Source organism: Podarcis tiliguerta, assembly GCF_965153285.1.
Source record: "Podarcis tiliguerta genome assembly, chromosome: 4".
Taxonomy (NCBI): domain Eukaryota; kingdom Metazoa; phylum Chordata; class Lepidosauria; order Squamata; family Lacertidae; genus Podarcis; species Podarcis tiliguerta.
The window spans coordinates 55,880,761-56,024,145 of NC_139537.1; the positions used below are offsets into that span (position 1 = coordinate 55,880,761).

Genomic DNA, 143,385 nt, shown 5'->3' on the forward strand with positions numbered 1-143,385 from the left:
GACCTAAAGGCTGCATACTACAAAATCAGTTAGTCTAGCTCTAAATCAGATTACAGTACTACAAATATCTTATTTCATACTTTATAGTGATCTTTACTACACACTTTGGGAATTGGTTGGAGGCAGCAACAGGCTCTTAGTGTAACTTCAATTTTTATTAAACCATCCTATCTTCTACTGTTGAAAACCAATTCCAAGTAACAACTTACACTGTTTTTAAAGAGTTTCAGGTTCAGACTTTGCCAAGATTTGCAAAAGAAATTTTCCACTTGTGAGTCAGTATGATTGGAAAAAAACTTTACCTTTATTCTCCAAAAAGAGTGAGTGGTTGGTAGAATGGCAAACACAATTCAACGTAAGAGAGTATAAAGTGATGTCTATGCACAAACTCCACGTAATTTCACATATACTCTCATGGGATCTAAACTGGTGGTGACTGACCAGGAAAAAGACCCTGCGGTCATAGTGAAGATGTTGACCAAGGGTGCAGCAATAGAGAACAAGGCAGATTCTATGCAAGGGTCCATTAAGAAAGGAATTGAAAATACAACAGCCAATATCATAATGCCATTATGCAAATCTATTGTGTGCCTGCACTTGGAGTAATGTGTACGATTCATCTCAAAAATGATATTGTGCAGCTGGGGAGAAAAAAAATCCAAAAATTATAATCAAAATGATTAAAGAAATGAATCAACTCCCCTATGAGGAAAGGTTTTTGAGTAAAGAGGAGAAAGAGTAGGACAGAAGTGTATAAAGTTACCGGTATGTATGATGTGGGAGAAGTGGGTAGAGAAATGTTTTTCTCCCTCATAACACTAGAACTAGAATACCACTTGCTGGGCGTCCAAAGTGGAGAGAGTGCTGTTGAGCTCTGCTCATGTACTTCCCATCTGGTTGGCTACTTTGAGAAGAGATTGTTGGAATTAAATGGCTCACTGGCCTGATCCTGCAGATTCTTTTTAGGTTCTTCATTTAGGGGCCAGCAATGACAGGGCTTAATGGAGTGTGGCACAGCCATTGCCACAACCCGTCTGGTTGTGCCAACATGACAAAGTGAGGGGACAGGAAAACTGCCTCTTTGTTATGCTAGCTCCTAGGCTGCTACACCACAAAGGTCTGGATCAGGCCTGTTGTTGTCACATGATGGGCAGCAGTGCTGGCGCAGCTCCCCACCATGCTCTGTTTGGGGAATTTGGGATGCCACCTAGGCTTCCATCCCTCTTATTATTGGGTAGGTGTCTAGAGGCACTCCTCCTTAGCAGGTCCAGGAGCAACTGTTTGGATTGCTTTATCCAGGCATAGCAGCACAATCCACTGCATGTTTACTCAGAAGTCACCAAGCTCAATGGGATTCACTCTTGTAAGTAGGAGAGACTAGCCTAAACAGTAGTCAAGATAGAATTTGCAATAAAAACAGTACAGCAGGATACAATGTACAGTGGACGCTTGGGGCGTGAAAGTGATCTGTGCGGGAGGCACGTTCGCAACTCACAGCGTTCGAAATCTGCAGTGCTGCATCTGCACATGTGCGGGTTGCGATTCAGTGCTTCTGCACATGTGCAAAGCACAATTTAGCGCTTCTGTGCATGCGTGATCGCCAAAACCCAGAAGTAACCCGTTCTGGTACTTCTGGGTTTCGGTGTGTCTGTAACCTGAAAAAACGCAACCTGAAGCGTCTGTAACCAGAGGTATGACTGTAGATGTAAGTGCAAGTCACCTTCCCATATGCAAAGATAACAAGGGGAGATCTTACCTTGAAGACCAGGCTGCATGTCGGCAAGACATTTCATTTAAGCTCTTTTTCTTACAGCAAAAGTGTCATACACAGAAACAGTTGCACTACATATATAATTGCTGTGTCCATTTGCTTAAAGTTATTAATATGCAACTGCAGTTTGAACATATCCTGGGCAGAAAGGCACATCTGAACCATGTCTTTTGTGTACCCTTTCACTTCACAACAGTTTTATATAAATATCACAATTTCTCATTTTGCTTTCACGCTCTTGGGATATCAGATTCAGGAGTAGCACCCATAAAAGCTGCATTGGTTCATCTAGCCAAGCATTACCCAACAACTCCCACTGGCAGCAGCTTTCACAGGCTCTTAACTGAAGCTGTAGATTCCAGGAACTCCTGCACATAAAACACATACTCTTCCATTAAACTTCAGGCATGCTAAACTTAAGTGGGAGAGTAAAAGGAGAACTTTGTTTTGTGGTCACAGAGAAAGCATTTCACTCAACAGTGGAGTGGCAGAGCCAGGAAGGAATCCACCACTTATTTCACAGCAAGGATGATATCTACTGCAGCATTATTTATCACAGTCTATATACCAAATAAATAGGTGAGCTTTTCTCATAGATAAATTCACCATATAAGATAAAGTAGTGAACAGACTTTTGAGTAAGCAAAAAAAGCTAGTTTGGTATTGAAGCCATAATGTCCACATAAGTAAAAAATACATTTTTGTTCTGTAGTCTTAGAAGGGGTGTGACTACCAGCTCAGAGTTATGAATATTGTCATGAAGCACGCCTGTCTCCTGTTGCAGCCTTACAAGTATGCTTTAAACCCACCTTTTAAAAATAACTACATTCCTACTTAAGTCAAACATCCAACACAAGCATTTGGGGGAGTGGGGGTAAAGAACCCAAACTTGCATTTTAATAAAACAGCATCCAGAAACAAAAACATCCCGCAAGCTCTTCTCCCTCTTGCTTAACAAGGAAAATGCAAACGATTAATTAAATAGCCAACAATGTGCTGCCTTTCAACGGCATCCAAAATCAGCTCCCCAAGGCGGCTTCCTCGCTTTCCTTGTGCGGATCCGAAGAAAACCTGTCCGGCTGCCCCGGTCAGGTACCTTAGCGCCAAAGAGGCACGCCCGGCTACATTACCTGTCCTTCCTCAGCCCCGTCTAACTTCTTGCACAAGCCAAACTGACTTCTTGTTCCCATAAAAACTAGTCATGGAGGACAGAAAACAGCGCTGAGGAGGAACCGCAGCTACTTCTCCGCAAACACTACACGCTGCTGCGCCGCGCCGGGGAGCCGCTCTCCTCCGCGCGAGCTCCTACAAGCCTCACTACGCTCTCCAAGCACAGGCTCCAAAGCTACTACAATGAAAGCCCGCCTGCCCGCCCCCCAGAAGAGCGCTACGGCGCCCCGCCTCATTTTCCCCTTCGCCTTCCCTATGACGTTAACACACCCGCGTCTGCGCAGAGCGCCCCCTTTGCGCCCCCTGGAGGGGGGGTGTTGTGGGCGTGGCTCTGCGCGCGGTTCTGGCAAAGGACTTGTCAAATGGGGGAAGAGGGAGGCAGGGAGGGGGGACGAGAGAACGGCCGGGCGGGGTAGGGAGGAAGGCAAAGAAGAAGAAGAAGACTGCGCGCGCGCACTTCGAAGAAGGGAGCGCGCGCGCTGGCTCTGGGCGGTTGCGTGACTGATTAGAAAGGTGGCGGCGGCGGCGCGCCCGCCCTCCATTAAACAGCTTAGCGCGGCAGTTGCTTGGCGCGTGGTCGGAGCCGCGCCTGCCTCTCCCTCGCTCACTCCCTGTGCGCGCGCGCGCGTTCTCTCTCTCTCTCCCTCTCTCTCTCTCCCCGGCCCCTTCGCGTGTGAGTGTGCACCAGTGGGGGAGGGGAGGCGAATGAGGCGGCTCTGCCTTCCGCCGGTTCATCTCCGTATCCATCCCCTCCGTGGTCCCTGCTCCACCCCGCCCGCCGCCGCCTGCCGGCATTAGACTCCAGGGCCGCAGCGGTGGGGGAGCAAAGGGAAAAGGGTCGCGACGGACGGGGTGGGGAAAGGTGAGGACCTGGCGGCGGCGGCGGCGGCGGCAGCGAGAGAGACGGAGAGAGACACGCGGGGAGGCTGAGGCCCACAGGAGGAAGGAACAAGGAGCGGCGGCTGAAGGGATTCCCGGCGTGGCCGTTGGAGCCTCCGGGGCGGATTTGGATCTGTGCGGCGTGAGGCGGCTGGGATTTAACGCGGTGGTGGCGGCGGCGCGTCGTGCGGGGAGCGCGGAGGGGATCGTGCCCGCGCCCCCTTCCCGCCTCGGCCGCCCGTGTGGCGAATTGCCCCCATCTGGACCATGGCCGACGACGACGTGCTGTTCGAGGATGTGTATGAGCTCTGCGAGGTGATCGGCAAGTAAGTGGCGGCGGGAGAGGCAAATGGCCGGGGGGGGGGGGAATGAGAGGGGGGGCGAGAGAAAGAGACGGAGGCGACCGTGACCGAAGCAGCAAAGCCTCCTCCCCGACGGGAGGTGGTGGTGGGGAGAGAGATGCTCGGCTCCGTTCCCACCTGAGCTGCTGCTGCTGCTGCTGTTGCGGCCGCCGTGTCTGTCTGAGGCAGGCAAGGGGGAGAGAGGGACCGGCTCCATGGCGTTGGGGCTGAGTGACATGACAAGTGAATCCGCCGTGGCGCCCACGCGCTTTCACACGGTGGGGGAAGTGACTTGATAATGGGGGGGCTGTTTCTTCTCCTCCCTCCCCTCCCCCCCCCCTCCTCGCCACCTTCGGGCACTCAGATTAAACCGGCTGTTTGCTCCTGCAGCTAACCTGGTTTTCTGCTTGCCCCGGTGTTGTCAGAGGTCTATGTGACCAGGAAGGTAGGCAAGGAAGGGATGAGGCGGGGGATGTTTTCCCTCCACATCTTTCTGCTCTTGTGTGGTGTGCCTGGTATATTTGCAGGCCAGGTGCCTTCCTGTGCTCTGCTGCATAATAGCCCAGCTCGTTAGCGACGATGTAAGTGACACTCAGGTAATGCTCAGTTTCTCTGTAAATATTTCTCTCCCTCACCCCCACCCACTTGGAATAATAATGATGAAGAGTGCAGAAGGAGATTTTTGCCTTTCTGGGGCTTATGCAACTGCTTTTAAATCGATGTTCAAGAGCTTGCATAAAACTGAAGTTGCAGCAGTTGCTAAACTGCCACTGCCTGTCTGTTTTGGAGTGACCAGTTTGGTAGGTTGTTTGAAAATGGCAGCTCAAGTCTTCTTAGTTTGTAACTTGTGCAATTCTGTGCTAGTGGAAAATAAAATTAATTATGATACTAAAAGGAAACAAAACCACACTTTATTTTTCTTCATAGTTTTAGGTTACTAGTGATAATGTGTTTTTTGTGAGCTTTCTACTTATTTTTATAGTTCTTGGTGATAAAACAAAAGTAGAATAAGATGCACCATTTTGAAAGAACAGGTAACTTTGCATATTGGAGTTAACTGAAGATGCTTTAGCACTTAGGTGGCTTTCCTATTACAGATTTTGAAAGGATAACTACATGGTGAGGAAAACGCCTTTGGAAATGATTTACCTGGGAGTAAGGTATGCTTCTGAGTATAGGATTGCACTGTTTTCTTTCATTCTAATTTTGCTATAATAGTTGTCAGATAGTTGTCTACTGTAAGACAATGCAGAAATAATATTTTTAGCATTTATTTTGTTATGTTTCCCTCAGTTTTCTTTTATGAAGCTAAAATTTGTGTCTGCTTGCTCAAAATATTTGAGGACATTTGGTCCTGTAACACCTTTTGCCAAATACTTTATTGAATTGTGTGTGTCACAAGTGCCTCCCAACTCTTAATTATTAATTTGCCTATGGGAATACCAGTTTTTGAGAGATAATTTGGTTAGAACCCTAAAAGCATCAGTTATAAACTCGTTTGCTCCATAGTTTTCAGATTCATTCATTCATTCATTTATTTTACTTTGCTGCTCCAGTATACCATGTGATAGGGCTTTGTTTTGTTGCTTTTGCAATAAATGTGCTACCACTCATGTATTTCTAAAAGGTTCTCCTCCTTCATTGGGAAGTTGCAGTCAATTAACACTATTTTGTACTTGAGGAAATGCAAAATTCCCTCTAGGTGACACTAAGACTGACCTCTGAGGTCCTGCTCCCTGTCCTGCCACTGATAAATATCAGAAGGTGTTAGTGTTGGGAAAGGGCTTTTTCAGTTGTGGTCTCACACTTTTTGAACTTACTGGTATGATAACTTAATTTGGCCCTCTGTTAGGTTTTAAATATTTCTTAACCCTCTTTTTACTCTACCAAACCTCTTCTTGGTTTTTAATGCTGGTTCTCTTTGTTCTAATTAGGTGTTGTTTTATGGGTTTTTATTTTAATGTCCTCGTTTCTAAACCATTTTCTGAAGGCTTGGCTCAAAAGACAGATTGGGGTGGGTAGGTGTAACTTAATAAATAATGACAAATGGTGTAGCTTTGATCATAAGTGATGAATGAAGAAGTCCTAGATTCAGCCTTAGGTAAAGTTTATTAGGTGTTGTGAGACCATAGGCCTTGGGATTGGATTCACAGGAAGAAGAAATGGGGGGGGGGGCTTGAATTGGGGAAGCCTTAGTTGTAAGAAAGGGACCTCCCCTTTCCACGCTGTCCTTAACCATTATGCAAGAGGAAGCTGGGATGCCGGCTGTCCCCTCTGACCTTACTAAAGAAGGGGGGGGGGTTGATCAGCCAGGAGGGAGGAGGCTGAGATGGCTCAGTTGGTAGAGTATGAGACTCTTAATACAGTGGTACCTCAGGTTAAGAACTTAAGTCATTCTGGAGGTCCATTCTTAACCTGAAACTGTTCTTAACCTGAGGTACCACTTTAGCTAATGGGGTCTCCCACTGCTGCCGCCATGCGATTTCTGTTCTCATCCTGAAGCAAAGTTCTTAACCCGAGGTACTATTTCTGGGTTAGCGGAGTCTGTAACCTGAAGCTTCTGTAACTCGAGGTACCACTGTATCAGGGTTGTGAGTTTGAGCTCCACATTGGGAAAATATTGCTGCACTGGAAGGGGTTGGACTAGATGACCCTTGTGGTTCCTTCCAACTCTGATTCCAGTGTTAGAAACTCAGATATATAAGATAAGCACCAAATGCCTCCTTAAACCAAGGCTACAGTTGCCAAAATGGGATGTCTAGTTGCCATATTGGGGTAAAACTGCTCTAAAGTCTTATTTTTCAAATGATGGACTGACTGTGATTGATTCTCAGTTAAACATCTGGCTAGTTCAGATGACAAACATGAGCTAGATTAAGTACTTTTAGAACTTTCAGAAGAAAAGTCACTCAATCCAGGGGCTCTCTTGGCCTATTCCTACCTCTTTCTGTTAGCAGTGACTGCTCCTGCTCAGGCTGCAAAAAAACCCAACACATTTTGGTTCCAGAAATTCATTCTGATAGTACAGATAAAATATAGCTGATGGAATTCTAAAGGATGGGGTATTGGTGTGTGAAAACAGTCCAGATCCAATGATCCCCAGGCATGCACCTCCAAATGATGGAGGTGCCAGGGGCCATCCTGGTTCCTAAGCATTTTCTCTTGGTTACAAGTGGTTGAAAGCCAGGTGCAAAATGAACCTGGTGCATGGATAATTTCGAACACTGTCTGATTCTATTATTCTAAGGCTGAAAAGGAGGCAGCAGCAACTGAACAGAAGCATAAACATAATGGTGTTGTCTTGTGACCTAGAATCAGGTGCTGCCTTCACTGACAAAAATTGACCCATCTGCCCTGACAGCATGCGTTTGTAATCTCAGCATTCCCACAAGATGAGTGACTCTTGTGACTAAACTCAAGCATACCTTATCTTTAAAAGCTTCAGAGGTGAGGTCAGGGAAACTTGTTGGGATACTTTCTTCTCTACTTTCTATGCTCCTGAACGCCTGAATCATGACTTCTGAGCACTATGTCTGCTGCCAAGCCTGTACAGTTACTTGCCTGAATAAGGATATCTTTCCTACTTACAAGTTGAAGCCTTTGTCTGTGTGTTTTGAGCCGGGACCAGAGATGGATTAGGGGAGCACAAAGACTCAGGGTGCTGCAACTATTATATAGAATGGAAGGCAGGGGTGCTGAATTCTGGAGTGGTACAGGGTGCTGCTGAAATTAGAGACTCCAAGGTCCACTACTACATTACTTGGCTTTAGACAAACCGGTATCAATCAGACACAGCCCCTTTCTGGTTTTTGGATATTCTGGCTTATCTTCCAAGGTATTGCTGTATTCAGTATTATTAAGACTGTGTACATAAAAAGCATTGCATACTTTGGGGGGGGGGGGAGCTGTTGGCACACTATTGCTGTGTGTAGTATGAATATGTGAGTTCCATGAACTGCAAGACAGACTGTAGACAGTCCTGGAAAATTGTCTGACCTGGCAAAATGCAACTTCTTATATTCCCAGCTCCAACAGGAGGGCTGCCTTAATGATTCTTTTAAAGTGGCAAATATCTACAAAGCTAATTCTCAGTAGTAATGCCTAGGCATCTTGTGAGCTTTTAAAGTAATTGCTCTCTTTAGGCTGTGCATTGGAATACACATCTAGCAGGTTTCTTAAGACAGGTATAAGCAATTGTGAAGAGGCTGTGGCACTCTGATTCCTTCTGAGATATTCCTGACCTCTTCCTCTCCTAGCTTTCAGTGGAAGACTGTAGGATAACCCTTTTACTTAAAGCACATCATTCTTCTAATTTGCTCAATCAGACGCAAATCTACTTTGCTACCAATGAATGAGATAGTTGACAAGCACACATTTATATTTGAATTTTCTTATAACTATTTAATCAGTTAATTGTTAATTGGACTTATATTTGAGTCTTCATTGTTTTTTCCTTGGTTTATGATAGCCTTCGCTGTATGATCTTTAGGTTCCGTATTCTCCCAAACATTGACTGTAGGGATGGAAGAACAATGGCACAGCAATTTTCTCTCTCACTGCTCAATTTGTTACATACTGTAGAGCAGGTTTGGTGAACCTGTGGTCCTCAAGATGTTGCTGGATTCATTTTTGTAGGAATATGACGCAAAGGCTAAAATTATTTGAAGGTATACACTGGCTGATTTTGAGGTCTTTACTTTGAAATCAAATCAGTTCTAAGATCATAAATGTGTTTCATGGAAATGAATTTAATGGGCAGCCCAAATCCCTGGTTGGCAGTGGCAGGGCTAAATAGACCAGTGTAGCCACTGCTGCATCCACAATCCCACTACATGCACTAGTCAGGTGGGGGGAAGGGTGGGGAGAGGCAAAAATGTCTACTGAGAGCTGGACCATAAAGAAGGCTGATCGCCGAAAAATTGATGCTTTTGAGTTATGGTGCTGGAGGAGACTCTTGAGAGTCCCATGGACTGCAAGAAGATCAAACGTATCCATTCTTAAGGAAATCAGCCCTGAGTGCTCACTGGAAGGACAGATAATGAAGTTGAGGCTCCAATACTTTGGCCACCTCATGAGAAGAGAAGACTCCCTGGAAAAGACCCTGATGTTGGGAAAGATGGAGGGCACCAGGAGAAGGGGACGACAGAGGATGAGATGGTTGGACAGTGTTCTCGAAGCTACCAGCATGAGTCTGACCAAACTGTGGGAGGCAGTGGAAGACAGGAGTGCCTGACGTGTTCTGGTCCATGGGGTCACGAAGAGTCGGAAACGACTAAACAACAAATTTGCTATGTGAGCTCCCAGGCTAGCAAAACCTGAGAGGTCTCAGCTGGGCTTGATGTCAAATAGTTCTGTCCCAAAGTGTCTCATTTTGAAGGTTACCATTGACTACTGCTGGTAAGGGGTACTGCAGGTGGGAGCTTCTGCCTGCCTTTTGTTTGGGCATTGGGGTGCTCCTTATTAGCAGGGTTGGGCAGAAAGGCACCTCCAGCTCATCCACACACCCCCTCCAGCATGGCAGATCAAAGGTTTGGATTACTTCATCAGGATTGCAACCGTGCATATTTGGACCCTTAGCAAAATTACTTTTAAGTTTTATTAATTCTAGTGGAGTTTATTTTCAGGTGTGCTTAAGGATGTAGCCATTATTGTTTGTATCAAATGATCATATATAGCAGTAATAATAATAGTTGCTGTTGGTGGTTGTGTGAACGTAGAAATATATGCTGTCTGGTGTGTGAAAATACATGTTATTATCTAATGGGGGAAATAAACCAGTGATGAATTCCAGATCTTTACATTCCCAGACATGCTAACTAGACATGATCTTATTCTTAAATTCTTTCAGTAGGGGTCAGAAAGATCATTGTTGTAATTAACTTTCTGCATAACCAGTATCTATTTAGAATCTAGTAGACATACCTTGTGTTTTTCTCTTATTTAAATTTATGATCTGCCAAAATTTATTTTGGATAGCTGTTTCTCTACCCACACAATTCTGCAGGTGTAAAGTTTTGATATACTGATTTAACTTCTAAATAGCTTAGTCTCTAACTTTAAAATATTCATGCAATTTTATGTGTAAATATCTCACAAAGATAAGGATGATCTCCTGATATTTACTGTGGAAGGAACATGAGTTTCAAAGAACCTGTTTTATGAGTGCTTTAACAATGGTGCTTTCATCTAAGTGATAGGCATTTTTTTTATCAGTTCACATCATTCTGAATGGATAGGATTAAACTCTTGCTTCTACTTTAGCATGTCAGCAAAAACTTATTACAATCTGGATTTAGACACGCACTTATAATATGATATGATATGATATAATAATATTCAACTATACTCAGAAACTGAATAAAGACCTGATAAAAGCTCTCAAGTATAATGTTTACACTTTAGGAAGTTTTATTTCACATATTTAGTTAGTTTGATTGAAGGAAAAAGTGAATTTTTCAGGAGACAAACTGGAAAGTGCATGTGACATTTTTGTGTGAACATACCTAATAGTAGTAGTAGTAATAATAATAATAATAATTTATACCCCGTCCATCTGGCTGGGTTTCCCCTAAAAAGGATAAAAGTGTGCAATCTCAGTTAAAGCAATTGTTAATTTCAATAATCATAAATAGTTCTTGCACCCTGTCTGTCTGATTGGATTGTCCCAGCCGCTCTGGAGGACTTCCCACAAAATTTAACAGAGCACAACAAAACAAAACATCAAACATTAAAAGTTTCCTGAAACTAGGCTGCCTTCAGGTGTATATGAAAAGTCACATGATTGTTTATCTCTTTGACATCTGATAGGAGGGCATTCCATGGGTCAGGCGCAACTACCAAGAAGGCCCTCTTCCTGGTTCGCTGTAACTTCACTTCTCACAATGAGGGAACTGCCAGAAGCCCTCGGAGCTGGACCTCAGTGTCCAGGTTGAACAATGGGGTACACCCTTCAGGTATACAGGGCTGAAGCCATTTGGTGCTTTGAAGGGTCAACATTTTACATCCTTATACATCAGAATTAACTGTGTTGTTGGCTAAACAATTGTTTGGTTGTAAAGATCCACAGTGAAACTGGACAGAATCTCAGGCTGGGATCCACTTGTGTTATCCGTGTACTGAAACAGAAAGCTTGTTTGCCTTGCATCATCTCCAGCCTCCTGTTGGTAACAATCTACCTAAGAGGATCACACAGCTGCTGGTTAAGAGAATCTCAAAGAGCTGGACGTTCAGGCTGACACAGAATTACAGTTAGTGGGTTGTGTTTCACATTGACTAACCAAGTAAAGCCTGTAAAGCTTTGGTTAGAGTTGGGATATGTTTAAATTTTAATGTCTCCAAGATAAAGTAATAATTTGTTTTTGATATTGCTCAGGTTGGGATGTTTGCATATATTATAAATGATGTAATAGATGTAATTGGTCACCCCTCTCTAACATAGTGCCAATAGGAATGTCACCAAAACAGGATCATTGAGAAGGAGGGAGGAATTCCAAGGTTTGCAGAAGCATAGGAAAACTTTATCAACCCTTCTAAACAGCAGGGAATCAAACAGCTCACTGAGGGCTGAGCTGTGTGGGTGGGGGAACAGAAAACCCCACAGAGGAAGGACTGGAATGGAGCATCTTGAATTGAGGGTGTGGCTGACTGGCCGGAATATTGAAGATGCACACTCCAGTACTTTGCTACATGTTTCATTCATATTGTCTCCTCCATATGAAGTTTGTCTAGGATGACAGACTATTACAAATGTATAGTTTGAACTAGTGCTTATAATGAATTTGCATAATCATGTGTATGAAGGAATTTTTAGTATACCCAGCTTTGTGGTTTCAAAAGGTCAGGCAATTTTGCACAGTACTTGTGTTCTGTCTGATGATATTTTAAAAAAGCTTGATCAGTATCCCAACTTTGCCTGCATAGACAAGTTAGAGGTGCTGGAGTTTTTGGAAAGCTAGCTGAACCAGCACTTTGAATTGGGGTTGGGAACCAGTGAAAAAACTAACAGTTTTAAAAGTTATGTATTCTTGTCTTGTCAGAGCCGGTTACTATTCTGGCAGTGGCATTTTGAACCACTTAAATTTTTGAGCATGATTTAAAGGGCAGTCTCATGTTGGGTTTGTTACAATAGTCCTACTGGGAAGTTACTAAAGTTTGCAGTATTTTGGCAAGGGCTTTCCTTCTTGGAATAACATAGTTGCATTGTTGTGTCCAGAAAGAGACAGGCAGACTCTAGAGACAGAAGCTGCTGTTAGAACACAGGCAGTGACCATTTCATACAGGGTTCTGTAAAATCCAGGACACTCTAACACTTGTTGAGTCTTTTTTTTTTTTTTAACAAGAAGGATGTCACTTTTGCCTTTGATATCCTAGTACAGTGGTACATCAGGTTACAGACTTAATTCGTTCCAGAGGTCCTTTCTTAACCTGAAACTGTTCTTAACCTGAGACGTGCTTTCACTAATGGGGTCTGCAGCCGCGCCACCAGTGCACGATTTCTGTTCTCATCCTGGGGCAAAGTTTATAACCCAACGTACTACTTCTGGGTTGGCGGAGTTTGTAACCTGAAGTGTTTGTAACCCGAGGTGTTTGTAACCCAAGGTACCACTGTAATGGCTGGGAAAATCAGGACATATGGCAGCCCTGAGCATGTGTAAGTGTGCCCCGCACCATTATGCCCCTTTTCTGCCTCTTCTGGGTCCCAAAGCCATTGCGCATCCATTGGACGTGCCTAAAGTGTCGTTACTTGTACCTATGGAGATTTTACTATAGGGGTTGGGCTTAATTGAAAGTGAGCATAGCTAGCTCCTACAGAAAATATTTGTCACTCTTTAAGTGCTTATACTCGCTAGCCATCATACTTTGCCGTATTCACTACAAGTGTGTTACACATCTACTCTGGTTGTATTTTCAGCTCTTTCGAATGGTCCTCATCTCTGTTCTGCATACTTAAATGTTACACTCCTGTTTTTTACATTGCTCTGCCTTCTGGCCCACTTGGTAATGCACATCTCTGTGTGTAATTTTCCAAGTAAGAATAACATTTCAGGTCCAGCAGTGGAGGAAAGATTTGCCTCTTAGAGGCAGTATGATTTAATGGATAGAGCATTGGACTTGGACTGTGGAGATCCAGTTCTGTTCCCCACTCAGAAATGAAACTCTCTAGAAGACTTTGGCCCAGTCATCACACAGGATACACCACATATGCTCAGAAAATACAACAACCAGCCCCATTGGAGCAGGAGCCAGCACCAGATGTTCTTTCCTGCAAAGCAGCTAAGGACACAAGAAGAACCCTGCTGGATCTGGCCAAAGAGCTATGCAGTCAGATTCTGTTCTCACAACAAAACAGATACCTGTGGGAAGCTTGCAAGCACAAACCAATTACAATAGAATTCTCCCCACTGGTGATTCCTGGCAACTGGTATTTGGAGGCATACTGCCTCTTGACAGTGGAGCTAGAACATAGCTTTCATGGCTAGTAACCACCGCACTTGCTATAAAGTGGATTTTTAGGGGTTGGGGAGCTTGGTAAATTTCTCTCTCTCAATATGCAAATATGTGTGTTCATGCTTTCTTGAAGCTTACAGCTGGCCACTTGAAAATACAGTGCTGCATTAGATAGAGAATTGGTCTTACCTAGCATATTATGTTCTTAGACTCTTTGAAAATGTCTTAGTAAAATTGAGGACCGCCTCAGATTGATTACTGAGGTCACCTGGAGGAGTGCTATTAGTTGTTCTGTTGTGTTTCAGAAGACCGACTGGCTTCAATTAGAAGCCCAGCACTTAGTGTTGATAGTCACACACTCTTCCAACAGAGACTTGGCAGGCATCCTCACTGTTAATTTTCAGATGCCTCTTAGAGGCCTTTTTATGTGACAGGCCTATTCTGTTGTTTAATTTTTTTTCAAGATAGCTAGTTATTTGTATGATTATTATTGTATTTTATGTTTATTGTACTTGCATACTTTGTTGCACACAGCTTTGATATATGAGGGGTGGTCTGTAAATAATTTTATGTATAAATAATCTTATACATTGATCTGGCATTTTAATATGAGGGTGCTCAACTTCTGAAACACTTTGCAATCTCTAGGAATTTGAATGGAATTTCCTGGTTACATAATTTTTAATGCATTTTTTTTTAAGTACCTATGTTGTTCTATAAGAATTGTTCAGGAATTGACAGACTGGCAATAGGTTTATTAGGACAAACCAAAAAGCCACAAAATAGTAAGTTTTTTTAGTTCCCTAGGACTCTTAATCAGGTTGGAACTTGAGTGAAGGGAGGGACAGGAGGGAGAGAGAGGAAGGGAAAGAGCTGGCTTGATTGTGAAGCCACAAAGTCTGTATTTAGTCACAGTCTTAAGATGGAGTGTAGGAGTAGATAACAGACTTAATTGGATTGGGATCAACCATGTGCTATGTAGATTTCAGGGTGCACCTAGGATTGCTGGGGCAAAGAATGTCTAATATCTCATTTTTGGAATTACATGAAACCAAGGTTCCTTAAAACTAAAACAAAGGATACCAGAAATCAAATTATACCAGATTTCTGGTTAGTTGATGGAAATTAGGTGCTCAGAACATTGAACATTTTAAAATCCTTTTATGTCTACATTCAGCATATGTTTGACTTTTCCAATCTTAACTACATAGAGGATGCTGGAGATGAAATTCATTTCTAAAGGACATGATCTGCTAACTTTTTCCACAGAAGCTTGTTTTGAGAACTTGGCTATCCCTGCAGTAAGCAAGGGGCGGCATGGAGAGGACTTATTTTTTGGAGTGAAAAGTGGTAATGGATTGGTTTCAATTGAAAGCAAATTCCTAGACTCAGACCTCATTTATACTATACATTTAAAGCAGCATTATACGGCTTAAAACAGTTGTGGGTTCCTCTCCAAAGAATCCTGGGAACTGTAAAACTGCAATTCCCAGGTTTCATTGGGGGAAACCATGATAGAGTTTTCATCGGTTGGCTTAGAGTGGGCAAGCCAATCCATCCCTCTTACCAGATTTAAAAACAGTTTTGAATGAATTATTGGAATTGTGCTAGCAGTGATTCAACTTCTTGGTAGCATTACCTTGTATCTTGCAGCCAAATCCTGCTGTAATCTCCTTCTCAAGCTGTCCTAGAATACTTTCTTCTACAGAGGTAACCTCTTGATGTTGCCTAAAAACCAAGTCTTCCCTGTGGCTTTAAATTTTGCTCCAACAACAAATATCAGGAAAATATATTGCTGAATCCCAATAATACTTGAAAAATGACTACTGCAATGGTTTTCTATGTGACATAGCCCTAGGTAGCCTAGTAGCCCTAGTAGACATAGCCCTACTTCTGTTCACACACCTAACTTTAACTGATTTGCTCAACCATCTACTGAAGCTCTCTTTGCTGTCTCCCATATTGCTTTGGTGGATAGAGGAAAATCAGTAAAAATCAGGTGCCCCACTTTGCATGAACATAAGTGCTTTTCCATCAGTGATCTGGGTTTTCTGGAAATTTTTGAATTGGAAAATTTTCCTATACAAATTAAGCTAATTCTGATTAAAAAATTGTGGTGTTCTAGAGCAGTCTTTCTTGACCTTCTGTCCCTAGATGTTGTTGGACTACAACTCCTGTTATTCCTAGCCAACATGGCCAATGGTCTGGGATGATAGGAATTGTATTTCAAGAATATCTGGGAACCCAAGGTTGAGAAAGGCTGTTCTAGAGAGTTATCTAATTTGTTATTTTTATAAAGTAAATAAAGCTAAAGCTTTTTATATTGATCAGTTTGCCTGATGTTGTAGTTTTAATTGGCTTCTACTCGTAGTTGCTAATAAACTTACAAAAAATATTTCCATAGAAAAAGAAAGGTTTCATTTGGGTATATTTTCTGCCCATCTCACTTTTTCCCACTAATGCGAAGCAAACTTTGAAAACAATCCAATGTGCTCATTTTAACCTATGGTTAGGCTAGTGGTTCTCAAACGGTGTAGCGCACCACATTGATGTGGCAGGAGATGATGGCAAGTATGGCAGAAAGATTCAAGAACAATCAAAGATGCATTTAACATTTCAGTAGAGTAGAGTAGAGTAGAGTAGAGTAGAGTATTGTGGGGTGGGGTGGGAATATACAACCAAAAACTGCATCCACGCCTCTCTTTGAGAGCATTGGCTATTATTCTACAGTTCTCTGTGACATTTTGTATGAACAGGGATTTTCAACTCTGACAACTATGAAAGATCAGAAAAGAGAAAGGCTTCTTTGTGTTGATGAGGAGATGAGTTAGTTTGTCTCAAATTAGACCGAATATAAATGAGATTACCTGGCATAAGCAAATTCACACCTCTCATTGAGTTTGTATATATACTTAAGGTACATATGTAAGAGGCTTGTTTATAATTACATTTTGGGAATGATTCATATTCTTATGTAGCTAGGAGTTGATCCTTTTTGTTTTCCAATGTATTTCTTGTTAATAAAAAAAATTGGTGGTGCATAAAAAAAAATATTCTGCAAGTGTGACCCACAGAACAAAGTTTGAGAACTTTTTCTTGTATATTCTGTTGCTGCTTAACAGGTTTGCTAAGCCTCAGAAGAAGTTCTGTATCTTTTAAAATAAATGTAATGTATTTTTATTTGGATCTGTTACGAGCTGGAGATTTGTATTTTAAGACCATGTATTAGGCCTAAAAATTAAAAGTGTTTTTTTTTCCAGTTGACTTGTTATCTGGCTTTTAAATAAATTTGCATATTCTGTAACCAAGCATATAAAGTAATGCCCTTTTATTTTACATGACTCTCTTAGATGTGAATCCTATTTTCAGCATTCTACAGTGGCACATTCAGAAACTGACCTTCTAAAACAAGAGTATTGAAGCTCTGTCACCTATTTCTGTTTTGCCCACTGTTGAACTTCGAAGCCAGGACTTGGCTTCTCTTTTCTTTGGCATTCCACACTATCTTTATAGCAAATGTCCTGGCAAAATTCATTTGTCCAGAGCCAGCTAATTAGTGAGATACATTTTCCAGATATATGCAGAATGATGATCAAGTTCATCATTCCTTTTAGATATTCCCCCCACCCAGGCTCTTAGTTGCATTATCCTGAGATGAAATTGAGTAAGCTGCTGAAGATCCTACAACTATGTATAATGTTGTACCCTGGTTATTTAAAAAGGAAAGACTGGGCATAGGAAGGCATTATTGTTTTTAATGTAATGTTATGATTTTTGTGTTTTTATGTTGTAAACTGCCCTGTAATCTTTGGATGAAGAGTTGTATAGACATTTAATTAATATGAATAATAATAATAAATTTATAATGGACTCACTCTCTTAACACTTATGTGATTCTGAGAGCATACACAACAACAGCCACTGAATAGTAGTACTCAATATTGTATTTTAATGTGCAGTATAAGCTACTATAAATATTAATGATGCGTGTGTGGAGTAATTAATAGTGTGATCTGATAGGTGAAGTATTGGCCTCGGACTTAAGAGACCAGGATTCACATCCTTTCAGATATGAAGCTTGCTTCTGCAGATTCTCAATCTGCGGTTTAAGGTGCCTCACAGGATTGTTGTTAGGATAAATTGGATTAACCCCATATGTTCTGCCCTGAGCTCTTTGGGGGAAGGGTGAACTATGAATGTAAAAAATAAATTGCAATCTTTAAATGTCCACACACATTTTAGTTATTTTCTGTTTTATATTTTTTCTGGATAGTTATAAAGATCACAGGTTTTTATTTTGTAATAAAGGCAATCAGTTGATTTTATCACATCAGCAATCCAGAGCTTTTAATCAGGCATTACTCAAACATTAAGAATACATAAGAGCTACAGCCTCAGCCTTGATCCAACTAGCCATACAATGTTATGCAACTTTTCATTTATTTATATCCTTTTTCAGTTCACCTGATGTGCTTTACAACCTAAAATAATGTTTTATAGGCAAAATACAAAAGGAAAAAGGGAAGAGAAGGGGGATGGCAAATACTGATATTGATTGTGAACAATGCTACATAAAGGTCAGAGGTGGAATGGCCCAGTGCAGGAGATGATTTTGGAAGAGGAGCAGCCAAATAGCTGTCAGTCCCAGCCAGGCTAGTAGATGAGGTCTTGTTCTCCCACAGAAATTGCTGGATGAAATGACTGCTGATGGGCAGCCTTTTTAGAATCACCAACTTTATTCAGCAGTCCTCTGCCTAAACTGACTGATTATGATTATATCCCATCTTTTCTAAAAGTCAATATAGTTTTAACGTTATCTGCCCTTTTTTCTAGTAAAAATGTACATTGACTGCTGCTCTTTCAATGCATAGTTTTTACTGTGAAATTGTTAATCTGCTTCCTCTAGGACAGAACTTTCCAAACCCTGTGTCGCAACACATTAGTATGTTGACTTCAGTGTGGGGGTATGTCACGTCATGTTGGACCAACCAGCCGATCTCCAGTCTTTTTACCTGAGGAGAATTACTATTCCCCCTCTGCTGAAGCAGCTGAAGCCTCTCTGGTGCAGAGCGGCACAACCCTTTCCTGCCCAGCCTGCCCATCTCTGCCAGCTGCACCACAGTGCACTCTGCCCTTGCTGCGCCTCCTTCAGCCGTTGCCACCCCTATCAGGGCTCTGTGCATGCCAGGTGGAATCTGGTGTGTGAGAGGGAGGGGAGAGCAGCAAGGGCATACAGGCGACGAAGAGCCCATTTAGCACCAGCCTTGGCCTGCACACCTTTCCATCCGCAGCAAACAGGCAGGTGATCTGTGCTGCCAGCTCCAGAGGGCTTAATTCCTGTAGGTCAGCACTGCCATTTAAAAACAAACATCTACAGGGGCCAATTTAAAGATCTGACAGTTTCGAACCTTCTTAACACTTTCCTCCCTTGAAATCAGCCCTTTTGCAAATGACTTGCTCCCTGGCTGAACTTGATGGTTGCAGAGAAATGAGATTCCATATCTGCATCCTCCATTGAAGTCCAGTCCCCCCCCACACACACTACTCTCTGAAAAGCAGCAACAAATCCTCCCCTTTTTTGGAATTATTTACTCACATTTCCTCCGAATCTACCAACCCCCCTCCCAACAATACTACTCCTAGGAAATCCCAAAGCCATTTTTTTTTATTTCTCCCCAGAATAGCTAGAACAGAATAGGAAGGTGTTAGTATTTAACCCCCCCCCCCAAAAAAAAATACTCTCTGTGAGACCTGGGCCTCTCTAGGCAGTGGGGCAGTTTCTAGGTTTAACCCTTGAAGCACCTCACCTGAGAGAGGAGAGAGACAACTTATTTCCAGGTTTGCAGCAAACAAAGCAAAGCAAAACGCACAACTCTGTGCTTTATTCTTCCAGCACAAAAGCAGGCACCAAGGTTGCAATCCAAGTAGCAAGGCTGCTGGGGCAGCAGCGTGGAGGATATAGCAGCCATTCGATCCCAGGGTAGGATCGAGGGGCGCGTAGTTATGCCTTTCTTGTGCTGCCCTCCCCAGATCCAAAGCTTGCAAGGCAGCTCAGGGAGGATGGTGTGGGGATGCGGCAACCACCCTGAGACCTCTGGGTATAGGACAGTACAGTGGTACCTCGGGTTAAGAACTTAATTCGTTCTGGAGGTCTGTTCTTAACCTGAAACTGTTCTTAACCTGAAGCACCACTTTAGCTAATGGGGCCTCGCGCTGCCGCCACGCCGCCACCGCATGATTTCTGTTCTCATCCTGAAGCAAAGTTCTTAACCCAAGGTATTATTTCTGGGTTAGCAGAGCCTGTAACCTGAAGCGTCTGTAACCCAAGGTACTACTGTATATAAATTCAATAAATAATTATTATTATAAAATTATGTGTTTTTCAGTCAGGGTGCATGGCTGCCATGTTCCCGCACCATACCCCCCCAAGTGGCCTTAGAAGGCCTGGATCCAGGGATGGTGGTGTGAGGATGCTGCAACAACAATGTGGCAGGGGACTGAGTGCACACACCCGCACCCTGGGCAGCTTGCAGACATGCGCTGCCAGTGGAGAGCACCTCTGGTTGCAAAATGATGCATGTCTAAAAAGTGTGTCACCAACATGAAAAGTTTGGAAAGCACTGCTCTAGGAGGTAGCTGTTGGTGCATTAGAACAATGTGGTAGTGGTAAAATTGCTACAGTCATACCTCAAGTTGCGTCCGCTTCAGGTTACATGTTTTTGTGTTGCGTCCCACAGTAACCCGGAATTACCGGAACGGGTTACTTCCGGGTTTCTCCGCTCGCGCATGCACAGAAGCACTAAATTGTCAGTTCATGTTGCAGGCGTGCCTCCGGAACGGATCCCGTCCGTAACACAAGGTTCCACTGTAAATGGTTTAGGTAGTCTGTGATTAGAATCATTATATTGTACATGGTAGTTTCAAAAGCAATAGATATGCTAGCCTATGCAAGAATAGCATGCTTAGTGTTCAAAATATAGTATACCAAGTACTGGGAATATGAGATGCCATTGCAATGGTACCAAAATATTGACAACTTTCATATCCTTGGCTACACCCTTATGATTCCTGACTGCAGAAGACCAAAGAGCCTTTTTATAAGATAACGGAAAGAAATTTTCTTTAGTTGTTTCATGTGTTACTTCCTTAATTCTATGATGGTCTTAACTTTTTAATGTGTAGTGTAAGGCACTCTGTGGGGCTGCCTATCAGGTAAGCATTCCTACATGATATGTGGAAGAAGAAGTTATGTAGCAATGGTATTTTGGGAGGCATCTCAGCATCAAGTGTAATATGTAGTTTCACTCTATGGTTCCCTATGCCCTTTCCCTCTTTATTCTCTTGCTACAGCTTAATGAATTTTACAGTATGAATGGACAGATTCCAGGCTTGTAGAATCACCTCACTGTGGGTGAAGAACTGGTGGCTTTGTTTAGAGCATGTTGTGTTGTCTTCATTTTTTGCTCCCCATCTCTGCAAAGTATTAGGAGGTATAACATTCAAAACTACAATTGTGTTATAGAAAACTACTGCCACTGTTTACTGCTGTATTTAGCCACTGTTTAATGTTGCATTTAGTGCTGAGTGTTTAATATTTACATTATCACTAGAATATGTATTTAAATTGTACTTTGGCCTGATGTTTGACAAATGTATATGCATCCTACCCCCTAATAATAATAATAATAATAATAATGATAATAATAATAATAATATATTACACCACTGGAGGGAGGCAGCAATGTGACATCAGCTCCAGGTTTTGAAGTTGTAAATATTGGCAAACACAATAGCTACATTTAGGAAATGCTGCTTATAGCATATAATGTAGACAGACATCTTTGTCCTGAGTGTCTCCAGTAATAGAGTGGCAAAGCAAGCATAAGAAAAACTGAAATCTAGCCAGTAAATAAGCAATTCAGTATCTGAAATGTTTTGATTTCAGTATTTTGATACAGTAGATCGCTCCATTGTGACTCTGACAATTCTATAAATTGTCCAATTTCCAGTCTGTTGGAATGTCAGGTGAGCCAGAGTTAACTGTTCTTAATCACACACACACACAGCTGCTTTAGAATAGTTTTGAGGTTGTTCTGGGATCTATCTGGATTTTTGCAAAGCTCTCCTGCAAAACTTTGTACAGGAAGCTCAAGGGGTCTTCAACTTTTCTAACACTCAAAATTGAAATCTGTTATTTTTCTACTCTGGGAAGTGATTGCTACAAGCACTTGTTGAATAGTGCCTATGGCATTTCAGATGCAACTTTTTTTCTGCAGTACCCTATGATATTGTGACCTTTATTTGTTAGCTCTTAGAAAAATAGACAAGGTATCATTCTAGCTCATTCCACTAACCTTTACAAGGAAGACAAGGCAAGCCCCTCCTAACACTTCCTGAATTTCTTTTGTTTTCGTTTTGAAATTAATTTATATCTATGCTTCAGACTATAACTCTTTCCTAATTGCTTAGGAAGGACACTCAGCAAATTATTATTCACTTATGAAAGACATAACAATACCAGTGCTTTATACCAACTCCTGTTTTATTTGTTGTGCTTGACCTAATGCTTTAAATAGCTTAGATACCAAGATAGCTATGAAAATGCCTCATTCGGTTTTGTCAATATATTTCAATGGTTTATATCCTGTATTTGAACATAAAGATATCCATGGTAGTCAATACCATAGTCTCTCAAGATTGTCTCACATTTGCCAGCAGCTGCCAAGCAAGTGCCTTAGAAGTGTGGAGGAGCTCTGACTAGCTTACAGCTTATACTGATTTGCCATTTGTGAGCCAGATGTTCTGTGTGAGTGTGGCCTGTCCACAAGTCCATTGATAGTCTTCTGAGGCAGCTGCCAGCAAGTATTAATTAGCCATCAAATTCACTGAGAACTCTTAACACCATTCTGTGAATTGCATTTGGAGCAAGTAAAAGCACACAGGTCTCCTTGGTGGATGTGCCACAATTTATAAAGCAACTTCCTTTGCATATGTTGGTTTGGAGGGCAGGGACACAGTGGTGCTGTTGACTTAAGAATTCCAGTCCTTTTCCAGGTATTTTGTCTACTGGACTATCAGTTTTGAGTATATGTATCTGGTATTGGGATCTTGAAATAGGAGAGGTATTCTGGTGGTGTACAGGTCACCCCGCTACCTAACAGAAGAGGAAGTCTGGGTGTATTGGGTGTTCAGGATGCCCTCCCCAACCAGTGCAGAGTAACTTGAACACTCATACCAAAGCCCGCCTAGCAGTGGGTGCTCTGGCTTTTATCTGGCATGATTAGCTTGGGTGTATTGCTTATATTTATTTATATAAAATGTAGCCCATCTTTCCACCTGCCAAAAGAATTCCAAGGTGACTGACAATAAGACAAAATTTGTACGCCACAAACAAGCATTTTATTTTCTAAGAGAGAGAGGTGACTTCACGGGTGATGATGTAACATGGGTGGAAAGCCTTGTTGGACTCCAGCTCCCATCAGCACAAGCCAGCGGAGCCAATTGTGATACTCTCTCCCACCAGCAGAATCAATCTCCACCCTTCAAGCCTTCAGATCACCTCTCTGAGGGAGGCTGGGATGGTGGTGATAAGGAAAGAGGGCCTTTTCAGTTGTGCTTCCCCATTTGCGGAATGCACTCCACAGCAAGTTCTGCCTTCATCGACATCTTTTTCACTTCTCTTTCCTCCCTGCTTTTGATAGACCAAGATGTTGTTATTTTGTTACTAGTATGCTGCCAAAGCTTCCTGTGGCTGTTAGACGGGTTGGTTTATTTTGTTTTTATGCAATAATGTATTTATATTTATGCTTTAAATTTGTTGCAAGTTGCTTGGAGACATTTGAGTAACAAGAGACTAACAAGTCTTCTTCTTCATCCTCGGACCTCAGCTATCATTGCAGGTGCTCTGGCTATTCAAACTGCTGTTCTTCAAAGGTTTGATATTTTGCACCAGGTAGGATGACAATGATTTATACCAGGGTTCCCCAAATTTGGGTCTCCATCTGTTTTTGGACCACAATTTCCATCATCCACCCATTGGTCCTGCTAGCGAGGGATGATGGGAGTGTTTCCAACAACAGTTTGGAAACCCAGGTTTAGGAAACACTGATCTATTGGTAGGGAACGTTTCCCATACCTATAAGTATGGTTAGACTGGCAAAATGCTGTGGTTCTCCCACTGCTATATGGTTGTGTACTTCTATAGTTGAAAGGCCGTTTTTAATAGAAGTATTCAGAGCTGAGGGACAGTGCAACCAGCAGCTGACATGCAATGTGTATTCAGAGAGCATCTGAGAATCACTGAAGCATCAGAAGTTGGTTGCACAGGTCAGGTTGAATTATTTTAAAGAGGAGTAGCTGTTGTTCATTAAATTTAATAAAAATAATAACTCTGGTTACATCTTCAAGACATACTTACACTTTGAAAAGGGAGAAAAAACATGTATTATTTTTAATGAGATGTTTGATAAAGAAGGACAACAAAAATTCTCAACTCAGAATACTGAACTACTCAGTGGCTACTTGGTTGCAATAACTACAGAGAAAAGGAAATCTATGAGAAGGCGTTTATCATTATTGATTCTGAGATCAAAAGCCCTTCAGTTTGAGAAGACCTAACTACAAATTCACTCATGCAGTGAAAACCATGGAAGCTGAAAGCTAATGCACTTGCCATAAGTTCCTCTCCACAAATGCAATAAACAGATTCAACAGTCTCACATATTGTGTCCATTTACAACTTTTTCCAGTCTTCCACTGGAAAATGGAAGCAGTATTTCTAAAATCTCTTCCTAGTTGCAGATTTGTGCCTCAGTGCTTTTCATGACATTCAGTGTTTTCTTATTTCTTATTATTTATTAATTTTGTATACCACCTTTCATCCGTAGATCTCAGGAGGTTCACAACATAAAAATACAAGAAAAGCACACAAAAGACACAATAAAAACCAGAACAAAAAACCCCACCAACAATAGCACCCTCCCCGCCCCCAGTCTCTCCCACAAACACATTTTAAAGGGTATAGGAATGTTTTCACCTGGCACCTAAAGGTGCATAATGAAGGCACCAGTCACAAGCTCCCAGAGAGAATTCCACAAATGGGGAGCCACTGCAGAAAAGGCCTGCTTGTGTTGCTGCCCTCAAGACCTCTTGTGGAGGAGGCACATGAAGGAGGGTCTCAGATGATGATTGCAGGATTTGGGTAGATTCATATGGAGAGAGGCAGTCCTTGAGGTACTGCGGTCCTGATCCATTTAAGGCTTTATAGGAAAATCAGCACTGTGAATTGGGTCTGGAAATTAATTGGCAGTCAGTGCAGTTGGGCCATGATTGCTGTAATATGCTCAAGCCGCCTTGTTCCAGTGTGCAACCTGACCACTGAATTCTGCACCAGGTAAAGTTTCCAAACCATCTTCAGAGGTAGCAAAGCATCCAGAAGTACCCCCAACCTTTGTATCTGCTCCTTCAGATGGGGCTACACACCCCCATCAAGAGCAAGCAACTTCCCATCCATCCTGTCTAGGGAACCATCCGCTAACAGTGCCTCGGTCTTATCTGAATTGAGCTTCAGTTTCTTGGCTCTCATACAGTACATTACCGAAGCAAGACAATGGTCCACATCCACTGCCACACCTGCAGATATAAAGGAAAAGTAGAGCTGTGTGTCATCAGCATATTGCTGACAACATACTCCAGACTTCTGGATATCAGGACAGTGCCTGTCTGTTTACCTTATGTTTCTCCTTTGGTTGCAGATTACAGTGGTACCTTGGGTTACAGATGCTTCAGGTTACAGACACTTCAGGTTACAGACACTTCAGGTTACAGACTGTTTTAACCCAGAAGTAGTACCTCAGGTTAAGAACTTTGCTTCAGGATGAGAACAGAAACCACGCTGCGGCAGCTGGAGGCCCCATTAGCTAAAGTGGTACCTCAGGTTAAGAACAGTTTCAGGTTAAGAACGGACCTCCAGAACAAATTAAGTTCTTAACCCGAGGTACCACTGTATTATTATTGTATTACCTTTACTATTTTTTGTTAGGAGCTTCCCAGAGTGGCTGGGGCAACTCAGTCAGATGGGCAGCATATAATTATTGTTGTTGTTGTTGTTTAGTCATTTAGTCGTGTCCGACTCTTCATGACCCCATGGACCAGAGCACGCCAGGCACTTCTGTCTTCCACTGTCTCCCGCAGTTTGGTCAAACTCATGCTGGTAGCTTTGAGAACACTATCCAACCATCTCATCCTCTGTCGTCCCCTTCTCCTTGTGCCCTCCATCTTTCCCAACATCAGGGTCTTTTCCAGGGAGTCTTCTCTTCTCATGAGGTGGCCAAAGTATTGGAGCCTCAGCTTCAGGATTTGTCCTTCCAGTGAGCACTCAGGGCTGATTTCCTTAAGAATGGATAGGTTTGATCTTCTTGCAGTCCATGGGAGTCTCAAGAGTCTCCTCCAGCACCATAATTCAAAAGCATCAATTCTTCGGCGATCGGCCTTCTTTATGGTCCAGCTTTCACTTCCATACATCACTACTGAGAAAACCATATTTTTTACTATACGGACCTTTGTTGGCAAGGTGATGTCTCTACTTTATTATTATTATTATTATTATTATTATTATTATTATTTATTAAAGACAAAGCGGTGTAGCCATATTGGTCTGTGGTTTCTCCTATTCTTTTTACAGTTTAGATTGTAATTTCAGTTTAATGTTACTTGAAGTCCGGTACACCACAGTAATAGTACAAAGTATGTGGAGCAGAGTGATGACTCGTATATTGCTGGTGTTGACCTATAAAGCATTACATGGCTCAGGACCTTAAAGATTGCCTCTCTCTGACTTAGACCCTGTGCCTGTCATCTGAGGCCCTTCTCTGTGTCCCCCTTCCCAGAGTGTTTGGAAGGTAGCAACAAGAGAATGTGCCTTTTCTGTGGTGGCTTCCTGATTGGAGCATGCTCTCCCCAGAGAGGTTCACCTGGTGTGTGTTTTGCGAGGAGAGGAGAATTGGGGTTGAGTGAAGTGCAGCAACAAATATTGATGTGCCTAATGCTAATCCCACTCCCAAAAACTTTACAGTCTTAAAGGGACCATTTGCAACTTAAACTAGGAATTGCCGAAGGGTTTTGGGAGTCCTGGGCAGGAGAGTCATTAAAGTTATAAAAGCAAGTCAGGCATAACATTTCACTTAATTTTATACATGAAGCTTTTGTCTTCTGGGTTTCTGGGGGGTTTTCCTGTTGTTATTCTGTCTCTCACAGCTACAATAAGCCTACCATTAAAATTATGGACTGGTCATTTCTTTGTCAGAGGGCAAACGGGCAAATTTAGCAGGGGATCAAATACTCCCCCCCCCCTCACTTTATGTAATGCTCTTACATAAACAAAAATAAGGTGGAAGGGAGGACCTAAAAAGCATATGGCATGATTTTATGGTAAGAGGAACATATGATGAATTGGTGATAGCCTGTTCACTGATAAATAATGGTACAGTGATTAAGTGATTTAAGAGTCAATATTCTGCTACCCTGTTTAATGAAATGAACTTTTTAAAGACTTATTTGAAGCAAAATCCTCAATCAAATCACTGTTATTCAAACCTTTGCTAGTTTTATGTTCAATTGAAATCAGTACAAATCCTGCTGGGTGTTCTTGTGACATAGAAAAGCACATATCATTTATTATTATTTTTTATCAATTTGAACTTTGAAATTATCCATTTGATGGGTAGGTTGACAAAAGTATGGGTTTTCCTACTGATTCTACATAAAAACGTACAAGGTTGGTGAGATAAGGCAAGCTTTCATGTTTCACAACAACCTTCATAAAACAAAAAGTATTCTGAACAAAGAGTCAGTGCTTTGACTTGTAATTGTAAAGATAGTATTCAGAATTCTTTAAAATAGACTATGCTCACTATAAAGCTTTGTCTCATTGTGATGTAAACTATGCAAATTACAGACTGGGGAAAATTTGGAGAAAAAATGTTTGCTTATCAGTTGAAATAGATTTCTGAGAGATAATGCATGAGCTCTTATTAAGACAATGGAATCTTGCAAAGCTGTAAAAAAATCTTTACTGGCATCCTTACTTGTATATGTATGTAGTTTAGGATCTTTTGTAAGGCTTACAATTCCATCTGCTGACTATATCTCTCTGCTGCTTGCTTTGTTCAGTGAACACTGACTTTGGTTGTTAACAGTACTTATCAAGAATAGTTTCTCCTAGTTTTCTTCACTATAATTTCTTAACAGTAGGTTGTCTGACTTTGGATCACATTCTTTGCCAATATACTGCCATATGAATTCTGTCACTATCTTTGAATTCTGCAGGAAAGTCATTTCTGATGACAATTCCTGCTTGGAATGAAAGAAAATTGAGTAGCCCTCATTTGTAGGTTTGCATAAATCTGTAGAAACCATTTTCCAATAATGGCTGTTAACCAACATTCTGCAATACCTATTTCATGAACCATGACCCCTATATCCATAAAATGCATATCAAACTATAAGTATTGGGATATTTCAATAAGAGTAAACATAATAATAGAATCCTAGAACTGTAGAGTTGGAAGGGACCACGAGGATCATCTAGTTTAACCGCCTGCAATGCAGGAATCTTTTGCCCAGTATGGCAATGACTCTGAGATTAATCTTAATCTCATGACTCTAAGAGTCTCATGTTCTACCAAGTGACAATGCTGTTGTATTATAGCTAGAAAAGAATAAGGAGCTGTGAATGTGCACTTCAAAACAAGCTTTGGGCCACCACAAATGATCTCCAGGAGAGTGTCCTCTAGTGTCCTCTATGAGATTACACTGAAACATACCTGGCCCAGTGTTTTGTTTTGGCATAGGGTACTCTAATTCCTTATTCTAATCTACATATTGTAGCTGTCATTAGCATGGAGAAGCCATGCTTGATGGTGTCAGATGCCCAAATGACTTCCCTAGACTGATGCCAACCATGTTATCTACTCATTTTTTTTCCATTCCAGACTATGACTTCTCTGTCATCTAAACAGATATTGCTGTCAGTAATTACTCTCCTGCAGAAGACTGTTAGAAGGACAGGAGTATATAATGCGCCTAGAGTGGTATCACAGTTCACAGTACTCCATTCATACAACAGCTACTTCACTAGCAGGAGTTTCATTCTTAGTGTACCACACTAGCTGAACCTAGTGGTTGGACTTCAGTGGAACAGCTCCCATTCCTGGGCGACCACAGTCCGCCATTGATGAAGACACCATCTGCCAAGTGGAGGCCACCATTTTGGAGGATCACTGCATAACTGTTCGCCAACTAGCTGCAGATGTCAAGATCAGTGTGGGCTCTGTAGAAAAAATCATCCATGACCATTTGCACAAGGGAACGTTGTCCGCGTCATGGGTTCCCTGGCTGTTGATGCCTTTCCAGAAGCAGGAACGAGTCACATGCTCACGGGCTCTTTTGGCCATGTGTCACAAAAACCATGATGACTTCTTCACCAGACCTCAATTAGGACAAAACATGGGTCCATCATTATGAGTCAGACTGAATCCTAGTCCAAACAATGGAAGCACTCTGCCTCACCACCTCAAATGTAGGCACGTGTTCAACCGTCAGTGGGCAAGGTCATGCTCACGGTCTTTTGGGACCAGCGTGGAGTAGTGATAATGGATTCCCTGGCCAAGGGTACCACAATTACCAGGACATACTACACTTCACTGCTGCAGAATTGCGGGAGGGCATAAAAATCGAGAGGCATGGTATGCTGACCAAAGGTGTCTGCCTCCTGCAGGATAACGTCCCAGTTCATAACTCACATGTTGCTCAGACAGAAGCACGGTTCTGTGGCTATGAAATCCTTCCTCACCCCCCTTATCCTCCCAACCTCGCACCATCGGACTTCCACCTCTTTCCAACCATGAAGTTATTTTTGAAGGTCAAGCTTTTTCCAGACGATGAAATGCTGATTTCTGAGGTCAAGTTGTGGCTTCTGTCACAACCTGCCAACCTCTACAGACGAGGTCTTCACAGCTACATAAAGTGATGGGAGAAGTGTTTGGCTCTTGCTGGTAGCAATGTAGAGACTAATAACTGCCCAGTTTCGTTTGTCTCAGTCCACGGGAAGTACGTCAGGGGAAATCTTTAATGAATGCCCCTTGTAGTTACACCTTTATCCTGCTTGTCATTCAGAATTCAAGGTTGTGAACATTGGGTTCCTTATGGTCTCTCATCAAGGCACTGACCAGATTCAGACTTTAGCAAAGTGGTTGCAACACGTGTGATTGGGTCAGTAGTGTATGTGCATGTGTGTATATATAATATGCTTTTCTTTTTGCCTAGTTTGTCCATTGAATCTTGTTTTGTGGGCATGTTTGAGTTTAATTCCTATTACAGCTGCTACGTTATTCAAGCATGGTACTGTATTAGTCTTGAGATATTGTAGGAGAGAAGAGATTTGATTATTATTGCATTAGGAAATTGAGATCATTGATTGTCTTGTTTGCCTTTAGCATGCATATCATAAAGACTGCAACTTCTCTGGAGCTTACTAGTGGGGAAGCAATATGCATAGTTGACTGGATGATTTATTTGATAATTTTGCTGGTTGTGCTGGTAGTCACTTTGGCTTAATAACAAGCACTGAGAGAACTATAGAGGAGTCTTGACTCCTGTTAATTTGTTAAACCTAATATGATTATTCGGGCTGAGAACAGGGAAAAAAACCTTCAGATTTTATTAATAACTTGTTGACTGGGTTTGATTTGTCTGTATCTCTGGCCTCATCACATAAGCCTAGAATCTGCTTTACCTTCATTTTAAAAAACCGCATGAGCACAATCCAACCCATTCCAGCCTGCAGCACCTGCAAGAAGGGGTCCACATAAGATTGAATCAAGCTCTTTTCTCCCTTTGCCCCTTTCTCACCAATTCTCCCATATGTGGATAAACATCTCTCATATCTGGATCCACTCTTCAAGTGAAGCCTTACTTGCGTATATATCCCATAATAGGTGATGGTGACTAGCAGTATTGCTCCATTTGTTTATGCTTGCACACAGCAAGAACTGATGAGAGGGAGGGAAAGATTCTATTGAGGAGCCTTTCCCACAAGTACTGTGGTGAGAACTTTATGCACAGGAGGAATTGTTGTGTTCCATGTCTCTAGACGCTTTATGAAACCTTGTAAAATGTGTGAACAGATGTCAATTCCAGCAGGGCTTTCTGTAGTCTAAATAGGGCATTGCACAGTTCTTCCTACTGTGCCATGTAGAGAAGAGCTGAGTTCCTTGATCCAGCTGGTCATTTGAATCTAGCTTTTTAGTTGTCTTTTTAGTCTACCAAGTTTCCCATTGTGCACTGTTTTCTGCACTTGCTTAGAGGTCAAAAGATGATGTTTTGCTCTATTCTAGCTCTTGCTGCTCTCTGCAGGACAGAGTGGTAACTCCATGGTCCAGTGCCACATCAGGCCCAAGCCCCTAGTTAATCAGTGCCTTCCAAAGGTGGTACTTCTTCATCTTGTGAAAGCTTCCCCTCCTCAATTTGCTTGGCACTGTTGCTAGGTCAGGGGTGCTTAAGAAAGAGCACTCGTTCTTGTTTCCTGCACAGTCAGTAACACCTCCACCCTGGTGCTGCGCAAGAGAAAGAAGGGATGCCTTTAGAATGTATTCTCTGTAGCACTCAACAGGTGTGCATGCTTAGAAGAAACACTGTGCTTACTCTTCCCAGATCATTCTGTGGAGAACCTCTCCCACCACCACCACCACCACAGAGCTCTGATGAGAGTGAGTGGAAACCCTGTCTTTTATTCTTCAGAGGTGGTTCTGTGAAGAGCAAAATACAGCATTTCCCCCGGCTGTGAACAGAGTGTTGTGTGCCTGTGTTCATGCTTCTGCCTGCATATGTGTGTGTACATGTATAAGTCTGAAACGGCCAGATGTGTGGATTTGTGTGTGTGTGTTGAGTGTGCATGTGCACTAGGGCTGGGCAAGATCTGGTTTTCAAGATTGTGATATATCACCAGCTAACAATTGCAGTATAGTGATATATCACAATGTCTGAAATAAGGAGGGGTGGCTAGGCTATGGAGGGAGGGGAGGGAACAGGAGGAGCGACCGGGAGGAAGGAGGCAGCCTGCTTACTCAGTCGCAGGCAGGCAGGCAGGCGACCACCTTCTTAGGCTCTCTCTGCTGAGGCCATCACTCTTATTAAAAGAACCTCACACAGTCCTTCCCAAGGCTTATCTATTCTGTGTGTGATCATCGCCTGACATGGCAGCTGGGCTGGAGGGAAGAAGGAGCAACCAGGAGGAAGGGAGGAAGAAGGAGCCTGTTTGTTCTGGTGAAGGCAGGCAGACAGGTGGGCACCTTCTTGGGAACCCTCTGCTGCCATGGGTGAGCACCATGATATATTCCTAGCTCAAAAAAATTGAAACTGTTATCGCGATCTGAACCTCAAGTGGGTTTCAGTGTATTGAAATACCACCCAGCCCTAATGTGCACAGGTGTGTGGTCCTCAGAGTAGTCCTTCCCTTTCATGAATGTCCATCTGAAAAATTATTTGAAGTTGTTCTCAAGAGCAGTGTTTTCTTCTGGAAATGGTGTTATATGCATTAACTACTTCTAAATGTCAGTGATATTGAAATGTAGCTATTTTAGAACGGTTCCATCTTTAATAAACCCTAAAGTGATCATTAAATTGCTTAATAAGCTTTATCTGACAATTGTTGTTTCCAGCTATATATAGCTCTAAAGCCAATCCTTTGGCAGTAGAATGTTTAACTAGCTTTGGGCTATAGAATGCTTAACAGGCTTTAAGGCTGATTTTATTTTTGCAAGAGCTTTAAGACTACATACAGTGAATATGCATTTCTCTTCCAAAGAAACCTTCATAAGAATTTTAGAAACCATAACAAAATTTTGCATATAGTCTTAAGCGCCCATGTTGCCTAAATTTATAAAATAAACTAATGCTGTCAATATGTATATATATTTAGTCCTGTAAAAAAAGGATTCTGTAAAAGAACTTTGAAGTTTTACAGGATCACTTTATGGACTACTGTCTTCCTTCACAGAAGTAAGACTTTTGTGGGAGGAAAGCATATATGCTACAAGTGTACCTTCACATGAGATGAGCACAGTTACCTGGTATGTACAAGACGGCAAGCCAAGCTATGGCATACTGAGACTGCACAAGCATGTGGGATCTCTGAGATGAGCTGATGGCCACTTTTTCTCTCCCTAGTCCCTTTTAGTGCTGTGCCATGCTTAGCATGTCATTCAAACTGGGACTCACAGTTCAGTTCTCTCCTCACTAACCATAAGCTGCAGCCAAGGTTTGTTCTTGAGTGATTTGGCTAATGAAGTAGGGACAAAGTCCTTTGCTTCAACTATCCCAATTTTCATTGGTTGTAATACTTCCAGAGGTCTTCTTTGTTCAGATATATCTATACTGAAATTTCTATATGTTATTATTATGACAGATTAACATTGGCTAGACTTAAAGCATTTGTTTCTTTTGGCATTACGCAAAAAAGCACAGAGTGGAATAAGAAAGTATGTTTTTATTATTTTACATGAAAAATCTGTGTGGGGTTGAATTGTAAACAGATGATCAGCCAAGTGATGTGAGTCCTTTGGCTTAATATTTTAATATTTTGTTTGTAAGTACAGTGATACCTCTGGTTGTGAACAGGATTCATTCCAGAGCCCCGTTCGCAACATGAGCAGAACGCAACCCGCATCTGCGTGTGTGCAGGTTGCGATTCACTGCTTTTGCGCATGCGCGTGATGTCATTTTGCGCATTTGTGCATGCGTGAGCGGCGAAACCCGGAAGTAATCCTTTCCGGTACTTCCAGGTCACCGTGGGACGCAACCTGAAATCGCGCAACCTGAAGCAAACATAACAAGAAGTATGACTGTAATACAATAACTCCTCTGAAGATTGATATAATAGAATAAAATTATTTACACAAGTTTAGGTGATACTTCTGTGTTTCAAGTTTAAATACTTGCTGGGGGAAGGAAAATACAAATATATTGCAATACAATAGTGCACTTGAAAATTGAGACATTTAAGTGAATGAAAGTTGGTGTGCACATTCAGAATAACATTTTGTGTTTCAGTTCTAAAGCCCATTTGAAGCCCCAGATTTGTTTTTGGGGGGGCAGGAGAGATATAAAATGCAATGTAATATCTGACTCCTATACCTGTTTTTAAAGGGAGGATAAGCAGCTTTCTAGACAGAGATATTGAAATGAACGTTGACTTTATTTATGTTATTTATGTTACTTACTTTTTATTTATTGGATTGTTATATTGCCCTTCATGCAACAATCACAAGGTGGTTCACAACACAAAAATAAAAAATAAAATAATACTTTATATGTGCTTCCAAGCAGTTATATGCCTGCTTCTGTAAATGCCTACTCTTCATGGGCCAGTTTTGGTATGTCTCATTTGGGGATAGCTCTACAGGTATAAGTGAAAAGACTATTTGATTCTTACCTTGTAAAAGGGATTTCTGATGCCTGAAGTGATGTCTCACATAGCAGTCATGTGTAACTGGTGCCCATGGCATTTCCTGAAAATGTGCCCACTCGTCCAAAAAGGTTGGCAACCCTTGCTGTAGAGTCATACCCAAAAGATTTTTAGTGCCTTCTATGCTGGTGTTAATTCCACAAACATAAGCTTTGGCAAAACTGACTAAAACCAATGTAATAACCATAAGTAATATTTAGAATGAAGGGTTTTTCCTGTAAATGACTAAATATCACTGTAAACCTCTCAAAATTTCATGTTAGTAGTAGTTAATCAGATCAAAAAGAAAAGAAAAGCTATGTGTGAACTATTTTGGAGCTTACACTCGATTAACCATGGGTTATCTTCTTTTCTAGGGGTCCATTCAGTGTTGTGCGGCGATGTATCAACAGAGAGACGGGGCAACAGTTTGCTGTGAAGATTGTCGATGTAGCAAAGTTCACCTCAAGTCCAGGATTAAGTACAGAAGGTGAAAATCAGTGGCTATCTTTCCTTCCTTCCTTTTTTTTTTTTGGTTGTACAGTATTCTACACACACAGAGAGAGAGAGAGAGAGAGAGAGAGAGAGAGCTCAGTTGGTTAGCATGTGGTGCTATTAATGCCAAGGTTGCAGGTTTGATCCCTGTATGGGACAGCTGTATATTCCTACATTGCAGAGGATTGGACTAGATGATTCTCAGGGTCCCTTCCAATTCTTCAATTCTATGTTCAAATCTCTAGTCTCCTTTTGCTGTTTCTGTGATCCAGGGGCTCAATGTAAACTTCAACAGTGTGCAGCACCAATGACAAAGGCAAATGCTGGAAATAATTAGAAAGGAGACGAAAATAAAACAGCTGACATTTAATGTCTATATATCTACAGTGACGCCACATTTGGAATCCTGTGTATAGTTCTGGTCAACCCATCTCAGTCAGGATATTATTGACCTGGAAAAGATAAAGAAAAGTACAGCTAGAATTATCAGGTAGTTGGAGCACCTTGTGAGGGAAGATTGAAGTGTTTAAAAAAAAAATAATGATGGGGGGACATTCTAACAGTTTATAAAATTATTCATTGCACATAGAAAGAGAATCCAGCATTCTTTCTAGTTTTCCCATAATATTAGAGCTTTGGGTCACCCAGTGGAATAATTAGCAATAGATTCTGGACAGATTAAATTACTACTACAAAAATCACATAGTTAATTTATGGAATTTGCTACCACAATATGTAGTGATGGCTGCTGGTTTACCTTTACAGTATTGTGGATACGTCTGTCTGTGGTGACTAGTCATGATGCTTATATGGAGCATGAGATGCACAATCTGCCATGAATGCCAATAGCTGGAGATCAAGAGTACTGTTGTCTTTATGCCCTGCTTGTAGGCTTTCTGGAAGCATCTGTTTGGCCACTAAGTAAAACAAGACGCTTGACTGAATGAAACTTTGGTCTGATTCAGCAGGGTTCTTCTTGAGTTCTTAAAAAAATGTTTGCATATTTTACACAGTTATACAAGTGGATTTATAATCTACATATACTTTTATCTGCTGATGCCATGTATACTGGAGTTTTGTTCTTCTGGAGTCTATAAAGCAGAAGCAATATTCAGGATTTTTTAAAAAAGTATTTAACATATTATATATTTAATATTGCTTGTATAGATCTATGGTATCAGTTTTTATTATGAGACAGTAGCTTGCAAATATGTAAATATATTTGTTAAAATCCTGCCAGTGTTAAACAGGCAAAGAGGAGGGAATCCAGCTCTGTTCCAGTGGTGTAAAACCTCCAGACCATAGGCTTAATTAGGCCCACCAAGCCTCCTCGTTGGCCTACCTTCCTCATACCTGTTGTCTGGGGAGGGGGACAGGGTCTTTCTGGGATGTGTTTCCCCCTCTCCTGTTGTTGCTCCACTTCCTGTCTAGGGTTTGCTTGCTGGGGATGTTCCCAACATGTTCTGTCTACCAACCCCAGCAAACAGTAGGAAAAGCATATGTGGCATGGTGAGGCAGTCACTTCCTTTGGCATTTGCATGACAGAGGAAAGTAAAGAAAGTGTGCTAAGCCTCATTGCTTAGTGTCTATGCTAGAGGCAACATCATATGTTGTCTGACAGACTACCACAGAGCTTGCCAGGACATAGGACCCCTGCTTGGTTTGCAGCCTCACAGGGAACATCTAGTAGTGTGCTGGTCATGGTCAGTGTTGAAGAAGATGAGGGTGAGTCTTCCTTATGGTTTGCATGAGATGGGCAGTTCCTTGGCCCCAATGATACTACCTGTTGGAGAGGAGTCTGCTGAGAAAAAGAGTGGAAGGAAGAATGAGTGGTGCCACCTTAGTGTTCAACTATTGCCCATGCTTCAGTCACCACCCCACCCCATGGGGAGAGGGGTAGATTTCATTGACTGTGAATCCCTTTCCCTCTGGGAGTTTCAGGACTCTGTATATGTGGTGACAGCTTGTTTTGCTCCATGCGTCTGCGATCCTACAGGGCAGCCTTCTCATGAGTTGGGCCAGCAATGCTGATGGTTGGAGCAGAATACCTGGCTTTTGTCAACAGAGTGCTTAACTCCACATGGGGCTGTGTGCTTCCACTGTGTAGAAGACACTGGTTCTCATTGTTGTGCTGGGGGTGGGGGGAGAGTACGCTGTAGAAATACAGTTCAGACAAGATCTAGGCTATGCATATGTCAAAGGGGTTGGAGAGCAGACATGGAAGACTGTCACAGTTTGCAACAAATGTTTGCCCTTCCCCTTTCTTGTCTATGTGGACTGCTCTGTTCTGACACCCACCAGTTTGTTGCAGTGAAGTGGTGGCTCTTGTTGGGTATTGGGGTCTAGAGTCCCGAGGCAAGGTACTGGTTAGAGATCTAGTAAGAAAAGTTTTAGCAAATTGCTTACATTTTTATATGTGTATTGGAGAAAGTGCTCCCTTTTCTTACAAATAGTTCCTGCCACCCTTGTGAGCTCTATGTGTACATGACATGGATCCAGAGGAATGTAGCCCTATGTCACATGCCCTACTGTCATCTTTCCGTGTCACGTTCACATATACTGGTGGTGAGCTGTGAAAAGGTACTGAGATACACCATTCCTGTGCACATTCATGGCAACATGAGTTGCCGCTGTGGAAGTAGCTATTTGTAAGTTTCTCCTTCAATTGATTTTAATTGGAGAGAAATCGTTTGTACAAGGTCTGGGCCAGTGTAAAGTTGTGTCATTGAGTGCATGGCTTCATGCCTTATCTGTTCCAAAAGGGTAACCAACATGATGCCCTCCAAATATTTTGGACTTCAGCTCTCATGAGCTCCAGTCAGCAGGGCCAATGGTAGAGAATGATGGGCATTGTAGTTTAAAACATCTGGAGGACACCATGCTGGCTACCTTTTCATTTTGGCTAACATTATTAGCTGTCTTCAAATATTTGATGAGCTGTTGTGCAGAAGATGGAGTGCACTTGTTTTCCATTGCTCAAGGGTGCAGGACCAGAATCAAATTGCAGGCAAATAACTTTCAGGAAAACTTCCTTAACAGTACAAGTTGCTCATCTATTGAGCAGATTGCCTCAGGAAGTGGTGGGCTCTCAATTGCCTAAGGTATTTAAGCATAGGCTAGATTGCCACCTATCAGGGATGTTGTAGTTGCAACCTGCATTGTAGTTCCTTCACTAAGCAGGATTTCAGACTCGATTACATCCGACAACCCTTCCAGCTCAGTGATTCCTAGCACATGTGTTCAGAGCAGGCAGAGCTATAGAGCTCCTTGCTCTGCCTTTTAATTATGTTGCTTTCCATCCACACCCATTTCTTGCCTTATTTGAATTACTTATGAGGATGCATCTCTCAAGGTCAAATATCACATTTTGGCACCTTTTTCTGAGACAGCTTCCCAGTCTTCTGATTTTATGGAGATGACAGGAATCACAAATCAGGAAAACATAAAAACTGCCCATGTAAATGTATCCTTTTGCACCAGCTGCATCTGTTTCTTGTTGGGAGGATAGGAGGAATCAGTGATTAATTTTGTTCAGTGATAAGAGGAGAGGTGGTCATCTTCTTGAATTATTCTAGCTTTAAGTCAAGGTTGGAGAGCACTTGTTTTGAACTAGGGCATTGCTAATTTTGACAGATGGAAGACTTCACTTCCAAACTACATGTGCCCACATATATAACTTTATTTTTTTTATCTGTCTGCTCCAAAACGTACAGCTATGTTCATGCACAGCCATTGTTCTTTAATCACATACCAGGCATTCATATACATGTTCATTCACATTCCCCCACCCTTTTCTACTAAGGAAGCAACAGTGGACTGTAACAAAGATGCTTCTGCTTCTCCACTAGAAAGACAGAAGCAATAGTGGAAGCAAAGAAGATGAGAGAAGCTCCTAAACTGGACAGTGGTTTATGAAATATTACTAGCAACAAGCATTCTTCATTTATGTATTACATTTATATCCCACAGAAGTCAAGGCAGCACACCGCATTCCCCCTCTCGCCATTTTATCATCACAATAACTTTGTGAGATAGGTCAGGCTGAGAGTTAGTGACTAGCTCAAGGTCACTCAGTGGAAATTGGAACCCTGGTCTCTCAAGTTTTAGTCCAGCTCTCTGACTACATCACACTGGCTCGGAATGAAGAAAGTTTTTAGAGACAAATATAAATAGAGCCTACTGTTTTTAATCATCGGCACTACATTTGATTTTATGCACATTATAAGAATACAGATGAACAAATATTAAATAATGTCCTTTAGCAAAAGGAATCTTAGAGCCTGGCCATAGTAATGTTTTCTCAGAAGTTCTACTGATTCTATTAGAACTTACTTCAAAGTAAATGTGCACAGAATCCATCTTATTCAGATTCACAATGCTGTTGCTATTAATGATTGTGGTATAAATCATATCCCCCGTATCGCATTTTGAAAAATAAAAAGGCCTAGTAGGGTTTTGCTTTTAAAATACAATTACCTAAGAAATTGATGCTTCATGGGGAAAAATGAGTATTATTTCATTGATCCTTCTTAATGGTGAAGCAGTCACTTTCCATATATGCATAACACATAAACGAGAGGAGGGAAATTATCAAAGTGTCCATGTAATGCAGGTATCTTGTAATGGAACAAAAATTGTATTAAATGCCTTGTAATGAATTCTGACAACTAGCAAATCTAGTATATGCAAAATTCTATTGAAGCAAATATTAGTATTCATGGTATTTGGTTCTGTGTCATCAGTCTTGGTAGTGTTGTAATTTATCACTTCAAATACAGTCCATTGACACTTTCTCAGTGTTCCAGGAAGTAGCAGAATCTACTGGGTATTATATGGCAGAATCAGTTAGAGTATTAGTATTGTTTGTGTCATATAAAAGTATACTGATACTATTTGGGGTTTTAAAAAATAAGCTTTCAGATACTGTAGTATAAAAATGATTCACATATACAAATATCTCAGGGCATCCACAACCACCTTTTCAGCATCTTTGCTAGCCTAGGCAGCTGAGTAGACTGTGGGGACTGTCAGTAGACTGGTATTGAGCATCTGTGACCACTTGTGACAAATCCCCTCAAATGTCTTACCCATAAGTTTTAGAGGAGAAAATCACTTTGAAAGCAGGTTTCAGTTACTGTGACAATTTCAACCATCACACCAATACTCTTTTCTCCCCACATCTCTTGCCATTATTGCAACACTGATAAGTACCTACTGTGCCTGCCATGCTGCTAAATCCAAAGAATGCCTAGCAACGAACTGGTCTTTATAATGTTATCAACCATTTAAAGAACCATGTGCCTTTTACCAATGACATTTGGAAGGAGGTAAAACAGTCCAGAAAGAATTGTAATAGAAAGAATTGCAACAGAATTGATTGCTAATCAATATGTGGAGACAGAGGGAGAAGGAGACGGGGAAAGATACATGTTCAGTTGGCCCCTTGACAAAGTGCAGTGATTGCCATATGTGAACCAAAGGGGGTGGGGAAGTGGTTAGGAATGAATTAATGTGGATGTGCACAGGGGGAACTATGACTATTGCCTGGGCACAAAGCTGAGTGGAAGTTGTAGAAATTGAGGAAGCATGGTTCAGTTATTCCAGGACATTTCAGTGTACTACAATGGTACCTCTGGCTGTGAACAGGATCCGTTCCGGAGGCCTGTTTGCAACATGAAAAGAGCACAGCCCGCAGCGGCGCGTCTGTGCACGCGCGGGTTGTAATTCGCCGTTTCTGCACATGCACGAGCGGCGAAACCCGGAAGTAACCCTTTCCGGTACTTCCAGGTCGCCGCGGGACGTAACCTGAAAGAACATAAAATGAAGCAGATGTAATATGAGGTATGACTGTATAGTATAGTACAGTATCAAAATAATTATTTGGGGATATAGTGTACAACCAGAAACAGTATCCATGCCTCTCTTCAAGAGCTTTGGCTATTCTTCTACAGTTCTCCATGCCATATTGTGGTGAACAGGGATTTTTAACTCTGACAAATATGAAAGATCAGAAAAGAGAATGGCTTCTTAATGTTGATGAGAGTTTGTCTGTCTCAAATTAGACCTGATATAAATGAGATTACCTAGCAAAAGCAAGCCCATACTTCTCCTTAAGTTCGTATACATACTTAAGGCACATATGTAAGAGGCTCGTTTATAATTATATTTTGGGAATGATTCATTTTCTCATGTAGATGCATTGTTTTATACTTTCTGGATGTCCTGTGATCATATTATAAAGTAGTTGTGTTTTATGTTATAAATCAAGTACTGCTAGGAGTTGTTTCTTTTTGTTTTCCAATGTATTTCCAATGTATTTTGGTGTGAGCAAATTTTTATTCTGAAAGTGTGGCCCAGAAAAAAGTTTAAGAACCACTGGTGTTAACTATTGATTTCAAATTCAGGAAATGCTCAACTATATTATTTTACAATTACAATAAGATTGTAGTACTAATTTTTATAGAGGGTGGTAACAATAAGAAATATCTGCTGGTCAAGTGATAAAAGCTACCATAGTGGCAGTAAAATAAGATAAAATCCTGAGCATGTTGGCAATAAGGTTTTTATGAATACATTACACTGTATCAGTGGTGACAGTAACTCACTGCAGGTGTGAACGATAAACCCAAATATAAATTAACTTCAAGACCTTGTCTAGGAATAGGAACTAGAGATGATATTCAGGGAATGGCTAAAAATGTACATGAAAGGAGGTAAGAAATTTGCACTTAATTAAATGTCTGCATAGGATAATGGTTTGTTTGGATGATTTCTCAAATCTAAGCTTTGTGGGTGTGTTTTTGAAAAAACCTGGACCAATTTTATGCAACAAACTTCTTTTCTGTCACACATCTAGGATGTTGAAGGAAACAGAAAAGCTTGCAGACATAGCCATATCTTACAGTTTTAGACTACAGTAGTTATAAACAGTACTGGGCTTGATCCATGCACATGGAGGGATTATCATAGAACGTGATTCTTTACCCAAGTGTATGGGTGATTTGCAGGTGCATTATGAGCAATGGAAGACCTGTGTACACCTCCTAGAGATAGAGAGGGAAGCTGGATAGGAATGTGGGAAACAAATACAGACTTCCCGTGTGTGCATCATCAATGTGAGAAAACATGGCTCCAATTAAGTCCCATGGAGATCCCTCCATGTTCAGGCGCTGTCCTTTTGGTGATCTAGATTATGCCCACTCTGAAGAATCAGGCATAGTGATGCTTATCACCTAAAATTGGTTCATAAAGTAGAAACATTATCATTAATTGGTGCGGTTGAATTAGAAGTATTAAGTGAATTAGAAGTTTAGTTTAATTTAAGAGCTCTCTGAAAAGTTGCTGTAAAACGCTGAATGATTCTGTGTCAAATACAACCTCTTGATTTAATCTGAATTATGATCTCTGTACAGTATAGATAATGGTTTTACTGTCAAGTGTCACTCCTGCAAAGTGAAATTAATAGTCAGTTAGCTGAGTGAAAATTGTGAGTATGCCCAGTAGAGCTTTTTTCACTCTTTGGTTTTTTGTTTGGTTGTTGTTTTTTTAATGAAGCTCAAGCCCCATGCCATGCTTTTGGTTTTGAAAGTGTCCTCCTTTGGTGAATGAAGGAAGGGAAAAACAGGAGCAGCTGTTTAAGGAAGGAATCTAAAGTTCCCTCTGGGTACATGGAATTTCAGTCTTCCTATCTTTTAGCTTTAATCCATGAATGCAGTATCTTCATGCACAAGCAATACTTTTAAAGTGCGTCCCCAGTTTACTACTTAAATGCTCCAGAGTTTTAAAAACTTTTAAAAGCCCAATTCAGTGGTCTCTGGGAGGATGCTTGAATTAGAATCTGAACTTAAAACTGCTTTACCATATTGTGCCCAAGAGCATTAATGTTTTGTAGAAATTAACAACTACTACCTCCCTTGGTCAGATTGCTCTGTGCTAAAGAAATTGTGCCTGGTATTTTCCTATATGTTTGTAGTTGTAGGGTTGTCTTTAGAGTCAGCTGTAACAAGGAACTCAAGCAGGTAGGGGGGAGACTGATTATCATACTCTTGATGCACATGATCTTCCCCTCTCCTTTTAAAAAGATGTCCATTCAGTCAGATGAATTGGATTGCTACGTTCTGAAAAGTAATATTTTATTTCCAAATCTGGACATTTATTCTCCCCCCCCCCCCACTTCCCTCAGATAAGTGAATATCTGTGAAATTTTAAATGTCCTTGGGCACAATCCAATTAAGCAGATTTTAAGTTTGATTCTATTTCAGTCAGAATTAAACATGCTGTACTTTTGTCTGAATAGTACCTCTTATTTTTATTGTTCTCTTGTGGTTGTGTTCCTTTACAAAATAGCTATTTTCCACTGTATTTTGAAGTAACCTATGTCTTGGAGTTGAAATTTCTAGCTATTTTATTGTCCATCTTTGCTTCTGAAAGGCTTTGATTAGCTGTGAGTAAAAATGCACTGCTCAGTAATTTGGCCTTTTGTTATTAGTAGGGTGTGGTGAGTCAGAAGTTATATTTGTAGAATTCTCTATGCAAAAGAGTGTCTAATTATGTAAAGACCTATGCTCATGTCCCCCCCCCCCCCATATGCCTTACTGGTTAAATTCTAGTAATTGCCTAAAAAGAAACTACAGTATCTTTTAAGGCCAACAAACTATACATATTCATTGGCCTCAAGCACAGTTCTGTGTGTTTGCATGCTATGGCATGTCAGCCTTTAAATGCTTTAAATTTCCTATCTATCCTGTGCAAATCATGTCAGCTCATTCTGATAGCGTCTCAATCCTATAAAATAATCTTCAGCTTATCAGAAAATAGTGTGGTATTCAAAATAGCATGACATTTCCCCTCTTCCCTCATGCTCACCCCAAATATGCTCGGGGGGGGGGGGGGTTCCCAGAACAGATTTAGGGGGCACAGAGGGACGAGAGGGGGAGATGATTCTGTCAGTGGAAGGATTTCTCTTTGCACAGCAGAACAATATTCTTAGCCCTATATTGAATACAGTGGTACCTCAGGTTAAGAACCTAATTCGTTCTGGAGGCCCGTTCTTAACCTGAAACTGTTCTTAACCTGAAGCACCACTTTAGCTAATAGGGCCTCCTGCTGCTGCGCCGCCGCTGCCCGATTTCTGTTCTCATCCTGAAGCAAAGTTCAGGTACTATTTCTGGGTTAGCGGAGTCTGTAACCTGAAGCGTCTGTAACCCGAGATACCACTGTACAGCACATACTAACTAGACCACATTAAGGAACCTTTTTGGCTCCATGGCCTAAATCTGGGTGGTCCAGCCTCTCAGACCAAGTGAAAATGCAAGACTACTTCAGTACAGAACGTGTGGGCCACACACCAAATTAAATTTCCATATCGTAAATTAAAGTGTTCACAATATAGTTCATATTATTTAATATACCAAATTAATAGCTTTAATGTATGTATTTATTAGGGGACGCGGGTGGCGCTGTGGGTTAAAGCCTCAGTGCCTAGGGCTTGCCGATCGAAAGGTCGGCGTTCGAATCCCCGCGGCGGGGTGCGCTCCTGCTGTTCGGTCCCAGCGCCTGCCAACCTAGCAGTTCGAAAGCACCCCTGGGTGCAAGTAGATAAATAGGGACCGCTTACTAGCGGGAAGGTAAACGGTGTTTCCGTGTGCGGCTCTGGCTCGCCATAGCAGCGATGTCACGCTGGCCACGTGACCCGGAAGTGTCTTCGGACAGCGCTGGCCCCCGGCCTCTTTGAGTGAGATGGGTGCACAACCCTAGAGTCTGTCAAGACTGGCCCGTACGGGCAGGGGTACCTTTACCTTAACCTTTATGTATTTATTAAACAAAATTTAATGCACAAATTATTTTAGAAGGCTATGCTCTGCCACCCTACCCTCCCCTCCTCACAGGACCACTGGTGCCACCGCAGAACATATGAGCATTATGGGAAGGCTGGGAGGAAGGAGCAGAAGGAGAACCAACTGCTGCCACTGCTGTTAACTTCACCCGTACACACACACCCCACCCCACAAGCATGCTATGGGACAGTGCAGCCTGCAGCCCACCCTCTTCCCTCATCCACCCCTCTGTGGCCCTCCAGATGCTGCTGACCTCAACCTCCCATCATCCACAATAAGCACAGACAATAGGAAGGGATAGCAGACCAACAACATCTGGAGGATCATAGATTCCCCATCCTGGTCATAAGCTTGTGTGCAGTTACTCAAGAGTAAGTCCTATTTATTCCAATGGGTCTTACTCTATAATAAGCTGAGATTGCATCCTATGTGCCCTTAACAAAAGCTTCATCCATCTATGATCGAAAAGCAGCCGGAAAAGTCTGTGTGAGCACAAACTGCCTACTTGCCTGCTGCTTTTTTTTTAACCCATGCTGTCAACTGACCCTTGTGGCTCTGAAGGACACAAGGTGGCTATGCTTAGGCACACATAGCACAACTAGGGCCCCTGGAATGGGAATGAGCAAGAGGACCAGAGGCCAAGCAGCAGAAGGATGAAGAGAGCAGGCAGCCCATGACATCCATTCCCCTGCTTCTCAGCCCAAAGGCGTCATACTCCAAACTTTGATCTGCAGTTCATCAGCCTGCTCTCACCTCTGCTTACCTGAGCTACCCTTGGTTCGAGGATGAAAACCACCAAGAAACCACCAGTCACATAGCAACGAGCAAAATAACCCGTGGTACGAGTCACAGACAGGGAACTTTGGTTGTTGTACAGTTCCGTGCCATAAAGGAGGAAGAGGGCAAATGTCGTGCTTCACAGGCTGTGGTGATTTGCTCGTTAGCACACCTGCGTAACATAGAGAGATGCTCCATCCCCTGGTTCTCTAAGGTGGGGGTGGTGGCAGAGGCATTTGGTTGTTTGGAAAGATAGGGACTCACTCACGCCTCACAGCTACTTCTCTTCTGAATGGCTTCCGAAGACTGTCAAAAAAAGGACTATTGGGCTGGACCACCCTGGACTAGATCATCATCAGATCTTAGCCTCATGGGCCAAATTTGACAAGTGGGCAGGGTTGCCTGCCTGTCAATCACTTGACTTCACAATGACATTGGGTAATTGGATGCTTTAAGTAGGGACTTCAAAGCACCATGCAGGACTTGCAAAGAGAGCTGTATGGTACTTTAAACCACCTGAAGTTTGGACTTTACTGCCCATCAGTTGATGTGCTATAGAATGGAAGCTTGCTTTCTGCTGTTAGGCATAATGTTAGGTGCCAGATGTACATTTAAGATTTCAGAGGGGTGGGGAACAGCACACTCTGGCTCCTGCTGTTGGGACTTACTCTGATCTGTGGTGTGCCAACAGGGTTTTCTGGGCCCAATATGTTGGAATGGGCCCTCTCCAAATGAAGGTGGTAGACAGATGGGGTCTCACCAGCAGTGCAGTTTGCAATGTGTCCAGCTGCCCTGTAGCAAAGAAAGAAAAGAAAAATATATTGGGAGGGGGGGCAGGAATGGATACCTGGGCCACCTTAACAATGACCTGCTGCTAAATGTCCCTGTGATAAAAGAAGAGAATTAATTGTCTGTCATTAAATACTTCAGTATATGTAGCTTTGTGCTTTATTCATGGCAAGAGGAATGTCCTTTTTTACTTACCGTAGTGTTCTTTATGCATGCTGAGAGTTCAGCTGTGTGAAAACATTTCCCATTGTGTCTGCTTGTTAACTGAAACTAGTTATTTTCCTCTCAGAATATACAGAACAGTGATTAAAAAATCCTTGATACTGCTTTTCCAGAAGATGGAGATCAGTTCATTCAGTGGTTCTTAATGTAGGACATGCAATAAAATAAAAAAAATGTTGTCTCTATCATGCTCCTTTAGAACACAGATAAGTTAATTTCAGAAATGTTTGGCTCTTGGAAACATTTTTTCCTACAATTGGCTATTGTTTGGATTTCAGGTTGATGGGATTTAAAAAATCTGATTCTTCTTAGAATTATCTCCTGTGAAATAATGTTTACTACCAAGGCACAGTTACATGGAATGTACTTCTGCTATATAGAAAATTATTTGAAATCAAGCTTGCAAAATGTAATTCATACAGTATGAAAGGCTTTTTTTGTTTTGTTTTGTTTTGTTTTGTTTTGTTTTTTGTTTCCTTTAATCTTCCTTGATTTGACTTAGAATTGCTAATGAAGTCTGATTCCTGTGCTTGGTGTCAGGTCGGGTTTGCTGAAATCATAGTCAAGGTGTAATTCAAAGGACAAGTAGCAGGTTTTAACCTAGAAAATCACCTTTAGGCCAACATAGGGACAACTGCAAGCTGTTGGGTGGCTAAGCAGATATGGAGACTTGTCAGGCAGTAGCTCAGTCTTTCCTGTTGCTGGGCCAGTCAAACTTCACAAACTATTATATGATTTTGGTCTGCAAGAAAATATTGTTGTGTTGTGTGGACACATGTCTTTGTCTAGCACAAGCTTTTCGGAGGAAGCAAGTGGATTGACTGCAGCCTTGGAAGGCTTGGTTAAAAAACAGGGACCTTGGAGGGGTAATTCTTCATTTGGCAGTAGCAGTCATCTGTGGACCCATGTCCTGTTGCCCTCAGCAACTGGGGATGCCTAGTATGGCACTGCCTTTATTGTGACATCATCCTGTTCCTACATTGACCTCCTGGAGCTGAAACTGAGAGCCCACACTTCTATGTTGCAAAACCTGCTTCGGTATCAAAGCATCTTGGCAATTGAAGACTTGTAATGCAATACTCATGGTCTGGTCTGACTGCCCCCTTTTTGTGACTCAGACACTTAGACTTATGGTCCAGGTTGCAGGGTCATATATATTCAATATAGGTTGCCTTCCCATCATGCGAGGGAAACTAGCAGGTCTGAGGATTGCAGGGAGCACCAGATCCCATATTATGATAGTCAGAAAGATAGTGCACATGAATGGCTAGTTGGGTACACATGAAAATGCATACAGGAACTGACAGTTTACTTAACCTCAACATGCGTTTGATGAACTTACCACTTAACGGGAAGTGTCTGATGCATATATTTTCAAAATGTCAGTTCTGCAGGAACATTGGAGGCAGAGGTTGTTGGAAATGACTGCTAGATAAGTTTAGCAGTTGGAGTAGGGTGACAGTGCATACTAGGTTTGTGATTGTGTCTATCCATTTGTAATTTGAAAAGAACTACACTCTGCAACCTACTTGATGGTGTCCTATTCATATGCCTGTTGCTTTCTAAGGACGTGCACTCTGCCAGGCCTGGAACTGATTGGTTGGGATCCTCATGATGAGATTCATGTGTTTACATAACCTTTACAGATCTTGTCACACATATGTTAAATGCCCTTCCATTGCATTTTATAACTGCACATGAGTCTTCATTTATATTTGCAGGGTTGTTCTTTACTGTGTGTCTAATTAATCATCTTGATTTTATACCATTATATATAAAATATGTATATCTATAAAATGTTGCATTAATACTTCAGCTATAAGGAGAGAGTTCAACATGCCAAACCTATTTAAACTCTTGAAAATGATTCAGAAATTAATCCAGTACCTTGGTGTTAAGTATTCAAATGGCTGTGCATCATTTGTGTGTGTTCTGTTATCAGTACAAATTATACAGCAATGACTGTCTCTCAACAGATCTGAAAAGAGAAGCCAGTATCTGTCACATGTTGAAGCACCCTCATATTGTTGAACTTTTGGAGACCTACAGTTCCGATGGAATGCTATATATGGTTTTCGAATTGTAAGTTTTACATTTATATATTCCATACACACTCTTCATATATTTTGCTCATATGGTCAAGCATGCACTTAAAGCCAACCAAAATAGGCTAACACATTAGATTAGGTGGTAGTTAACCTTTCATAATTTTTAAATTGGATTCAAATAGTTGCAAACGATTCCTTCAAAGCTACTTGTCCTATATATAATAAAAAGTATCATGAAGAAAATGGAACTTCATTAATATACTGAACTATAATTGTAATGCACACATTCTAACAAAGCAAAGCCTTAATGTTTACGACATAAGAAAGGTCCAGCCAAATTTGAGCAAGTCTCGTGGATGTTAACACAAGAAAACTAAGCAAATGATAAACTCTTTTCTAAATTAGTAGGACATAAACATGCTTGTCTTAGTTGGATTTTTCTGAGGGGATGGGATCGCAAATGTTTGTTTGTTTGCTTGCTTGCTTGCTTGCTTGTTTTATTAAACTGTGTTGCTTATATCCACATGCTTTTCTGCTCTTCCCTCCTTCTGTATCCTTTAATGCTTGCAAAAGAATCACCTGAGAGGACCTTAGAAGCTATGCATGATGCAATATTGAAGCATCTAGTTTTCACTATAGCCAGCATGCTTGGAAATGGTTATCACTCACATAGTATTTGGATTCCAGACAATATATTTATCTAGAGTTATATATTAATATATCATTATTTATTTAAAAGACTCATGCAGATAGTAGCATTTCTTTACTTTAATGCAGATTGGGCATTGCACAGTTACTTTCATTAACATTTTTCTTACCCTGATCAGACATCTATGAGGAAGGGGAACGGAAAGGGGAAATATTAAAATCTTATTACAGTGTCTGGTCCTTGGACACATTGTAAAAGTGCACTTTCTTATTTTTGTGAAGCACTTTAAGATTCTCATGTGGCTGGTTAACTAAATGGCACATCATTTAGTTAGGAGTTTGTCTCCATCTACTGGCAAAACATTTATTACATCACCATGTTCCAAACTGATAGTGAAATTTTTTTGTTTGGTATGTAAAGTATGTAAAGGCATGTAGTGTCTGAGATTTCAAGATAAAACTGTCTTTTTTAAAAGTGAATTGTCATTCCAGAGACAATTATCACAACAGCAAATTTTCTAAAAAATAAATAAATAAATCATATTATGAATTTCCACACTTGGCAGAAAAAGAGTGTACGAAATGAGATGTTACCTAACCACCTTTTGCTTACTACTGCTTCTTCACCCTACTTCTTCCCTGGTCACAGACTTGCTTTGTTGCATACACAGGTTTGGAATCCCAGCAGGTAAGGGAGAGTTACAGTGGGAAAGTGACAAATAGAAGTGGGTTAAGCACCCCTCTTCCTCTCTGCACTTTTCTACTTCTATAGATTGTCTCCTTCTGACACTGCTTTGTTGCAAAGAAGCAGTGGCAATCACAAAGTGGCTTGGTAATAATGTCTTATTTTTGGTGCAGTATACAGAGTATATAGGAGTATACATGTAGAAATGGTACAGGTGGATTCTTTACATACCGTATTTTTTGCCCTCCAGGACGCACTTTTTCCCCTCCAAAAATGAAGCTCCGCGCCTGTGGGGCGGGGAATAATTTCCCCCCTTTATTCCCCCCCCCCCAATCTAGGTGCGTCCTATGGGCCGGTGCATCCTATAGGGCAAAAAATACGGTATTTTAGTTAACTTTGTTTCCAACTGTACCCATAAGCATCTAGAAATACTGATAGCTGTTCATGCTTGAGACCATTCTTCACAACTCTATTACGTTTTGAGCTGCACTGAGCTTGCAATAAGAAAGATGGTTAAGACTTCAAATATTGTTGGTCATTAAAAATAAAAAAAATGTGTCTAAGATTTTGGTTAGTGTAATGTGTGAGATTCTTTAGAATACTTTCAAAAGTGTAAAATTGGAGCGTTATCATTATTACATTTCTATTTCCTGTTCTACAATCACATTTTTCTTACTTTTTTAATCTGCAGTATGGATGGTGCAGACCTCTGCTTTGAAATTGTAAAGAGAGCAGATGCTGGCTTTGTGTACAGTGAAGCTGTAGCCAGGTATGTATTCTTATTTTAATTAAATCGTTAGGGAGAATGGAGGGGGCATAAATGACTAATATTAGATGCTTAAATATCCAACATTTGTGTGTGTGTGTATGTGTGTGTGTGTGTGTGTGTGTGTACATACATACATACATACACACACAAATACTGCACATATAGTGTATGTTTTTATAACCAACTTCATGCATGTTAAAGTATGAAAGTGGACTAAAATGCATTTGGGTTAAAAATCCAAAGGGTGGCTGGTATGATTTCGAACTTCCAATGGAATTAATTTACATTGTTGCTAGTCAGAGTGGAACAAAATGTTTTTGTACCAGTGCTGTCTCAGCAGTTTATACTACTCAGCTATCTCACGCTGCTGCTGGCAATATGTTGTCAATCATACTTCTTTTTAAATTAAAAATAGCAAAAGAATAAAAGGCCCTGGTCCAGCCAAAATTTAGTAAATGTAAATTAAGAACATAAGAACCCTGCTAGATTAGGCCAGTGGTTTGCCTGCTTCAGCATCCTGTTTCCAATAGTGGCTAGTCAGATGTTTTTAGGAAGCTAGCATAGTCCTGCCTGTCTGTCCTGTGACAACTGGTATTTAGTGGAACACTGCATTAAACTAAAGAGTGGGTGGAATGGTGCCACAGAGCTGCCCCTTTGACACCAGTGTCACTGCTGGTTCCCAAGACTGGATAGGGTCAGGGTGGTGTAAAAGTCAGGGCTCTGCAGTTCACTGGTAAGAGCACCAGATTGGCTGTGCTGCTGTGCCTATGCAGGCCCAGCCTCACCTCTGAACCATCCTGGTAAGCAGCAGTAACACTGGTGGCTGGTGTCACCATGTCAGCTGCTCTCATAAGCTGATGTTGAAAGATCCCCATGAATTTGCTCTGCCCTCTTAAAATCATGTAAACCAGTACCCAAAAAAAACACACTGGCTGCATTTGCATTAGCATTATGACAAGGTGCAACAGCCAGCCTTGTGCACTCTCTCGTCCTCCTCCAGGAAGGAGTTCAGAAGCTTTCATTTTCGTGGTGTTCAAACCCAATTACAGTTAAATTTAACTATGGTTAGTGAAAGGAAGCCAGCTCCAAAGCATACTTTACGAACCACAGTTTGGGATTTGGGTGTTATCCTAAACTCTAGTTAATTTGAAATGGAAGCAGATCCCTGGCACCATCACAATGAGGAGCAGAGGGAAGGAGAGAGTGCATAAGCCTTAGTCTCACAGCAGTACACCCTTATAACACTAACCCATGGTTTTAGCATTACATGTGAGGCAGAGAATTCTATAACTCTGTATTGAATGAATAAGTTGTATTGCTTAACTCTTCTGGTTGAGCCATCTGAATGAAATCCCACTAACTTCATATTCCAAATTTCTGTGTGTGCATGTGTGTGTGTGCTTTACAAAGCAACACAAAATGTCTGAGGAGTTTCTTCTCTCACTCTTTTTACACATTTGTAGGTTATAGGTAGAAGCTTTTCACCTTCAGTGGCTATGTTTCCCAGAATTATTTACCCTTTATAAAGTTTAATTATCTAGCATTTCAAGAGTTGAGGATGTCTGACATTGGGAATATTTTCAAGCCAAAAAGTATATGAGTAAAGATTAATAGATGATAGATCATAAAATGTTGCAGAGAGCTTTCAAGGGCACAGAGTTTATGGCGATAGAAGGGAGAGGCAGGGAAAGGGTAGTTTAATATACTCAAGGATGAAATCTAGTGTGTCTGAAAAATGGTTTGGGTGCATTTGATAGTATAGCAAAGGGTGGCAATGAGTTTAATGGGGGGAGGAGTGAATAAAATGAATGGACAAAATGGGGTGCAATGATCTTAGGAGAAATAGAGTTTTCTTGTGATTGTAGATTTTGTGGAAGATTCTTAGAACAGGTTTGAGGAGAATATAATTGATGTTTTTGATTTGGTGCTTTTCTGTTCTACCTGCCTAGTGAAGCAAGGCAAACCAAAAGCATGGGCATTATTTTTCAGGTTGGTCAGAGCAGGAGTTTTCTTGAGGAGCTTGTCGCTTTAAAATTGGCATTATGATGTGAGCTTGATGTGTAGTTAGCTAAGGAATAATTAAGTGTAAGAGGATTTTAGTTATTTTTAATATAGCTCCAATACAATCCATATATTAATATATTCCCTTTAAGGGCAAAACCCTCTCAAGGTGGCTTACAATTAAAGCATAGTATGCTACAAATCTAACATTAAAACTGTTAATAGAAGTCAGCAAATAAGACGGTGAACTTCCAGTCCAAATACTAAAATGCAAAATAAAGCATTCAACAAGATTGTAAACAGGAGAATAAAAGCAACTCAAGAAAAATCCAACAAAAGCAAGTTGGGTTTTTTTATGCTTTCCCAAGTACCTGAGGGAATGGTGTGTGCTGAAGTGTAGTTGGTAATGCATTCCAGAGACATGGGACCACTACAGATAAGGTCCTGTCCATGTTGGAGGCAGGCACATGCAATGAGCCTCCATTGTCAGTCTTAAAGTGTGTGCAGGCTGATATGAATGTAAGTTCTTCCCTGAAAATGGGAAAATGCATACCACCAAAGTTTGCTTTGAAGAGTTATTCCACCTTGTATTGCTTACCTGCATGTAAATTATTTCAGGAATCAAGCAATATCTGTTTTATGATGCTGTGTAAAGGAAACGTGGATGTTGCACTGAAATTACTTGGTTCCACCAGCTGCTGCAGCACTACTAAGTAATTGTTCTGGGCATACAACCCATATAGTCAGATGGGGTCCACATTGATCAGTTGAAGCTGTTAATGGTGCTGCTGCTGAGACACTTGTTAGTTCAGTTGCTGTCTTATGTTCCATAATTGCCACTGTGTTCTGTTGATTTTTATGTTGTGTGGTTTTTTTGTTATTGGCTTTAACTGGATTGCTTTTAATTTGTTTTTATTTTGCTTTAAACAGTCTTTAAACCCTTGTTGGGTGAAAGGTGTACAAGTTCAGTAAATAATAAGCAAACTGAAAACTAGGATGTATTCTTACACATGGAATAAATTTTGGGTCTTTTATTGACTATTCCTTTTTCAGCTCTGTTTTGAATAAAAGGTAGTTTCATAAAAGGTAGCTTTTCAGAAGTATGGTATATGTTAATCTGCAAATCTTTAAAAATCCAGATTTTTCACACCATTCTGTATGTAGTAACACTTATTTTGGCACTAGTTTAATACAGAGTAGAAGAGTGCCATCCACTGGGCAAAGTAAATTGCAGCATGGGGAAAATAACATAGTGATGAATTTAAATACCATTGTTCCTTCAGAATGAACATGTGGGATTGCATAGGTGACTACTAGTCCCTAGGGAAAATGTTATTAAACATTAATATGCCACCTTTCACACATACAGCCTCCCAAAGTAGTTTACCAAAAAATGAAAATGATACACTATCAATTGAAATTTATACAATCCAGTGTAATTAGACTTCAGCAGATTAGCATTTAAAAGCCAGATAAATCCAACAGTCAAAACTAGGAGAGTTGGAAGATTAAGACTATGATAATTATCAGCAGCATAGCATCATCACTGTGTATGATACTTTGCAAAAGAACATAATACAGTTCTCTGCCTCAAGGAGCTTACAGTTTACTAAAGAAACAATTTTGAAGTGATTGGTAGAGTGCTCATTGGAAATTTTAGAATTGGAGCAGACAAAAGGCAAATTCAATGTTAGGAATTCCTAAAAGATAAACATTTTGTTTCTTCATTTAAAACATTTCTATTCCATCCTTCAGTTCAAGATTTCCAGTGCAATGAACTCTCATTTGAATACTGTAATTTTGACTGCTCTGTGTCCAAAACTGCTTTACATAGTTTCGAAAAGGCAACTAAGAGGGGGCAAAATAAATTGTGGGTAATCTAGTCAGGGACTAGATCTATAGGGACACGGGTGGCGCTGTGGGTAAAACCTCAGTGCCTAGGACTTGCCGATCGTATGGTCGGCGGTTCGAATCCCCGCGGCGGGGTGAGCTCCCGTCGTTCGGTCCCAGCTCCTGCCCACCTAGCAGTTCGAAAGCATTCATAAGTGCAAGTAGATAAATAGGGACCGCTTTATAGTGGGAAGGTAAACGGCGTTTTCGTGTGCTGCGCCGGTGCTGGCTCGCCAGCTGCAGCTTCGTCACGCTGGCCACGTGACCCGGAAGTGTCTTTGACGGCGCCGGCTCACGGCCTCTAGAGCGAGATGAGCACGCAACCCCAGAGTCGGCCACGACTGGCCCGTATGGGCAGGGGTACCTTTACCTTTAATCTAGTCAGAATAAACAAATATTATTCCTCCCTTAAAACCCTAGTATTAATCTCTCTCATATATATATTCTCATACATATATTACGTTCATGACAGAGAAAAGTTTTCTCATGTGGTGCATAATTAACAGGGAATTAATTTCCATAAGATGTAGTGATGACCACTAGTTGAGTTGATTTTAATAAAGAACTGGACAGTGTTATGGAGAAGAAGTATATTAGCTTTGATAGTTAAAAATAAGGTGTGAGCCTCGAAGCAGGTGTCTCACTAAACCATAGCTTAATGTGAAGTCCAAATGCAGCTAATATGTGCATGTTGCATACATCATATGCTAGTGCTTGATCCAATAGTAGATACTGCATGCAGAAAGGGCTGCTATGGAGGGAAACTAGGAAATGAACCACTGGATTTAGATATTTTGTGCACTAATCCATAAGTCTAGGAGGGCAGCAGAAGTCTATAAATCATATCTGTGGTTGGTTACAGGATGACACCTGGCAAGACACCTTTTTTCTCTCCAATTCCTTGTCAATTGATAATCCATTTGGCTGATAGAGGGAGGTTGTCTGCTCGTTCTAGGGACTAATGGTGAAATCCTAGGTTTACTCAAATGTAACACTTACCGTATCCAACAGAGCTTATTCCTAGTAAAGTGTATATAAGATTGCAGCCTTGGACCTTAAAATGGTCTCAAAAACAATCTGAGTACAATTCCTATGCTATATTTGTAAAGCTATAATAATTTTATTTATATTTTGATTTTGCAGTCATTACATGAGACAGATACTGGAAGCACTACGCTATTGTCATGATAATAACATAATTCACAGAGATGTGAAGGTAAGTCATATTAACATCACAAAAATATTTACCCTTTACTGTGTTAACAGTAAAGTGTGGCATTTATATTATCTGCCTTTTTCTTTGTTGCCATGTAGTTTAACCCATTCTTGGAAGGTAAAGCGCCTGTTAGCAGCTGGGACTTCCAGAATCATTGGTACAACTACCAAAATGCTGAAAATTAGCAAATCGTTTATGCATTCACACGCACACACCACACACTTTTTTTGTCTTTACATTTTTTGGCCTTGAATTTATGATCCTTTAAAATACGTTGCTGCTGTATTTATCTCCACAGCCACATTCTTTAAAATAGAAGCTAGAACATAAGGCTACAATAAATGCATGTGTTCCACAGGCTATGTATTAAATTCATTTGTTTCCATAACATCTGCTATTTATTGTTCCAGTTGAGTGCAGGTTCAATGCACAGGAGAGTCCAGTTGGGCCTCTGTAGACCCTTGATGATACCGTATTTTTCGCCCTATAGGACGCACTTTTTCCCCTCCAAAAATGAAGGGGAAATCTGGGTGCGTCCTATGGGGCGAATGCAGGCTTTCGCTGAAGCGTGGAGAGCGAGAGGGGTCGGTGCGCACCGACCCCTCTCGCTCTCCAGGCTTCAGGAAGACATCCGCAGCCTAGGCAGCCCTGCGGGAGGTCCCACAGGGATGTCTAGGCTGCGGATAGCAGCCTGCCGCCCGGCGGGTGGAGCGCCCTGCAGCAGAGCGCCCCTCGCGCCGGGCAGACACCCGCAGCGTGGGGAGCCCTCCAGGAGTTCCCCGCAGCGCTCCCCACGCTGCGGATAGCAGCCTGCTGCCTGGCGCGAGGGGCGCTCTGCTTCAGGGCGCCCCTCACGCCAGGCAGACACCCGCAGCGTGGGGAGCCCTCCAGGAGTTCCCCGCAGCGCTCCCCACGCTGCGGATAGCAGCCTGCTGCCTGGCGCGAGGGGCGCTCTGCTTCAGGGCGCCCCTCACGCCAGGCAGACACCCGCAGCGTGGGGAGCCCTCCAGGAGTTCCCTGCAGCGCTCCCCACGCTGCGGATAGCAGCCTGCTGCCTGGCGCGAGGGGCGCTCTGCTTCAGGGCGCCTCTCACGCCAGGCAGACACCCGCAGCGTCGGGAGCCCTCCAGGAGTTCCCTGCAGCGCTCCCCACGCTGCGGATAGCAGCCTGCTGCCTGGCGCGAGGGGCGCTCTGCTTCAGGGCGCCCCTCACGCCAGGCAGACACCCGCAGCGTGGGGAGCCCTCCAGGAGTTCCCCGCAGCGCTCCCCACGCATGTATGAGCTAGAACGAACCCATGTAAGCCTCCAGTTCTCACACTCCTCCCTCTTCTCCTCCAACCTGACTGGGACAAGGAGTTATGCAGTGTTTAGATAATTTTGCACAAATCTTGGCTTATTAAATTGGAACCAGAGAGCATGATTTAAAACAAACTAGTCTGTTTCAGTACAAGTCGTGCTTTTTGAAGCTGGCTTCTTAACTTGCCCGCTTGTTTTAAATCTTTGGCAACAGAGAGCTAGGATTAGTGGATAGTGAAACTAAATGCTACCCAAGTTCCTGGCCATTCAGGAGAGGGCAGGTGTGCATAGGGGGAGGGGGGCATGTGAGCCTGAAGGTTTGCTCAAAGCTCCATCCAGCACATGCATGTAGTGCTAAACCATGGTTTAGCATCACATGCAACCTGGGCCCATGTGTGGGTGCTGTGCCCACATTTGAGTGGATTTGTCCCTAAATATTATTCATTATTTGTTTTATCTTTCTAATGATATTTCTGAACTGCCTTTCTACCATCTCTGGTGCCAGTGATGATTTTCCTATTAAAGTATTACAGGTACAAACTATAGTTTCCTTTTCGCTTCGTTTTCAATATTTTTGCAGTAAGCGTGATAGTACTTGAGGTTGAATTGCTCTGTAGACTGTACAAACTTTATTTAATGACTAATAGATGCTAATAAAAGGTTTACGGAAATCTCATTCTTTGCTGAGTATTTGGTACATTTAAAGCAGGTGTGAGGAACTTTTAGCACACCAGAAAGCTAAACTAAAATTTCCATCAGACCCAGCAAACAGAAGTGCTGGAAGTTGTGGTTCAGCAATTTCTGGAGGGCCAGTGGTTCTCCACACCTGATTTAGAAGCCACACTTTCACATGTCTAATCCCTGCTCAAACATCTCTAAACTCCACTAGCAGTGTATAAAGAAAGATTCTGGGGGATTCTCTCTTAAGAGTTTTGCTCACGGAGAAGGGGAACTTTTTGACTAATGTGTATACAGCAGCAGTGAAGTGCTGTTAGAGATAGTTGTTTATGTAGTCACTTTGCTAGGGAAGGGGACACATCAGCTCTAAGACTGAAAGGAGAGAGCTGATTGTACAAGCTATGCCTCTTAATAAACCTTATCTGTTCAACAACTTGGTCTTAATGCACAGCGCACAGAAACACCATTTACCTTCCCGCCGGAGTGGTACCTATTTATCTACTTGCACTTTGACGTGCTTTCAAACTACTAGGAGGGCAGGAGCAGGGACTGAGCAATGGGAGCTCACCCCATCGTGGGGATTCGAACCACTGACATTCTGATCAGCAAGCCCTAGGCTCTGTGGTTTAACCCACAGCTCCACCCGCGTCCCAAAAAATAATGTACAGAAGCTTTTATGATGCTTAGGAATTGGATTTGGTCACTATTAACTGGTATTTGTTAGTTTATTTTAGTTTAGTCGTGTAGATCTTCCTTAAGATTTGACTTTGGTAACCACTTATATGATTTTGTAATAGCTAGACTTTTAAATGTCTGGGTAGGATTTTGGAGATGGAAAATTAAGCAATAATTCTTATCTGCATGTATTCTGCAATCTTCTTTAGAATAAATGTTATTTTCTCTTTCCATGTTTTCTACAATACTAAACACAACAAACTTTTTTTAATGTGTTGAGGAAGGTACAAAAGTCACAGGATGCTTCTAACCACTAAACAAAAATAGTTGCTGTGTGATACAAGTTAGGTTAACAACATGTGAGTCAAAATAGCTTGATTAAATCTGTGGCCAGAATTCAAAGAACTCTTCAACTAACTCCTTGCATTGAAGGGAGTTTTGAGCTTGCTTTTCTTGAACCACATTGGAGAGTATCTGATGAAAATCTTCTTTATTTAGCAGTGTTTTGCTAGACATCAAATAAAAATGAAAATATTGTATGGTGCTGCCTGTAAATGGTTTCTGTAATCTGTAAAAAAAATTCTTCGGTGTTTTCCACAGTAAGATTTAATTGTAAATTATATTTATCTCCCCCCACCCCGTATTTGTATATGTGTTTGCAAATTGAATAGCAGCATTAGTATTGATAAACTGAACAGAAATTGAGAGTAAAGGTCTGTTCTGTTGTTACATTTAGTAGAGTGAGAGTTTCTATGGCTGCATTTTGATTGAGCACTTTTAATTAATTGCATCGATACATTGGGCATTTACCAGAGAGATACTCAGCACTAATTTTAAACCTTTTTAGAGGCAATGTAATAAGTAAAATAGTAGGTATTTCTTTAGCTTTGGTTCTTACTTGAAGCCAAAGAAATAAATAACATTAGCAAAGGCATGGTATAGTATAGGAACACGTACTTACTTCCTGCATGTATGTTGTTATTTAGAACTGGAACTTTGAGGCTTATAGGCCCAAAGACTAAACAGTGTCTCTGATTGCTACAGATAAAGCAACTTCTGAATTATGGCAGGCTAGGGCTAGGCAAACCTATTTTGCTTAACCTCTGCAACATGAAACATCTTCTACCCACCTTCCTGGATAACAGCTTTGTCTCAAGCTCACTTAGTCCTTTTTGACAGAAAAACTGTGGCTGCCCAGTGCTGTACCTCCATGGTGACATGGCAAGGGTTCTTCATTGTATAATTTTGCCAGCAATGGATCCAGTTATGGGCTAAGACCCCAACACAAGTTGTGATGTTGGAGCCACCATTTCACCTATTTACGGCCATCCTCTATACGTATTATACTGTATAGAAGCCTGCTAGGAAGTGAACTTTGCAATGCATGTTACAAGCAGACCGATAAAATCATCCATAATACATGCAACAACCGTTTAAATTATAGTGGCTCATAAATTTTTGGTTGCTAACTTAGACTGCTGCTTACAAAACCAATGCAGAAGCAAGCAGTCAGCTGCTGATAGTGTTATTCAGTTGAGATCAGAAGAACCAGATACAGTATCTGACCCTTTTCTATTCAGGAACACCACAATGAGATTTTAACCACTTGCAGGGGCTTAGAATGCTCAAACCCACCCAAAAGGCACTATCATTTTTCTCATTTTATCTTAATATTATCAAAACACAGAGATGTGTTTTAGGGTTCTACTATATGTGAGGTATGTGTAATGTAGGAATAACCAGCTAGAAGACAAATATTAAGTGTGGGATGTCTGCATATTTCGTTAGAGAATATTTCTTCTTTAAGGTGATCAAAATGCAAAGTCTGACAGTGCTGGAGTTTCAGCACATGCAGGCTTTTCATTCTTGCATGGCAACCTGCACATGCCACTGCCCCTTTAAAACATGGCTGTGAAAGGATCCTCAGCCATCGCCTGCTTGGCACCCACACTTGGCAATACAGAGTGCTTTCCAATCATTTCTAATTCAGTAGTGTCGGCAACAGGTTAGTAGCCATAATCGGGAAAGTGCAATATAGTATTTTTACCCGCTCTGTTTCAATTTCATTGTTAAGGATTCATGGTTAACAATTCATTGTACGTTTTCTGACTTTCGTAGCCCTTAGTTAAATGTGCAGTGTAATTCTAAGCATATTTACTCTGCTAGATTCTTATCATTTTTTTCTTCCTGCTTTATAAGGTAATTTTTATTTTATGTTTTATGTTAAAATGAAAAGAAGTGAGTGAGCACACTAAACTTGTTTTGTAACATTTCAGATACTTGTCTGCATATGTACGGTATATAGATACAATAGTTTGGAATCCATTGACACAAATAGTTTTTAATTAATGTAAGTCTATAGTATGCAGTACAGTTATAAAATGTTATTGAGAATTAATGCTAGCAAACATCTTTACATACACAAGAGTCTTGTGGGGAGATTACTTTCTGTTTCTAATGCACCATACACACACACCCTTTCAAAGTCTACTGCATCCACAGCTATTACTACTTTTTCATCTCAGAAATCTTAATCTTAAATTTAAAAGTCTTAGCTATTACAAAATTATATATGTGGCTACCAAAGCGAATTCTTAAGGAAGTTCTGCATGAGAGTAACTAAAACTAAGATCATGCAAAAATGTTATCTGTCTTGACAGGATTTGTTAACTAGAAGCTGCAATCCTATTCACTCACTGAACTCAAATGGAAGTTACTTCTGAACAGAAATATATGTTAATTGTTAATCTTATTAAGATGCATTCTGGAATGGTGATTTGGGATTTCTGAATTATCTTGAAAAGAATGTCCTTGTTTTGTCTCTGAAGTACTCTCATTCACACTTGACTCCACATGAAGTCGCTTACAAATCAGTTGAAGTACAGTTTTCCGGACACTTCTGGACATTAAGAAATACATAACTGGATCTAAGCAGCTGTTAAATGATGAGAAGACTAGTGTAATCTCGTTGTATTTGTGAATGCTCTGTTGCCAGTAACAAGAGGTTTTTTGTAGTTGTGAAGTGATATAAATTAATCTGAATATATGATAAGGAACAAAGCATAATGTGAAAATGATAAGTACTATGAAAGATTTCCTTGCAATGGCAACATATGTTCTAGTATTAGGAAAACTTGTTCTCTTCTTAGAAATTTTCAGAAGATTGTTTGCAATTTTAACATACGACAGAATCAGTAGAATGAAAACAATCCAAAATATTATAACAAGAATATAATTAACACCTGCTTCCACTTTTGCATTTCGCTTTTCTCTGTAATGGAAACATTTTGATGAATGTTTATCTTCCTTCCTGGTAGACTGAACAACCATCAGTATAAATCCCATTATTGCAACTGTCCACAGCGTACAACACAAATATACGCTTCGTCTTGCTGTTAACACTCTAGGGCGTTGTATAGATTTGTTAATTTTTACATAACGGTCCCAACTAATAAGCCCTAGCAGTACGATGCTGATGTACATGTTCATATAAAATAAGTTTCCTATAATCTTGCAAAAAATCAAGCCCAACAGCCACTTGTTCTGGGCTATGTGATAGTATATTCGGAAAGGGAGACAAAAGATCAGTAGGAGGTCTGCGATGGCAACATTAAGCAAATAAACATGGATAGAGTTCTTTTTGCAAGGAATGCCCAGAAAAACATACAGGGCAGTAATATTGCCAACCAATCCAATTACAAAAATGACTGAATATGAATATAGTAGAGTTAAAGACAGTGATTTGTCTTCCGTATCACAGTAAGTAACAGGCATTTCTGTGGAGTTTTTTCCAGTTTCATTTTCAGCAAATGAAAAATTCATGTTCTTCGCTGGGCTTTTCTTGTGCATACGGTATGGAAGTCAAAATTCTTAATAAATCTTCACTTACACTTTGCCTGGAATAAAAGGGAAGACAGTGCAACATGTACAGTGTGGAATTAACTTGATTAACTTTTCAAGCAAACTCAGAAGCTTTTCTGTCGTAAGCCTTATTTTAGCCGTGCATAAAATCAGCAAAATAGGGTCTTCGCCCAGAAACTATTTATGAACAAGTTTGCAATTATAACTGCTTTGTTTATGAAAACATTTTCCTCCTTTTATTTCTCCTCATTTTTTAAAGTAAGGAAAGAACGAAAAGTAGGCTTCCTATAAAATCTGATATCCATCCAGTATCCCCAGTGCTTAGATGATTGCATTGATAACAAGTGGTGATAAACAAATAGTACATAAAGTCTTCTTTGGCACATTAAAAACAAACTGTGGTTTTAAAAAAAATCAAAACTACAAAATGTGCCTTGATATTAGCTAAGTAGTATCTTAGGAATGTAAGAAGCAGATCTTGTTTACATACCAAATATAATTATTTGGAATTCCCAACTGTCTGTGGTGGCTGAGGCTGATGGGAGCCCAACAGTATCTGGAGAGCCATGGGTACCACACCTGGTTTAGGCAAAGAAATGTTAGAAATGGAACAAAGATCTTGTTAGGAAGCTGATAGATGATTTCTGGCAATATGCTTGATCTGTGGCTATGAGAATTTCCCCATGCATTAACTTGATTGAGAGTTCCTGCATAAATATTTGCATGTTGATACCTGAGCCCATAATAAAGTGACATTCCAAAATGACTTTGTCACCATAAAAACAGATTCAGATTATTTAAGGGTAGATTCAAAATGGGAAATCAAATTCTACTTTGTGTTTGTAGTTTAGAGTATGATTTCATTGTTGAAAATGAAAACATGAACCTTCAAGGATTTAGATTTGTAATTTTACTAGTGTGTCGCATTTTATATATTTATATCACATTTTATATATTTATACTGTGTGTGTGTGTTCGTGTTCTCTCTCTCTCTTTCTCTCTCTTAATAGAAGCAAGCAGCATTAAGCTCAGAGGGGCTTACTCCTCAATAGCCATGAATGAGGTTGTGCTATATTCACACTTCCTCGGCAGCAAATCCTAAACTGCCTTTTGTTTCAAATATATGCTACTACTTTGATAAAGTTGCTTGTGAATGTTATCCAGGTGGCAGTCTTAACATTTCTCTGCCTTTTTAAAAGGAAAGGAAAAAATGTGAAAGAAAAGTAGAATATGTTCTTGAGAAAAGTGCTGTCTCATCTGTCAAGAAAGTTGCACTAGAAATATAAAACTATTTTTCTGCACTTAACATATGAGAAAAATTGAACTATAATAAAAGGAAATACTCACTTTTGGGTTAGTGACGGAGTCTTTTCTACTGAATTCTGCTTTCAGAACTTGTGTTTAAGGAAGGAAGGGAGGAAAGGAAGTCTGTCTTATTAGAAAGTTGTGACTAGGGTTGTTTTAAACTGGTAAGAATCAGCTTCATCAGCTATTTTAGTCTTTCGTGCTTTCCTCCAGATATCTGTAGGAGGATTGGGGGATGGTGATGAGCTTTTATATGTAATAGTAATCTCTGATGCATGAAGATGCACCGCGGGAATGGCAGGTATATATAAACACACATTGGGATATGGCGGAGGACAAAATATGAGCACTAAATACAGGGGAACGCAGAAACACATCCTAATAAGAGAGCTGCCATAGCTGAAAACAAAAGCACATTTAAAAAGAAATCCCAGTTAGCTCTAACCATGATTTTAGCTTGCTGATGAGGCAAAGCTTAATCAGAGTTAAGGCAGCAGAAAGGGATATTTTACAGGGTGGTTGGGTAGTGTGATTTCCTGGACCTACTTCCAATGTTTTAATGATTATTGAGAGACAATTACTTTTTCAGTGAAAGAAATATTGCCTACAATCCTTTTCTAGGCACTAAGTAATGCTGTCAAATTTCATACTTCAATCTTCCATTTAAGCTATTCCTCTGATTGTTGTTATAATGTCTAAATAAAATGTCAAATCGATAATGGTATGTCCACCTCAGAATGCAACTTCCCTCCCCTAAATATTTTTCGTGCCTCTGCAAAACTTGTAGTTCCCCAAAGTCTGCTGATACCTCCTCTTTGTGCATGATCGTGCTATTTTGGCAACCTAAGGACGGGCAGCTGAGATAAATGAGATCACTGTTTGTGTGTGGTGAATTTTGCAGCGGATAGGTTACATGTGATTGACAGAGGAGTATTGCCACAGGAGTGGATGGACAAAATATGCACTGGTTTTGTCAACGTTTGCTAGGTGTAAAACTGTAAGGGGTACTACTGAATCAAACATAGTCAAAATGAGAACTTGTTGTGAAAAGGTAATTTAACAGTAAGGAATTAGACATATTATAAGAGCTTTTCATTCATTTATTTATTTATTTTAAAGAAGGTACAGAAGAATTCATGCAAATAGAATTTTGCAAGAGTTTTCCAGCTCAAAACAAGTGTGTTGCTTGTTTTAGTAAATTCTGTTTTTGCACCAGATAATAGGGACAGTGCCTCTTTGATATCTAATAGGAAGGAGCCCCAAATAATAGGTGCCACCACACTAAAGGCCTGATTCCTACATTGTTTGGAACAGACCTCCTGATAAGATGGTATCTTCAAGAGGTCCCAGTAAGCAGTTGAACCAATGCCTTTTGCACTAGCTGCAGGTAGCCAGAAGTGTGGTATGCAAGTTGACACAGAAATTTCTATTTTTGCTCCTAAAGTTCAGTTAAAGACTTCTCTACAAAAATAGGCAATAGACTAATTGCCTTTTATTGTATTGAAATTTGGATTTGCTCTGGTGAACTAACAAGAAATTTTCATTAGGAATAAAATCAGATAAGTTTAGGGAAATAACGCTTCTGTTCGTTGAGTGTGTTATGTTGATCACAAAAAACACAAGTCCTCCACCACAAACAAATTAAAATAAAAATCTGTGTTTTAACTTTATTCTCTTTTTTTGAGGTTCTTGGCATTAAGAAAATTTGATAAGATGTTACCTGAAATATGTTTACATGCAGCGTTTACTGTGACCAGTGTGCCCCTACATTGCATAAATGTGCTGTCCCATTTGCCATCTAAACCTATTTTTATAAATACACCATACCATCAGTGTAGGGAAACCTAACAAAGTAACCATTCCCTTGTTGTGAACGGTCGTATTTATGCCAATAATGAAGTAGCCGGATACCTCTGGAAAACATAGGTTAGGCTGACTATTTACACAGAATCTTCCTTATCCTCGTGAACATATTCCGCATTGGTTGAGCTTGTGCTACACAGAAAACTAAACCAGACTAGTGGAAGAATAATCCGGTTAAGTTGAATAACAAACTCAGTGAAACTCTGTGAGGGATTAGAACAGGAGTGGGAAACCTTTTTGACTCAAGGGGCCAGATCGTTATCATTCCTTGGCCCCATAGGCCATCTTTAACAGGTGGGCAAGAAACCACCTTATACTAGACAGTTGACGGGTGGGTTGTCAAAGTTCCTTGTGCAACATGTCCCAAGCACCCAAGTGGTTGTCAGGCACTTGCAAACCACAACATGATGGGAGTTTCCAGCAAAGTGGCAAGGTGCTATCTACAAAGACCAGCTTTGCAATTGAGTTTCCTACAGGGAATTCAGGCAGACAGCCAATCCAGTAGGATTGAACTTACTGCCCATCAGCTAACTTCAGCCCTGCTTTTTACAGGGATAGGCTGCAGGATTGAGTTCACCAGAGGGTGCTCAGTTGTGTAGCCAATTCAATGTATGTCTCCCTACCCTAAACATGACATCACATATGACATCAGAAGGAGGCTTGCCATCCCTGGATTGAAATCTAACAGGTTTTGGGTGCTTCACTCCTTGGTGGTAGAACAGAAATTTACAAGAATAACAAAATTACTTTCTCAACAAATTCCCGCTTTCAGCTGCCCCGATATCACATGCCAAAACCATGGTTCTGTTCAGCTGATGCATCCATTAATGTCAACTGACATTCTTTCTAGCCTTAATACCATTACCAAATGTGTGTTGTATTTTTGTGAATACCTAAAGCCTAGCTAACTCCGTTGAAGTCCTACACCAAGAATACTTTGCCATTTATATGGTGCTTGTGATTGTTGTAAAGACATAAGCCTATTTTCTGTTGTCATAATGTTTTGTTTATACAAAAATTTGTCTTTGTAAATTAAATATCAGAGGGGTTTTTGTCATTTCAGCCGCACTGTGTGCTACTTGCCTCAAAGGAAAATTCGGCACCTGTGAAACTTGGTGGTTTTGGTGTTGCTATTCAATTAGGGGAATCGGGACTTGTTGCTGGAGGTAAGAAATGCAAGTGTTTCAAAAGAGGTGCTATGGAGCTCAGAATGGCTAATTAACATTTCAGGCACGAACTACCTAAAAACACTTTCACTTCTCATAGTTGTATGTGAGGGAGGGGTTTTTATGACAGTCAAAATGAAAGAGGATTCATGATGAGAATGTTCCCTTTCTGAGAATTTTTTATTATTATTATCACCTTCCCACCTCCCCCAATGTCTTTTGACTGTCTTAACACCTTTTAAATAAACAATCCTTGAGCTACTTATTAGCCTTGCCATGAATCATGTATAATTGGGGGGGGGAGAGAAAAAAACCTTCTAGGCCTGCGTTTGAAGCCCCTCCTTAAAAGTTGCCAGTTTGCTATTCTGCTTCAATTAAAGCCAGGATGCCTGTGTTCGTGTCATGTAACATTCAGTGGAGACAAAGCAAGGAGGAGGAGAGACAAAAGGGGTGCATTTACCAGGCCCCAGGCCACTGAGATCAGCCAGGCTTCTTGTGTCATGGGCTGTTACTGCACTGGTAGAACTGTTACAGGCCGCCATGTCTTTTTCCAAGTAGAGGCTGCTCAGATCATAGCTCCATCTTTGAAAACTAAAGTCGTTTTTGTATTTTCCTCCAGGACGGGTAGGAACGCCTCATTTTATGGCCCCAGAAGTAGTAAAAAGAGAGCCATATGGAAAGCCTGTAGATGTGTGGGGATGTGGAGTGATCCTTTTTATTCTGCTCAGTGGTTGTTTGCCTTTTTATGGAACAAAGGAAAGATTATTTGAAGGCATTATCAAAGGAAAATACAAGGTACGTTATAGTAATTGCTTTTCTGAAGGAAAAGGAAGTCTGCATTTTTGTAAAATGTATTTTGATGCATTAAAATATCAAAAAAAAGCCTGGAGTTTGTCCACATATGAATGAATCAGTCTCCTGAACAGTTGTACTCTGAGCACTGCGGAAGTACAGAACAACTAGAGGGGTAGTTCCCCTCTCCCAGCTCCAAGTTCAGGAAGGGGGCTGGGACTTGTCATGGGCATTCACTATGAAAGGACCTGTCACACTCATCATGGATACTTGCCACGAAAAGCACGGCAAGTGAGTTTGCAGACCCCTGACCTGTACAGTCTTCATCCCTAGTCATTTGTTGTTGCATTATTTCCCCTGATCCTGCTGGTAAGCACTGAAGTCTCCAGTAGTGCTTCCCTTCCCCATGGCACTGGAAGTGTTGTTGTTAGCCAGGTTAATGTGCCATAATTTTTAAAGAGCTCAAATAAATCCTCTTAATGTGTTCACTTTTTAAAAAGGTCATTGCAAGTATTGAGCCTTCTTACAGTACTGTACCTCCTTTCTGATTTTATTAATTGGTTTGTATTTTTGGAGTTGCGATCATTTGGTAACAATGACAACACTTTTTACATAAAGTTGGTGGCATTAAATCACATAAATTAAAGCATATTAAAATCATTCTGTGGGTAAGCTGTCCTGTGTTTCCTTACTACTCAGTTCTTCTTTTGTAGAAAACATGGAGGAGCTAGAAACCACATAGTTTCCAAATCACAGTGGTTTAACAATAAAGTCTAGTTTCAAGTTTACAGTTTCATTCAAAACTGACATTTGAAAACTCCTAGTACCTGTTTTCAAAGCCAAATACTAGGTTTTAGTTTATAGTTCATCAGCTGGGGAGTCTCTGCTCTTTTTAAAGAAGAGCAACAAAAACACTTTCTATAAAGTGATTCTGAACCATTTTAAAATATAATAAAAGCTGCACAAAGTTGGGTGTTTTCCATCTGTGGCTTGCTGAAATTTTCTTTACTTTTGAGGGAATTAAACCATCTTTAGTTAATTGTCCTTAGTTTGCAGGAGTATTGAGTGTGTATGTTATGTTTCAGTGGCGGTGTATGTGTACACCTCAAACATGCACACACAGAAATCAGAAACTTGAACTTAGGTAACAGATTCCATTGGGAAAAAAGCTGAATTATGTAATATGTACATATTATTTGTATTGAACACATGCATACATACATACATTATTATTATTTATTAGAAACTAGCTAAATGTTGCATGCAAATATGAGTAATGAAACTCTAATTGCTCTTTTCTTTTCTGGGGGGATACTTTCCCTTTTCCCTACCCCTTTCTTTTGCATACTAAATCCTGTTACTGCTGTTACTGTTTTCAGTGCATGCAGTTTCAAATACATAAAAGTTCATGAATACATAAAAGTTCATGAGTTCATGAAGGAGAGAAAGTGACATGGGTGGGTGATTTGTTAAATATCTTATACCCTAAATCACCACCACCTGAACTGTCTTTTATTACTTTTTTTTTTAATGCCCTTGAGAGAGTTTCTTTATATGCATTGTACATAGTGTTAAGTTAGGCCCTTGCTGCTGAGGTCTAAGATCGGTTATTCGGAAATAAATAGAGAAGTATTTTGCAATTACAGTTTCAAAGTGTTCAGCACTTTTAAATATTGGAGAATTCAATTGACTTGATCTGGTAGATTACTTGGTGAACTGTTTCAGTTCTTACAAATGTTGTTGTGCAGTAATCTGCACAAATGTTTTAACTTGGATTGACATTTCCAGCTTTTTAGCAATCTACAGCATGCTTCTGCAACTCTTGTTGTAAAGACCCCTGTTATGTGCCTTAGCTTAACTTACTGTTTTTGACCTAGATGAATCCAAGGCAATGGAGCCATATCTCTGAAAGTGCCAAAGATTTGGTACGACGTATGCTTATGCTGGACCCAGCTGAAAGAATAACTGTTTACGAGGCACTCAACCATCCTTGGCTGAAGGTAAGCAGTATAAACGGTGTAAAAGCAGCTCTCCAAATCTGTCAACGTTTGTAAATCTTAGTAAGACTGTTGCTAACTCGTATGAATTGATACAAAGCCCTCAGATGGCATAATAATAATATAATTAAACAAAACATTATAAAAATATTTGAGCACATTTAATATTTGAAGCCAAAAGAATAGAAAAAAATAAAATGTCAGTGTTCTAAACACTGTAGAAAAACATACAAAATAAAAATCATGCCTAAAAACTATCAGGGATGCGACTAACCTTTTTTCATAAGGGAATCTGTAATTGTGGTCTTGCCACAGAGAAGGTTTGTCTCAAACTGTCAAAAGGCATCCAGGGATGGATTCTAAGGTGGTATTTTGTAATGTTTCAATATTTGTCAAAAATCTACAATACCACCCTTAATTATTCTCTTCTGTTTATCTGTAATTTCACATTCTTGCTCCTAACTTTATGGCAGCAGTGAAGAACCATTTTATTTCAGGGGCATTTAAGGTCCTCCGAGTTGCTACTCTGAGCTTGAGTTTTTCTGTTTATGGCTCCTTGGGTTTTTGTTGTTGTTGTTGTTGTTTTTTGTGTGTGTGTGTGTTTTTGTCCAATAGTTGTTATTAAATATTTTTCTAAATGATTATGAGCTATCTCAAGACACTTTGTGAGAGATAAATATTTTTTTTAAAAAAAGAAGAGATTCCTGAGAATTGCCCTGGCTCAGATTAAAACTTACAAACATACATTTTCAGGGGATTTTTGTTTGTTTTGAACATGTGTTTGAGTTAATAGCTTACTCTTACTGAATACAGTTCTAAATGATATTAATTCATTGTTTCCAATATTTTATTTGTAGGAACGTGATCGCTATGCATACAAGATTCACCTTCCAGAAACTGTGGAACAGCTGAGGAAATTCAATGCAAGAAGGAAGTTAAAGGTAAAGAAAACAAGCAAACTACTTATATTAAAATACACCAAAATAACATTCAGGGTGATAGCCAATGTTAGTCATATCCATGCCAGACTTATATGTTACTCTGAATATGACTTAGTTGAATATCACTCTCAGAATAGTATTCTAAGTTGTTGGCCTTAATGATATGGGGGGGGGGGTTGTTTGGGGGGGGGATCTTCATGAAAAGAATGTGCCCAAGTACATGCAGTATTTGCAAGCTGACGTCCCCAACTTGCATTTCAGCAGAGCAAAGCAGTAATAGGCCATTTACGCAGTCTCTGGGTGGGCAGCAGTTGCAGCCTGTTGCAGCAGGCCCTCAATGCCACAGAACCAAAGGCCTCCATTGTGTGGCCAGCTGTTGGGGAATTCCCCTACCAGCTGCAAAGGAGGGTGGGATAACCCACCATCTCCTAGTTTTCGAATCAGCCAATCAGAGGGCCCAGCTATATAGGCCAATTGTGCCCGAGTTCAGGACTTCAGTCAGCTGAAGAACATATTACTACTTGAAATTGTGCTACAGAGAATAAAGCTTAATGGTTACTCTGGTATTGCACAATCCTTTGTTTCAGTCATAAACACTTCACAAAAGTAAAGAACTTTAAACCAGTTTCTGATTCAACTGATTCATCCTAGAATGGCTATTAAAATATCCACAGAGTTGGCTCTGCAAAGGTGTGTTGAATTCATAGATGACCATTTAAATACAGGTTACAAGCAAGCAGCTATTTTTGCTAGTGCTAAATTTAGAATCTCCTTTGGCCTTAAAATGATGGCTTTAGGATCTATAGTATTGGGGGGAACATTACTGATAGTGCACTTTGTGAGTTTAGCTTTTTGTTTATTCAGGGTGCAGTACTAGCAGCAGTATCAAGCCACAAATTCAATTCTTTCTACGGTGATCCCCCTGAAGAACTGCCAGACTTCTCTGAAGACCCTACCTCCTCAGGTATTTCCATTTAAAAGAACATTACTCTAGTGACTTTCGGTCAGACGTATTCTAATTGTGGGTGGTATCCAACAGAGCACTTCTGCTAAAACCAGAATTTCCGCTTGCACAAGAGATATTTTCATTGGGTGTCAGACCACCACATATGGGTGACTATCGCCACCTGGCCTTCAAAGCAGGAAATGTTCAGAGTCAAGCAGGATTGATGTAATAAGATTCCCAAGGAGCTGAACTACTCAGTAGTCTACCTGCCACAGCTTAAAAAAATACATGTTTGAAGAATGTTAGAAACAGCAGAAGAGATTCCTGCTTTGTCTTCCTTAGAGATAAACTTCAGCTCAGACTAGGAAGTAGGAACATAGAAAGCAGCCTTAGTTTATGTCAGATTTTTAGGACATCTGGCTCAGTATTACCTATACTGACCAGGAATGGCTTCCCAGGGTTTCAGACAGGAATCTTTATCAGCTGTAATGGATAATCCAGGGCAGTGGTTTTCAACCAGTGTGCCATGGCACCCTAGGGTGCCTCGAATGATGGTCAGGGTGTCATGGGCAACACTGACCTCTGTCCCTTTCCTTCCTTCCCTCCCTTCCTCTGATGCCCTCTCATGTCTCTCCCTCCCAAAGGCCTGCACAGCTCTTTGTTGCAGCAGCCCTGGCTACAAGCTCCCCATGTGAATGGTGCCTCTGGTGCTGGTCAGGGGGTGCTTCCCAGGCCCATGGGACAGTGTGAGGAGGTACCTCTCTTTGGGACATGGGGGGCAGCTCAGAGACCAGGGGTGGCAGCTGCGGCTGCCCAGAGGACTCCCAAGGAGAGGGGAGAGAAGAGGAGACTTGAGAGAACACTCCACAAGGGAGGGTGTTTGAAAAAGGGTGAGAAGCTGCCAGCTCTGCAGGCAAGGGGTGACATAACTGGGCTTCTGAGCCCCACAGGGGTGCCACAGAAAGAATGTAGTTGGTCAAGGGAGCCGTGGAGCCAAAAAGGTTGAAAACCTTTGTTCCAGGGGTTAAACCTGGGCTTGGTTGTAGTATATACTCTGCCCCTGAGCTATGCTTCCCAATTCATATTGGGAGCAAGAAATCTATCTCTGTCCCAAGTCCTCTAGCAAGTGCTCTGGCAGCCTATTAGTTCAGTTAACTCAAATAAAAGTGCTTTTGATAATGTATAGAGCTCTGAACAACTTGGGATTTGGGTATCTGAGAGAATTCTTCTGCCAGCACAAACCTGTTGAGGCTTTGAGAACAGTGCCTGTGGTCCCGCTTTTTGTCCCTCATTTTAATGTTATTCACAGTGTGGGGACATAGGATAGGGTCTTCTCAGTGCTGGCACCCCAATTATGAAACACTTTCCCCCTATTAGCACAGACAGCTACCTCCTTAATGAGCTTCTGTCACCATTTAAAACTTGCTCAGGTTTACGGTGGACATGATTATCTGTTCTCATCTATGGATCTTTACATTTTAATGCTGTCTGATTCTGTTGGTTTTATGATAATTTGATATTGTAGGATGTCTCACTGTTTTTATTTCAGTTGCTTAAAGTTTATTGCTTATATTGTATTATTGTTTTTTTGTAAACCTCTTTGTGATCTTTTTCTGGATAAAAAGTGGTATGCCAGTACTTCAATTAATAAATAACGGCTTAGGTGAGAGGTAGTTTCAGTTATTTACACTGAAATTTGGAGAAGTTAAAAACAGCAAAAGTCTCGTAACTTTCTTACTTCCATCATACTTCAGTACAATTGAGGCAAATCTCTATCTTTGTCCCCAATTCCTTTGCACCTACTAGCTGACTTATAATAATAATAATAATAATTTATTATTTATACCCTGCTCACCTGGCTGGGTTTCCCCAGCCACTCTTTGGGGTGAGTAGTTGTGGCAAGGAAAAATAGAAGCCCCCTAGTAACCCAATCAGAATCAAGTAACAAAAACAATTAGGAAAAGTAAAGGAACCTTTAAGGTGATGAAAAAATAATCCTGAGGTTGATGTAACAAATGCATCTCCAAATTGTTCAGAATATTCTTTCCTATTCAGTATCTTGTAAGTGGTTCCCAGTTTGTATGAATTTTCTTTTTCTCAAATAATATTTATAATTTGAACATAATTAATTCAGTTAACTAATTTTACTGCATGCCATATCTTGATAAGTTGTTTTGTTACCAAAAGGGAGCACTTACTGATTACCCACCCACAAACACTATTAATACATTGACATATTTCCCACTAGCTGTGATCTCTGATCTCTAAAATGTACTATAGTACACCGAAAGTCAGTCACAACTTTGCATAATATACATTTTCACTTCAAGATTTTTGCATTATGCACTATGTTTTTCAAGAGCCATCTATTAAAGATTCAGGAAGGCTTTCTTTCTACTGGTTCCTCAATCTTAATAGAAGCAGTAGCCCACTTGCATAACTGCCCTGTCATATTTCCTGTTCTAAAACTTGCATGGTTCCTCTTATTTTCTGTACAGCATCAGCATGATTTCTCTTCCTCATTTGAAGATATCAGCATGTATTAAAGCAAAGGTTCATAGTTAGTTTACTTTGTCTCCGCATGCACCCTTGTGTCTTGAATATGTCAGGTGGAAGAGTTATGAAACTGAAGACGCCTCCTTCTCACACTAGGTTGCAGGAATGTGTTGATGCTGTATAGCAGTACTAAGCTATATTGCTATGTGTAATGCCATCCTACTGTATTATTTTGTTTTAGTTTTTCCAGAGGCAGGAAGGAGGGACTTGAATGTTTTTTTGACACTAAATTAACTGTTCTCACTGAAGAATCCTTCAGAGGGATTTGTACCTTATTTCTTGAAATAAAATAATTCAATTTTTAAAAAACGAATGTGGCATGAAATACAAGCTTATTAGTAAGGAACTTAAGAATCTGCAGTTGAGCTTTTATATTTAAATTTAACTGAAGTAGTGCTGCATGATTCTAAATCTGAGGGGGAAAGTGAAGAAGCATGATATCTTGCTAGCAACGTGCACTAAACCCTAATTCTCAGCCTTGGTCTTTTAACATTTATTTTCGGAACATAGTCTACTTTACAAGTGTGTTGTACAGATTAGCAATGGTTTGAACACTCAAAAGCACTGTACAAATGCTGCTGGTTTCTGCAATAATATTAATTCTTCAATATCTTCAATATCATACTTATTCTTATAAAATTATGGAAATCAGCAGAAATGCAGGTTGTTTACTGGCAAAACTTTCAGAATGCAAATTTCAAATGGGATTCTTCTTTCCAAGGTAATACCAGTTGAATTTTTCTGGGATGTGACAGTTCTGGTAAGGAAGAGTATAGTGTGTAGGGCAGTGTTTTTGTCGGGGGGGGGTGGAGGGGTACGTATACCCCTAAACATTTTGTGAATCTTTGTACATTTGCCCATGTACTGTATCTATTTTTCCCAGTTTGAACTATAAAATGGTGGTTTTCTTGAGTCAAAATGAAATTACCCCTAAACATTTTTTTAATGAAAAAAGCACTCATGTAGGGTATAAAGCAGTGTTCCCAACTCCCAGCAGCCCTAGTCAGCATTTGTAGTGGTTCGGGAGCTAAAAATAAGTATTTTTAGATTTCCTGTATTTAATGCTTTGCTTGTAATAATAAGAAATAATGTAAGAAATGTTTCGTGTTTAGTGCTTGGTACACTAAATTACCAAAATTATTTTAACATTCTATAATTACAATCCTGCCTAAGCACTTCAACAAAAGTTTAGGATGTCATTTTGCTTGTTGTTAGATTAACAGGATGCCAGAGGAAAATTCTATTTTGGTGTTAAAAGACATCAGTTTGATAAGGTAGTAAGGAAGCAATACTCAAGATAAATAATGTAACAAAAAGAGAAACAGTCACAGCAATCCTGATGTAGGACACACTGTGAAGTAACTTTAGATTATTTATTATGGATATTACATTTATTTATTTATTTATTTATTTACTTACTTACTTACTTACTATACCACCTTTTATCCGAAGATTACCAATAACCCCCCTCTTATTAACACTTCTAAAAGGCTACAGAATCTTAATCAGCTAAAGCCCTGGTTACAGAGAAACGTTTTTGCATGGCTCCTGAAAAGATGTAATGAAGGCACCTGGCGAGCCTCCTTGGAGAGAGCATTCCACAAACAGAAATCCACCACAGAAAAGGCCCATTCTCATGTTTCTACGCTCCGGATCTCTGGTGGAGGAGGCAGACAAAAAAGAGCCTCAGATGATGATTGCAGGGTCTGGGGCGGTTCATATGGGAAGATGCGGTCCTTGAGGTATTGCGGTCCTGAGCCTTTTAAGAGGTTATAGATCCAAACCAGCACTTTGCTTACAGATAGCCAGAGTCCAGTTCTGCAATGTATCCCACCCCCGCACCCCCCACCCCGATAATTATAGACCACGCTTCTTCAAATTATCCCAGGGCAGGTTACAAAAATATAACAAACACATTACAATGAACAATTACAATAAAAAAATCAGAAAACAACTAAATACCCTTCCCTTTACAAAAGTACATCTCCCTTAAAGCCTATAGAGTGTGAGCAAACTGGCTAGACAATTCAAGTAGACCAGATCCCATAACCTAACCAACATCTGAGCTTGAACAAAAAAAAAAGAGTTATTTAAACCAGTATAATAAAAATAAAACTGTCTTGAAAGGAAAATTGGTCTAGGCAATCTCACCACTCTTTTTCAAATAAAACCATATGATTGTCTTAACAGAACTCTCATCACTCAGGAGTTTGAGTTTTATTTTTGGATATGACGGATTGAGTTTGTCACTGAAGGTTTAAGTGCTTTGATTTGCCACTAGATGGCAGAGAGAATGAACTTTCTGGGACCATTTCCTTAACAGGCAAATGTTAATGTTTACTTGTATACATTACTGCATAAAATGATGCAGTATGCAATCTTTGAAGCAGCAAAGGGGAGCCCCAAAGGTCTAATTAGGTCTACCAGGCTTCAATCAGACCCTCTGAGCGGTTCCAATTTCCCACTCATGCTTTAAAGCACAATAATTTCTTAATGAGCTAAAATATGTATGTGCATATGTATAACATTCTTCAATAGTGCTTTAGCCTGAATGAAAAGAAGCAGATGAATGAAACTCTGGCATTGTGGTTGACATTATTACAACAAATCTAGATGCCAATTTTGACCTTGTATCTACAGGATCTAATAATGTCAGCCAAAACATTGCAGAGTCATGTGCCAGCAATGTCTTTCTGTATTCTATGCAGGATGAACAGGTCAAACACAAAAAGTGGACACAAATTTGACATCAGAACTTGTAATACTAGAGAATATTTTGACATTCCAAGACACTTAAGACAGTCATCCTCAAACAAAGGAACTTTGGTGTTAGACTCCATCTTGAAATTGCTGGACTGCATGTTGTCAGGAAATTCAATTTGATCAGCTGTGATTGTCACTGTAACATTAATTTTCATGTAATTATTACTGCTCTTTGTGCAATTTGGTACCCTATGACTTCACTCCTTGCTTAACCCCATGAGATCCATGCTACGCCAAAAAGTGTCTCCCAACTTGGAATTAGACTATACATTTTTTTTAAGTAGAGTCAGTTTCACAAAACCTTATGCCAGCATTTTTCAATCCGTGGCCCAGGGATCCCTGGTGAGCCTCAGCCCTGAAGCCCAGGTGCAGTATAAACTTTTGACTAGGCTGGTGCCAGCAGCAGTTCCCTGCATGCACAGTATGTTGACATGTTTTTCAGCAGGTTTGTTAGAGAGCAAGGCTGTAGTATGCAAAATTTTAGAGAATGGAGGGAAAGGAAAGAATGAGAAGGGAAGGGAAGACCTGGATGACAGGTAGACAGTGTGTCATGTGAATGTGAGGGAAGGAAAAGGAGTAGGATGTACTGATGGAGAGGATAAGTGTCTGGGCCCGCTGCTGTGTGTTCTGGCATCTTCTGCCCCTGTAAGGAGTTATCAACACTCCTCCACAAGAGAGGTGGAGCTGTTTCTCATGGGGGACCTATGTACTGTTTCTACTACTTCACAGACACTGAGAGCAGATATGAGTGCCCTGAAACAGTAAGTAGTGCTCTGATCTGCTATGAAGTTTCCCAAGTGCTGGGCATAGCCCAACATGCTGGAAAATAGGTGCACACCTTCCTGTTCCCAGAGTGACCAGCTCTCAGTAGCAGTGGCTAGAACAGTGTTTCTCCAACTTGGGTCCCCAGCTGTTGTTGGACTACTGCTCTCATCATCCCTGACCACTGGTCTTGCTAGCTAGGGATGATGAGAATTGTAGTCCAACAGTAAATGGGGACCCAAGTTGGAGAAACACTTAACAGCTACCTCAACACAATAGCGGAGCTTCACAGTGGTGCTTTAGCAGCTCATGCAGTTGCTGTTTGAACCCATCACTTCAAAGGTGGTATTTTTAGTAGGATTCATCCTGACCATGAGATGTGGGCCTTTCTTTGAGACTTCTTGTGCCATATTTGGCACTGCACAGAGACGGAGTCATGCTGAAATCTGACATCTCAGGTTTACCCAAAGTCCATTCCATCTTAATGAGCCTATAGTTCTTCTAGAATTTTTCCCAAACCTGGGATTAGAATAGGACAAAGCAGTGCATAGCGTAGATGTTTGCTAGGCGTTGTCCAGGACCAGATCATCGGGAGAATCTGCCACCGTCAATTTGCTGTGGCTATGCAAAACTGAGTGAACTAGTCTCAATTCAACATTTCATTCACTGAGTGTCCATCTTCACCTCTATGGACTGGCAAAGCTTGCTGCTCTGAAACAGGTCCAGCTTTATTCCCATAGGCTATTATAGCTTCCACTGGGTTCTTTTAGGGAGTTGCAGTACTAAATATTTGGCCCCCTGCAACATTGCAGCCCTTGTTCATCACTTCTAGCTGGATGTGAGATCCCGGACGGATGCCTTCTTTGTCTGTACTCAACTTTTTTGCTTTCTTAGCCCTTGTCCCACCTCCAGTAAGCTTGCTACTCTACTGATATGTGTGACTGCACAGAGACTTGTACCTGTTGTTCTTTGAGTGGTCATCCGTGCAGGCAGGCAGCCTGTCCCCTGCTCCAGGCATTACTATTTTTCTACATGGCTCATTTATATATGTGTTGTGACCATTGAAAATTTGAACTGAGTGGGAAGGTGGGTGCATTGAGGATGGAGTGCCTGCCAAATTCTAGCTTAGCTTGAGAATGTTCCCAAATGAGACTCTGTGCAAAATCTATATGTGTATCTGCACAGATGACTACTCAGAGAACTGACATTATAGGTAAACAGCCTGTTCTTTGCATCAGACTTGTTTTCTTCTTCTGCCTGATGTTGAATACATCTACTCACCATAATGTTTACATATATGTATTTGTTTTCCTGTCTGAGCAGTTTTAAGATCATTTTTACAATAATTTCCCTAGCTACTCCAGCTACAAAAAAGTCCAAAGTTTTTTCACAATTGAATCACAGGTTAATGTTTTGAAATTATGATCAAACTGCCTGGTAGATTAAATTTACTAAAGATGTGAAAAGCTATGATGCTATATAATTATGCACACAGATTTTGCATATATATCATGTACACTTGTACTTCCTTACTCCTGTATGGCATAACTGATAGCAAAAATATTGTACTTGTTTTAATTTCAAAAATTATACAACTGCCAGAAAGTCAGGTGTTTAGCATAGGGAAAATGTATGACAGGGTCTGCTTCCCCACTTTGTATTGCTTATTTTAACCAACATATTAAAATATAACCTATAATAAATAAAATGTGTTTGTGTGTTCATCTTTTTTGTGTGGCTAAGCTAGTGTGCCAGGTTGCAGCTTTTATAATTGCTTATTTTGAAATCTTCATGCTATTTGTTGTTTGTCCAAATGCTGCCTTTCCTGCTAGGACTTCTAGCTGCAGAAAGTAGGTATCCCTTTGTTTTCCTCTAAAGCTTTGCATTCTGCTACTGTGTTTGGCTTGCATGTTTAAATCTGCTATTTTCTCCTTTATCCCAGTTTTATATTGCCTGTGCTTAAAAGAAACATAAAAGCATGCTGTAATTGTATACACTATTTGGTAGTTAACTATAATAAAAAATGTTTCTTCTGGATTTTTTTTTGAAAGCTGTTCTTGATATAGTATTAAGAGTAAGAACACAATTCTTCTCCCAGCAAGGGTGCAAAACCTGCATATGGCAGGTTTCCTCAACTAATCAATGCAGCCCTGTTTCTCTTCCTCAGTTCAAAGCACAAAGAAGCACACGAAGGCCTTAAGGTAGGCATAGGCAAACTCAGCCCTCCAGATGTTTTGAGACTACAACTCCCATCATCCCTGACCACTGGTCCTGTTAGCTAAGGATGATGGGAGTTGTCGTTCCAAAACATCTGGAGGGCCAAATTTGCCCGTGCCTGCCTTAAGGGAAATGGGAGGTCTGTGTGCCCACCCTCTCTCTCCCTGTAATTTTAAGTTACTGAAAATCAATATATTGAGTAACTTATAATACACATGTTCTCTCTTCTCCACTCTCGCATTCAACCCTCCCCCTTTCATTGTTTGCAATAATTGTAGTTTTCCAAAAGTGTGCAAACTATGTATAGCATCAACTAGTGCTGCTTCCAAATTATGGCCTCAAATCATAGTTTGGAGACAGTTCCTGGTTAGTGCTAACCATAGTTTTGCCTGATTCAGATGCCTCACCAATTGCTGGTTATCACAGCCCATGGAGCAGAATGGAGAAGCTGCATGCAAAGCTGGAGTTGGGACAACATGAACCCATCACACAGCCTGATCTTCACACTGTGGTTAGAATAGGTAAACATATTGAAGCTGCCTTATGGTGAGTCAGACCATAACTCTGTATTTTGTCTGTTCAGACAGGCAGCAGCTAGAGATGGACAAGTTTCCCCCTCATTTGCTTTTGATTGACTTGTGAATGAACATGACTTTCCTTTCTGTGTAGAATCCTCTTTATTTTAAATATTAGTACAAGTTTCATGACTCTTAAGAAGATAATACCTTGTTCTAAATCTCAGGATCTTCTCTAAGTGAAGTGCCCTGAAGTGTCAGATCTGTATAGGCAATACGATTACCACAATGGGAATTCTTTTTTTGTCACCAGCTGTATGCATTCTGCACGTTTGCCATGCAACAATGGAATTTGATATCTGCTGAAGAATTTGGTATCCTGGGTATCACAGTTTCTAACTCAGGGTCCTAGTATGGGATGTCAGAATTAAAATTGCTGCTTTTCTGGAAAGTTCTATTTGGTTGCTCTAATTTGAACACACGTATGCATTTCACTGTTCAGGTATATGGCACTGACAACTGTGGTCTAGTATCTGACTAAAAAAAGTATCTCAGGTATTAAAAAGGGGTAATTAACTATAAAATGTATATCAGTTTCCTTTAAATTTTATACATTTTTAAGAAGTGGCATTTCCTTACCATTATTAAAGATTGGACAAAATCAGTAAGCTGGGGGTATGAGGTAGATATTCCTATGTTTATGCATATGGAAATGCATTGAATTTCCCGCCCTCCCGCCCACATCAAATATTTACTAAAGACAAATCATTGTAGCATATTGGAGTACTTATGGTATGATACTTGTGAATGAAATGGTGTTTAATAAACACAGTATTTCATGTAATATGGAAACAATACAGCTTCGGTCAGCAAAAGGTAGTAGCTAGGATTTAAAGACCTACTTTAAGTCTTGAGTACCATACCTCAGTTTCTGCTCTGCAAAATTGACCTTTTTCCTCTTATGTGCTTGTCCACCATTCCTTTCACAAACTGCTTTTCACAAACCATTTGGTGGTGGTGGTGGGATTTAACATTTTAGATTGGGGGATGGGGGTGGGTCGCTGCGCCTGAAGGGCCAATGTTTACTTTAGTTTTTGCTCACCTAGTTAGTACATTCCAGACATGTGGGGCTACAGCTAGCATCAGCCCAGCTAGCTCTGCACTTATCTTTGAATATTAACCAAAGTTCATAACCAAAGTTCTGTTCAGTTTCAGAACAAGCCAATTTCAAACTCTGCTTTCTGAAGCTGATTGTTAAACTACCCATAGACTGTTACAAACCACAGTCACAGACAATGGCAAGATGAGATTAAGGGAAACTGAAACACAACACTGCCCAAGTCCTTGGATACCTTCCAACTCAGACATACCATTCTACACCGTGGATTACACATGATGTGTGAACTCAACCAGTGAAAAATGTTGGGTGCTCTTGCATTTTCGATTTAAAACCAATACACTCTTGTCAGATCATGTTACAGACTTAAGCATATTGGATTGAGGTGGAACCAACTTTAGATGCTTTGTGCTGACAAACTCATGGTTGGATTGGGGGAGCCATTTTTATATGCTATATGAAAATTGTTTTGTGTTAATGTATTTTTAAGTTATAGAATATAAATACATGGGAAATATGTTCATTATGTTCAAATAACAGTTCCTCAGCAAAAGTTACAGCTTTCTGTCTTGTTTCATTCACAGTGAAATATTCTTGTTCCACTTGAGCCCTCAGTCTTTTCTCTAAGTAGTTTCTTCTCTGTGTCCTTGGCTATAGGAGCAGTCTCACAAGTGCTGGACAGCCTTGAGGAAATCCATGCGCTTACAGATTGCAGTGAAAAAGATTTAGATTTTCTACATAGTGTTTTCCAGGATCAGCATCTTCATACGTTACTAGATGTAAGTATTTTCCTAGGCAGAAATATTTGGTTATTGAAATGATTTGAGCAAATCAATGTTTCTTGGTTGTGGAGAATATTAAAATTGCTATAGATCTTGAAACAGCTTGGAGGAGGAAGTCCTTAAGGTACCCTAGCCTCAAGTTGCCTTAAAACCTTTCATGTCAAAATCATGATCAGTGCCTGGTATATTTTAGCTGGTTCTATAAATGGTCATAACAGCCAGCACTTTGAATTGTGCATACACCTTAATTGGAAGCCAGTATCACTCATTGAATGCTGGTGTTCTTTCCTACTTGCTTCCATCCAGTGTCTCAGACACCGAGGATTCCCTTCTCTGTCTAGGAAGTAGGCTCTTCTGGAGAGAAAGGCTTTACCAGGGATTGGGCTCAGTGGCACCTGTCACTGAATGCAGCTAAAAACATGGCCACTGGATTCATGATCAATTATAGTTTTCAAACACATTTCATAGAAAACTCCATAAAATGTCTATAACAATAATCCAGTCTGGAAGTTGTCAAATGATGAATCACAATTATGGTTCCTGTTTTAGAATTACTGCCATGTAAATCTGTACAACACTGTTCCTTCTGAAAAGCAAACTGTGAAAATTGCATTGCCTTCAGTAGGACTTTCATGCAAGTACTCTGTGGAGCACCAGTGCTGTTATCTTCTTAATCTATATACGTACCTTACAGGTGGTCATGAAAATATAGCACAAATTGATTAGTTTTGATTCATGAAACTTGTAACCCCCACGTAAGGAATTTCCATTTTACTTTTCTTATGAAAGTGATATTCTGCCCAATTTCCCACAGCACAACTGCTGCTGGGGGGCGGGGATGACAGCAACAAAATCCTCAATTCATTAATAGTTCACTGCTGCCTACTTTGGTGGGCACAAATTAAATTTATCTTATGGAATCAAGCAGTTTAGTCATCTACCGGGGACAACTTACATGGGTGATTCTGAATAGAAATGACATTCGATTTACAAGTTAAATTTCTGCTTAGTGATAGAACAGTATAGGTTTTTGTATATCCAAGGCTAGTTTGTGCTGCCCCCTTTGTCTGTCCTCAGCTCTATAGCTATAGTTGGAAATATATGAATAATCAACTTATGAAGTTAGTGTTACTTTTTATTTCATACACGGTTTTTAAGGTAAGGGATATTTGTACAATGGTTTCTGTGCTTGCAAAAAAATAAATCTTGAGTTTTAATATTTATTTGGAAACAAATCTCACAGAGTTCAGTGCAACTTAACTGTTTCATAAGTGTATGTTGGCTTGCAGTCTAGCTAGCAGGACCAGTGGTTAGGAGTGATGGGAGACAGCTCTAGCCACTACCATTGAGAGCAGGTCAGAGCACTCTGGAAACAGGGAGGTGTGAACCTGTGTTTTCTGCATGTTGGGTTGTCCCCAGCACTTGGGAAACTTCATAGCAGATCAGAGCACCACTTACTGTTTCAGGCCATTCATATCTGCTCTCAGTGGCAGCCAGCAGAGGAAAGGCACTTTATGCAGCACTACTGTGTCCAGTCAATAGCGTTGGGGAATGTTGGCCATCAAGAAAGGTTTGTGGCCATTCCTGTTCTTTAGCATAGCCATAAGATATAACCATTTTTGTGTGTTGTGTGGTTATGTTTGTTTTGGAAAGACTTTTTTGAGATGTTTTAGCAAAAGGTAGACTATGTAGTTATGATGTTTGTGTTTTTCCTTTTAGCTTTATGACAAAATTAACACAAAATCTTCACCGCAAATCAGGAATCCGCCAAGTGATGCTGTACAGAGAGCCAAAGAGGTAAGCATTTTAAACATGTTTGAACTGGTTGAATACAGACTTCTATGTCCTAAATCCAAATGAAATAACTGTCAAAATGTTACCCATGGTGCTGTGGCATGCTCCATGCACAGTGTTCAGCTTGCCTGAGTAACTACAGTGGTGTTAGAGTCTTCAAAGATACGTAATATGATTATCCTAATGGAACTTGAAGAAGTCAGTGATATCCTGCTGATCCCAACTGTGGCAATAACACAATTGGTTTCCCCCCTACAGAATGATGTTGCTATCTAGTAACAACAAGGAGCACATACCTGTGTGTATACACTCCCCCCACACACAAACTAACTAACATACAAGGAGCACATACCTGTGTGTATACACTCCCCCCACACACAAACTAACCAACCAACCAACCAACATACCTCTCCCTCTTTCTTTTACTCTCATAAAGACATAGACCACACAGATCTACCTACTCCGATTTTTCCCCTTTCTCACACATGCACACCAATCTATCTAGCTCTCCCCTTTTTCACACATACACCTAGACTGCACTGATCTACCTGACCCCATTTTCTCTCACTCTTACAGACACAATGCACAACTATCTAAATACTTTCCCTCTTCTTTCTTTCTTTCTTTCTTTCTTTCTTTCTCTCTCTCTCTCTCTCTCACTCACATACCCCCACCTCTTCCACCAACCTATCTACCTACTCCCCTTTTCTGTCTCTCTCACACACCTGCTCCCACTTTTCTATTGTTCTCTCTCTCTCTCTCTCTCTCTTACACACACACACAACAATCATCAAAATCCACTTACAGAGTGAAGCCCTCTCCCAATTAGGAAAGTCCCTTCATGGGTAAAGCAAACACGTTGCTCTTCCTACCACTACTGCACAAATCTGTGTGTGCTGACACTAGCATATTAGCATCTGTCCCAGGACACTGTGGGCCTTCTTAAGGAGCTTTTTCTGCTAAAGTGCGGGGTACACATGGCTAGTAAGTTATGCAGATCTGAGACTATTTATGAATCTCTTGTAGACTCATCCAGGTCCCTTGGAGGGAATGAGTGGGAGATAAATGTAACAAATAAATACAATGCTATTCATAATTAGCATTTTGCTTTGGAATTAAATAATTTAAATTTGTTTAATTTTAATTGAAAGGTTTCATTTAACACTCATTATTTCAACTGTCAAAAGAAAAGTAAGATATTTTAACTAAGTAATTCACTTCGTTTAGACCTTCTATAGAGTTAACATTCATATGATGGGGTTATGGCTGATCGGGGGACGGAAATTAATTTGTTTAAAAGTTCAATTCATTTAATTAGCATGTCTGCTGATTTGGTTCCCAGGTATTGGAAGAAATTTCATGTTACCCTGAAAACAGTGATGCAAAAGAACTGAAACGTATTTTAACACAACCTCATTTCATGGTAAGCAAATGTTTGTTTGTTTTAAAAATGTAAAACAATTTTATATTGTTTTATAACCGTAAAATGTTGTAGTGGCCATTCTTAACATTTGTCGTTGAAACCTCTGCATTGGGGGGCGGAATTCCATCTGACGCCTGTGAGCATTAAAACAAAAATCTAGCTAAGCGCACAGAAGTATGCTTAATCAACCATTTGGATTAACTCTACTAACATTTTAGTTGACAGTGATCATGCTTGCCTATGGCGTTTGCCATCTTCTAGTCATAGTGACAACAGAAAAGTCCAGAAACAATTATTTTATCTAAGGCTGAAATTCTGCATTGGGAATACCACTGACTTCAGTGTTCCTTATGAGCAGAAACATGTATAGGATTGAGATGTTAGTTAACTAAGGTAAAATAATTTTAAAAGCAAATCTGTTGAGATGAATCAACTATCATAGTATAAAATTTGTGATAACTAATCAGCAATATATTATTATTTAAATGTATTTATTTAACCTATTTCTGTCCTGCCTGTCTGATACCTTAGCCATCTATAGGCTAAGAGGAACCCTGTAACTCAAAGCCTTGACACTGTGATCAGCCATAGCTGGACTGTGGCATGGCCAAGTCAAGACAGGAAATGTGGAGCTAATTTATTATGTTCTGGAATAAGCTAGCTAGGTCTGCAGTGGACAATGTGACAAAATCTACCCACTCCCCCCCCCCCGCCCAAAAAAAGGACCTGGGAAAGGAGGCCATCAGCCATCCTTTCTCTGCATGTGGATGAGTATTGCTGCTATCGCTTGGAACTCCTCTTTTAATTAAAGTAATTGCAGTTCCCTCAAAAACATCAATCAAGCAATCAATTTACAATACTCTTGTTTTCAATAAACCACAATATTTTTTATTAAAGGAAAGTTAAGAGGTGTGCATGTGTGTCAGTGAAGTACGCACACATCACACAATAATGTAAATACAGTGGTACCTTGGTTTAAGAACAGCTTAGTTTATGAACAACTTGGATTAAGAATGCTGCAAACCCGGAAGTAGGTGTCTTGGTTTGTGAACTTTGCCTTGGAAGCAGAACATGTTCCACTTCCTGTTGAGTGTAAATTGAGTCCCGCTGCTATGGGAAAGCACGGCTTGGCTTAAGAACACTTTGGTTTAAGAACGGACTTCCAGAATGGATTAAGTTCGTAAACCAAGGTACCACTGTAGCTTGGGTTTTGAAATCTGACAAAAAAAGGTGCAGTATGATTCTGAGACACCATCATTATGTATGTAGAATATGTTCAATCCTCATACATGTAGAGTAAGCACAAGAAATTGTGGAACATCCTAACTATTATTTTCTTACAGGCCTTGCTTCAAACTCATGATGTTGTGGCACATGAAGTTTACAGTGATGAAGCATTACGAGTTACACCACCTCCCACCTCTCCATATTTAAATGGAGATTCTCCAGAGAGCGCCAATGGAGACATGGACATGGAGAATGTAACAAGAGTGCGATTGGTTCAGTTCCAGAAAAACACAGATGAACCAATGGTAAATAGACAGCTGCTCCCATATAAAGATATCTGATCTGCATCCATTCATTACCAGATGGTAGATTGTGACTAATGACTGGATCATATAAAACTTAGTTATAAACCATTTTTAATTTCTATCTTTAGAATGGCATTTGATAGCTAATCATTACAAATGTTTTATTGGGGATTCTTAATAAGTTGTAGTGTTACATATTGCATTTTCCTAACTTTAGAAACAGACTTCAATTTGTAGTTAACTGTTGCTGCTGCAGCTGCTTAGCCCAACTATAGCATACTGTATTCTCATTCCAATTCAGTTTTCCAAGTGTTGTTACTTATGTAGCCAAAATGGCAACAGCCATACAAAGGAGTTTCATGGGAAAAATCCCCAAAAGTAGACCAATGAGGACTCAGTGCCCATGGAAAGCTAGCTCTTTGTGGGGGACAGGACTGAAAACTGGGTGGGAGTGGGGATCGGATGGAATGGCTGGAAAAGAAGGCAGAAACACATAAATATAAAGGTACTTGACCATTCACGCTCTTGCTAGCTGAAGCCTGCTTGTTCACTGCCTAAAAAGGGAAAGTTTTGAAGGTTCCCTCGAAACAGACCCACACCATTTTGTTGTGAGGACCCACCTGCGCATCCTAATAGCGAACACAGATGGCTGAGCACCAGTCCATGTATCACTGAAACAATATCCACACGCAAGAGGAAGAATCCAAGTTGGTAGAACTGTTAAGAACTTCTGCAGAAATACAAAAAAAGAAAAACTAGGCGGGGAAGCCCATGTGGGCAGGAATAACTGCAGAAGGAACCAATCAACACTGAGCATACTCATCTATCATGGAATTCTGGCTAATGTAGGCGAGGTAAAATGGAACTGAATTGCTGGCAGCCTAAGCAACATTGTTATGCTGAAAAGAAAGTAAAATCCTTAAATTGCAATGAAAAAAATGATAATGGCTATTCCAACAACAACTTGGGATTTTGCAGAAGAATAAAGTCATAGATACTCTCAGAAAGGTTACCTCAGTTTATATATCTGATTTCTAGCTTAAGAAAGTGTCCTCCAAGTGAACTTCAAATATCTGATAGAGGATATCGCTCAAGAGAAGAATTGTGACCTTTCTTGGTGTACCTACAATAGAGTTTTCCTGTGATAAGCCTTGATTTAGAATGTTAGCTGACGTAAACAGATATAACAGAATCTTTTCTTGGAAAGTTTGCGTGATAGACCTTCTAAAGAACAACTATTTCCTAATATTGTAGATGGAAACCTTTGGCTTCCATGAATCCGTTAATAGAATTGGCCATTTTTCCAGCTGGTTCAGATTTTTAAAAACACATAACAGCCCAAGTGACCCAAAGGATTCTGCCTGCATGAAGGAAATAATGTTTGAACTGGCATATCCCTGGTTTCCCAGCACATCCGATCTGTGGCTTCCTGGTAATTTCTGTGAGTGCAGTATCTGAAAGGAAAATACTACAATGTCTATGCAATTTGCACAAACAAAATAGAAAGTGGTAGGTTTATTATTATATTCTGTATTAGTTGTTTACTATAAAAAGTCACTAAGTAAGTTGTAAAAAGTTCAGAGCAAAGAAGGCATAACATAAAACCAAAAACAGTACAATTCAATAAAAGCATTTCAGTGACCCCATTCATTCATTCATTCATTCTCCCCCTCCTCTTGAAGCAGCCCAGGGCTGCAAACACATCCAAACTTTCGTTATGTCTTGTTTTTAAGCATTCTAAAACAAAAACAGTTACAGTAAAAAAAAAAAAACTTCTAAATACAATTTCAGTTAAAAATATTCTAAAAACAATTATAATTAAAAACAGAATTTTATCCAGTGATCTAAGGGTTGCCATAAACAGACTCTGCAATTTCAAACATGCTGGGTCAGACATTATTTCTAATACACATCTGTGAAGAATACTCACATGAACAAATTTAGTTTCTGAAGATACTTGTTCCCTATTTTCTGAATTGATTGTTTCTTTTTACTAGGGAATCACTTTAAAAATGAATGAACTGAACCACTGCATTGTAGCAAGAATTATGCATGGAGGAATGATTCACAGACAAGGTAATGTTGGCACAAGAGCAAATTAGCACAACTTTCATGTGGTACCCTGCAAACATGCAGAGCTTAGAGGCATTGAGTCCAAGTGACGCAAGAGTACCTGGTGCTAGGAATTGTTCAGTGGCTATGGTCCCATACCTCTCTGCTTCAGCAAGTCCTGTTGCTATACCCCGGGGTGGCCAACTCCCAAGGTACTACGATCTACTCATGGAGTTAAAGTCTGGCAGTGATCTACCCCCTTTTGGGGGGTTCAGGTCAAAGCTGCTGAGCTTTTTTGAGGGGAGCTACTTGGGGCGCGGGTGGCGCTGTGGGTAAAAGCCTCAGCGCCTAGGGCTTGCCGATCGAAAGGTCGGCGGTTCGAATCCCCGCGGCGGGGTGCACTCCCGTTGTTCGGTCCCAGTGCCTGCCAACCTAGCAGTTCGAAAGCACTCCTGGGTGCAAGTAGATAAATAGGGACCGCTTACTAGCGGGAAGGTAAACGGCGTTTCCGTGTGCAGCTCTGGCTCGCCAGAGCAGCGATGTCACGCTGGCCACGTGACCCGGAAGTGTCTCCGGACAGCGCTGGCCCCCGGCCTCTTGAGTGAGATGGGCACACAACCCTAGAGTCTGTCAAGACTGGCCCGTACGGGCAGGGGTACCTTTACCTTTACCTTTTACTAATCTACCACAGACATCCAGTGATGTACCAGTAGATCATGATCTACCTGTTGGATGTGCCTGCTATACCTGAGGCATAGAAATGCTTCAAGAAACAACATATAATTGAAAGGTTGATTTCATACTATATTTTGTGAACCAGAGTCATGAGTAAGGCCTCATTAAGACATGAGCTAACTGGACTGCAGCCAAGGGCCCATCTCCAGTGCATGGTGGGCTTCCTACAGCATTTTATTTTGTTTCTGCTGTGTGTTATGTTCTCTCTCTTCTGCCATCCTTGCATTTACTGCTTATTATGGATCTGATTTTAAATTGTATTAAGTTTTAATGATCGTATCATTTTATGATTGTTAGAAACCACTTTAAGGTCTTGGAGCAAAAAGCAATCTGTACATTTAATAAAGAAAAAGATGTGCATTAAAAGCATGAGAGTATGAAAACCCACTGATATATATATAGTGTGTGTTGAATAAGAGAAATGAAAGTAGAGTATTTTTGGTGTTAATATTTAATATGTTGATGTAGTTTAATATTATTTCAGGTATGGCTCCTTTTACTGCCAATCCTTTTTTCTTTGGGATTTGATGCCTCTGTTACACAATGCCATATTGCTTTCCTGCTTCTATAGGTACGCTTCATGTGGGTGATGAAATTCGGGAAATAAATGGAATCAGTGTAGCAAATCAAACAGTGGAACAGCTGCAAAAAATGCTTGTAAGTATTCAAATTATGCATCTGATTTATCTAACTTCAATGGAGGAATAAAAACTCAAATTTGCTTCTTAAACTAATGGAGTCCAGTGCTGTGAGCTTTGCTTCCCCATCACCTATCACTGTTTTTTCAAGATATAATTCTTTGCAAGCTTAACCTCAGGCCTCAAAGCATTTGTTGCCTTTCCCCTTGCTTCTTCTGATTTTCTTACCAACTAAAGTGGGACGAGATATTTACTGTCCCTGAGGGCTTATCCACAGTTACCTTTTGCCCTGCCCTTTCCAGACGCTGGTCCACATTTTAATGCTCCATGCCCGAACATGGTAGGGTGTGTGTGCCACAAGCTTCCTGCACAAAAACCTGTTCTTTAAAACTGAATTGAAGCAAACATCAGTTGAGGTTTCCCACGGATTGCTGTTTGCTCCAGTTGAGCTTTAAAGAATGGATTTTCACGGGGAAAACTCCAAAGCAAAAAGGGGTGGTGGGGCTCAGACACAGAGCTTTTAATCGCGGCTTTGCCTTGAAATAGCAGAGGAAAGGTAAGCACGAATAAGCCCTAACTAAGTGTTTCAGTTGGGATGACTTGTGCTACACACACACAAATACAGCATGATTTAGGGATACTCATAATGGCAAAATTAGAACATTTGTCTTAAAAAAAATCTTCTTTTTCTCTTCCATTGAAAAGTAATGCTCCCAACAGTTAGACTGACCATTCTGATCCTGTCCTTTTAAGTTTGTACAAATAACTTGTGTGTGTGTTAGGGTAAGGAGCAGAAGTTGAAAATGTTCAGTGACACCGATCTTTCTTTCATGAAAACAGTAATGAAAAATATTGTGTCTTCAGTGATTGCTGTTGTAGAAGTTGTTCAGTCTTTTGTTGTGTAAGTTTAATCTACACATTCTATTCAGGGCTGGAGATGCATTTTTATATAAAATACTTAACTCAATCTAAATAGTAGTACTAAGCACAGGAAGGAAGTTATTTTCAAAGCATTCTATTAAGCAGCTTTCATCTGTAAGATTTGATTATCCTTGTTGTTATCTTCTGCTTGTATGCCCGCATTTGTTGTTCATAAAATAATCCCATTCTTTAAATTTAGCCTCATTGTTGTTTTTAAAGAAATAATGGATTATGACAAGCCTTTGCATGCTATGTAAATAAATAATAATTATAAAATCTGCAGCAAGCTGCAGGTTTCACCTTATAATAATGGTCAATTTAGGTTAGAGTTTTTAATGTTAGTGTTTCAGTACTCAACACCACTCTCTATTTTTCCATCTTCAGTATAACAAATTTTATGCTATATCAAAATTATTTTCTTTGAATTTAACATGTAAATTGAAAAATAGTTGCATGTCTTTGTTGCTAAAGTAAGCCAGGAAATGACAAGGAGAAAAGGTTGAAATCACCAAGAGAGAAGCAGCTTGCAGGTTCAAAATGTTTGTGATGTCTTGCTGATTTCTGAAGACCTCTAATGAGTACTAGTGAACAGTACAGGTGCATCTGGTTTGAAATACAGCCACATGATTGCCATATTTTCTATTTTATTTCTGAACATGAATTTCTGAAAGAACTTCTGAAGCCCTAAGGTGTTTTATTTTCTTGAAATATTAGATGGTTTTGAGTGTTATGTTGTGTTTTTTGTTTTTAAAAAATGTATTTCACTTTCTCCAGAGGGAAATGCGAGGTAGTATCACCTTCAAGATTGTGCCAAGTTATCGCACCCAGTCTTCTTCATGTGAGGTAATGAATTTAATGAGTTACTCTCTTTCTTCTCAATCCTATAACCTAACTGCCTGCTGATGGCTGAATGTTATTGCTTTCTGGGAAATTGTTTCTGCCTGTGCTGTTAGATCACGCACACCAATTTTACAACAAAGATAACGGAACAGAGGAGTAGCGCTACCTACCTACTGTGTCGTCCTTCTCTCATATCATTACATCAGCTCATTAATTGCTCCCTAACAGCCTATAATATGAAAAAGGACTTGTACTATTTCCTGCTTTATTTTAGGCATAATTGGGACATTGGGTGGTAAAAAGCCGGCTTAAGTAAGTTTTTTAGTGCAGTGAATAAGATGGCATGTTCAGGACTGTAAAGGCAAAATAAATTCAAAATGCATGGTCTGTTGTTTCTCAATGAGTTAAAATGTTTAAACTACTATAGCAAATCACTGACAGAGACAGAAGGATGATACTAAAAGGAAACACACGCTGTAGCAGCAGGGTTTTTTAAAATGTGAGAATTAAAGACAAGCTTTTAAATAGAAAAAGGGAAACATTTCGTATGTAGATGTTCTAGTAGAAACAAACCGATCAAGCCAACAGCCCAATATATTGCATCTAGTGAAAATATTAAACATCACAGAGGATAAATAAATAAGCAAAAAGATCAGTAAATTGTAAGTGCTTAGCAGGATTATGATTATCAATTAATGGGGGAAATTCCTGTTTGTTTATTATAAAAAGGATAACCATGTGACCAAAGGGCAAGATACTCAATAAAGAGATAAAAGTTATATAGATAAATAGGAAAAGAATGTTGAAAATGAATTCATCATTGGGATGTATGATATATTTCATTTATGATATCCGTTTAGTCTACCAATTTAGCCAGAGGAAAGCAAAAGCACCAGATGGCTGACGAATCACTGATATCAGAAAAAAATGGGGAAATAATTATTCTTATTTAATACATTAGGACAGATTTCTGTATCTAGTACCTAGTGAGAAGTACAGTCATGAAACTTCTCACTTATGATAGAAATTAAGTAGATGTTTGGCTTTGTCAGGAGTAAGCAATGCTATACCAATTTTATTTCATGGGATAACTTATTTCATGAGACAAGTAAATGTTCTAACATACATAGGGTAGATTTACAAAGTCTGTTCCTGTTGAAAATGCTGATGGGGGGGGGGTAGAGTTATCTACCTGGCAGTAGTATGGCAGATCAAATGCCTTATAAGAGAGAGAAGAAGAAAGAGAAGAAAGGAGAAGATTGCAGTTATGAGAATTGCAGTTATGAGAGAAGCCAGCCCTTTTCAAAATCACAGATAATTATTTCATGATTTTAATACAGTGGTACCTCTAGTTACGAATTTAATTTGTTCCAGAGGTCCATTCTTAACCTGAAACTGTTCTTAACTAGAGGCATGCTTTCACTAATGGGGCCTCTTGCTGCCGCTGTGCCGCCGGCACACAATTTCCGTTCTCATCCTGGGGCAAAGTTCTCAACTGGTTAGAGGAGTTTGTAACCTGAGGCATTTGTAACCTGAGGCATTTGTAACCTGAGGCATTTGTAACTCGAGGTACCACTGTACTTTATATCCTGAGCCCAAAGTTCCATATAATCACTGTTAGTTGTAAGAAGTAGAAATTCACAGTGGCTTATGGTAACTTGGATTCTTTTTGCAATTCATAATTGTAATGAGGCATGGATAGAATGAAATTTTGGGGGGATTATCTAGCCAAAGAAAATGATGTCTGTTCAAATATATTAAAAGAAAACTATAATTAGGAATATAACACAGTTTGCAATACTTCCAAAAAGTGGGAAGTGGTTCATGGATTTTGAACTGTACATTTAAAAAAAGTTTAGGAATATCCTGATAGCAGGCAAACTAGCAAGGAGATAAATTAGTGGCACATTGTGAGCCAAACAGCTTTCAGAAAATATTTAAATATAATTCTGTTTAAATTATTGTTGGGTTACCTCTTTAATTTTTTTTTCTAGTTTCATAATCTTTAATTCTGCAATGCCTAAGTGTAAAACTATTTAAAACACTTTTTTCCAGGAAGTACATGTAACTTCTTAAACCAAAGAGCCTTCCACTCTCTTTTCTCCCATGCAAAATGTTTCTAATTGCTTGTTTGGGGTTTTGTACCTGTATAAAATATGCTTTGATAGATTTGTTTTGATTAAATTAATTTTAAGGAAGGATGTTTTTCCTACTTAGCAAACAAACTGGGAGAAATACTATGTAAGTGATGTCATACTTTAAAATACTGCATGCTCAATGTATCAGTTGTTCCTATGTGGATTTTCGTAGCATATTATAGATTGCCAATATACAGATACGCAAAATTATCATCTTCCATTCTAAAATGGCAATTATTTAATTTTGAAGTAAATTGTATTTATTTCAGTAGTTGCCAGAAGCGCATATAAGCCATTATTCAACATCCATGTAGATTACTTGTTTGTGTCAATAGCACAACATTTCACACTCATGTAAAAGGTAATGAGAGGCCCACCTTGCATTGGAGGCTTGCCATGCTACTGTTTCTCCATTTTAAAACCTTGACAAGTTGTACACTCCTCTTCAGGAGTCGTGCAGTTGATTCAGTGCACAGTCTCCAAACCTTTTGTTTTAGAAGGATAAGTAATACTTACAAAATGGCCTGGGTTTTTTTTAAAAAAAAACACACCCTGTGTTGGCATCACAAGTCACATTACAAACTGTACTGAATAGGTGCCCATGACACTTCCATACCGCAGTCCTCACAACAATCAAAGAAGCAATGAATATGCTAGTGGAGAACCCACATTTTCCCACACATAAATCCTACTCAGTGATACAAAGCATGATAATGTTGAGGGGATGTTGCCCTTCAAAACACTTAACATGGTTATAGACTATACCAAGATGGCTTTAATTCAGGAGGCGGTGAAATAGCTTCAACCTCTAATACTAACCCTCAGCATAAGATGATTTTTAAAGGATCGTTTGTATACAGTAGAATCTTATTTCTCTAAATGCATTCTACAAATGATTGAGCACATATCTGTAGTTAAGCACTGAAAACAAGTTATTATTTTTCTAGAACTCTCGGGATGTATTTTAGACTTTGATAATCACTTTGAATTTTAAGAATTCTTTTTTTAGATGCTGCCTTGGTCAAAGCTCTCCTGCTCCTACAAAATAAAATAAAAAAGAGAAGATTACATTCATTTACATTCAAACAATACAATTGGAGGTTTTTGATCCATAGAAGTAAAATTAGATCTGTTATTGTGTTTCTTTTCATTTTGCTTTTTACTAGCCATTCTTTTTAGTAGTCTATCCTCACTTTGATTTTTCATTAAAAAAACTCAACTTCTAGCATCTATAAAAAGCTCAATTTTCAAAATCCCCAGATCCAGAGGAGTTTCTCCATGTGTACAAGTTTTTTTGTAGGACTTTGCACAAGCTTATTATGATCTTCTAGAATTTTTTATGCTACAGCTGGTATTTTAGTTATGCCCAGTTTCTTATACTGTAATGCAATCTCTGACACATTGTGCCTCTAGCTCTTGAGCAAAACTCAACATGGAACAGAACTATCAAATATTCTCCTCCTAGTTGCTGTAAGATAGGCTAATAGAATTCAAACATGGTGTTGAAATTTCATCCCCAAAAATATGTTGCTTAGAGTATCTTTCTCTAGAATGGTTCAGGCCTAATGGCAAACCATGGGTTGGCATTATGTGAACATAGTGATTCACTACTTCCCTTCTGGTTTGAGGTCAACCTTAATTTGCCATCGCATTTGAATTAACAAACTATGGTTTGAGCATGCCCTACAAACCAGTATTATATTGCATTCCTTAACTTTGAGATAGGGTAAAATTTCTAACCTCAGGCTCCTCATCCATTAAGTGACATTCCCCCTTGATACTGAAAGGTAGAACACACCTTTTAGTTCATGAGGCATTGCTTGAGAGGCTTGTTCCTAAAAGGTCCATGTGTTCCTTCTTCTGCAAGTAGCAAAAGTAATTATCTGAAAATGAGACAATATATACAGAGGAAGGAAATTTAGCCAGAGAATAGCAATGCATATGAAAACCTGGCATGAAGTGAAAATTCCATGGATAAATGGAAATTTGATTTCATTATTTATAGCAGAACATTGGGAATTGTGCAGAAGTCAAATCCATGTTTCCTCCATTGGGTTCTGCAAGTTGCTTTGTAATCTCAGGTGTTCAGAACTGTAGCTATGTTAGGAACACCTTGCTTTTTAAACTGAGTTCAAATTTTGAGTTGGCCTTTGGTAAGACAACTGAGATACAAAGGCATAAACATAACAAATCAATGGAACATTATAAACAAATTGTATGGTTGGCTACAGGAGAATGTACAGTGGTCAAGGCTAATATTCCAGCATCATCTAAAGCAGTCTTTCTCAACCATTGGGTTCCCAGACGTGGGACTACAACTCCCATCATCCCTGACCACTGGTTCTGCTAACTAGGAATGATGGGAGTTGTAGTCCAACAACATCTGGGGACCCAAGGTTGAGAAAGGCCTATCTAGAGGCTCACTGTTTCACCATCCCTAGTATATGGAGATGCTTCAGGCAATAAGAAGGTAAAAAAAGGCAAATGGCTGCCTCCTCACACCTTTCCTACTCTCCAGAAAACTCTCCGCTTAGTCCTGATCATTATTTAATAGATTTACATCCTACTCTTAACTGAACACCTTCTGAACATCCTACTCTTAACTGAACTTCACAACATGTTTTACATGTCATCATGGATACCCCCCCCCCCCAAAAAAACCCCATCCATTTATGGCCTAATAGGAAGGGAAGAGCTAGTAGTTCAAGGGCAGGCACTTGAAATTGTCTGTCTCCCTCTCTTTCTCCTTGGTGATAAATGGTATTGTATTGTGATGGGGGAAAGGATAATCCAGCTGGGGTAACAGTAGGCACCCGATATTGCGATATATAGCAGCAGATCACTCAAAATCAGTGTTGGCATCCCAGCCCCAGACTTGAGCTCTTCAGCACAGTATGGCACAGGAGGTTAAGGTTTCAGGAGGATGGAAATCAATAAATAACAGCACACTCTTTTTTTCCATGTCAACTTCCACAGCAAGTCCAAAATAGTGCTGCAAGGCTCCTGTTTCAGGCTGCCTGGAATTCTGAGCTGGAGGATTAGTTTTAGAACGCGAAGGAACAATGCAGTATTTTGTTGAAGATCCTCACTTGTCTGAAAATACAAGCTGAGAGTTAGATATGAAAAAAGTATGGCCAAGGAGAGAAATTATACGCGCAAATCCCACTATCGACCCACTTGCTATGCAAAAATTCACCAATCCACAAGTAAAGAATTGTGCCCAAACCTCACTATAAACACCACAGATTCACATATCCGAAAATCCAGAGTTTGCCCACTTCCTTATTTGCTTGCTTGCTTCTGCTTTGCTGGTTGGTAGCAGCTACGTTTAGGCAGAAACTATGAAGGGATTGAGGGTGCAAGATCAGATGAATCAGTAGGAGGGATCAGACAAATCAGTTTTTCCCTTTGTCTCTCTTTTGCTGATTGGCTGCAGAAAAAATTGAAAAGGGTGGGGGAGAAATTGGGAAAATCCCAGATTAGAAGTATTTCTATCAGAAATAATGGAAATCATGAACTCATTATGTGAACACTCGCCTGACGAACGATTTTCACAGAAAATATTGTGCTCGATAAGCAAGACCTGTGAGTATATGTTTAAAAGGCTATTAAAATCACGGGTTATATCCAATACTAGTCTACTCAGAGTAGCACTGTTGAAATTAATGACCCAGAGTAATCATGTCCTTATTCGGTGGGTCTGCTCTGAGCAGGACTAGCATTGGATACAACTTTATTTTGAAAATCATAGAGTCCGAACATTTTTCCTAAAAGGATGATCTTACAATATTTCCTAGAAGGCAAATTATTGGTGATTAGGCAGACTTCCCTAGGCAAAGAATACGAAATATGGGACCCACAACAATAAAGACTGCTAGATCTCCTCATTGATAGCGCTTCTTGACTGAAACTACTCCTTCTCATATCAATAGATGGGTGAGCTCTTTTGAGGAAAATATGCAGCTGCCCCTGTTGTGTGTGTGTGTGTGTGTGTGTGTGTTTTGGGACTAAAATTCCCATCATCCCTGACCTCTGATCCTGTTAGCTAGGGATGGTGGGAATTGTAGTCCCAAAACATACATATGCATGCATTAATATTCTCAGATCCAGGCACAACTGTGTAAGCCGAAATGTAGGAGGAAGCCATTCATGTCCTCTGTTGTTTTGTAACACAAGAAGCTATTGACCCATTGCAATCTAATATGGTGTTAGACATATTTTACTTATTGTTGGGGAAATTATTAAACCCAACTGAATATTCTCATCCTAAAATATCAGAGTCCTGTACTTTTGCCTCAGTCCTTTTTTCTATAATGTAAGTGATTTGTTTTACTACAGAAGTATTCAAAAGAAGTTGAGTTTTCTTTTTTGACAACTTTGTCATGTATTATATGCCCCATCAGGAGTGTAAAGTTATGTCTTCTAAAGAGTGGTTGGGGAAACCCAGCCAGATTGGTGGCATATTATTATTATTATTATTTATTTATTTACAATATCATACTATTCCATTTGTTTTTAAGCAAGCCATGTTTCTTCATGTTGCCCTCCAGATGAACTGCAGACTATGAAAAGCCCAACAGAATTTACAGATTATTATAGGAGGAAGGCCTCCCCATATACACCCGAAAGATAATAGCAAGTTTTCTATTCAGTTATGTCCCAAGATTTCAAAATAATATGAAAGAGAGGCCATTCCAAGTTACACACACACACACAAACGTGTGTGTATCTATAGTATGTCCCACTTACATTTAAAGTTATAAAAAATAGACATTAATTTAGATTGTGTATTAAAAAAATATGAAAACACTCGAGATCCATGGTTTAGCACAGTGACGGCCAAACTTGGCCCTCCAGCTGTTTGGGGACTACAATTCCCACCATCCATGACCTCTGGTCCTGCTAGCTAGGGATGATGGGAGTTGTAGTCCCAAAACAGCTGGAGGGCCAAGTTTGGCCATCACTGGTTTAGCATGAACTTCAGAAGAGGAGAGGGTAATCGTTTTGCTCCTCCCCTGTTGTTTTGCTGAGCTGAGCCATAGCTTGATTCAGTGTGTCATCTGAATCTGGATGCATGGTTTCACTCTCCCAGACAAACCTCAAACTGTAAACCATGGGACAAAACCTTGGATAAAGCTTAACATTAGTCTAGAGACAGCTAAACTAGGTTTAAACAATACACAGAGAAAAACTATGGCTTAGTACAATATTGCATCAGGACCACCTGGGAGAAGCAAAGCAGCCACTTGCCTCTCTCCCAGAGTTTGCACAAAGCTGTGGTTTGGCTTTGTGTGATGTGGAAAGCAGACGGGGAAAGAAAAGGCAAAATAATTGGTCATAAGCCTGTGGATATAACTGTTGACATGAATATATCTGTGTTCTGCAGTAGTGTTGTGTGATAATGAACCTTGTGTCTTATTTCAGAGAGATTCCCCCTCTACATCCAGACAGTCCCCAGCTAATGGCCATAGCAGCATTAACAATTCTGTTTCGGTAAGACTTCTAGACAGAGAGTATTCAGATCTTGTTGGTGCTCATCTACCATTCCTGTTATGATTACATGTTCAGTAGAAAATTGTGTTCTGCTGATAAAATCAAGAATACTTAGAAGTCTAATTCCCCATTTGCTCTCATTCAAGGGTTTACGCGACAACATAATCTTCTCATTAAAACCCCTTTAATGAGTTACATTCAACTGTAATGTAAAAATTCACTCATCCCTGAAATATGCTTATCATTACCCTCATCCTGACTTGCTCAAAACTAAACAAAAAGGCTAATTTCTATTTTCAACTTTTGAAGTGGTCTTTTGAAGCAAAACATTTGCACAGCAGGTATTTGGAGGGTTTTGGTTTTTTTAGACCTGGACATTTTTTATTTTTAAAGCTCTGTAGATTGCAGTATTGGTTTCCGCTATCTCAGTTAAGGAATTGGTGTGTCCTCTGCTGTTGTGGTATGTGCACATATTCTTGTGAAATATGAGCCTTGCCTGGATATGAAAAGCAAAAGGAACTGGCTTTAAACTGCATTTATAATCCCAAGCTATTAACATCACATCTTTAACACAAAGTACTTTCTTTTTAGTCATATGTTCAGGAAAAAAAGGTACTGTTAAACATAATGGCAGACACCGCTATTTTTTATCATTTGTTTTTCTCTGAACATATATGGTAAAACACTAGAAAGCACCTGTAGACAGATCTTCCTTGAGAAACACTTAGATAATTGTGCTGTTAACACATGTACTATAAGATGAGAAATGGTATCTGTTTCTGCAAACTTTCAATTAACGTCAATATAGACTGTTCTATATGTTGTTTAAAATACTGCCATTGTAATTAGCTACAGGAATAATTTGGTTTATGTATAAACACTAAGATTTATATGAATTAGAAATCTATTTAGACGTAACGGCTGGATACACAGTAGCTTTCAAATTGTAAAAACAATTTATTTATATAATTGTCCCAATAGGAGTATAATTAGAATGTTAAGACTAAAAGAGGGGTCCTCCTTTGCTTACAGGTGCTTTTGTGTTGAAGATGATGAATTCTTATTGAAAGCACATTTTCTGTCTGCTTAATTTTTACCTGCTTTCTTCAGCTTGCTGCTAAACAGCCTGGATTTGACATTTTCTCCTATTAAATTGTTATTTCTGAAAATAAATTTGTTGTTAATACTTGCAAATTAACTATTTGCTTTGATACTGTTGACTGCTTTCAAAGTAAAATGAAGTTTTCTTTTCCTGGGTTGGCTTTGTTCTGCAGGACTTGCCATCAACAACACAACCAAAAGGACGACAGGTGAATAGCTATTCTACGTGGAAGCTTTCCTAATTTAGCGCCTTTAGTTTGTAGCAATCGTTCCTTATCATCTCAAATGTGGTATTCCATGATGTGCCGACTTTAACTCTAAAAACTTTTCCCATTTTGTGTTTTACTCACCTAGCTGATTCATCATAGTTCCATTTTCCTGTGACCTGAAATGTAGTTGTATATATTTTTTTATTACAACTTTTATTATAATTTCTAATAGTAGCTAGATTCAGGACCATGTGATGTGTTAATGCCATCATTCTTCTAATGTTTCGTTTTCATTGCATCTTCATGGTTGTCGTTTGCTGCCCTGAAAATAATATTTAGGCATTTACTATACATAACAGTTTTTCATGTGTGGTAGTTGTGCATTCTTGAGTATTTTGGTCTTAATAAATACTAGATTTTCTTAAGTTTCATTATGCTGAGGAGGGGATGATTAAGGGACAGTTCTTACAAGCTGGACTTCTTTATTTATGATTATTACTCAGGTATCCTGATAATATTTGGCAATACCTTTAGAATTTATTTATTTATTTATTTGCTTGCTTGCAGGTTTATAAACTGCTTCACAACAAAAAATTACTGAAGTGGTATACAATAAAATAATAATAAGTATTACAAACACCATGAACAAAGGACAATAAAACCAGTTCTGTAGTTACAGTTATTATTGCACAAAATGGCTGGGTCACATTTCATGAAAAGCCTTTTAAAACAAAACTCTCTTTAGTTAAATATAAAAACAGCTAGGTGTTTGTCTGATTTCAAATGGTAACTGATTCCAAAGGGCTGGAGCTGCAACACTAAAAGCCTAGTTTCTACTGCATACTAATCACACCTCTGGGGCATGTGATACTTTTAGCAGTGCTCTATCTGAAGAGTGTAGTTCCAAGGCAGGGGTATATGGGGTGAGGCAAGTTGTTTAGGACTTTACATGTTAAAAGCAAAACCTTGAACTGATCCCAGTAGCATATTGGTAGCCAGTGCAGTACTGTGGCAGAGGTTTATGTGGTGTAAACAGGGTGTCCCAGTCAGCAACCTAGCATCTATATTCTGCAACAGCTGCAGATTCCAGACTAAGCTCAAGGGCAACCCCACATAGAGCACCCTGTAGTAGTCCAGTCTTCTGGGTATCAGGACCATACCCACAGTGGCCAAGCTATCTCAGTCAAGGAATAGACATAGGATTTGAGCTCTGTTTATGTGTCCTCATGCAGCCCACTCACGGCATTCAAACACCAATCTAGACCCTGATTCAGATATTACAAAGAAGCAATTGTGTGTCATCATATTTTTTTTGTCTGAATGTGCTTCAGTTTACATTTGCTTACCCTCAGCTTCATTTCCCATTTTAATGCTCATTCACCCAGTTTGAATAGATATTTGTTTGGAGCGCCTCACTGTTTGTTCTTACCACCCTGGATGAACTTGGCCACTTTGTTACTCACCTGTAACTCTACATCATGACAAAGTTAAAACAAGCACTGGTCCCAATATTGGGGACCTCACATCCTGTCATTGTGAGAACTGTCATTTTTTCTACTTTCGTCTTCCTGCTTAACTTGTTACTGTTCAGCCAGGTACCGATCCATTAAAAGACCTGTCCTCTCATCCCATGACTGACCGCTAAAAGTACTCAGATTCCGTTGATGACAAATTCCATCAAAAAGTTTTTTGAAAGTCGAAGTATGCAATATAGCCTAGATAAGTCCTTCCGTATGATTACTGACACTCTCAAATAACTTTTAAGTTAGACATAAGGTACCCTTACAGACGCAGTATTGGTCCTTTGCAGTCCTCAAATACAGAGGCTGATCTTGGAGGTGTTAACAGATTTTTGTTAGATCAGCCATTTCATGTTTGAGTTCTTAGAAACTCCTAAAATGGATATCACCTGAATCCAGGGATTTGTCTGTTTTTAATTTGTCAATAAGGGACACGGGTGGCTCTGTGGGTTAAACCACAGAGCCTAGGACTTGCCGATCAGAAGGTTGGCGGTTCGAATTCCCGCGACGGGGTGAGCTCCCGTTGCTCGGTCCCTGCTCCTGCCAACCTAGCAGTTCAAAAGCACATCAAAGTGCAAGTAGATAAATAGGTACCGCTCCAGCAGGAAGGTAAACGGCGTTTCCGTGCACTGCTCTGGTTCGCCAGAAGCGGCTTAGTCATGCTGGTCACATGACCCGGAAGCTGTACGCCGGCTCCCTTGGCCAATAAAGCGAGATGAGCGCCGCAACCCCAGAGTCGGTCACGACTGGACCTAATGGTCCAGTCGTGACCCTTTACCTTTACCTTAATTTGTCAATAAGACCCAGAATTTCATCTCTTGTCATCACTGTTTGGCGCAGTTCCTCAAATTCCCTTTCTGAGAAAGTTAGTTCAGCTACAGGGATCTGTCCTACATCTTCCACAGTGAAAATGGATGGAAAGAATTCATTCAGCTTCCTCACAATTTCCTTTTCTTCCTGTTAATACATCTTTAACTTTCCTGTCTTCCAAAGGTCCAACTGCCTGTCTAGCAGGTGTCCTACTTCTGATGTCTTTTTTCCTTAAATGGTTGCTCTTAATGTTTTTAGTGATACGCTTCTCAAAAAAATTCTTTGTATCCTGTATTGTCTGCTTGCAATTCATTCCAAAACATCACTTGAACAACAAATTATTTCAAACTAACTCATCAATTTCAAAAATAGTAGCATCTTTATTAAAAAAAAAAAATCCCAAGACTTGGGAAAATACAACCAAGAATTCCAGATTTTAAATTAGTATATATATTTAATACAATACATGTTGAATCTAAGGGCTAGATCTTTTCCTTCTCTCAGTAGACCTCTGGCCATCTGACAGCAAAATTAGGCATTCCTTCTATGATTCTGTCCTTCTTGTCTACAGCTGTCATGACTCCTGAAGGCTGGAGGTGCATGAGGGAGAACTGAGGATTAAGACAGGACTTGAGATGATGTTGAGGAAGTTATTGGGGAGCCCAGACAAGGAATCGTTGAAACAGGACTTTATAGACTGGCTTTCTGTCAGTTGCTTGAGGTCTTCAGTTGGGGTGGGATCTGCCGTGGGGTCCCAGTCCTCTTCCTCCAGGGTCTGGGTCAAATGGAATCTTAACATACATAAAAATGAAAGATTTAGAACACAGGAAGCTGCCTATAGATATGCCCCTAGTAATATAGCTTGTGTTCAGCACATAGTAAAGATGCACTGTGTGCATTATTATTTTTCATCTTCTGAATTAAAGTTTTTGTTAGTTAAGGTATTGTCCATTAAGTAATACATATTTCTATTTCATATTTTGAGTAACTAGTAACAATATTTTAATGCAAACAGACAAAGAGGTGAAGTAGAATTTCAGAGTTTCAATGGAATGTTAAAGCACTCCAATTAAAGGCTTCATCAAAATCATCACCACAGTTCTTTCCAGCTTTTTCTGTTTTGTTTTCAGCCGTCATTCTTATGTCTAATACTGGTATCTTCCAATCCTGGATGCAAACAGTGATAGTTAGATTATAGAGTAACATTTCACCTGTCAGTTCTAACCATATTAACATCGCATTGTTTTCACAAACTCCTGTTTTATAGATATATGTAAGAGCACAATTTGAATATGACCCAGCAAAGGATGACCTCATTCCCTGCAAAGAAGCTGGTATCAGATTTAGAGTTGGTGATATTATCCAGATTATTAGCAAAGATGATCACAATTGGTGGCAGGGTAAACTGGAGAATTCAAAAAATGGAACTGCAGGCCTCATTCCGTCTCCTGAGCTTCAGGAATGGTATGTTTGGAATTTTATAAAATTAATATGTCTGTAATTTAAAATAAATTGGTCTGTCAAAATGTGCCTACAATTTGAAACATTTGTTCCCTTTTTTCTGGCAAAAAAAGGTGTTTCATTTAGTCAATTAAATTGGTCATTCAGTCTAGTGCTCAAAACACACATACACTGTTATAGCAAGAACATGCACATATATCCTGAGACTACTCCTGGGAGAGGTAAGTGGTGGTAACACTGCAGTGATAAGATCAGTCCCTGTGGAACTTATTCAGGCAGCCTCTTTGTGACAAAGAAAAGAAAAAATGGTCTTACCTGAAGTGTAGTTTTGGGAGTGGAGTGTCGTTTCCAACGGAATGGGTGTTTAGCATGTCTCACAACAAGGTGAACACCCATTCCATTGGATACGATGCCCCACAAACTAAAATATGCCTTCCATAATCATTTCTATCAACAATTCAGTGAAGACGCAGATGAGTGCTGCTATGATGTTTTCTCATTGATATTTTGAACAAGTGCTGTGGACAATCCATGAGAAATTTATGGTTGAAAATGGTGTTGCATTTGCCCTTCCTTGGCTAGACTGCCAGATCCACTAAACCAAACAAATTGTTTGGGGAGAGTTGTGTGATTCAGCAACCATTTTTCCCCACCATCTTTAAAATAATAGTGAGATTAGACACTAGATAGTAGCTGTATAAATTATCTGCTTATACACTAGCCTTCAGAGGGCTTTTATCATTGCTGTCATCTGAGGCAGCAGCAGCTTTCTCTAATTTAAAAATGTGTTGGTAATCCCATTCAACAACCTGCTCTTCCTTTTAGTGTAAATGGTTGCTAACATTTTCCCTTACAGCATGTTGGCATCGGACAAATAAGAGGATACTTTCAGTGCCTCTGTTTGGATACTATCATGTAGTAGCAGTGTCCAGATCAGATTGAAGACAATGTTGTTTATCTGCAAATGCCTTGCAAAGCAAGTCCATAACAAACTGCAGTTAGCCTACGCAGAAGAGCTCCACCAGATGGCATGGCATTTGTTTCACTCCCATGGCATGACCTTCAAATGATATCTGTGTTGTGCTTAGTTTTGATTCGGCCTGAATCTTACACTGCTTGCCCTCAGTTGCTTTTCCTGCTGCTTTAAGTTTCTTAGCAATTCAGTTACTAAGGAGTAGCACCTTACAAAAGTGTGAGAAGAGAATGCCTAGCTGCCACAGCACTGTAGCCATACTCAACTTTTGATTTCATATATCAACCATTCTGTCACCAGAGTGATCTTTAGTGTCAATGGATAAATCCTCCAAATAATTCTGTAAAGCCAAAGGATCCATCAGTTTCTGGCATGAACTGAGACTACTCAGGCCTACATAAGGTTGTGGTCAATTCCTGACAAAATGTATTACAACGATACCCTTATACCCTGGCTACCTAAATCTAGGACGCTGTTGTTGTTTAGTCGTGTCCAACTCTTCATGACCCCATGGAGCAGAGCACCCCAGGCACTTCTGTCTTCCACTGCCTCCTGCTACACAACACTTAATCAAGAGTGTATCCTGCCTTCTGTGTGTGGTTTCTAATTAATTAATTAAACTTACGCCCTAGTCTTCCTCTGAGGAGCTCAGGGCAACTTATATATGGTTCTTAGTCAGCACCCCACCAAGGCAGCTTCCAAGATCATACTTGTTAGACTTCAGTAGCAGAAATGCATCCTATAATCTTAGGCCATTATCTGGGTTTGTAACACATCAGCATAGCCAAATGATTGTCATAGCAGCCATGAAGTTCCTGCTAAAGGCTTGATAATAGCAAACCTGAAGACCAGGTCTGTAATTAAGAAGTCTCTAAGATAAAATCTCAGTCTCAGCCTTATCCTATATGTGGATATAGTCTGTACTGGGTATCTACTAAAAGGAAGGCTACCACTGTGACCAGGTGGAACAAACTGGACCACTATGGATTAAGCAGCAGTCCATCCTGCTTTTGGCAATGCGAATGAAATCAAGGCCTTCCTTCGTGTTTAGACTATGAAGGTCATGTAATTTAAGTTTGGTTTACAGATCACCCTGCTATTGGAGGATTGTGTTCATGAGAGTTGCCCCAGGAGCTCCCTCCTGTCATCAATCATGACAGTCGGTAGCCGTGGCAGGATGAGAGGCTTTGAGAAACTGGAGTACCTTCTGCCATGCCCTGTGCTGTGACAGATGAAAAGAGCCACAGCTGTCAAAGTGCTGCTTCGCCCCTGCCTTAGCTCCTCTCAGCAGCTGCAGCTATCTTTTAAAGCAGCAATAACTCATTTGACTCCATGGTGGCTGCTGGTGTGGTAAACAAGGAATTGGTGCTTTGAAAAGGGTCATCAAAAATTCGAATGTGAAAGCTGGGAAATGAATTTTAATCTGTCCTGCAAAAAAAAAAATGGTGGGGGAGATTATGTTAAAGATAAATATTAACATTGCTTCATTAAAAAAGTAATCTTTAGTAACAAGCTGATAGTTTTTTCCTCTTCACCTACAAGGCGAGTGGCTTGTATTGCTATGGAGAAGACTAAACAAGAGCAGCAGGCAAGCTGTACTTGGTTTGGAAAGAAAAAGAAGCAATACAAAGACAAATACTTAGCAAAGCACAATGCAGGTGAGAAAAACATAATGCACATAAAGCTGTATTTAACATTGCTGCATTGTTCATTATCAAGTAAAATTTTAATTTCACCAATGTCTCTCAGTGGAAACATTTAACTTAAAAAATCCAGACATTGAAGCGTAAGAAAGCATAAGCGCTAAACAGATACTGGTGAATAAACAATATATGGGAAAAGCAATGGTTAGCATAAGTTGAATATGGAAAATGTGCTGAAGCATCTGGGGCAAGATCTGCCTCTTGGAGACGGTGTTAGGTAATCTGAGATGTTGTACAAGAATGTTTTTGCAGCTGTACAGAATTTGCATATGCAGTTGAACTTCCAAGAAAATACAGTGCTCTTAAGAAATAAAACAGTTTTAATAAGTTTAACATTATGCATATCTTTAGAGAGTTAGTGTAATTTATTACATTTGATGCTTCTCACATCTGAGGAAGTCTCAAAGGGAATTAGCAAAAAGAAAGAGACTGGGTACATCATGGATTTCATTACAATGAAACTGAAAATTATGCATATTTTCATCTACTGTATGTTTGCGTTTAGGGGGTTTATATTTTAAGTTTTTGTGTTAAGACATTTCGGTCTAATGTGACTGTGGGCACTGTATTTGTGATGAAGATGTATTGTGGTACTCTGACACTCAGACAATTAAGCGTTATAGGGCACTTCCAAATTCTGGAACTTGCTTAAATATACAATTTGTTGTATATTTTTCATTCCTTTGCTATAGTTGAAGGAAGGGATTTTTGTTTTTAAGGAGTTTGGGAAAGGGCTATAGAAGAAAGGGTGGGAAATTAGGGACAACCTAGGTACAGTTTCTGTTGTGGGGCAGGGGAGGAGAGGAGCAATGAACATGACTGAGACTGAGGAGTTTCGATATCTTGAATGTGTCAGTTCCAGGTTCTCACCAAATTTGGAAATATTTCACCAGAACTGTGCACACATTTTGAGACACACACACCCAGACTCTACATTTGGGGGCTATTCTCTAAAATATATTATATGAATGCAGCAGTGAAAATTCCTGTAAATCCTTCCCCCTTGCTTTTCATGCTAACATAGACACCTCCCACTTTGTCCTTCAGTGTCCTATGCACAGTTGGAAATAGTATCTAAGCATTAGATACAATGTATTGTGAGTGGGCATCCATTGGTGCAACAGAACGGATATTTTTTATAGTCGAGCTACACTGACAAATAGAAAAGGACAGTGCAAATATTCATAAGGGTTGCTTGTATATTAAAGACAAAAGTTCCTTTCATATTTATTAGCATAATTATTTCTATTCTATATGTTTTGCTCCAAGCTCCTAAAATTAGGACTGTGCCTGTTCACTTGTTTGTTTTAAAAATATTTAAGTTTTTTACAAAAACAAGTTGAAGATTAATAGCAATAGTCAAAGTGTGAAAATATAGTCTGCATACATATTCCAGTGTGTGGTAATAAGCTCCTGTGTATAACATCAAATCTTCATATGAGAACACAAGCTGTTCCCCCATGGCCTGCAAACTCGTGTCACCTGAATGATAGATTGAAATCTACTGTGAATGTTTTTCTGAAGTGGATTTTCCCACACACCACTCTGTACTATTCTGCTGTGTTAGTTACCAATATAAAGCGCCATAATGTACTTCAAAATGGACCATTACCTAGATGGATCTGCCTTGTGAAAAAACTGTTACAATACAATCAGAGGCAGTGAATTCAGTAAGACTTCCTTCTACATTGTTCTTAGGATTAGTGCATTTTAATTTAGTATGGGCAGGCAATTTGGAAATTGCTTCATATTGCCGGTGGGGTGCATTTCCTTGCAGAGAGTCTTATGAAAAACTCAAATGTGTTTAAGGTAACAGGAATAAAATTCAAACAGTAAATGTTTCAAATTGGAAAGGCCCAATCTATCTGAGGTAAACGGTGTTAAGTCCGATTGATTTCAGCAGAGAGATTTAAGCATGTGCTTAACTCACCCTCTGAAATGAATGGGATTTAACAGCACTTCATTTGAACTATCGTACTTCATGCCCCCAATTCACCTAATATTCTAGGTTTGGTGGGGATTGGTCCATTCATAATTTATGGAATCTAGGAGGAGTCCAGTATTTATTATGATGATGAGTCACAATAAATTGTAGGTAGTTGTACATGTATTTTAAATCTGAGGCAATAACAAGTAAGTAAATAGGCAAAAATGGAGCCATATAACTTGGATACCTGATTTGTGTGTCATTATCTTCTTGCCTGTTTCTTGTGCTTTGGGTGAATGAGTGGTCCTGTCCCTACTACAGTCTCTTATCAAAGAGAATTTGAAACTACTGGCTGATGGCAGAAACTTTCTGGGTGTCAGACACCAATCCCCCAAAATAAATCCAGAGTTCTTTGTGCTTTGCTGCTACCATAGAGATTGTCAGGACCCCTCAATCTGTGTGTTTTTAATATATTTGGGTTTTTTAAAAATGCTATGGAATCTGTAGCGTACAGGCCAGTTGCTAAAACCACCTCTGCAACCCTTCCTCCCTTAATTCTTTCACGCCCCATTGTTCCACCTTTTCCTTTCAATTACTCAACCTTTGCACATGCGCAACATCTCATTCTCAGTACTGATGGGGAGGCATGTTGCTGCCTTGTTAGTAATGTGTTTTTTAATTTTTTAAAAATACAACTTATAAATGGTGTCCTCCAAACAAACCAGATGGCTAGACACATACTTCACAAGGAAGGGAAAGCTCTTTAAAATAAGTTCCAAAATTCAAACTTTATTTATTTTTCTCCTCCCTTTGAGTGATATCCAATGGTGCATTTCCACAATTGGAAGGAATCATTCCTTTTGCAGAAGCATCTTTGATATAGTGGAGACCTCCACTGGCAGAAGAGAAGAGGGAATTATAAGTCTGTGAAGCGGATTTAAGCATTCAGGGGGAAAGGGCATTCTATCCTACAAAAAATGGGGAGGAAATAGTCCTCTAGATCAAACTGTTCCCTGAATGGAAGGACACCATGGAATTCAACCCTGTATTTATAGTGTATAGGCAGTATTTCCTACCTTCTCTCCTATTTCTGCTATCTCTGAATTCCTTTTTATCCTAGTTATTTTAGAAATTCTCGCCATGAGGCTCATTCTTGCCCATCAATATCTACAGCTAATTTGAAGTGCAGGTTATTACTTCTAAGTTTTATTTTAAAATTATAAAGTAAGAGTGGAATCTAGTGCTCTGTGAGTGGACTTCCAGTTGCACACAGAAGCATTGGCTACAACCTTGAATTTATAAAGGCCAAGTGTTGTGGGTTTCTTTTCTCTAAACACCAGACCATAGGCATATTCAATTATTCGTCTGGTAATGCCAATGACAGCAACTTACAGGACAGAGCCAAGTTTTTATAAAACATGCTTATCATTTAACGTGATTTATTTGCCTTGTGTTTAGACTATTGCATGGTGAAGTTTATTTTGTGCATATACTTTTATTTTACTAATATATTATGAGCCATATTTCAATGACCCCTGTACATTTTTCATGCTGTCTTAATCCCAATGGCCTCTGTGCATGTAAGTAACCTGTCAAGTGACAATGCCTCTTTATTTGCTTCTTACGGTTTCCTTTCAATAACTCCTTTTCTTTGTTAGCTAGAAGTGTAGAAGTGTTTAAAAGTTCAGTCTGTAAATGTGTCCATGTACTCCTGAATTTGTGTTTAAAAAGTCATTTCTTCATTTCTGTTGGAAACCCTGAAATTATTAGTGGTCATGATTATTTACCAGAATGTTTTATTCTGTTTGTTTTGTAGTTAAGGAACTGTGTTCAGTTTTCACTAAGGGTGGTTCTACTCTTAGCAAATATAGCAAGGGCCTGAAAAGTACTACCGGGTGACCATTTTTATTCTTATTAGCATGATATATTATTTTGGGGAGCTGGAGTTAAGTTTTTCAGAAGGGAAAATTTTTAGGGCTTAATATTACTAGTTACTGACATAGGTGGGATATTGTAGAACAAGCTCTTTGATTTTAATAACCTGAGGATATAACTGACACACGTTCTTGGTACATGGCAATATAAGTTCTTGAGATATGTTTAGGGATAGCTCTGAAGAAATGTTAAATATGTAAATATTAAAAAATACCTAGAATTTGCCTGGAAATGTTTTTGAAACTAAAATGTTTTGCTTGCTGAAGTAGATATTGGCTTTTAATTCATCAAGTGTTTATCCCCACCTTTTGATCTCAAGGGACACCTCTGCCACCGTAGCAGCTATATGGGGTGTGGGGTTTATTTTTTAAAAAACAAAACTGAATGCTTTCTAACATTCTTGACATAATATTGCTGTTCCTGGAGATAGATTTGGTCCAAACGTAGCCTTCCACAAATGAAAGGGGACCTTCAGCTGGCCAAAATGGGCTGAGATCCAGTGGAGACTTCCCTTGGAAGAAGGGGAGGACGTAATTGTCACTCATTTCCCCACTCCCTCTGCAACTCTCCTAGCCCCTCCTCATGCTCTTCGGAGGCTTTCCTGATCCTCCAGAGCAGCTTGTTGGGAGGAAGGCAGAGGAGGCTGCCTGGAGAATGGGAAAACTGACCAATGACAGCAGGAGAGTACTATGGACAGAATTACACCTGCAGTTAATCTGGATCCACCCACTGACTGTGCTGTCCTGTCCTGGAAATACGTCTTTCCAGCTTTTCGGGGACATATGACTGAAAAAATGTTTGGATGTCCTGGTTCTGAATCTAAATTTAAAATGGTACTCTGATTAAAGTTAAGCCATGCATACTGTTAGGTCCTCCCTTTTTTTTCAAAATCATAGTAGACAATGTTTAATAGAATGGCTTCTTCACTATTAACATCATCATAATTTAGTTATTCAAATATACCATTACAATTGGCCTAAATCCTTCAGCTGACAATTGTTTTCTACAGAAATTATTAAAGCACCAGAAACCTGTCATTATTGGCCACAAGTAAGGACAGGGTTTTTAATTTGATTTGCTGCATCATAGCAATTGACAGTGGTTTGAGATCGCATTGCAGTAAACATAAGGAAAATTGAGAACCTTTACTAGAGTCATATTTTATTAAATGCTTGAATTATGGTGGTGGCTTTATAGTGTGCCGTGAAGCCATCCTCTGTCATCAGATCTTTACTCACCTTCTGAAATTTAGAGAGCATGTTAATATAAAATTAGCACTTCTGTGTGAAGAGAACTCTACTTACAATTAATCTGATAAATGTACATGGAAGAGTAAGTAAAACAATAAAACCAAACAATTTAATGCATTTCCATAGTTTTGATAAAATCAAAATCTTTATTGTCTGTGTAAGTAGATGTTCTCATATTTGTATTCATCTTTCTACAAACTTTATTGCTCACTTTCAGGAATCCCAGAATTTTCCAGAAGCACTAATTTTTTGTAACGTGCATAGTGCATGATCTCAAATTCTTAAGCATGCAATTTGAAATATGATCTTAATATTGAAGCAAAATTAGTTTGTTTAATAAATTGAAAGAAGGAAATGGATGGTTAAAATATTGGTTTAGCTTATAAATTTGGCATTTGTGGAAAATTAGGTAGATTCGCTATACTTTTTCACCTTATTTCTGGCTTTTGTTTTCTGTTTCAGTGTTTGATCAATTAGATCTTGTCACATATGAAGAAGTAGTAAAATTGCCAGCATTCAAAAGGAAAACACTAGTCTTACTAGGTAATTTCAAGTATCATTTTTGTTCTATAATTGAAATTTAAACAACATAATTTTGAATTTCTGTGATAATATTAAATTTCCTTTCCTGTAGGAGCACATGGTGTTGGGAGACGACATATAAAAAATACACTAATCACAAAACATCCAGACAGATTTGCATACCCTATTCCACGTAAGTAACTGTGTTATGAGGCAGATAGCTGCATATTAACTACTTATTATGATATACCTAATTTGTTACTTTCCAACAATTGTAATTTGATTAAAAGCTAAATATAGTGGTTGTTTTCAGAGTTCCTCTACCAACTCCATCAAGTCCCTTGCCGCCTGCTTCATTTTGTGCATTCTGTAAACCATGTATGGAATATGGCCTGAATTTACTGTACACTGGAAACAATCCCCAGGCTGTTTGCAATGCTTCAGTCAGAGGTTGACCATAACTAATGCGCAACTTTTATGTTGGGAACCGCCCTGCGATCTACAGATGAAAGGCAGTATACAGATTTAATTAATTAATAATATACATTGTTGTGCAATAAGCAGAGCGCAAATACATTGCAAGAGACGACTGCAGGAGAAAGTGCTGCATAAAGAACGCACCTGATAGTTAAGAAGGCAATTTCTCTTTCTCTCTACACCCAGTAGAGATCATTGATCAAACCAACATGAGAGGAACTGCCTCCTGGAAACACTTCCAGCTTTTTTGTGTGCCCTTTCAATCATAAGGCTGAAAATAAATTTTCTGTCCTTTTCCTGACCGCAAAACCCTTGGCTGTGTTTTTTGGAACACATTTCAATACAGACATTTCAACTTTTCCTTTCTCTGCATCCTAACCCCAATCTCAGAGCAGCAACTTGAGCCACGTACACCAATCATCTGAAGTAGTAGAAGGCAGCTTCTGCTGTCTGTCCCAATATTTTCTACTCTGTCAGCTGCTCTCCAGGATCTCAGGAAGGAATATTTCACATCATCTACTACCGGAGATTGCCTACAACTATCTTCTGTGTGCAAAATTATGTTATTTATTCATTGCCCTTATGCCCAAGCACCCAGGGTGGTTTACAGTTTAAAAGGCCTACAACAAATGATACAGTATGTAAAGCAGGCTTGGGGGGTGGGGAGACTGCTTGACCTCATGTTCTCTGTGCCTCACCCTCTTCTTCCTCCTCACGGGGGTTTTGTGTCTGGCCCCTGGGTGGTCCACCTAGAGCAAGCCCAAGCCTAAGCCAACTTTTCATACTGTATCATTTATTGTCTTTGCCCTCTTTTTCTCCTCATAGGGCAGATGGTGTCTATTGGCTCTGTAAGTGAGGGGGGACACCCCAGCTAGAGTGGGCCTTGACAACAAGCAATGGGCATTGCAGAATTGTAATGGGGATTATAGCATTATGTAGTTTCAAGTGTAGCTTCTTTCATATACCCCTTCCAGCTGACTGTGGAAGTGGAATACCTCAACAGCACCAAAGAACCCTAGTGCAGAAGCAAAATACTTTCCCTCATAAATTCACACCGTTTTGTGATCTGTCGTGGCAAATTTAGTCAGTTTTTCCTATTTCCTTCCACCTCCAGCCCTAGCACGACTCCCTGGCTGTCTGCTTCTCACAGTACAAATGTGGAACTTTCACGCAGCCACATTTACAATAGATACAGCTATGGATAACTACAACATTAACTTACCTATACGTTTTCTGAGGTTGAGATATTATGAACTGTGGGTAGTAAAAATATGGGGCTGCTATACTCGTAATAAAATCATTTTTAAAAAATTATTCTAAAGAATTGCTTTCAGAAGTGTTTTCTTCAGTGTTCTGCAATTTGAAAAACATCATTCTTGTTTTCCATCGCATGACAAAACAATGTAAAAATACTGAAATAATTAGTGGTAGTCTTTGCAAATACAAATATATGAAGGTGAAGAATAATGTTGTCGTTTAGTCATGTCTGACCCTTCGTGACCCCACGGACCAGAGCACGCCAGACACTCCTGTCTTCCACTGCCTCCCGCAGTTTGGTCAGACTCATGTTAGTTGCTTCGAGAAAAATAATAGTCCACCATATTTACTTATGAATGTCTTTGGCATCAGAATATATGGACGGTCTATAATCCTTTGGAGCAAATTTTGAGGGCATGCAAGGAGCTGCTGCAAAGGGGTTGAGGGGAAGTTGAAGTCCCCTTACATGAGCAGAAGTCTGCTCCATTGCTCATGGACAGCATTGGCAACCATCCTGTATGTATGTCTGTATTATAGATTGGGTGTGTATGAAACATGGGGAGTGAACAAAGAGCTAGTTTCAGTGTTCTGACTCTTGTAATTACAGATACAACCAGACCACCAAAGAAAGATGAAGAGAATGGAAAGAATTATTACTTCGTATCACATGACCAAATGATGCAGGACATTTCAAACAACGAATATTTGGAATATGGTAGCCATGAAGATGCAATGTACGGGACAAAACTGGAAACAATACGGAAGATCCATGAACAGGGATTAATTGCAATACTTGACGTAGAACCTCAGGTAGATATAGAAGTGACTAACTCATATATTACAAATATATAACACAGTTTTATTTTTGGCGCTAAATTAACACATTTGATATGTTAATGAGCTTTTCTTCATATATGAACTTGATTTTTAAATTGTTGGTATATATGAAAAACATATGACATTTTCCCACAAAATGAATCAGAGCTAACTATGTATCCTTTTTCTGAACATTTTTGTCTCTTGCAAAAAGAAATATGAAACAAAAAGTCCATCTGCAGTGTGTTTTACATCCCAGGTGGGCCACAAAAGTTTGTGAAAATATTTTCCAAGGGTGCCCCTAATTATTTAGGCAATCAGGCCAGTACACTGTCTTGTTAGTGGGGTGTAGCCACCTCAGCAACATGGATGTTCCGTACCCATTTAGAATGTGGGTTGACACATAGCCAAACCTTATTGTCTGTGAAATCATTGCCTTTGCAACATGATCCCTGATCAGCTGGGATCATTCAGGGAAGAGAACCTGGGGAATATAAAATGCCACTGAATCAGCAGTAGAGGGATAAGCAAGCTGTGAACAGCAGTGGGAAAGGATGCAGCCAAGGGGCTTGTGGGGGAACATTTCCTCTCTAAATATTAAAATTTGGCGGGGCTCCTGAAAAGACTTCATACATAGCCCAAAGTGTTTCTTGCTATTTTTCAAGCACTAGTAAGAACAGTTGCAGCCGGAAACAGTTTTTTAAACTGCAGGTTGTCTTATGAACAATAGGAATTGTGCAGATGGGTTCTCTCATTTGTATAAATTGCAATGATATCAGCTTGAGTACTGGTTTGCAAAATCTTCAACATCAAACATCAAATACCTACAACTGTTGCGACCTGGTAGTCAGCAGCAGTTACACATACCTGCTATTCCTGGATACCTAGTAGCAAATGAAAGCCCCTTCACCTAGTTCTCTGCACATCACAGAGAAATCAAAGGTGGTAAAGATCTCTTCCCCTCTTGCTGTCACTCCTAAGTTCTCTAGCCTACTTCCAAGTGTCACCAATGCCTGATACGAACAGAAAGTCAGAGGACAGGTGGGGGTCAGTGGGAACCACAAATAGTGTCTGCCTGCCAAGCCCAGATAAAATTGGGGGCCCTTGTATTATATTTTATTTTTTACATTCAGTAGTACCATTGACATAAACGAGTTCTAACAATGCATAGACATTTCGGGCACTGCAAGGTTGGAAACACTTGTCAACTTACAATTTGGCTTCCAAAAGGATCCAGAATCATGTTTTGTCTTCAAATGTATTACAATGTATGCCATGCTCCTCCTCCTAAAATATTCTTTCCTTAGGCCCTGAAGGTCCTGAGGACTGCAGAGTTTGCTCCTTTTGTTGTTTTTATCGCTGCACCTACAATTACCCCAGGCATTAACGAGGTAAGACTTTTGCAATGAAATCATATTTGTAGAGTACTTAAGAATAGGCACAAACAGAAACTTCATCCCTATTTGACAGAATTTAATGTGATAGATAATAGTGATGAATGAAATCTTGATGAAGAAATCTTATATTCATTATTGTTTCTCTGTACTGTAATGGAAGTTTAAGACTACGTCCATTCATTCATTTTCCTTTCAAATCATCATTTGCATAAATATCCCTTTTTCTTTACCTGTTTTACCTTGTTTTAAAACCTACCTTAAAAGCACATATTTCTAAGGACATGTCTGTACCACTCATTTCTGCACAGTCGTTCACTGAAAATGCATGAGAGGATGATGGAAGTCTGCCTCTCTGTTTTATGTCCTTGATTGTCCCTAAATAGAAGTTCACATCAAGTTTCTTTACACACAAGACAGAGAATGGCCTTTTTAAATATATAGATTTAGTTTGGACAATGTCTTGTGATGTGAAGACATTATCAGAGCTTCTTTTCCTTTTAATCTTTAAAACAATTTTTAGCATTACTTACATTTATTGGGAAAGTAGGAGTTTGTTTTTTACTTTGTCCAAGCCCAGCTGCTTAAAACTTCCATATAGATCTATTTTATTCATTTCATTTTGTATCAAGTGTCAATAGTGTCTAGGTGTAATTGTATATATTTTGGTATTGCATTTTATAAAAAGCAAAATGCTGAACTCGTGATTCCAAGATGGAGCAAGCACCTGTTCACTGAAATTGTATGACAGAACTGACAAAAGGAGACAGAAATTGAAATAAGTGTAAGATGTGGTGATGTCACAGACATATCCTCCTACATGACTGCCCTTGTTTTGTTTATTTTTCTTGAATTATCATTTTTACTTTTCTTCTCATTTTCTTGCACTTGTACTAATTTTATCTAGCTGCCAAAATGGTGCAGAAAGTTGCCTGTAAGTACCAGCTTAGGAACCAATAATATATAATCCTTATTATTTTAAGTTGCACAGTGGAAAGGTGCCAGACATGGACAGGAACAGGAATTGCATTTCAGTAATGATGTCACAGACCAGTGAATGCACAGGTTACAATCCATGCAGGAGTCTCAGTAACAGTGTATGAAGGAAATATTTCATTTTCCCAAATATAAAATTATAGTACCTCTATTCAGTGCTTCTTTTCTAGAAAAAAAGGGGTGACAGTTTTTACCATGATTCTCTTCCTCCCTTTTCTCTCTCTCCTGTCTCCCCCCTCCATTAATTAAAGGCCCACTTTGTGTGTCCCTCTCACTTCTCCAACCTCTCCTTCAACCTTGTCCCTTCTGCTCTTCACACCTACCCAACATCCCACCCTCCCCTTCTCCTTCCTTCCCCGCCTCCCAGCCACCGTCCGCACTCGCCTCTATGGCTTGCCCCAGCCCCAGAATGGAGGGCGGTGGAGCCTTGTCCGCCTTCTCTCTCTCCCTCCCACCCCGTACACATGCAAAGAGCGAGCAGAGACGAAAGGGAAGTGGCACTCACTCGCTCAGCAGCTTGCAGCACTGCAAGGCAGCAGCATAGGAGCATGTCCAGGGCAGAAGAGGGGGAATGATGCAACCTGTTGACTGAGAGCAGCAACTCCAGCCCCAAACAAGGACCTCCTTTTCCTCACTGCCACTGCCTCAGCCTCCTGCTTTTTGCAATCCCCCTTTTAGCCATGCTTGCTTGCTTGCTCTCCCCACCCTCCATATACCTTATCGCAAGATTGGTGGGGGGGTGCCAGTACTGCATACTGTTGAGTACTGCCAGAAAAAAAGCACTGCCTCTGCTGATAGGAAAATGTTATATCCCTGAAGCCAAAATGCAGCTTCTTGGTAGATACTTAGACTAATGAGGAACAACGGCACTTTCTTTGCCTTACACCAGGCATCCCCAACCTTCAGCCCTCCAGATGTTTGGGACTACAATTCCCATTATCCCTGACCACTGGTCCTGTTAGCTAGGGATCATGGGAGTTGTAGGCCAAAACATCTGGAGGGCCGCAGGTTGAAGGTGCCTGCCTTACACCATGATCATTTTAAGGCCCATAGTATCACCAGGGTGTGGCTATAACATGCCTGGCTTCTGAATCCATTGGCTCTGAATCTTAGTACTTTTCTGCTTCACCTCCCTTTCCTGATACGTGCCTGTTCAGGAGGAGTGTGGTACAAATGGAAATGACAAGCGCTCAGAGTAAAGCCTCACACAATTTTCTCAGAATGTGTGTTGATCTGTGAATGTTTCCCGTGGTGGCAATTTCATATAGGCCAAAGTAATGAAGAGGGAGCAATATATCTGTGGATTAGTTGATACCACAGGTCTCATGTTGCTAATGCACAATACCCAAACTAGAAGCTCTTTGTGTCCATAGGCTGCTCCTATTGGAGGGAGCAGAGTTGTCCCTGGGAAGGCAACACCAGCATTTATAGGTTTAGGGCACATGTGGGATACATACGGCTCTCTGGTTGTTGGTCATGCTGGCTGGAGTTGATGGGAGTTGAAAATCCAACATCTGAAAGACCACAGGTTCCCCACACTTTTAAAGGGTTTGCAAAAGTGTGCACATCAGAAAAAACTTAATATGATCCTGTAATGGTTTCACAACTTCCCTGTTCTCTAATACACTTTAGTAGTTCATGTGTACCAGAGAGCATACAATGTATTCCTTTTAGTCAACACCATCTACCAATTCGTTGTGAATAAAGGAACTTCCAGTTTGTGTGAATTAAGCGATTTCACAAGGGCCGCCCCATTCATTTAAATAAGGGGGCGACTAACATGTAGCCCTCCAGACATTTCAGGACTGCAGCTCCCATCATCCCTGACCCTTGGCCATGCTAGCTGTGACTGATGGGAGTTGGAATCCAATAACATCTGCAAGGCCACAGGTTCGCTCCACCCCCACTCACCCCCAATTTAGAAAGAGACAACAGAATCATGCTCATGTTCCTTTATGCGTGCAGATCTGTTTCTTTCACTGAAATGAATTAGATTGCTCATGTGCCTTAATCAAATCAATGCATAACAGAAGACAAATAGCTTGTATGTGGTGTGTTGTCTTTAATGACATAGCCCTCCATACCCCTTGGTCCTTGTTTATGCTGATCCTTTTTTCTCATCTTCATTCCTTGTCCATTCAAGTCTCCCTGAAAGTAGATAAGTGTATGGTTGTGTTGTGAGAAACCTGACTATGGCAAACTGTATAACAAATTAAGTGGAATTTGGCATTTATTACGGTACTAAATCACTGACAAATTTTTAGGTAAGAATTTCATTTGGTAGTAACACATGCAAGATATAATGGCAAGAAAATAATACATGTGTTTCACCACCCCTTTTCCCCCATCACTGTGCAGGATGAATCTCTTCAGCGCTTGCAAAAGGAATCTGAAATCTTACAGAGAACATATGCACACTACTTTGATCTTACAATTATCAACAATGAAATTGATGAAACAATCAGGCATCTGGAGGAAGCCATTGAGCTTGTTTGTACAGCCTCGCAATGGGTTCCCGTCTCCTGGGTGTATTAATCTTACCACCGGAAGAATTTTATCATTACTGGGAACCACCTCATACATGGAAGAACCTCTTTGTTATTGACCTTGTGTCAACAGGTCTTGGCCCCTAGAGACTACCTAGATGTAGTGTGACCTAAATTTATAATTATCGTCATGTCCTTATAGATAGGAGGAGAAAATGCTAATTTAAAGAGACAGTATCTTTTTTAATCAGTTCTCCTAAACTTTATTAAAATGTATCTTTAAATATATGTATTATTCAATCCTTTGGAATGTTATATTTTTGGAAATCATAGCTTTTAATTTCAAAGGCCCCTAAAACTGCACAAAATAGATGCTGCTTTCTATAATCTATTTTAATAATAATATGATCTGTTACTTAACTTGGGGTTGGAACACTACATTCTTTTTAGAGTCTGATTTTGTGAATTGGAATACCTTGCTTTCCTTTATTTATTTGAAATTATTAGCCCAATCATAACAAGATCAATTCTTAAATTCTAATGGCCTTCCTTTGCTTTTTTATTTTTAGAATAGTATTTTGAAGTACTTTCATGTAATATCCGAATAATGTGATACTGTCTCTTTGAAGAACTCTGTAAAACTTATAGAGATTTGAAGTTGGGTCTTGACTCTTAATGCATGTGGACAGTCGCAAGCGTTCATGCTGTTGGTGTATCTGTGTTGAAAAAAAACTGTAATCTACAGCAAAGTACATTCCGTTCATGGGGGGAAGTACCCAAGGGAATAAAATTAAGTACTATGACTAAGTTGTAAAACCTATGCACATCCCTTGCATTTTGGGCAACTTTATAAACAAAAATCCTAATTTTTATTAATAATCATGTAGTGAAATGTGTTTGTAATTTTGTCTCAATTTAATTTGTTGTAAAGGTGGGAGGGGGAAAAAATTACTGGTTTCACCATTTCAGATCTGTGTTGTCTGAGAGTATTAACGTTTTAATTACGTTTAAGCAAAGAAATGCTGATTTTTAATATGTATGTAATTGTTTTGAAAATGCACACATTTTAAGAGAAAATACTGTGCAATGAAGAAACCAGTTTAGGCATTGCGATGAACTAACAATTCCAAAAGACTCATCTGCCGCAGCCCTGTAAATTCCTTTCAACGGTAAATGACTCTACATTCTGACCAATTTTTTATTTTAAATATACTTCCTTTTATGTGTTCAACAATTAAATGCCTTGGGTCATTCATTTCATCACAGGATTCTTCAGGTGCTTCAAAAGCCAGTCAACTCCTTTGTAGATGTTTAGGGTGGGGAGGGATTCTCGCCATCTTTGTGTTGATTGGCATACGTGGTTTGACTGCAAGACTTGAAGACTTGTGGCTCACTTAGCAAATAAGGGTTGCTTCATACAGTCACATTTTTAGCATGTGCGCATATTATACATGCTAAAAACAATATACCGAAAAAAAGATGCGTAATAAAACAAACATGTGGTGCACAGGTACAAATCTCCGGGAGCTTCCAATTGGCCACGTCCTCCTGCAGTGCATACTGAATGGGGAAGCGTTTGTTCTTGACAATGTGTGAAGCAGTCCTAAATTTTATATGCAGAGCCTTAATAAGCAAATATTTTCCATGTATTCATCTCAGGGTTGTTGCTATTTTCTGATTTATCTGACCTTCCTTCAGCAAAGGGTAACGTCTGTTCCCTGTCCTAGAAGAGGGAGACTGAGCATTTCCCATCCCAGTTTGATGTCTTTGTGAACTTAAATCACCATTTATCGCCAGTATTGATGTACCTTGGACTGATTGTTTTACATTTTTATTATTTAATATGGATTTTTTGCTTTTGTTATTAAATTCCAGTATGTTTTTGAAAAGTGTTATCCTCAACGTTAAAATGCAAAAAAAATATTATTTACTCATAGATAGCTTCACCTCCTTGAGAACCATTCAGAATTCAACATATGTTAACAATATAAAAGACTAAAGATTTTTAAAGGGCCTAAGAAGAGTTAATGCACTTTGAGAAGACTGCAAGCGAGAGCAAAGAGAGCCATTTCCTTTGGCATATAGGTCTTTGCACTCAGGTATTTATGTATAGAGGGTGATACCCAACATTAGTCCTCCTCAGAGTATACCCATTGAAATCAATGAGTTGAATCCAGCTCTGCACACAGAGTTCCACTTGTGCAACAGGATTTCTCCTACCTCACTTTTCCTCACATGTCCCAAAGAACTACTCTGCAAACCTTCTATAGCAGATTTTGAGGGTATGCAGGTGAGAAGTCCCATTGCACAACCCAATAAACTTAAATACATTGATCTCAGTGGACAACCATAATTTAGCTGGATAGCACCCAGATCGTTTATCAGTTGCCTTTGTCTCATTGCATAGCCCATGACACCTTCAGAAATTCGGATTGCAAGCTAGTTTTGAGTTTCTGAACCTGGCACAATGTAAGTTTAATGAGAAAAAGATATCCCTTTTTCTATCACCTCCCCGAGCTTTGATTATTCAACTATAAACATAACCATTTAATTTGCATTTGTTAGTAGACTACATGGTTTTCCTGACTTTATGACATCATGCCTTGCATCACAGGGCTGGCAAAAAATTGAAGCAATATACAGCTGTTTCTTTACCATCAACATTATTCTTAAGGAATTGAGTGTACTATTATAATCCAGTGCTGTGGAAATGGAATCACTGAGCTGATTCAATAAGCTTTTAATCTCCCAGCATTCTAACATCTGCATTAGTGACTTATTCTCTCTGGATTTTTTCTGCTCTTATGTGTTAAACTTTTTATTCTTTAGCTAAATATTCAGCAGCAAATTATGGGGATTTAGTAGCCAGTGCCACTATCAAAAACATTTGTGCTAGTAGCATATTTATTAGCAGTATCTGTGTACACTTGTGATGCAAGTTCATCTTCCATGACAACAGCAAAACCCTAGTTCATTTTAATGCAGCTAAGTAGCACCCATGGTTTGTAGTATTGTGCTTCTCAGTTGAAATTCCTGCATTGCAGGGGATTGGACTGGATGGCCTTCAGGGTCCCTTCTGACTGCAATTCTATGATTCTGTGATCACCAGGATTGCACCCTTGGTGGGTGGCTCCTGCACTGCCAACACCCATTAACAATGCCACCACCTCCCACCCCATCCAAAATGGTGGAGTATGGTGGAGTCCCCCATCTTGATTCAAAATAGCAGCCAACCTTTTCCAAACAAAGACCAAAATATGCACCTCCATCTTAAGAACCGCCATGTCAAATTGGAATAGCAGAATCATCAGAGACATCCCAATTGACCCAGTTTGTTGCACCAAATTGAGCAACAATCTCTTGTGACATCTCCAGATAGGCAGAGTTTGGAATGGTTCAGTCTACTGTTTGGATTCAAAACATTGTCAAATGGTATCCAAGCAGACCAAAACCTGCTCTTCGCTCTTGGGAACCAACACACCAAATTAAGCAACAGTATTTTCAGAGGTGTCAGAATTGGTACAGCTTGAAACCATCACACCAAACTGGGCGACACAACACCATACTGAGCAACAGCGCCTTCAGAGGCATCGAAATGCAGAACTCTGCATCCAAAACAGCGTTACTAGGAAGAAGGATTGGCTGCTATACCACTGTGAGCATTGTAGCTCTCTGGGGGTAATAAGGGTCTTCTAATAACTCATCACCTTAACAAACTACAGTTCCCAGGATTCTTCATGTGGAAGTCATGACTGCTTAAAGAGGTATGATGCCACTTTAAATATATTGTACAGATGATGTCTCAAGAGTGAAAACCAGAAGTGTGTTTTTCTGTGAACTTGAGCAGGTGCTTGGAAGCATCCTGCTCCTCAGTTTGAAGAATATGCTGTTCTCCCCACCGCGGCCACCTGGCTCCATTTGGTAAATTTCAGAGTTCTGGGTTTTTTGTTTGTTTGTTTTTTAAAGGTAGAAAATGCAAGCCTGAAACCTGCCCACCCTGATTTACTGGATGTGCCTATGCTGCCATGTTTTTGAGAAACAAAAGACACCACAGGACAACTTCCATGGTACTGAACAGTAGCCTCCCATGACTACTCTGGAAACAGCCCTGGAGGTCAGAATGGAACCACTAAAGTATGGTGCCCCCATACTACCCCTTCTTAAAAATAATATTAGGGAACAATGAAGGAGCCTCTCTGTATGCATCTATCCAAAAGGCATTATAAACAGAGGCTTTGTTTTCTGTTGGAATAAGAAACCTTACCATTATTAATATTTAAATGATATTGAAATGGGTCTCGAGGAAACAAGAGAGCATCTGTCCAGAGAGTTAGCACTTCTATGAAGAAATTAGCACGGTGAGTTACTGCATTGTTTTGTAATATTCTGATATCTACTAGCTTTCATTTTAATTGGCATTCTGAAATGGGGGTAAATCAACACATAGATGTTACTTTGGGTGAATCCAAGGGGGGGGGGATATGCCAAAGTGAATTAGGCCAGTTATCTTTGAATGTTTACCTGAGTGTCATGTTTATTCAGCAATGTCAACCCCTTATTCTCGTCCTGTGGAAATGCCTTCATGTTTTTTTCACTGAAAAATATGCCAGAATGCTTTATGTGAATAGTACTCTGTTTATGAAAGGATTAGCAGAAAATGAATTGGAAAGATCATTGTTTTCAAGGAGTGCATGTAGCCATGACATATTCCCATGGGGATCTATAATTAAATCTTCCAGGGTTTTTTGTTGTTGTTTAAAATTGAATAGCAGTCACAAGGAGGAAGTTTGGATCAGGACTCTGGTATCAGGGTGGGAGATAACCTTCTCTCCCAGTGCCTTCTTCTGATTTAAATAGTTTCTCCAGCAGCTACCGTATTTGCCCTGCAATGTAGAACTAACAAGTGTCATGCAGCTATTTTTTACTGTGATACAATTAGCATCTGCAGTGGCAAATTTCAGGAGGAGAACAGGACGCAGTGGAAATGTTAACCCGCCCTAGTGGTGCAGTGGGGGTCCAAATTGGCCCTTTCCTCCTTAGCTGCTGTTCAGATTTTTAAATAGTGGGAGCGAAGTGGTAGGAAAAGCTTAAATTATTAGGAAAGGTGTTGGAAATGAAATTTCTAGCAACTTAATGCTTTGTTATTCTAATGGTGTGGCTGTATTTGGAATACTGTGAACGGGTGCTCCATTTCAAAAAGGAGATCATACCTTTGGAAAAGGTACCCCAAAGTGCTACCCAAATTATTGTGTTTGGAGCACTCACTGTATGAGGAAAGTTTTTCAGGAATATATATATATATATATATATATATATATATATATATATATATATATAGTTCAGGGAAAAAAGCTATGGATTTGCATTGGGATTTTTTGACAATAATGAATGGAACTGAGAGGAGTGTAGATAGAAATTTAGAGTTCAGGGTCACTCAGTTAAATTGATGAGCACTATATTCAGGGCTAACTATTTTTTTGCACAAATTGTTCAAACTTGTGAAGAAGAAAATACACTGAGGATAGCTCATGATCAAACATGATCAAATTCAATTCATAAAAAACCTTTCAGCTTAGCATGTTCTGCTAAGGGCTTTCCATGTTCACTCCAGCTCCAAAATGCCAGGAGAGCTCATTTGCCCTAACCCCATGGCTGATGCTTGACACAAATTCACATATCGTTACAATGCAGTTAAATTATTACCCACGAAGTCCAAAACCTCAGTCTTTCCTGTGCCAGGAAACTCAGTAAATTCTTAAAAAGCCTCTCTTCTCTCCCACTGACTCGGGCTAACCTGCAGTAAGCAGGGAGTTCACCTAAGTGACATTTGAGCACATTTCCAACTCCTTATCATTCTGTGTGAATGGGATTTGTTGCCAGTTAGGTACTTGCTATGCAAAATAATACCTTCAGCTGAATAGACTCTGTATGTGTATTCCAGTGAACAAACAAAACTGAGATAGCTCAGTTGGCAGTGCAAAAGACTCTTAATCTCAGAGCATGGGCATGGGCCTGGGCGTAGCTGCCCCCCCCCCCCGATCAAGTAAAACAAAGTTATTGCTGTTGTTTAGTCGTGTCCAACTCTTTGTGACCCCTTGGACCAGAGCACGCCAGGCACTTCTGTCTTCCACTGCCTCCCGCAGTTTGGTCAAACTCATGCTGGTAGCTTCGAGAACACTGTCCAGCCATCTCGTCCTCTGTCATCCCCTTCTCCCCTTCTCCTTGTGCCCTCCATCTTTCCCAACATCAGGGTCTTTTCCAGGGAGTCTTCTCAAGTAAAACAACAGAAATAACTAACTGACCAATCACATCATCCCTGCCCCCCCCCAACAAAAGTCCTGGCTACACCCATGTCTCAGGATCATAGGTTTGAGTCCCACATTTTGCAAAAGATTCCTGCATTGTTGGGGGTTAGGCTAGATCAGGGGTCCCCAACCTGCGGCCCACAGAGGCCGTTTAACCAGCCCATGAGCCGCCCCAGAACCAAGCCACGTGCTCTGAGTCCCCGCACACTGCGCTAAACTGGCACGGCGCAGGGACTCTCTTCAGCTGCTCCAGAAATCACTTCTGCGCATGCCCAGACGCTTCTGCGCAGGCACGATTTTCGGCATCTGGGCATGCGCAGAAGTGATTTCCGGCATCACACTGCGCCAGTCTGGCCCACGGAGGATCTCTTCAGGAGTGATCCGGCCCATGCCTGGTAATCCTTGCCGACCCCTAGGCTAGATGACCCTTCCAACTCCATCCATCTCCATGGCAGTGGTGAAGCTGAAATAACCACAGGAGTCCAAATCAATATTGTCAAACTGTCTGTTCAGGGCCATGGCCCTGAACAGCACCAATTTCCCTGAAATGGAAAGTTTTTTTGTAATTGAGTTTCTAAGATAGTTGATGGGTCCTTAAATGTTTGCTGCTACCTCTTAAGTCACAAATATTTCTGCGGTTTTATTAGTTTTGAGAAACCCTGTCTACTGGCTTTTCCTTAAAATGCACTGTTAACTTTTTTTTACTACAATTGCCATAATAAAGTTTTAATGTTAAGGACAACAGCAATAAAAGCAGTTCCTAAATATACATTACAAAAAGAACCAGCTGTACAGAAATGAAAACCAACCAATATTCCGGATCCTACTAGCAGTTTTATCAAATGTCTGCAAACTTCAAGCCGCATGATGAACAATGTTTTCCCTGGAGAAATCCTCAACTTAATCTACAGCATTTGGCTGATACAGGAGGGGACAGGGACGAGACCTTTTATAATACACAGTTGAATTTAGCATTTAAGAAGATTATTGCATTTATAAATAGCCTGAAAATCCAAAGTCATTGAATGTAGTGCACAGAAGAGATCAATCAAGTGGTTATCATGCCATCTGGCCCCTTTTTTTGCAGTAGGAAAATTGTCCTATAACACTGCATTGGCTAGAATGCCTGGGTTTGGGTGTATTTAACACTCCACCCGAAAATGCTTGCTGCTACTGCTGCTGTGATTGCTTTTTTCTTTGCATAGCTGAACAATAATAGGGCCATGCAAATAGGAATTTAGCAGAATAAAATCCTATTTTGTAAGGCAGTCAAAACTATGGACTGGAGAAAGAGTGAGGATTTCACCGCTTTCAACAGCAGCTGGGCTTGGAAAAGCTGGACAATACATTTCCACCAGTCCATGCAATAACAAGTTGTTCATTATTTCTTACTATGGCTGCTACTCTGAAAGGCTCGGCAGAAACAATGTGTAACTCTCTGCAAACCATATAAAATTTGTCAGGAAAGGGTCATTATTAGTTGAAGCATCCGTCATTAATAACACCGCCTGCTGTTTTAAATCAAGAGTGGGAAATAGCTTTTGTGACTGGTTTGTGTGTTTGACATGCCTAGTCAATGATTTTTTATTTATTTATTTAATCCTGTTTAAAAACCATCTGTTTGCCTATTCTTCCCTATAATACGCATTGCAGATGTAAGAACATGAATGATATTTTAAAACAGGATCTTTGTGTAGGGAAATTTTAGTCAGACATTTTATTCTTTCACTTCTTTTATCATTTATGTTGGAATATGTGTGCTTTGAAAGCCATAAGCCACATATTACAAGCTCCATGCACTTGTGGGTAAATGTTTTTTTTTTTCCTTATTGTATCGCCAGACTGGGAAAAGTGCTCTTTTAAGAGTTCCCATTATATTGAAAACAATTAATCTTACACTAGACAACACTTTTTAAAAATAAAAATAAAAATCCAAAGCTAAAGACAGGTTACATAATTATCTAGTTCACAGTAGCCTAAGGGAGAGTTGAATTTTTCAGTTTTCAAATTCCAAGAATGAGGGGTGCTAAAAATTTGTAACATAACTTGGGAATTCAAAAGATATTTTGGTTAAATTAATATAATATAATTTAGTTTTGCTTGGTAAGTAAAATGTGTGTAAAAACTCATTGGAAATAATTAAAAATGATTGTCAAGTACTTACAGTTTGTTTATTTATTACTACTACTACTATTATTATTATTATTATTATTATTATTATTTAGCATTACATGACATTTTCAAGAGGCAAAATTAAAATTCTTTGGTAAATAGCAGATCTGAATTCCTCACATCCCAAAAAATATTTGTAAGACCCTCTCACTGAAGAAAGCTGCAAAAATTAAGTTCCACCCTATTTTGCTGCTACAGGTGCATCATGGCGTTTCTGCTCTCTACATTCCTACTATCACTGCTGTGGAAGCACAACCGCACTTGTCTGTCCCCAGGCACTACAATCGTCTGCAAGGGATTCCCACACAGTAGGGTTAATGTTGCCAACCTCCATATCATGTTTGATGACAGCTGGTCTGTCAACAGGCCTAGTGCCTGAAGCCAGCTCCCCATACAGCACATCCTGTTCTGCCATCTTCCTTCTGTGTACATGAGCAAGCCAACATAGACGTCGCTGAGAGAGGAGTGTGAACATGCTAGGAATATGGGCTTGAGAGAGCATATATTTGTATGAGACTCTGTCCTTCCATGTGATGCCCAAAATCTTTCTGCCCACGACTCACTTCCATAAAACAATGCGCTCAACATGCAAGCCTGCTAGACCTTCAACTTGACATTGGTCATTAGCATCACATTCTCCCACACCCTTTTGGAGAGGCGAGCCGTTGCCATATCTGCCTTGCCAATACGCTTGTCCAGCTCAGCATCAGTTGAAAAGTGGATGGCTATGGTGGTGCCCAGGTAGACAAAATTTTCTACCCCATGTCAAGTGTGGACACAAAATATGCAATTGTAAAAAAGTGCAGTTGGAAAAATTGGGGCAGGGACATTAGGTGCATGTGTTTACTAAGCACTTTTAAGCAGAGATATTGCCTTGTCTGCATATGCAATGTTTTTAAGATGTTTTATTGCTTTATCACTTGTTTACCACCCTGGACTCCTCTGGAAGAAAGGGCAGGGTACTGTCCTAAACAAGTTTGGGGACAGGGCTAACGCTTAATTAGGGATTTTGAACCCTTAAGTCAAGAAGAAGGGAAGGGAAAGAGACGTTGCGTCTTCTTTCCCCGCCTCACCCCTCCCCCAAATCAAGACCTGAGCTGTTTCCCTTCCCTCAGGATCATTTCAGCTCCACAGCTGTTGAGCACAGTGATTCATTGGGTGGAGTGCGTACGCTGGCGAGAATCATAGCAGTGCTCTTGTAATTTGGCAGCCCTGCAAAAAAATTGATTTTGTCTCTCAACACAATGCCAAATATTTCATCAATGAACATTGTTTGGTTTGTTGGCTGTTTTGTTTTCTTGAATGAAAGCCCCACTCGTCAATTTCCTTCTCTCCTTCCCCCACTTCACGCAAACATGAGAAACAGGGAGTGTCCTGAACCCTTGACCTACCTGGCAAGCAAGTCACGTTCAAAGCCCAGGGATCAAACCACACCAAGTTCAAAGGTCAGGAAACGCAGTCCAGGGTCAGTCCAAATAAAAATGTCTGATATCAGGATACAGTCCAGAGTCAAAGCTGAAGCAAAGTACAGTTGAGGTCCAGGAACATTCAAGCCAAGGTCCACCAACATGGGCAGTTGAGCAGACACAGCACTTCCTCTCTGCTTCCCTTTGGTACTTTGCCTGCTGATTGCAGCATCTGGGCTTGATGAGGCAGATGACCCTCACCTGTGCCAAGCCCACTCCAGCTGAGGAATCACACACATTCCCAGAGGTAGCGAGCCCCACCTGGCTGGCTAGGCTCTTGCTTGCCTCAACCTCCTACAACACCTCTCCCACTGCTCTCTACACTTCAGGGCCTGCCGTGTTTGTGGGGACAAGCCCCCCTCTGGTTCTGGGTCCTGCTTCTCTGGTTCCTGTGCATTGGCCCCCATCCCCTCGCCATCGCGTGAGTACTTCCTTCCCTTTCCCCTTCTTGCCCCAGTGTGCCCCAGTCCCAGCCCTAGCTAGGATCCTCTTCCTCCTCCCCCTCATGTTTGAGAAATACCAGCTTTGGTAGCACATGTTTGATGGGGCAAAAAGAATAGATACCGGTAACTTTCAGGAAGATCCAATGGCTCTTGCACCAATGTAAGTGATACTGAGTTGGGCTTTACATCAGTGCAAGGGCCATTGGATTGTCCTGTGTTAGGGACTGCATAGTAGATAAGAACTGCTGACTCCCATGGAGAAAAGTCATTGCTACAGAGTGTAGAGTTATAGAATTACAGAGTTGGAAGGGACCATAAGGGTCTAGTCCAACCCTCCGCAATGCAGGAATTTATTTTGCCCAACATGTAGGCATGGAGTTGCAAACCATGCAAGTCCTTGTAAACAAGCAGAAAAGCATGCTTTGAACTCATTTATGTTTGGTTGGTTTTTTAAGTGATGGGGAATTGTGCAGTTGGAAAATCTGTTTATAAGAAACCCTGAATAATTATATTTTCCAAGTGGAAACCTTACACACTGATTTGGTTTCTTCATGAATGCTAATTAATATCCATGCCTATAAAGGCATGTATGAGTACAGACATTTTCTAAGGAGGGGGGCATTCATAATTACTTTTGTATGTATCTGTAGTCTTTCTCCTTGCAGTATAGCTTATAGCACTGCAAATACTTCTATATTTATTCAGTGCCTATAGTGCAACTAACCATTTAAAAGCAAATTTAAAAAACAGAAGAATTCAATGTTTGTTTGTTTTTTAAAATGCCCTGTTATGTCCTATTTGAGATGTAATTGAAGGGTTAAGAGACTCCAGGTGGTGTGGGTGCATAAATGGCACTTGCAGGATTTGCTCAGTCAGTAGAGCTTGAGACTCTTAATCTCAGGGTTGTGGGTTTGAGCCCCACATTGAGCAAAGGATTCCTGCATTGCAGGGGGTTGGACTAGATGACCCTCGTGGTCCCTTCCAACTCTACAATTCTGTCATAGGGAGTTCAGGAGTACCACATCGATGCTTGTGGTGGTAGTGGTGGTGTTATTTGAATTGATATATACTGCCCTGTACTTGGAGGTCACAGAATAAAATCAAAATATAAAACCACAAAATGTATAATCAAAAAAACAACCCAATAAACCCCCCCCCCCAAAAAAACCCCACATTTTAAAAGGGCATAGGATGTCAATCAAATCAACCAAAGGCCTGGTTTAAAAGGAACATTTTTGCCTTGCACGTATATAATGAAAGTGCCGGGCAAACTTCCCTGGGGAGAGCATTCCAAAGACGGGAGCCAATGCAGAGAAGGCCTGTTCTCGTGTTGCCACCCTCCGAACCTCTCAAGGAAGAGGCACATGAAGAAAGGCCTCAGAAGATGATCTTAGGGTCCGGGCAGGTTCATATGGAAAGAGGCGGTCCTTGAGGTATTGCGGTTCTGAGCTGTTCTTCACAGAGGAGAGGTAGGGATGATGGAGGCTGGGGCAAATGGCTTATTGACCTGAGTAGCCACTGCCCATAGCATAGCAGCTGTCCCTGCCCATTTTAATTTTATTTACATTATATATACTACATGCCCTGCTTTGTCCAAGTCCCTTCTATTTGGTGGAGAGGACTGCTGGCTTGCTCAGCACCTGTGAAGAGTAAGGGGCTTACTCCCTCCCCTCCCCCTCCCTTGAGTTCACCCACAGCCCAGTGGACAAAGTCTGAAGGAGAGTTGAAATGACTGGATGTAAAGAGACAAAAGCAATTTTAAAAACAAAGATCATGACAAGTAACGCTACTTAGTGGGAAAATCAGAGTGGGAGATGACTATTGAAGAAATTAATTGAAGTGAAAATGTAATTTTGGGAGAGATCACTATGAGAAATTAAATATTTTAATTCATGTCATGGTGGTTGCATCAGAATGTAACAACACCCCTGGGGGGAAGGGCCATGTATTCAGACATTTTGCTTCCAAAAGCAGTCAGCCAAATGTCTCTGGGAGCTCAAAAACTGGGCATGAAGATGGTGAGGGCCTTCTCTTATCTTTTATCTCTAATATACCTGTGTGTTTTGGAAGTATCTTGCGTCTGAACATAGAGATTATGTTCATCTATCACAGGTAAAAGCTGTCAATATGTCAATTCAGAGATTTTTTTTTTTTGACCCATCTAAACTAATGGTGGTCAGCACACCTCACAGCTGTGAGTTCTGTATGTTCATTATGTGCGTTGTTTGAAGAAGAATGTTAGCAGCCTTTCTTTATAAAGCTGCCATAATTTTATTTCCCTTGTTTCTGGGAAGTGTGGCTATCATGAGGGGAGAACAATTCAGACCATGGCACTCCAGCTAATGTTGAGTCAAATGAGAGAGGTCAGCTTTGGAAGGAGAAATGATTTTGGCAGTGTCAACATTTGTGGCCTTAGAGAAGCAGGTCTTCTGTAAAAATGGGTGTGACAGCAGCTGTGGGAGCAAAGGAGCAGCTTGCCTTAAACTACATTTGTGGCTCCATCTTGGTAAAAGTCCATTGTCTCCATCTAATCCAGCATTCTTTTTCCCCACAGAAGCTAGCCAGCTTAGAGTTAGGACACGAGTGTGGTGCTCCTCCCATGTTTGTTTTTTACTTCCTGGCATCTGATATAGTAGTTGTTATGTATTGAAGTGCTCACCCTGGCCACCCAGGGGTATTGTGTATATAGTTTTCACTCAGGTCCATGTCAGTTAATTTAGGCGGGAAACCCGGGTGGTTGTTGTTACAGTGTGACAGCTGGCTGGCTATAAAAGCAAGCTGGCTGAGCTGTGTTCAGTTCAGTTCAGTTCCAGCTTACTTATAAAGAACTACTTGGAGGAATCTCTGTGTCGTCTGCTTTGTCAGCCCACTACTTAATAGTAGTAATTCCATTTAGCTATCATGCCTGTTAAGAGGAGCTTCCATTGCTGTCCCCTGAAGATAATGGAATGGGACGGTGGCAGTTGTTAGGCCTCTCTCTCAGCACTGCCAGACTCACAGGCATGGTGAGTACAGTATGCAGTGGCAATGGTGAAATGCTCTCCCCACAGTAAGCAGAGGAATCAGGTCCAGCAGGGGAAGTGAAAAGGCTTGTTTAAACATGGATATATATTTGTGAAGTGTGTTTATAAAAAACACGGCAGAAAAAGGGAAAAACCCATCCCCAATATCTGGATTATTATGCTTTAGTCTTGTTAAATAGGTTCCCATCAGGTGCAAGAGATTCATACAGAGAAACTGATCCCTATGTTTTTCTGATCCTTTTAATAGCTGCAGAACACCATCACCCTTTTTTGTTCCATGACAATAGCATCCTATATGCAAGAACCACCAGAATGTCTTGCCAAATCCTTAGTAAAGCTGCAAGTCTATTATCTATTTTTTTCAGTACATATCACCATACATATTGTTTTCTGTCTTCCTTATTGAGCTATGTCTGATTATAAAATATGAACAGCAATCATGTTCCTGCCAACCTTCTTTCAATTCAGCGTGAATTTGGATTAATTTTACTGCAGCTGAGGGACTTTAGAGTCACTCTTATGGGAGACTAATGACAGGAATCACACTCACTAAGTGTGACAGATTATAAAATTATAAAGCGCTTTATAAATGAGTTCTGCCTCTGTGAACCTAAACCTATTTTGAAAGATGGGCCCAAAGTAGATCACTAGGTCTAAATATGCACTAAACCACAGATACCTTTTGTACCTGATCTATGTCTGAAGGTGGTAGCTTAACATTTTATCCTGTACAAAACGCTATACAGAGGGTATAGAACTTCTAGTAGTTCTAAACAATATCCAAAGATTTAGATAACATACGAATCTGATATTGCATTCCCCCAGTCCTAAAGATGCCTCATTAGTCAATCCATCTAACAAGGTTGTGTTGACAAAAGCTTCTGTGGTGTTTCCTACTTCCTCCGAAAGGCCCTTCTGGAGCAGGAATTTAGAGATAAGGCTGTTGAACTTGTTCTCTGTGGTAGATTGCGGTTCTGCAGTTGCAAAAGGATTGTAAGTTGTGGCATTTAGCTCCTCTGGGTCAAGACAAAAGCCTTCAGGCGTTCTCTCGAAAGAAACATCCGTTAAGTCAAGACCAGCCACAGAGGATGGGGAGGCACAAGGAATATCCCTAACAAGTCTGTAGTTCTCCATCCATTCCTTCAGCCACTCAATCCTGCAGTCGCATTCCCAGGGGTTCCGGAAAAGATAGAGCCTTCCTAGGAAGTAGACCGGTTGGAAGACTGAGAAAGGCAAGGTGGTTAGGTTGTTGCTGTTCAAGTGCAAAGACACCAAGCTTATGAGGTTTTCAAAAGCCCCTTCCTCAATGTGGCTAATCCTGTTCCTGTCCAAATACAAAACTTCCAGCTCTAACTGGTCCTGGAACCATGTATTAGAGACATTTCGAAGTAAATTGCCGCCAAGATTAAGCATGTTGAGACGTCTTAGGCCGTCAAAACAGTTATCCGGGAGGTCACTGAGGACATTGTCATTTAAGTAAAGATACTCCAATTTCTGACAGTACTGAAAAGCTCTGTCATGAATCACGTTTATTCTGTTATCTTGCAGATTGAGATATTTTAGCTGGGTCAGGCCCAAGAGAGAATTATAAGCCACAGCTTCGATCTTGTTTTTCTCCAGATAAACATGGGTCAAATTCTCCATCCCTCGTATCGCTCCTGGAATCCTTTTGAAGTTGTTCTGAAAGCAAAAGAGTTCCTGAAGGGCTGGAAGCTCTATAAAAATCCTGTCTGGGATGTTGAAAAGGTTGCAGTCCGCTAAGTCCAGTCTGACGAGCCTCTTGAGTGAAATGAAAGTCCTTGTGTGCAAATACTGAATGTATTCATTGTGGGCCATTTTTAGTTCCGTCAAGCTGGCCAGCCCTTTGAAAGCACCAGGAGTGATGAAGGATATGTTGTTGTGGCTTAATGAGAGAGATCTGAGGGATGGGAGGGTACCAAATGCCCTCTCAGCAAGGAATTTGATGCTATTTTTATCCAGGTTAATAGAGTAGGCCTCACAGGGAAACTCTTTAGGGATCTGTGTGAAACCAGCACGGTCGCAAAGAATGGCACAACTCCTCTCTTGAGTGCACACACAGCTGGTGGGGCAGGAGCGGACACAGGCCCACACACAGTGAACAGGAGGGATGCAGAGAAGGACTGGCAAGGAAGCGGGGGGAGAGAAAGAGAGAAATCAGATCTTAGTGAACACTCACAGTATCAAAACACAATATTTATATAATGAATGGATCTTCCTTACTAGTAATTTTATTATTATTATTATTATTATTATTATTATTATTATTAATACCCTGCCCATTCAGCTGGGTTTCCCCAGCCACTCTGGGCAGCTTCCAACAAAAGATTAAAAATATATTAAAACATCAGTCATTAAAAAGTTCCCTAAACAGGGTTGCCTTCAGATGTCTTCTAAATGTCAGGTAGTTATTTCCTTGACATCTGATGGGAGGGCGTTCCACAGGGCAGGTGCCACTACCGAGAAGGCCCTCGGCCTGGTTCCCTGTAACCTCACTTCTCACAGTGAGGGAACCGTCAGAAGGCCCTCGGCGCTGGACCTCAGTGTCCAGGCTGGACGATGGGGGTGCAGACGCTCCTTCAGGTATACTGGGCCAAGGCTGTTTAGGGCTTTAAAGGTCAGCACCAACACTTTGAATTGAGCCCAGAAACGGACTGGGAGCCAGTGTAGGTCTTTCCGGTAAATTGAGTGACTAGTTGCTGAGACTGAAACACCAGCTGTGGAAGGGTGCTATTAAGTTTCAAGAAGCTGATTTACTTTCGCAGAATCTCTTCAAATTATGTGGCATGAGAAAGCTTCACTATCACATCCAATAGGTTCTTCTTTGGGATCCTTTCGAGGGAGAGACTTGCCCCCAATTTACATAATGAAGGCATTTTTCCATCCTCTTCCCATCAGTAAGTTTTCTCTGTTCCCGTGAACTGTATTTCAGGGATGCAGCTGGAACTATAAGCCTAGGACTCTCGATTGGGAGAAGGGGAAACTGAAATTATTGGTTGTGAAAGGGGAGGCTTCTCAAGTGCACACTGTGAGCAGGCTAGCCAACCGATAAGATTGTCATCATGGCAGGTGATGAGAGTTTAAAGGCATCAATATGACTGCAATATTACAGGGTCCTTGTGTCAGCTTATCTGCTCACAGGGCCCCACATTTTCAAACATTGGGCAAACCATTTTTTAAACACAAGTTAATGGAGTATAAGCAGTAAAAGCTAGCAGGTAGCACTCTTCGCAACCAAACACAAACATGTGGTATTAGGCCAAAATTGTACTCAGCTTCTAAGAGCAAGCTACAAAAGTGCAAAGTCTAATTAAAACGAGTTCACAGTTTTGTCTTCTGCCCTCAGTGGGACAAGCCCTGCAGGTAACATCCTTTGCTCCCAGACCCTTAATTTGTGGGATCAGTGCGTTGGTAACACATCAAAGACCGGATTATATTTACTGTAACTTCATCCAATTGGCCACTTTTAAACAGCCATGAGAAGAGATTTGCTTGAAATATTCCTTTGGTTCAGTGCCCAAGTTTGAAGAAAGTCCTGTCCTCTTTAGTTCTACTAAAATGTGAAGGAGGTATTTCTACTGGTTTTTGTCCCCTTTAGAAATAAATTAAAAAATCGTCCAGTAGCACCTTAGAGACCAACTAAGTTTGTTCTGGGTATAAGCTTTCATGTGCATGTCTCTAAGGTGCTATTGGACATTTTTTTTAATTTTTAAAATTTATTTCGACTGCGTCAGACCAAGACGGCTTCCTGAATCTTGCCTTCTTTAGGTTACTATAAGAGGCTTCATGAGGAATTCTGTGGAGATCTCTGTAATGCCAGCACAATGACATAAGAAGGAGCAACTCCTCCTCTTGCATGCTAAACTATTTGTATCGTTTACACTTCAGAACTATTAAAAACCACTTCACTTAAACTTTCATCAAAAGTTACCTTCCTGCTTTCAGTATTCCTCTGTGGAACATTCCAGATTTGATATTTAAACATTAGATACCGCATGTGATCAAATGGATTGACACATGCAGCCACAACCTGCTACAGGAGGCTGTGAGTTTGAGCAGAAGAATTTCATTCCATGCTCCTTCAGTTATTTTTCTGTTCAAAATTTCCCCCTGCCTCTGAAGTGAAACATATTGGGCCCTGTGTTTTCTCTCTCTCTAAGGTGGAGAAGGCATGGGGGGGGTGTTTTGAACAGAAAAGCAATTGGGATTGAAAGGGTTAAGCAGTTCCCTTTCCCCCCAAAGTTCTTCTGCTCAAACCTGCAGGCTCCTTAGGCCTCCATGACATAATTTAAGCATCATTTCTGGATTGGGGGGGGGAGGAATATATTTTTAAAATCCTTTGTGCTTTATGCACCGTGGAGATGGATATACCGAACATCACAGATCTATTTTGCAAAGTGCCTCAAGAGTGCAGACAAACTCAGGCCTGTTTGACATTTGAAAAGCTACTCCAGTACATTCATTTCATCCTCTGCATACTGTATGAACAAAGGCCAGAGGTGGGCTGAATTTGTCTTACAGAATGTAAGTATTTTGTTTTCCTAGAAGACCAACGTGCTTTAAAGTGTGCATGCTTAGGATCTCTCAGATATGGTGTTCGGAGTGATCCGAGAAATGCACTCTTGCTTAAAAACAGAGAAAAATATATACAACACCTAGCTCACTGTTCTAGGGTTGTATACAACATAGCAGGGCGCCATCAGTGCAAAGTTTACCACTAGCATAATAGGACTTCCCCCACTCCTACCCCTGCTAAATCTGTTCAAAGGTTCCCCTCAATACTCCAGATTTGGGGGAGGGTGCAAGGGAGAAGAGGAGAAAAGTCCTGTTGCACTAGCAGTAATCTTTGCACCGAGGGGATGAGTTAGAATACCACTCCACTATTATTAATAATATTAATTCCAGAAACCATCAAGGACTTGGACAAGGTGTCAGTGGTGTGTCACATTCACTCAGGCAGATACTTGCACTCAGGACCACTTTTGAATGACTATCTGGAGAGGTGGAAATGTGTCCAAACTGACTGTCCTGATTTGTCATTTGAGAATTATTTCGTGTCCAGGATTCTAGGTGCTGCTTGAAACTTGCTAATGGACTACCCCCCAGAGCAAAATACATTTATAAAGCAACATGTAATTAATAAATGTGTGCTTGTAGCCTTTCTAAGAGTCCTCTCTGTGAAGCTTGGATGCTACACACTCTTACTGAATAGTGAGCAGACAACGCCTAATGATATCAATCTGCTTGCACAATAGAAATCAGCTTGTGCAACAAGACCTCCGATTTGCCTTCTCCCCACTGTGCCCCCCCCCCCAATATCTGCTTGAGAGTGCCAACCCTCCAAAGCAGATTTTTGGGGGCACACAGGGAAGGAGAAACATAGACCCACTGGTACTATGTTGGAACTCATTTCTCTGCACACTTTTGCCTCTGCCCCCCCCCCACCCTGGCCCCTTAAAAAGGGTCCCCATCCTTGCTCCAGATGTTGTTGGGACTCCAACTCCCATCAGTCATCACCAGCATGGCCAGTGACCAGCAAATGATGGGAGTTGTAGTCCAACAACATTTAGAGGGCTATAGGCTCCCCATCCCTGCTATAAGTCCTCCCTTAAAAGTTGGAATAGGAATAATCAAGAACTTGGGGTGGAGGGAAGGACATTTTAAAGGGATTTAAAAAACCCACACACCATCATTTATGTTAATAAATGGTAAGAAACACATCTTTCTCCTACACAGATGTATCTTTGGTACTTAGGAACATAAAGGGTGGTAACATTAAGGCCTACAGCTACATTAAAATAAAGCCTGCTGCATAACTCTTTCTGTTCATTTCCACTTAACTAAAAGGCATCAACGCTAGTCTGTGTATTGTGTGTAGGTCAGCTTTAATGATCACATTGCAATAGTCCACCATCAAAAATCATCTACTGCACAGCTCTAGTCTACTGTTTATTTAGGCATTATTAACGCAAAACTGTGTCACCCAGAATTAAGTATGCATTACCTGAAGGGCTTAGCTATTCCATGCGAGAGAAGGAAGGATAAACTAAGTCAAAAGAGCACTAAACTGAGGTAAATAATCACCCCACTGTAAACTGGATCCCCACTTTATTCTAATTTGCCTCAGTATAGCAAGGAATGGGCAGTGTTTTTCTTTTTCATAAAATTGTCCCTAATCAAAGTCACAAATTAAGCCACACAAAATGCTGAAAAGTTCTTCAAATCCCAAATGTCAATTTGACATTTGTAGCAAGTATCCATTTTAGGTATCCAAAGAAAGGAATAAGCTTAAAGGACAGCCGCCATACTGTCTTTACACAGAAAGACAGTTAATACATAATTAAGTAGAGTCCACAGAGGGATACAATTTCCTCAGAGTTCATGGTCCATATTTCTCTTCAAAGAACCACAAAAACTAATCAATATAATAGATTAAACAAAAGGGGAATTGCTGGTGTTCAGATATGACTGAAGTAAAAGGGCAGCATAGCAGAAAAATGACACAGATGTTGTAATAATTGGCAAATGATCCAGTCCTGGTACCTTTATGCTGAAAAATCTGACTCTTAAAACTGATAAATTTCCTGCAGTGGGTGCTTAACATAAATTAACTCTTTCAAAATAAAAGAACTAAACACTACTAGCTTTAGAAATTGCTGTAAAATTTTGTGGAATGAAAAGTCTACTTACCTTTTAAAATGATGACAAACATTACCCTGATTAGTTGCTTGTGGCATCTCAGGTCCTCCAAAATCTAAAAGCAGACCAAAAACAGGGAACTATGCCAGACAGTTCTCATTTGCAATTGTCCTTTGCCTTTCCTTTTTAAAAAGTACTGCTTATGTTTTTTTCATCCTCTGTCTGAAAGCACAATTTATCTCCCCTCTGCTGGTTTCTTCCACAAACCTTTCCAACCAGTAACCCAATCCTTCGCATCTTTATTTTCAGAGTGAATTGGATTCCCACTAAATTCAATGGGACTTTCTCCCAAAAAATTGTGCATTGGATTGCGACCCTACTTGCCCAAACAGTCTTATAATACGTCACACTGAAATATGAAGTGGACTGGAAATAATGAAAATGTATGACTATTTGTAACCAGCCACAGATACTTTCCTCCACCAACATCTACAGAATCAAAGTGAAGTAGAAAAAGGACTGGTTGCCTGCCTCCCTTACCTGACAGGGGGATGTCTGTGTTGTCCTTTTTTCTTCTGAAGCTTGCGGTTAGCTCTGTTGCAGCATCTCTGAAAGGCTGGCATTTTCTCTGCTCTCAAAAGCTATCATTTAATGGCAGGAAAATCCTCTGTATCAGGGGAGGATTAGCAGAGACGGATGAGTTTGTCTTGTTCCATAAAGCTCCTGGATTGTTGACAAATCCATCAGCTTTTATTCCCCTCACACCCCCCAAAAATCAGACAGGAGCTGGCCCTCAGCCATCCCCAGCATTACAAAGGAAAACAACCCTCGCCCAGTGCTAGTTACATAAGGAGAGGCATATAATTACGGTATGTTTGAGGGCAAGCTGATGATTTTAGCATACACAGTGACTGAGGAAGGCACACAGCTGACTTCTCCTATCAAGGGAAAGTCTCAAAACTCAGCTGCCTGCCATAATCTGAACCACAACACATAGCAGTGGAACTGGATCTACCATTGGGCTGAGTGAGGCAACCACCTCAGGAAGCAGATGCTGGGACAGAAATGTGTCGTTCCCCCCCCCCCCATGTCTTTGAGCAATGCCCCCACAGGTGCAGTGGGGAAAATGCTGTCCAGACACCAGGGCTGAAGTAACACACATTTCTGGTGCCAGATGCTGTTCTCTTAGCATGCACTAGTTGCACAACCAACCTGCTGCATAGTGGAGAAAGTGGCCATCAGCTGCAGTCTTGCAATAGGACTTTATTTGCTCTCCCTGTCCCAGCATGCCTTCCAGATGGGGGGAGGGTGGGGCAAAAGGCAAAGTTCTGTTGTTGAAACATCACTTGCATGTTTGTGCTTTTCGGTGCATCTGCACCCAGTAATTGTGGGAAATACAGGCTTAAGCCTAATTAATGAAAGGGTTAAGACCATAGAGTAAGCTGTCGTGCCAGGTTTAGCTAGGTCACTTCCCCTCGCATTAGGAAGGTGATAAAGCCTTTGTTCTTCCATTCCATCATGCAAACTCTACCTCTAGCTTAGACCATGTGACTTAAGCAAGCCATCCTTGTGTTTCTATACTTTAGGAACTTTCACGACTTTGGAACCCCAATCTTACTGCTTCTTTTCTGACTGCTCTACGGAAAAGCACACGAATCTGACCTTTGAAGAGTTTGTAAGTAAACCTTCAACTTACCAAACCCGTGGTTTTTTTCTATGCTAAGAGAAGTGGAGAACTTTAGAAGCAAGTGAGGGGTTATTTTAAAGGTCTACTGCTCCATCCACTTTCCTTTGCTGTATGGTCGTACCTTGGAAGTCAAAACAGAATCCGTTCTGGAAGTCTGTTTGACTTGCAAAACATTTGGCTTCCAAAGCGCGGCTTCCCATTGGCTGCAGGAAGCTCCTGCAGTCAATCAGACCTGTCAAGACATTCGGCTTCCCAAAGAATGTTCAAAAATGAGTCACTTATGGGTTTTGATCATTCGGGAATGGGAACGTTCGACTCCCAAGGTGTTGGGGAGCCAAGGTATGACTATATTTAAATCTCTGCTGAGGTTCTCACCAGAGTACTTGCCCCAAACCTAGATCTCAGGCATCTAGGGAATTATCTTTTTATTATACCCAATATATATTTCTTTTAACCAGAAAACGAAACCCACACTACTTCCCTCCACCTGATGTACCAGAAACACAAGGCACAGCCTGCGCCCACTTCCTTAGTACATTAATACAAGTGCAATATGTAACAATGTTGCAGTGGATTCACATCCCCTAAGAGGAATGTTCCTCTTCTGGAGCCTTGTAGTACTTATTTCAGGGGAGCAGGGAACAGCAAGGTGTCAAGGGATGCATAGTCAAAAATATATGGAGGGCACCAGGTTGGCAGTGTATTAGAGAGCTGCCAGCCCTATGCCCAAACACTTCAGTTACTGAGGGGGTGGGTTAAGAGTTCTTACCATAAAAACCCAGCTTATTTCAGGTAATTTTTAACTCAATGCATCATTTGTATGAGACAAATACTTTAATGGCTTCCTGGCAGACTTGTCTTCCCAGGCTTTTATCACGTCTTAATTTTGTTCCTTCTTCCATTGTTGTATCGTGCAATTACATTGTAAACTGCTCTGCTAAATTTTATACTGCCAAGAACAGTAAAGCAAATTTAACTTCCAAGTTAAGATTGTGAAGATCACATTTCAATTACAGAGCTTTTTAAAGCTTGACACCCTATAATCTCCAACCATTCTCAATTTGTCTGAGCTGCTGTTTCCAAAATGACTTTTGGAAGATTGTGCTTTCTGTATTGGAAGTTACCCTCGCCATCTGCAGTCACTTACTCCAGCAGCAATCTCAGGGGTCAAGTACCTTCCTGTACCAGGTGTGGACACTTTATTTCAGCATTTTATTCCACCTTTAAGTAGTTTAATGCTGGTTGAGTTGTCTGAATGCTGAAGTTTCAGGTACTTTGTTTAAACAGAGATCTGTTCCACATTTAAAGATAGAAAAATTGTGATTTAATAAACATTCAAGCACCTCTGAATTGAAAAGGGCACTCGAGCTAATTGAAACCACACTTATTCCTTTTCACACCCTTCAATTACTATATAGACATAAAGCATATAATTCTGGAAATATATTGGGGTGAATTCTGACTATGAAAGTGTTTTGGTGTCAAAACTCTGAATGGCATGCAAGATCATTCT

The 143,385-nt window shown here is 40.3% G+C and overlaps 3 protein-coding genes and 1 long non-coding RNA gene across 24 annotated transcripts; 1 reads left to right on the plus strand and 3 right to left on the minus strand.

Moving 5' to 3' along the window:
* The first annotated feature begins 3,255 nt into the window (after window positions 1–3,255).
* Window positions 3,256–121,358, plus strand: CASK (calcium/calmodulin dependent serine protein kinase). 21 transcript variants are annotated; one of them, XM_083437292.1, is made up of 29 exons: window positions 3,413–4,146; window positions 5,259–5,321; window positions 34,486–34,598; window positions 48,204–48,309; window positions 50,300–50,377; window positions 55,412–55,484; window positions 66,226–66,328; window positions 66,948–67,123; window positions 68,998–69,120; window positions 69,975–70,058; window positions 70,923–71,022; window positions 78,918–78,935; window positions 81,592–81,713; window positions 83,436–83,513; window positions 84,853–84,933; window positions 86,277–86,465; window positions 88,463–88,541; window positions 89,824–89,909; window positions 91,586–91,654; window positions 93,869–93,892; window positions 99,214–99,282; window positions 100,557–100,592; window positions 104,190–104,386; window positions 106,899–107,014; window positions 112,634–112,714; window positions 112,806–112,886; window positions 115,035–115,237; window positions 116,551–116,634; window positions 119,992–121,358. In XM_083437292.1, exons 2-29 carry the CDS (start codon window positions 5,278–5,280, stop codon window positions 120,166–120,168), a joined length of 2,790 nt encoding a protein of 929 aa, XP_083293418.1. In that variant the 5' UTR covers window positions 3,413–4,146; window positions 5,259–5,277; the 3' UTR covers window positions 120,169–121,358. The 21 variants fall into 21 exon arrangements, with proteins under 21 accessions (XP_083293408.1, XP_083293415.1, XP_083293420.1 ...); XM_083437281.1 differs by lacking the exon at window positions 5,259–5,321 and having other exon boundaries at window positions 3,396–4,146; XM_083437295.1 differs by lacking the exon at window positions 5,259–5,321 and having other exon boundaries at window positions 3,396–4,146; window positions 112,649–112,714.
* On the minus strand, window positions 34,954–47,104 carry LOC310676078. Its single transcript, XR_014510392.1, has 3 exons — window positions 46,201–47,104; window positions 45,885–46,008; window positions 34,954–35,055 (listed from the first exon to the last, which is right to left on the minus strand). It is a non-coding gene; the product is annotated as an uncharacterized lncRNA (long non-coding RNA).
* GPR34 (G protein-coupled receptor 34) lies at window positions 60,455–63,605 on the minus strand. The gene is made up of 3 exons (XM_083437391.1): window positions 63,342–63,605; window positions 62,485–62,573; window positions 60,455–62,029 (listed from the first exon to the last, which is right to left on the minus strand). Exon 3 carries the CDS (start codon window positions 61,980–61,982, stop codon window positions 60,870–60,872), a length of 1,113 nt encoding a protein of 370 aa, XP_083293517.1. The 5' UTR covers window positions 61,983–62,029; window positions 62,485–62,573; window positions 63,342–63,605; the 3' UTR covers window positions 60,455–60,869.
* Window positions 121,359–133,752: 12,394 nt separating the features above from the next.
* Window positions 133,753–141,388, minus strand: NYX (nyctalopin). Its single transcript, XM_083438994.1, has 3 exons — window positions 140,726–141,388; window positions 140,237–140,300; window positions 133,753–135,669 (listed from the first exon to the last, which is right to left on the minus strand). The coding sequence occupies exons 2-3, from the start codon at window positions 140,256–140,258 to the stop codon at window positions 134,267–134,269; spliced, it is 1,425 nt and encodes a 474-aa protein (XP_083295120.1). The 5' UTR covers window positions 140,259–140,300; window positions 140,726–141,388; the 3' UTR covers window positions 133,753–134,266.
* Window positions 141,389–143,385: the final 1,997 nt, after the last annotated feature.

Coding starts and splice junctions, on each gene's coding strand:
- CASK (XM_083437281.1), top strand. CDS start 4,088: ATGGCCGACGACGACGTGCTGTTCGAGGATGTGTATGAGCTCTGCGAG. Junction 93,893..99,213: donor CAAACTGGGAGAAATACTAT/GTAAGTGATGTC, acceptor GTCTTATTTCAG/AGAGATTCCCCCTCTACATC. Junction 112,887..115,034: donor ATTTGCATACCCTATTCCAC/GTAAGTAACTGT, acceptor TTGTAATTACAG/ATACAACCAGACCACCAAAG.
- GPR34 (XM_083437391.1), bottom strand. CDS start 61,982: ATGCACAAGAAAAGCCCAGCGAAGAACATGAATTTTTCATTTGCTGAA.
- NYX (XM_083438994.1), bottom strand. CDS start 140,258: ATGTTTGTCATCATTTTAAAAG. Junction 135,670..140,236: donor GTTTGTCATCATTTTAAAAG/GTAAGTAGACTT, acceptor CTTCCTTGCCAG/TCCTTCTCTGCATCCCTCCT.